The sequence below is a fragment of the Peromyscus eremicus genome, chromosome 1 (assembly GCF_949786415.1).
Source record: "Peromyscus eremicus chromosome 1, PerEre_H2_v1, whole genome shotgun sequence".
NCBI lineage: Eukaryota > Metazoa > Chordata > Mammalia > Rodentia > Cricetidae > Peromyscus > Peromyscus eremicus.
In genome coordinates, this window is record NC_081416.1 from 150,732,237 (window position 1) to 150,860,856 (window position 128,620).

A 128,620-nucleotide genomic window follows, 5' to 3' on the forward strand; every position below is an offset into this window, starting at 1 on the left:
TAAACTTTACCAAGTCCAAGAGTACTGGCAGAGTGTGCTCTTCTGGATTATGGAAAGTCTGATTTTGATAAAGTGAATTCCATCTCTGCAAAGGAATATTTAATATCTACACTACATATTCCAAGTAATTAAAAATACAAACCTTAATACTGACTTGACTTTGAAAATGAACTGCACATCTTACTGAGATACATTCTTCTTAAGAACAGGGACTATAAGATTGCATCCAAAAATGATGTCACCTGTTATCATTGGAGATGGGGTGCCCCAAAGACCTAATGTCTAATGACCAAGGCTGTCTATGCTTCTCACATGTCCATATTTTAAAGACCACATACACACAAAAAAAGAATTATATAGCCCAAAAGTCCATAGTGACTGAGAAACTTGGTCATAATGTTACAGATATCCTAGAGTGGGTGAATTCTGTAAACATCATTGAAGACCTGGTTTCTTCCCCAATTTGTTTCCCATCCTTCTCAAGACAGTTGATTTGAGCTCATTATGGTTCATTGATTGGGTCTAGAACAAATTTGATTTTGCTTGGGAAAAAAAAAAAAAGATGACCATATAATACTTGGGAAAATAAACTGGCTGATGACTATGGACCTAGGTTTATGGTACTCTCACTGGGCAAGAATAAGACCACTACCACAGTTTTGAGCCAAATTTGAAGCAAGCTTTAATTAAATACTAGCCAGGATGTTGGACTCTGGCCACTTCCATTCCCAGGTTCCCAGAAAATGACAAGGAGTCGCGTTTTGCAGAAGCTTATAAAGGCACACCCATAAGGCCACCAGTTTCCCTATCAGGTCCAATCAGGGGCAAGCATACATCCTGACACACTTCCTGTGCCCCATCCCCTCACACCCACACCCAATCAGGGACAAACATCATTCTGATGTATTTCTTGCCCACATACCTCTCGCCTACATGTGATCAAGCACATCCGGTGCAGTTGGGTCAATCAAACTTGTTTAGGGGAGTGAAAACATGTGGCTTAGTATCTCCCTTAAACAACAGGCTCCAGCATTTCAAAAGGTATCTGTCCTTGGGCAAGGGGCTCACAGGTTAGAGGGAATTTTGTTTTATGGATCTCTTAGGCACAGCAATTCAAACGTAAAATACAACTTGGCTCTCATATTACTGTGTGAGATTATTGTTACATTGTTGGATAGATGGATATTTTCCCTCTTCTCTTAGGCATCATCTGAACACGAGCCAGAAGATATCTCCGTCACAGCCTCATGTCCTCAACCACCCCTCTGATACCTATTTCAGGAAGATAGATCCAGGAGGAATACGGCCAGTGTTCCTTACTCATCTGAGAACACAGAGAGAAGGTGTGAGATCTGAGAATCAGAAGGAAGCTTATACCAGATACCAAATCTCTAGCACCCTGGTCTTCAATTTCCCAGCCTGTAGAACTGGAGAAAATTTTTTTTTTTTGTAAAAATGCTCACTTTATGAGGTTTTACCACAGTGCCTAAGGCACTGACTTCAGGTGGCTGACAGTCAACACCAAGGAACAACCAAAGGCAAGGGATGAAGGTATTCCAATAGAGAGATAATCCTGGGTACACTAGAAGCAGAAACAGGCAAGTTTTTCCTGCTCATCTATGCAGTCCTATGCAGAAATTTGTATTTAAAGTCTGAAAAATCCTGTCTTTTTGTAATTGTAACACACTCTCTCATTCTATCCTCTAGAAGCACGCAGAATAATTCTAATGTTTTCTGTACATGTAGTTGTTCTCACAGGTACTTTTTATCTGTTTTTCTTCTCTAGCAAGTACTAAAGAGCAAGTGATGTAGTCTATAGTCTATGCTTATTCTTTCCACGAGAGACAGGCTCTTAAAAGCTTTCCATTATGAGAAAATCTGGAGGGAAGGTTGTTTAGACCTTTCCAAGGTCGCTAAGTTCAGCTGTGAAGATGAGGACTAGGAGACTGAGATCCTCCACATTATCATTTCCCAGAATCTGTCCTACACACAGTAGTCTTGATGAGCCAGCAAAGATCAGCATTCCAGGTTGCCTTTACTTTTCAGAAGGTGAGAACTGCCAAGGTCCTTCGAGGACCAAGGTTATCAAAGTTGGATTTTCTCCATGGAGCACAATACAGACTTTATCTCCCATTTATTTCATTTTCTTTCTGTCCATAAAAATATTTCAAAGCATAAGACGCAGTTCAGAGCATGGTGTATAAAGTGTTAATCATGAGCTGGCTGCAGAGCTCTGGCTTGTGAGCTAAAGACATCTATTCCCAGCGCTGCCAGAGATGAGCAGTGTGATCTTGGAGAGAAAGTTAATTAATTTTTCCAAGTGTATAAGCTTAGCTGAGTAGTGATAAAAAAAGAACCCTATCAAATGAATTTCTGTGATTTTTGAAGGGACTTTATTGAAGAAGTTTAGAAGTCTAAAACATTAGAGCAAAATTCTATCAGTTATTCCCAATTCACCATGTCAATAATCCTCAATCAGTAAATCTAAGGGATCTTGAATTTCCCTCCTGTAATATAAATTCAGTATAGGGAATTTATAAGTCAAAGGTGGAGGGTGGCTCAGCAGGACTCAGTGGGCTGTCTTCTAAGCCTCAGGCTTCATCCTCTGTGTACATTTGCTTGTTTGGCCTTTCAGCCCCAATCCTGTACTCTGTCTGCTTTGTCAATCACTCCCCATCTGCTCATCATTGCGCTGAATTAGACAGGAATCAAGTAGTTACTTGGTTTCCACTAGGTATTAGGAAACCTGCAAATGTTTTACAAAGCATTGCTGCAGTATTTGACATATTTTAAAACATGTACCCCACGAATACCTTTGTGAGTGAGTTTCAAATGATTTCCCAGTAATTATTATGTCAATTGACAGCATGAGCTGTTGCTGTGTGGTCTGCTAATTTTTAACAATGAACCAAGTTTACTCTGTGTGTGTGTGTGTGTGTGTGTGTGTGTGTGCGCGCGCGCGCGCGCGAGAGAGAGAGAGAGAGAGAGAGAGAGAGAGAGAGAGAGAGAGAGAGAGGGTGGGGGGGGGTGGGAGGGTGGCTGACTCTGCCACAGGAGCCAATGGAGGCTGGAAGAGGCCTTTGGATCCCCTGGAGCTGGAGTTACAGGCAGTTGTGAGCTTCCCAGTGTGGGTGCTGAGAAACAAACGTGAGTGCTCTGGAAGACTGTAAGTGCCCTTAACCACTGAGTCATCTCTACAGCACTAAGACCAGTTTCCTCTTAACTGTCTGTCATTTCTTATCTTGGAAAGTGGTGAAACATCTCATAAAATGTTTGATAGGGTGAAGTCAAATTCTAAAAAAACCCAAATTTTGTTCTCATTAATGAAATTTGTACAGCTTTCTGTAACTATTTCCATCTGAGCATATAGCCCAACACTATAAATTCTAGACATCGTGCAAGAGATGGAACCTGAGACAGGTAGGCTGCGCTTAAAGTCATTCCTATCTTGTCATTTTCATAGTGGCCATTATCACCACCACCACCACCACCACCACCACCACCAAGGCCCAGAATCATAACACTGAGTTCACAAAAGCAATATGTGGTACTTATGTGGTCTACGCAGCTAGAAGTGGGACAGGACAGGTCACTCCCATGCCACATCCAACCTCTCCAACAAGTCAGAGCTCCAAGATCCTTCTCCAGAGTCTAGCCTAGTGATTCTCTCTGATCCTTCCCCTCCACGCACCCTCCCAAATCTGCCATATCTAGCCTGGGTCCCACATCCAGTATCCAGGCCTAGTCTGGCTGCCCCCTGTCTGTGTATAACCCACGTATAGGATTCTGCCAGAACCCACCACCCTACGTGCTACTGCCCAGAGATCCCTCCCACAATGCATCCAACCTCTCCACCCAGCCAAAGCTACCCCACACTCACACACACATGCATGGGAGCGGGGAGGGGACTCAGGAGGGGAAAGGGAGAGAGAGAAAATTACAAAATCAGTCTTTAAAAAATGAATTGCTATAAATTCAGTGGCTTATTAACAGCATAAATCCACGTTCTGAGGCCTGTGAACATGAGAGCACGGTACCCAGGACTCTCAGCATCTGGGACGCCTTCTCCCCACTGTGTGTGAAGAGCTTACTCAGTGGAAACAAGGACTTGGGGCTCTCTTTCTCTCTCATAAAAGCACTAGTCCACTTATGAGGGCTCCATCTCATAACTTCCTCCCAACCTCTCTCCCTTAATACTGTCGCAACAATAGTTAAGATCTTGACAGGAATTGTGAGAAAAAACAAACTCTCAAGGGAGACACTTCCTAGAAAATCAAGTCTTCAATTTCACTCCATATTTTCAAAGTGAATTTAAAAAAAAAAAGACAAATCAACTTAATTTGTATTTTGACAGAGCCAGCGAGAAATCCGGTAAAGAAGCAAATGGGTCACTGCTGTTCCTTCTTCTGCCCACGCAGAGCAAACCCTCATCCCTGGGTGCCAGGAACCTTGCCATGACACAAGTGGGCTGAGTATCTTCCAAATACTGACCCCATGGTGCTCCCCAAAGCCATGTGTGACTTGTATCCAGTAGAGCTTTTAATCACCATGGTCCTAATCGCGATCCCCCTCTATGGAATAAACATCGTCAATTTCTCTATGTGGCATCACTAGGTAAAGGTTGTAAGAAAAGACTGGTCAAGAGTTCTCCACAGAATTCGAGAGAGCAATACAGCAATGTGAATGCATGGACACACATACATGTAGATCAGTTTACACAGTTAACCAAAACAGTCCTTGAAGGCAGTGAATCTACAATATAAACATTTACAGGTAGTACGCTTATCTGCACATAAAGACTCAGAACAAAAAAGGTCTAATTACAATAGGACCTGGCACCCGTTCTCCCCCCCACCCCCACCCCGCAAGCACAAACACTCAGTTCACATGATAGATCAGGTTTCTTACAACAACTGAGCTGCTTTCCACGCATGGACAAAAGTTCAGGAGAAGAATTCCCCTCAAATATTTCCAACTGTGTGAATGCTGGTTAGTGGGCCTTGGTGTTGTAGACCAATGGAAGGCAGGGCTGGAAGGACCGTGACAGTTTAAATTGCTGACCAGACACCCGAAGTTGGGCTGCCGCTTTTAAGAACTGTGTTGTTTCGTTGTTGATGTTGTGGTTGTTCTTTTCCTTTATGGATAAATCATGAACATCTATTCCTACAGTTCTGAGTCACGCAGTCTGTGGGTTCCCCCTGCTGGCTCTTTAACTGTTAGAAGCTTGAAACACTCACACCCGAATGCTGAGTATCAGGTCTAGAGAGAAAAAGGGCACCGGAAGGGAGCCTGATCCCGGGAGCTTCCGGTCTCTGAGGCAAGAGTGTTGTGGAGGTAGAACCAAGTCTCTTGAAGGTGGCAAGCACTGAGACATAGCCCACTGGTCCACATGTCTCACGCTTAACGTTTGGAAACTGGCTACTAATATTTAATGTTGCTGGTTTTATAGGAAAAGACGCTGAGAATGAACAAATATCGCCCCGTGGTACAGTGGTGCCTGTCTATCTTAGATGGAGCTCACTCTCTGGAATGGACAGACGGCCATCAGTCCACCTGTTCAGCAGCCGAATACACCGGTCTCATCTTGTACATGATTTACCTCTGGATTCCACCAGTTGTTTGAATCTTGAGTTTCTGCTTCGCAGCACGTTCTCCAAAGCCCACTATGGTTTATTCCGTATCTCATATTCCAACTGGTTCCAAGTGCAGCATTTTTGTTATTTTGATGAAAAAGAGAAAATGTGCCTGATGGTGGATGCTAAAAGAACTCTAGTTTAGGACTTAACTGCTTATAATGACACATCTCACGTTGCTTACCATTCAAATATGTGAAAATACGTATAGAAACCATTCACAATAAAGAGACTAACAAAAGAAAGCACCTTGCAGTGCTGATTCATTTTTGAATCCATGTCTACAGCTGCAACAGGAGAGAACAGAGATTAGTAACTCACAAAACTTATCAGGCAAAGAGCAGAAGAAAAACATTCTGCCTGGGAATGGGATGAAAGGAATAGTTGAGGTCATTTCAGTAAAAACCTCATAATCTGTGAGACACCGGCCCACTGCAGGCTGGAGCGCCAGAAACCCAAACCTCCTTTCATGCATTTTTGGTAAAAAGCAAACCTTCATTTGGTCTATTATGTGCTACTGAGATACCTGAAGCTGCCATCTGGCTCCTTGGTAACAGAGATCACAGGTACCCGGGGGCTCACAAAGCACTAGTTACCGTTATGCTGCTTGGATAGTTGGCATGAAGCAAAGCTTATTTGGAGGGGTGGAAATGGGCTAAAAATAGTTAAACAGTGGTTTCTGAGAACTTTGTATAATTGTCCTTTCCAAGTTCAGGTTCTTCCCTTCATCCGTCCCTCACTCCAGAAGCCCCCTTTCCTCCATCTAATGGACCTGGCCCCTTCTTTTGCGACAAGATTACAGACTGGCATGGTAAAGACTTTTGCCTGGTGAGGATTCCTGGGTCTAAACTATAACTCACACTGGGAGGTAGAGACAGAAGGATCAAGAGTTCAAAGCTACTTTCCACTATATTAGAAGCCTCAGGTCAGTCCTCTTTGGAAAACAACAATAACATAAATAAATAAATAAATAAATAAATAAATAAATAAATAGCAACAAAAGCAAATTGTGACTCAGCCACTGAGCAGCTCTTGGGCTAGCTCCTAGTGCTTGCAAAACATAATTTTGAAAAACATAACATTTTTCTTTGGTGATGACTATATCATAATACATATATATATATATATATATATATATATATATATATGTGCATGGAAACACTTGTAGGCTTTTCCAAGTACAGTGTTTTAAACGACAATGAACATGAGCCATAGCAATCACAGCTGGGGTATGAGTGTTCAGTACAACTCAAACATGGGCCAGGCATATGCTCCCAGGATTTCCTTTGGGTGAGGAGCATGCATACAGACCTCCTGCTTTTTGATAAAATGCCAGTGAACTGAAATGTCAAGTCCAAGCCACACAATGAGTAACTGACAGCATGGATAACTGATCAGCCTGAGCCATTTACACAGACACTGGGCAGCTAGTGTCAAAAGGAAACAGCTGCTTAGGTCACAAGAGCTTGAAAGAGCACACAAGTCCCCAGGGCTCAATGCACCATGGGTGTGTCCCACAGGATGAGTGTGCTCCAGGTGTGAAGGGATCATGATTGTCTTGTTATATTTGATATTCGTATCCTGGTCCTTTTGAACAAAGCAGAATTTATCTAAGAATGTTCTATAGGATGTCACTTGGTGCTTTAAAGAGAAACAAATGAGATGGGAGAGGGTTCCCATAGTTATTTGAAGCCTCTTGAATGAAACAAAAGCATGGTTAAAGGGTTTCTTCCAAGGCTTTCATTTTCTCAATGTTCAGTGTACTCTGTGGATTTACAGAAGATGGCAGCTACACTTGTATTTAATGAGGTTTGGTGCATATGCTAAGGTCATTCAGAAATGTATTAGGGCAATTTTGATTATTGTGATAGCTTAGAACCTTCCTTTGTGTTTCAAGGTCAGGCACTGTGGATGATAATTGCCTTCAGGTAGTTGGAGCAACCCCACATAGCAAGAATGGCTGTCACTGCCGGTAGCCTCTGCTTGGCATCACAGTAGACTGACACTTCCCAGAGAGATGTGACTACTGTGCCTTTGATTTACACAGTAAGCTTGTTCTGGAGAAGTGGCTCAGAATTACAAGTGATGCCTAGACTTTCAAAAGATTAGAGTTTGGCTCCCAGCATCCACATTAGGCGACTCACAACCACCTTCAACTCCAGTTCCATGTGATCCATCATCTTATTCCAGCCTCCATGGGTACCAGTACTCAAGTGCAGACACACACACACACACACACACACACACACACACACACACACACAGAGGGAGAGAGAGAGAGAGAGAGAGAGAGAGAGAGAGAGAGAGAGAGAGAGAGAAATAAGTAAATCATAAAAGGAAAGCAAACTTATTCTGCATACCTTAAAATGTAGTTTGTAGCACTAACCAACACCGTTCCATGTACTTATTTCCCTTTAAATGGAGTTCAGAGTGACCAAATTATTTCAGTATCTGAATTTAAGGTGGGGAAGTGGGAGAAATATACAGTAACCCTGCCTCAGACTGAGTGGGAAGATGAGTTTTACCTCTTTATATTCAAATACTAAGATAAATCTGTAATCAAAGTCTCAAAGGGCGAAGTGCTTTAGTGGCTTTTCTACCCACTGGGATTGGAGCTGGGATTCTGACCAAGGAACTGTATATATACAATTATACAGAGATCAGAAAAAAAATCTGGCCACACAGGTTGGTGAGCCATACCTATCATCCCAGCTCTTGGGAGGTAGAGGCAGGAGGATCCATGGTAATGGTCATCTTTGCCTACATAATGAGTTGAAGGTCAGCCTGGGATACAAATGACCATTCTTCAAATGTTTTTTTTTTCTTTTTTTGATTTTTTCAAAACAGAGTTTCTCTGTATAATAGCTCTGGCTGTCCTGAAACTCGCTCTGTAGACCAGGCTGGCCTCGAACTCCCAGAGATCCACCTGCTTCTGCCTCCCGAGTGCTGGGATTAAAAGCATGCACCACCATACCCAGCCTCAAATTGTTTCCAATTAAATTTTTTTAAATTAAACCCATGGGAGGCCTGCCCCTTTCTGAACAGAAGCAGAGGAGGAGTGGATTGGGGTTTGGTGGGGGAAGGAATGGGAGGAGAGGAGGGAAGAGAAACTGTGGTAAGGTTGTAAAGTAAATTAATTAAATTAAATTAAAAATATAAAAAAATCAATTGAAAATATTAAAACTCAAATACTCATGCAACTAGTTTCACCATTATCTCTACCTCTATACTGTGAAATCTGCTCTCTGCATTTTCACAAAGGTTTTTTCAAACTGTCCCTATCTCTAGCTTTCCCCTATGTTTCCTGACTTGTGTACAAGCTGTGATCTGACTTCATCACTAAATACAGAAAAGATTTTTTTAAGATAATAAAAGGAGGGAAAGACAAGACAGATGAAGGCCGTGTTCTGTTGACCTCCTCCCCCAATAAGAGCTGTGGAGTCCCTTACGAAGCCTGCTGAGTCGCCTTGGAAGAACCACTAGTACCATTGGAGGTTCAGTTTCCTCTCTGAAATAGAATTACTAAAAATATCTGCCTCACTGATGACAGGCAACATGAGATCCTCTGCTGTTGGTCCTGGTGTATTCAGTGCTCAGTGAAGGAGGAATCTTCTGTGTCCACTATTAATAGTAACCAGGCAGGGATTCTGAATATTACCCCAAGTCTCTAGCAGGAAAACTCCATTAAACTAGCTGTACACTTGGATTCGATTCAGAATTCGGATCCTCTGCATCAGGGAGTAAACAGCTCTATACCACACACAAGCCAATGAAATAAAGTAGAATAAAAATCAATAAACCAGATTTGGACCCAATTACTCTTCTCTGAAAGGACAGCCTAAAAGAAAACTCACCAAAGAGACCCCAAGGCTCCCTTCATCTTGGTGTAGATGGTGTGAGGGGGGAGGTAGGGAGACAGTATCAGATTCCTGTAGGCACTTGCTCTAAGTCATGCTTCTCACACCGCCTGAATCCTTGGGTGTAAACATGTAAACATTGGTCCTTGCTCACCTTAACAGAGAGAGGCCTGCAGAGGTTATCGTATAGGCTTTACCTACTTAGATGAGAGGAGAGGGGCCAGCCCTTTTCTTGGGTTTGGCTGCTTCTTAGGGCATTTTCAGAAGCCAGGGCTTGGGTGCTTACAGCCCCAGGAGCCATACATCTCTGAGCCTCGGCCTCTGCCTCCCGTTGGCCACATCCATTCTGTCTGTGTCTAGGCAAGCTGCACTCTTCCTTCTTGTATTCCTCTATGGATTTTTCTGCCTCATCACACCCAGAGCCCAAGTGACTCTCCTCTCTGTCTCCTTGAGACACAGAAGACTCCATCTTCAAATCTTCCCAGAGTGTTAATAGAAGCAGGAATCCTGAAGGACATCAGGGAACAGCAAGCCAAGCACATGCTTACACCTCCATCACCAGATCTTCAGAAGTCCTTGCTCTGCCACTGCTACAGAAATGAAGAGGGTGTTTAGGGAGGTGTCGAGGCCAGACAGAATTTCTCATTGCTCAATGCAGTTGTCAATCTGAGGCAATCTAGATTCACCTCCATGGAGGATTATATTAGTTAGGTTGACTGAGTTGGGAAGTTCCACTCACTGTGGAGAGACCATTCCCTGGGTGGGCTCCTAGACTGTATAAATAGAGAAGGCATGCTGATCACTGGCGTTCATCTTTCTATGCTTCTGCATCATGGGCACATGATGTAAACAGCTGTAAACAGCTGGTTCAGGCTCCTGCCACATTGATGTCCCTGCCAGGATAGACTGTACCCTTGAACTATGGGTCAAAGTAAGACCTTTCTCCCTTATGTTTCTTTCGTTAGGGTCTTTTACCAGGCCAGTGGGAACCATCACCAAGCTATTCATTTTACTACAAATATGTAACTGCCTGCTTTCAGTTTCTGGATTTTTTGATAGGGTTTCTGGCTGGTAAGGGTCTTCAGTCTGTCTAATCTTTAGTCTTGTTCTTGGCACATACTTTTTAAGGCTTATTCATCCTGGTGCTTTAAGACTCACAAGAATAACATGTGGTGACATAAAGTCTATCAGCAAAGTCTAGGATAAAAACAATCTCAAGTCATAATAGAACAGGAGCAGAGACAGGGTCCGATCTCTAATGACATTATGAACCTTAAGTAAAAAGTCTGACGTTAATTTTAGCACGGTACCTAAGGGTCCATAAAGGTTTACTCTCAGCATGTGACAAAATAATCTCTTGATAGTAACAATCCAGTTTCTCCCTCTAGTAATGAATTTGTCTGTTCGACATGATATGATTTCTCTGTGTGACAGTCCTCTGTGTAGCTGTCCTGGAACTCATTCTGTAGACCAAACTGGCCTCAAACTCATAGAGATCTGCCTGACTCTGCCACCTCAGTGCTGGGATTAAAGGCCTGTACCACCACCACCTGGCTTCCAGTGAAGAATTTCACCTCCACAAAACAGTCTTCTCCCCATGACACTATGCATTCAAAATTATGAGTAAAATATATTAGTTTATCTGTCTGCTTTGGTTCTCGTTGTTATGAGTTTAAAGTGAAATTAAAGCAGGGGAACTCTCTCTATGAACTTAAAAAGTCCTGTCACATTTTTATTTAAGATTTATTTTACTTTATGAATTCTGCATGTGTCTCTATATGTGGGTATGTGCTCATGAGTTTGGGTACCTGTGTAGACCAGAAGACGGCACTGCATTGCTTGCAACTGGAGATACAGTGAGTTGCACCCCCCAGCATGGGTGCTGGGAACTGGACCTGGGTCTTCAGCAAGAGCACCAAGTACTTTCACCTCTGAGTCGTCTCTCTCCAGCCCTAAGCAGGGCTTCTTGACCAAGCATTGCGATTTACCCATGGCTTTATCTTACTTGACATGTGTACTCAAAATGGAAGAAAGAATTCCAAAGGAAAGTATGCTTTCGAAGCTTTGCTTTCTGAGTGTCTTTTAGCTTCCAGTCCTTTGCCTGACTCAGGAAATAGTCACCAAACCCTGATTTACATAGTTCCTGTTTCTGCAATGTTCTTGTGTGAATGGAATTGTACTGAGCTGTACATATTTCTCATAAACGTGTTTTTATTAAAAATTAGACTCAGAAGACTTCACTCTCCAAATCAGTAAATTAAATATAAGTAGGCAACTGCTTGGGTGTCTTTGAGTACACATATACCCTCACGGAGCTATATATGTGTAATTGCTATAAAACACAAAGTGAAACACTGCATAAAATTTAACTATATTATTAAATGGTTATTGCTAATACAATAATAATAACAAGACATACCTTGGAACACTCAGCTATAACTATAAAGCCATAGCAAGAAGCTCCAAAAGAACCATAAATTCAAGATGAAGTTCCAAGAAATAAAATTCTGCTTCCATAAACATTATGAGCAAAAAATAAAGGGGGCACCAGAAGGACTCAATTGGGCCTCTCAGAGCATTCTAGTGATTTCTAATTTTGAAGATGAATCCCTGAAAAAGAAGCTTTCAAAGCTATCCTGGACAAGACAAGCAGGCAGAGGACTGCATTTTGCCTTTTTGAGACAGTCTCATTCTGTCGTCCAGTCCTAAACTCACTATGTAGCCCAGCCTGGCTACAAAGTCAGGAATCTTCTTGCCTCAGCATCCAGAATGCTTGGAGGACAGGCATGAGCCACCAGACATGACTTAGAAGTTGATTGTTGTAGCTGAGGTTTTCTCTGGTCCTGCCCAGGCCCGCAGACCTCCCAGTCGCTTATAAAATAATCACTCAGAAACTTATATTAATTAAAACTGCCCGGCCATTAGCTCAGGCTTACTACTGACTAGCTCTTACATTTAAACTCAGCTCATTTCTGTTAATCTATATGTCACCAGGTGTTCTGTGGCTTTACCTGTGTGCCATTACATGATGCTCCCTGGACAGCAGGCTGACAGCCCCTGACTCAGCCTTCCTCTTCCCAGAATTCTCCTTGTCTGCTTACCCCCACCTATACTTCCTGCCTGGCTACTGGCCAATCAGCATTTTATTAAACCAGTGTACAAAAGCACTATTCCACAGCAGATTGTATTCCAGAAGTAGTACCAGTGATTGAGCAGGGAGTACAGACTAGGTCCTTATACTAATGCTCCACTCCACTGAGACCAAGACTGAATTTGGTTTAAGGAGTGGGGTGGTAGCATCAAAGGCCTTCATGACTAATCCATCTTAGTCAAAATAGTTACTTATTCTTCCATCTTCTGACAAGGGCTGATTTTACAGGTTGGGGGAAAAAAAACACAGCTACTGGAGTGAGACACCTGCCCCTCCCATAATCACTGGGAGATGGAGTGCTATCTTACTTGATAATTATCTGGCAAAGGGATAATTTCCCTATGTTCAGAGAGGCATTGTTTGGGTCATAAAACTAGCAGGCAGCTTTTTAAGAGATTTACTTCCCAAAGAGACTGGAAATGGTTTAGGATTACAACTATTCAAAAATAAATAATAGTAGGAAAGGGAAGTGAGAGTGTAGCATCAATCAAGTTGAGTGGACATTAAGACCACCTTGGCCACAGGACATTGGGCCTTCCTGGTCAGGGGCCATTCTTTGGCACACACACATGAAGACCTTGTGGGAATAATGTCAGAAAGAGTAAATCCCAGAGACAACAATACATAACCATGACAGAAAGATGGTTAATGTCCTGGAAAAGCCTCAAACAAATTCTCATAGGCACTGGATCCCATCCTGCACTTAGATTTAAGAAGTGAACACACATTTTCAAGAATGCTGCAAACTGAAAGGCTTCTCTGGACATCTTAGTTTTATTTTCTTGTGTTACTTATATTTTAGTGCATGGGTGCAAAGCCTTTCTCTGGGTGTCTGTCTACACATGTACATGTTTGTAATATGCAATGTACTTTTATCAAAATGTAGGTTTGGGATAGTAAACCAATTTCAAGTATGTAAAAGCATAATGGCAAATAATTGTAAGTACAAAAAGAAAGAATAATGAAGATGAGGCAGAGGTAGAAGTAGAGACAGAGCACCTTCAAGGACATCCTCTCACATACACTCTTCCCGACTGAATTTCCCAGGCTGTGTCTCCCTCACTCGCCTACCATGAAGAGGATCTTGTCCACTGTACCAATTACATTTCTGAAAATTGTGTTATGATCACAGAAGACACGCTGAGATCAATAATCTGCTGTTCCATCTCTAAAAGGTTTTGGCTCCTAAAATAGACGAATGCCTTTGTCACATTTCTTATAGCAAGGACCAGCCACTGATGATGTTGCACTGCAGACTCTGAGGATTTGTAACATATACCTTGTGGTTGGCTTTAAATGATGCTTAATGTCAGTTCTAAAAACTCAGTAGAAGTATAAACCATAGTCAGAGAGTAGATTTATCTAAGTTTCCTTTTAAATAACACAAGAACTAATACCCATAGTGTCCTGACAGTTTAAGATTTAAAATGTTCATTTTACATCCAGGAATATATAGTTTATATTTTGTACCTTTCGGGGGCTGTTAATTAATGTGGTGGTCACAGCAATACTTACAGAATTATTATCCCTGTTTAAACAGAAAGAAACGAAGCTGCTGATCATATTGCCAGAGTCTTTATCATGTGAACACTAGCACCTCTAGTAGAAACGGAGAGAGCACCTGAAGTGCTAGCTTGGAGCAGGCCCAATTTTGATCAGTCTCTCTGCCTGTTTAGAAGTAATTTCTGAGTGCGTGAAATTGGAGTCCCTTTTGGCAATGTGATTTTGCATTGAGTGTGTCTGTCATTTCAATTTCAGCATCCCATCCTCATTGACCCACATGTGGTATCAGCCTCGGCTTTAGGAGGCCGAAGTTCTTTATCAAAGGGGAACTTCCATATGCACATACAATTGCATGAAATGCAGAGATGGATAGGAAAGTGTCTGAGATGTTTTCCAAGCATTTTCTTTTAGAGAGTGTTTAGACTGAGTTTTGATATTTTCTCCTACTATAAACCAGTTTGCCAAAATTTGTGCATTTTCTGTATATTCACAAGAAAACATGCTTGCATTCCTTAAACACACATCCCCTGGTAGCTTCAGATCCCACAGTTATCCATCAGAGTCCATAGAATAATAATGAGCCAGATATCTGCTTTGATTTACTTACTACACAGACTAGTGTAAATACCACTAATTCCACAGCATGAAAGTTCTTTCCAAAAGCCGCAAAACCTGCCTTGATTTTACTGACTTTATTTCCTACCTGGGGACTTAAGTGAAAGGACATTCAGAGGAAAGATCATAATCAACATTGCACCTGTACTCTTAGGTGTACGATGGACATGAAAGGTAGATCTGAGACAAAGAGTCCTTCAAACAGTCGAAGCCCCATTTCTTGTTTCTATAGCCTGCCAGTCTATTCTGAAACTAGGGCCTAAGATTTCAATATAGAATCTCACTTTTAAAAAATAACAATGTCTTAACCTTGGGGCAGCAAAATATCTTAACGAGTATGTAGTCATGAGATCAATCATGGGCTCCTGAGCAGTGTCAAGGAGTTAGACATTAGGAGCCAAGAAAAACACAAGGATGCCTTTTGTCTTGGGTGCTCTCTTTCCCAAAATGCCTGTGTGGCTAAGCATCTCCAAGGCTACAGACAGATTGCTCTGGCTTGTATTTATTACTTTTCTCATTGAAGGAAGGAAGGGTTTATTTGGGCTCACAGGTTTGAGGGTATAGTCCATCACTTTGGGGAAGGCATGTAGATGGGATGTGATGAGGCTGGTAACCCTGTGTCTACTGTATGGAATAGACATGCTTTGTTGTAGCTTGAGTTTTCCTGCCTGGCCCACGGTCAGGGCAAATCTCTCTCACCCGCCAGTCCCACAGCCACTCAGACCCAACCAAGTAAACACAGAGACTTATATTGCTTACAAACTGTATGGCCGTGGCAGGCTTCTTGCTAACTGTTCTTATAGCTTAAATTAATCCATTTCCATTAATCTATACCTTGCCACATGGCTCGTGGCTTACCGGGATCTTCCCATGCGGCTTGTCATGGTGGCGGCTGGCAGTGTCTCTCCCTCAGCCTTCCACTTCCCAGAATTCTTCTCCTTGTCCCGCCTATACTTCCTGCCTAGCCAATGGCCAATCAGTGATTTATTTACTGACCAATCAGCAACACACTTGACATACAGACCATCCCACAGCACTTTGTTCTACTTCCTTTCTCTGTGTTTTATATTTTATTTATTCTTCGAGAATCTCATACTATATATAGTGTAGTCTGATCTTTTCCACCCTATATTCCTCACCTCCAGTTCCCCCAACCCCTTCCCATGTCCCAACCCCTTACAAACTGCATGTTCTCTTGTTATTGCTGCTGCTGCTGCTGCTGTTTTAGTAACCCATTAAATCCAACTAGTGCTGCCTATGTGCAACATGGGTTAGGGCCATCCACTGGAGCTAGAACAACCTACCAGTGACCACACATGCAGAGAAAAATTATTCTCCCTTTGCTTACCCAGCAGCTATCAATTATGAATAAACAGCTCCTCATTTAGAAGGGGGCTCATGAGCTGCTCCTCCATCCATGCTGTTGGCTAGTTTGATTTTGTGCTGGTAACCATGGTTTCTGCGAAGTCCTGAGTGTAACAGCCATGCCATGTCCAGAATATTGCACTCCATAGCACTCCTCGCCACCTTCTAGTCCTTACATTCTTTCTGTGCCCTCTCTCAGGATGTTTTCTGATTTTTTGGGTTGGGAGGAGACTAAAACACTTGCCCCATTCAGGCTGAGCACTGGCTGTCACTTACTCTCTTGCCTTCTCTTTTGTATATAATCAAGGATTCCCAGGCTGAGGGTGGGTCTTCCCTCAGTTAAACCTCTCCGGACACACCTTCAGGAATATACTCACAGTGTGTCTCCTAGGTGATTCCAAACCCAGTCAAGCTGACAATGAAGATTAACCATCATAATGCTGTGCAAACACTAAGCACCTGAACATGTTCCCATGTGTGTACATTAGAGCAGGCTCTGCATCTTCAAGAGGCCTTGGCTTTAGTATAGTATCACTTGCATTGTGGGTTTGACCTCTCCCTTTTGTGGCCTTTCTACAAGATCATGGAAGAAATACCCTAAAAGGAATATCTGGTCCACTATGGTTTTAAAAGGCAAATAGTGTCACTTTACCCCATGAATATTCCATGTGCTTTATAAAAACTTCCTTAAAATCCGCAACATGAACCCCCCTGGGCTGCTACCCTGCCTCTCTGAACTTCCCACTCCAACCTCTCTCTACAGTGGTTTGCTTTGGTAGATAAACTTCCATTGAAACCATGTCTCTCCTCTGAATTCTTCCTTTTGAAGAGACAAGAAATGAGAGGGATAACTCATGCAACAACTCTACATGTACGCTGGAAAACTTGGCCATTTATAGATGCTTCTACTCTAACAGTGGGATTTGTGGTCACACTATGAATCAGAAGAAATTGCTCCAAGTGAACATCTTTACTTGGATTACGTAGTTACCCAATCCTAGGTTTAAAGATAAAATTCACAGTGCACAGCTAAAGTAGATAGAAGTGAGGACACTTCACTGGGCAATGGATTTGTATTGCAAGGTAAGCAAGCAGCCAGAAGGTATTACTGACCTGTAAAGAGATCTTTCCTGCAGACTTGCCTCAGTCCCCTATTCACTCTAATCTGTACATTCTGCTCAGTTTCCAGGAAACAGTGCTCCTGTCCTCCAGTATCTATAGCCCTCTACAGGACATGATGTCATGTGTATAAGCTATTAACCAGCCCATGCTGGTACAGCTCTTCCTTATAGCAGTCCCTTTTGCTTTAATCCTAGAACATGCTGAAATGTACTTAGGCAAGAAGGCATTGCCTGTAGGCAGGGAGGATTTTAAGTAGCTGATGCAAGAGGTAGATTTTGGAATTAGAGAAACCGTTCCGCCACTTAGGATCAGACATTAATTAAACCACTGAGACCCCCCAAACTTATGCCATCTTCTGTTTTGGTATATTATATGGTGATATTTTATTTGTACTAAAATGTGATTTGTATGTTAATAAATAAAGTTGCAAGAGGTCAGAGCTAAGAGCCTTACCCTTCACTCTGCAGCTATCCTCTTCAGCCAAGAGAACTACTTCCTGTGTGTTTGTCTTTATAAAGACTTCCTGTTCTGCCTTCTCATTGGTTGTAAACCCAACCACATGACCGCCTCGTCACTGCCTGTCTGTACAGACCTCCAAGTCTTCTATGGTTGGTATTGAGATTAAAGGCGTGTGTCTTCAATGCTGGCTGTATCCTTGAACACACAGAGATCTACCTAGCTCTGCCTACCAAGTGCTGCGGTGGCTTGCTATTAGCTCTGATCCCCAAGCAACTTCATTTATTAACATACAAATCACATTTTAGTACAAATAAAATATCACCATATTTCCCCTTTTCTATTTTAATAAAAAGAAAAAAGGAAAAAAGTTGTAACTAATGTAAGAAAAACTACATACAAAAGTACAATAACTATATACCATATATTCAAGTAATAAATACCTAAACAATGTCTAGTCCATTTGTATTTGACAAATTCAGAGAAAATAATTACACTATATATCCTATTTTGGTAAGTCCAAAATGTACCTAATTCACTTTCTATCCTAACTAATCTTCAACTATAACTAACTAATCTTCAACAATAACTAACTAACCTTCAACTATAACTAACTAATCTTCAACTCCCTCAGAGACCCAAGAAGGAAATAATATTACCTAATAAAAAATAAAAACAGAAAATGCATGCAAGCAGCTTCCAAAAAAAATGTGAGTTGACAGAAAGAGCCAGCTGCCTGGACAGTCACGGAGGTTTCTCCACAGTGTTGGGGCATCACCTTCAGCCTATAGGCTTAGTGTATTTGACAGACTCATTTGTGAACTAGGATGTACACAAGGTCAATAGTTCGACCTCACATTGGGTGAGAGCAATCCATCTACCAGAAATACCTGAATTCCACTAGTGTCCTGTCATGATTCAGGATTTTAAATTCTGGAAATTGTTGATGTTTTTTTAATTCAGCTGTCCATTCTTCTTGGCTATGTGTGTGTGTGGCTTCATCTCAGCATCCTGTTCTTCTCCATATCCTTCTATTAAATGCCAGTCTACTATTGAGAGGCGTGAGCTTAGTTACTCTTCAAGAATAACTATTTCAGCTGTCATTCTACTGCACATCAGAAGCCATCGGCCCACTGCCTGTTCAGCTGCCTTCGAAGAAAAGGGCACTGTACCTTTTCCAGATTGCGAAGGCCACTTCAGGGATGGTGCCGTATTGTCCTGGCCTCAGAAGATGCCTTTTGATAAAGCCATAACCACACTTGTTTTGGCAAGAATCAGTAGTCCTTTGTTTCATGTCCTGTCTGTCCTGTTTGTCAGCAGTTGATTCGAGGATACTTTGTTGTCCAGTGGCTAACTTTTGCCACAATGAAAGTTAACTCCATATGCAGTTTCTTCAATGCCCATATTTTCTCTGAAGTAGATTGGTACTGTCAGGAGCCGACATGTCTCATAGTCGTAACAAAAAGAAAAATTTTCTAAGTTATTAAAACATTTTAAATGCCATTTTCTGTAGATCTCTGAAGGGTTTGAAGATGACCTGTCTATCTAAAATATATCTGCTCAATTTTGAAAACATATCTAATATGACTACAAGTTCTATTATAATGTTTAACTACTAACTTTCATTTCTTTATATCCTAATAGTTGGTAATAATACCATTCAAGGATCAGAAAATTGCATTACATTGTTAAATGAACGGTATAAGTACAATTAGAAATATACATATAACATTTTCTAACAATATCAATTTCAATATATATATATAATTTGTATACAATATAAAACCATCCAATCCAATGTAAAGTATTTAAAACTAGTAATTGTCATTTTCTTCTTTTTTCTTTCTCTTTTTTTTAAACAAGAACCTTAAATCTAATCTGCTTAGTCTTTTTCTTAACCCTTGACAACAACTTGTAACCAACCCCCCTAAACAATGAAAATTATCCCAGACCCAAAACCCATTAAAAGACCAAAAGACCACTCACCCCACACCACCTCTTTGGGAATGTGGGCATTGTATTCTTAAAATTGCTTCCTGCTGGGTATGGGCGAAGGTATCTTTATCCCGAAAGAAAAATTTTAGGTTAATTGTTAGTTTAGCTAGGTAGATCTCTGTGTGTTCAAGGATACAGCCAGCATTGGAGTCACACGCCTTTAATCTCAATACCAACCATAGAAGACTTGGAGGTCTGTACAGACAGGTAGTGACGAGGTGGTCATGTGGTTGGGTTTACAACCAATGAGAAGGCAGAACAGAAAGTCTTTATAAAGACAAACACACAGGAAGTAGTTCTCTTGGCTGAAGAGGATAGCTGCAGCAGTGAAGGGTAAGGCTCTTAGCTCTGACCTCTTGGGCTTTCATCTCTGCATTGGCTCTGTGTTTCTTATTGAATAAAATGGTAACTTCTACAATATTATCTTAACTATGTAAAGATGTGTTACATTTGTTTATGTTAAAGAATATTACTTTAACTGTGTAAAGATGTGTTACTTTTGTTTATGCTGCCTTTGTTTAATTATGTAAAGATGTACTGCATTTGTTTCACCTTGCCTGCCTAAGGCCCTGATTGGTCTAATAAGGAGATAAAGAGCTGAACAGCCAATAGCTAGGCAGAGAAAGAATAGGTGGGGCTGACATACAGAGGGAATAAATATGAGGAAAAATCTAGGCTTGGGAGAGGAACAAGAGAAGGAGAGGAGAGGAGAGAAGGAGGGAGACACTCAGGGCCGGCCAGGCAGCCACCAGCCACCAGAGAAACAGTGAAAGTAAGACATACAGAAGGAAAGAAAAGTAAAAAGCCTGGAGGCAAAAGATAGATAAAGAGAAACAGGTAATTTAAGTTGCCAAAAAAACGAGCCTAAGCTAGGCTGAGAATTCAGAGCTAATGATAAGTCTCCATGTCATGATTTAGGAGCTTGTTGTGGCCCAAAAGAGAAAGCCTGGTACAGCCTTCTTCACTGTGCCCAGTCGTAAAGGGAACTGCTTGGCTTTCCCTATTCAGAGTCTCTCATGCTCTTATTATGAAGTGAGGATATTTCTCACACAAGCAGTCATTCTTTGTTGTTATCTCTTTAAAGAGAGAAGAAATTCTAGGACGTGAGTTGAACTTTTTAAAACTCTATTTCTGTTGCATTACCATGTGGTAGCAAAGCTACACACTCAGTTTAACATGGGGGCATCTGAGACCTAGCCTTGGTGGCCCCTCCTAACTGTGGACCTTTAGGCAAGTTCCTTAACTCTCAAGTTGGAAAAGGAAAAAAAAAAAACATTATGTGCATTTCACCTTTGCCTACTTGCCAATTAATTTTTTTGTAAGTCCAAATTTCTAATTTATTACCTGTCCTATAAAAATGGAGCTGGGCCCTTTGAAATCTGGCATAAGATTTATCAGTAGAGGGCACATGAGGAGCACTTCAAGGTGTGTACTCAGCTGGTTCAGGGAGTCACATGTCTGGGACCATCTCCTCCAGCACAAAGGCTCCCCAGATGTCACTTCCTGCTGCAGGGAGTGCCAACTGCTCCCATGTGCAGATCCCCAGCATTTCTTCATGCAGGCACATTTGCTGAAAAGTCTTACATAAAACAAATTCCCAGGAAAACATCCGTAGCCCCTGGAGAGTAATTTTCTCTAAGTTTCATAGGAGAAATTCTCATTAATTTCTAACTACTGAAGCATCACAGTACCATCCACTGGTCCCCACCTGAGTCTCCTTCAAGGAGTAGCTCAGTCTGGGGGTGGGAGTAGGGACTCTGCCTGGACACTGCCTCATTCCTAGAGCTTTATGCTGCTCTGTCCTGAGTCCTTCAGCATCGGCTTTACCTCTTCCTCACCAAACTCTACTTGCTCCTGTGCCCTTGGTGCTTAATAATCTTTAAATTATTTTCCTGTTGAAGTTAGCGTGTGCTTGTGTCTTCTGATTGGATCTTAACTGATACACAGCTTCAAGGTGTTTGAGAGTCATCAATTCTGTGCTAATGGTGTTGCTGTTAGGAAAGGGGCCTTCCAATCTCACTGCTAAGCCTCCCTGCGGGCCATTGTTCATGGGCTGAAATGTCAATAGAGCAAAGTGAGATGTCAGCCAGGCCTTTGGGAGGGGTAGACTGTTTTTCAAGGATGGATAAGCCTTCCTGCTGTATGCAATTGAAACCCCCCATAATGAAGAGTTTTAACTTTATTCTAAAGAACCTGGAGTTACCCCCTAACAGCACACTGCAATATTTTGAGCATGGTTCTTTAGATAGTCATGTCTGCCCAAATTCTTGATAGTAATTCTGCTTTAGGGAGGCTCCATGGGCCACTACTGGATCCAATAACTTACTGTAAGGATTCATGTTACTTATTTAAAGCTGCTCTGTTAGTTTCAGGGATAGAAACAAAGGGCAGTTCATCAGATCTCATCAGATGAGACCCACAACACACAGCTTCCTTCTTGTTTTTGTCCTTCTGTCCTCTAGAGTCAGAGACAGACAGCGTTGTTTTGTGGACCAAAGTGTCTACATGTATGTATATATGCATGCATGAATGCAGACAGTGAGGGGAATTCAAATGAGATTTGACGTCCAGAATTGTTATAGGTGTTCATTACCTGGACAAGATTGATGGAGCTGCATGCTGTACTGGATCCCCGACAGCCTGGCCTGCCTGGATGGTGAGAATACATCATATGGCCAGAGGAGACCACCATGAACAACCTTGGTAGCATCAACTGTCAAGGCACTCAGCATGGATAACAAGTTTTGCAAATGCATAGGCCCAGTAACTGGGAAAAAAGCCAGACCCTGGTCTGGACAGGCCTTGTGTATGCATGCATGTGTGTACCTTTGTGTGTGTGTGTGTGTGTGTGTGTGTGTGTGTGTGTGTGTGTGTGTGTGTGTGTATGTGTGTGTGTGTGTGTGTGTGTGTGTATGTGTGTATGTGTGTATGTGTGTGTGATGGCTCTTCTTGGTTGTCAACTTGACCACATCTGGAATTAACCAAAACCCAAATGTCTGGGTACAACTGTGAAGGTTTTTTCTTAACTCATTCATTTGAAATGGGAAGACCTGTCTTTAGTCCAGATCTTTTGCAGTGGGAAGATCCACCTTAGATCTGGGCCGCAGTTCCTGCTGGTAGCTTGTATAAGGATGTGGAAGAAGGAAGCGTTTGCTCTTTGCGTGCTTGCCCTCACTCTCACTGGCAAGTCCGTTCCTTCACTGGCATCAGAGCCCAATTCTTTGGGATTCTGGCCTATATTGAAGATCAGCTGAGACATCCAGCCTCACGGGCTGAACAACTACTGGGTCCCTGGATTTTCTGTCAGGAGCTAACCATTGTTGGACACACCCAACAATGTCATACCCAGAGATGTGACTCCCTCAATCCTGGGCACATATAGCTCTCTGTATAGATTTGTTCTCTCAATTCTATTCCTACAAAGCCTAATACAGTGTGTTTGTATTTACATATATATGTACATTTATGAATGTATGTACATCTATACACATGTATATTTTCTATATGTGTATGTATGTACATATGTGCATGTATGTATGGACATTTATGAATATATGTACATAGGTTCATGCATATGTGTATTTTCTATATGTATATGTTTGTATGTATGTATGTACATATGTGTGTTTGTTTGTTGAGGTAGGGTGTCACTTTGTAGCCCAGGCTGGCCCCAAACTCACTTCATATCTAAGTCGATCCTTCTGTCTCTGTCCTCAGATGCTGGGATTGCAGGAACAAGCCACCATACTTAGCTCAAATTTCTTTTTTTATTAATCTTTTAAATTTATTTTACATATATACCAGCCACAGTTTCCCCTCCCTCCTCTTTTCCTGTTCCCTCCCCCACCTCCCATCTACCCCCCATCCACTCCTCCTCTATTCAGAAAGGTAGTCCAATTTTCTTAATACTAACGCAGCAAATATGAAGAGCTAAAGCAGAGGAAACCCTAGTCATCCTCCTATTAAAGGTCTGTTTACTACATAAGGCCGATGTCACTAAGAGATAATAGAGTGCATACATAAAGCAGAAGCAACAAGAAGAAGAGAGGATTCCCTTACCACTTTTGACATATTTCTCCTTAGCTTGGGACCCAAGGTCTCCCAGGGTAATGTAAAATGTTGTTTAAAGCCGAGTCTGTTCTGTGGAATGTCCTTCCTTCCCATTGAATAGAAGCGTTTTCATTCGTGTGAGCTCAGGTCTCGGAGATGAACCTTCAGAAGCATTGTGCAAGCCTCCACCTCTTTCAGCCCTCCCCAACTCCGGGAAGGGTCAGGAGATCAGGATGCCACTGCCTCGCTGGATTCTGTGGTTTCATGGTCTCTGATGTCCTCTTTCTTCTTCTTCTGAATATTTTCAAACGTTCACCAACTAGATCATTGGCTACATTTGTGTTAATGTACTCAATTATGTTAGGAACAGATCGAGGGAATTTCAAAATGTAATTATTTATGGTGAGTAGGCAGGAGGACACTGTGCTGACTATCTGGAACAAATGTAAAATATTGTTTCCATGGCTTCCTTCTTATTGGATTTGGCTTAGCTACTCTGTGTTTTGGGAAAAAGCAAATAGAATTAGAGTGAGTTAGTCAAGGCAAGCAAACGGACCACCCAATACACTAGGTAACCCACCCTGATACTCTCTTAGTACTGCTGGCCCATCCTTCAGTGTCTGTCTAGTTAATTGACTTCTCCCTTATTTTGGTCTTGTGTTCTAAATGTAAACCTTTATCCTTCCTTTCCCACTTAAAGTCAGGCAGATGAGAGGAACACTGACTTTGAGGAGAAAATATAAGTACTCCTTATACACCTGTGCATGATCCTGCCTGCAGACACATATCTTTTTCTTCACAATATCCACTTCTTTACTGGTCCTCTCCTATATAAAGACATCCCTGCATCCCCTACCTACCTGATTCAGTTCTATCATTACTCTCCTGGAAGAGCGTGCAAGTGATTAGGCCTCTCTCGCCTTTCCTCTCTGACATATTGCTGCATGTCCTTGGATCATCCCATTGGTGTTTAAACATACCCACATTAATTTCCATTTAAATACAAGATTCATCCCCCGAGGCTTCATCTCTAGGTGGTTACCACCTAACTCCTTATATCTCAGGCAAAGCTTAGTTGACCCCAAAACACACAGCTCTCACCCTGAAGACAACAAGATTTTATTACTGATCCAAGTCTGGGTGGCCGTGGCCTGGACTATGAGTTCAAGTTGCCCAAAATAACATGCTCCACCATCAAGATTTTATTAACTAAAGAACAAAGGAATCCAAATCAAGGCATTTACCAAGCACATTAGTGGGAAGCACAGGTAGGCAGGTTGTTGCGATACAGATACTTCACCACAGGTCTCAGATGTTGTGGGACAGTGTACTTAGAACTGAATGCAGGTAGGAAGGGAGTACCCTTAGACAGGATGGAAGCAGCATGATTTGACAAGCTGTGAGGATGTGGAAATCACTGGGGTCAGCTGAAGCTGATAAGAGTACATTTCACAGGTTTTGATAGTCGCACAAGTTTTAGCCAGACACAGGGATTGACAATGAATGGCCAACATGTAGACTCAAGACAGCTTTGGGTTACAACATTCTTACTAGTTCACTAGTCATAATCACCAAGTTCTTATATATATATATATATATTTGGGGGTGAGGTGCTCATGTCACAACCCATATGTGGAGATCAGAGGACAATTTGTGGGAGTCAGTTTTCTCATCATGTGGGACCCAGGAACAGAACTGGAGATAACAAAATCACTTCCAGAGTGTAGATTCACTATATTTGAAGGCAATGTTTAATAAACAACTTGCAGGAAGGAGCATTTTGTGAATTTCAGTCTTGCTACTGCTGTTGACCGAACAGTGTGTCTTAGGGCTTTAAAAAGGTCTCAGGTGGAACAGAGAGTTAAGCTAGGGTTTGACAGGAAGTGACAAATGGCAGGGACCCAAACCAACACAAGCTCTCTACTTCCACCAAGTCAGCCTGTATCGCAGGTTAGAGTCCAGGGATGCTCTGTTGTTTCACACATGAGTCAGAATCTCCACTGCCTCCACTAGACTTGGAGTTCCTGAGTAGCTGAGCTCAGAGTGCAGATGGGAAAACTGAAGCCTGTGTTAAAACATGTGAAGCAATCCGAAGACTCTGTGGTGGCAGGTGCAGAGTTTTGGAATTAGAGGGAGGAAGGACAAGTTCTTAGGAGAAGGGAAGTCCCACAGAAATAATACAGTACTCATATAACAGGGAAAGCTGACTCCACACCTGGTCTGACCTCCACTAGCTGCTTTCACTTGTATTCCCGCAAACATCTGCTACATCATCAAGAGATGAGATGTGCAGATGAAGGGAAGAGGGGTTCATTTTTTGACTCTGTAAATGAAAACCCCCCTCCAACCCTGTAACTGTGTCCTAGCAATTTTCATTCCTCATTTGAAAATGGGAATTTCGGGTGGTTTTTAAATTTCTCTGCCTGAATTCAATGTCCTGCCAGTCCTTCGATTTTTGTAACAAATTTGCAAGTATTTGAACCCTCGATAAAAATTTTTATAGATTAAATTCACCTGCACCCAGAAATCTTAAGGTGAAGAAAGCAGGAAGCAAAACTCATTGTGACTGCCTCTTTTTAAACACCAGAGGGCACTAAATACTGAAGAAAATGGCAAAAATTGGCAGACCTCACTAGAGGGATTAAAGACAAAATCAAGATGTGAAAGTATGGAGACCTTGGAGGAATCCATCTGTATAGAGTATCTGCTGCTTCAACACAGAGGTGCATGTGGGTTGCACTCTAGAGAAACATGCTACTCCCTGAAAGTGATGAAATGTAGACAGATAACTGAGATCTTCTCTTAAGAATGGAGAAATCTCCATCTGGATTGTAAGTAATTGTCTCACTCCCTTCTCCTCTCTATTCACTAGCTTCCTGTCATGGAGGCTTTTTTTTTTTTTTCTGTCTCTGGCTACATTTCACCCCCTGCCCCCACCATCACAATATAGAAGTGAGGAAAGTATTGGTACAGAATTGTAGATGCTCCCAAACCACTAACACCCAGAATATAGGTTGAAAATTTTGTTGTTACTAGAAGCCATGAAATGCAGAACCAGACAAATAAACATTTACAGCATTGAATGTATAAAGCATTAGTTCAAGTCCATAACAAAATGGAAATAAAAAAAACAAAAAACAAAAAACATGGTGTTGGTGTGACAATATTTGCTTTAGAAAGAAAAATTGTCTCTGGGGCTATTTTTATTTATTTTTTTAAGATTTATTTATTTATTATGTGCACAGAAGAGGGCACCAGATCTCATTACAGATGGTTGTGAGCCACCATGTGGGTGCTGGGAATTGAACTCAAGACCTCTGGAAGAATAGTCGGTGCTCTTAACCTCTGAGCCATCTCTCCAGTCCCTCTGAGGGCTATTTTTAAAAAAGGAAGGAGAAAAGAGGCCATAAAGTTAGGAGGGGTGGGGTAGATCTTTGAAGACTTAGGGGGAAAATTTGGGGGTGAATATAAACAAAACATATGAATGTCTCAGAAAATAAAATATTGTATTAAATTAGAAAGATAATCCTTTATAATCATATCTGCATATAATATATATAATATGATTATAAAGATTTTCTTAAAATTTAATTAAACTAGCTGGACATGGTGGCACATGTCTTTAATGTCAGCACTCAGGAGGCAGAGACAGGAGGATCTCTGTGAGTTCAAGGTCAACCTGGTCTACAAATCGAGTTCTAGGATGGCCGGGGCTGTTATATAGAGAAGCACTGTCTTGAAAGAAAGAAAAAAAGAAAGAAAGAAAGAAAGAAAGAAAGAAAGAAAGAAAGAAAGAAAGAAAGAAAGAAAGAAAGAAAGAAAGAAAGAAAGCTACTGACAGCTCGATTATATAAAATGATAGTAAAATATTATTTAAAAAAAAGAAAGAAAGAAAGCCCTGTGTTCTGCTTTCTCCCCTTCTGCTCGTCATGCCCTCACTAACAGCATCCGCCTCTGTATTCCTGTAGTGGATGGATTGAAATCCACCAATCCAGCAATTCTACTTCTTGTTTTGAGCCTCTGTCCTTAGCTTTTTCAGGAGTCACTTGGGGACATCCCCATTGTATTCTTGACATGCCCTGCTAGTTTTTAATTTTCCTTTGGACACTTCCTTACATGGTAGTACCTAAACTGTTCCACACTCATTTTGTACCTTTTTTCTCCTTCTGAGAAACTGTGGAAGCCGCCAAGTCAGCGGCGCAGGGGTCTCGCTAGCTTCCCATTTCCTATGCATCCAGCCCCTCTGCTGAGAGTGGAAATGTTGCTTCCTACAACATCAGCATCTTTCAGAATCCCACACCAACAACAGCTCAGGAGTCTTTCACAGTCCTTTTTGTTCTTAGAACACGGGCATTGAAGAATAATGCCCCAAATTTCCTTTACTTAAGCAAATATGTTTAAAATCATTTGAAAAAAAAAGTCATTTGGTAAATACTTTTATTTCCTTCAAAGTAGTTATAATACTGAAAGACTTTTTTATACAATGATAGTTATATTTGATTCAAGTTGGCTTAATATGCTTATTAATGTATTTTAATGTGACTCCAAATTAGAAATATTTTCATTTCCTGCCTTGGTTTCTTACAATGCTTAAAATATTAAGGGCTTTTGTAATAGCATTTATTTGTTTATTTTGTATATATGACTGTGTTTGTGTGGGGGAGCTGTTCACGCCATGGTGTGTCCATTATTCCTTTTACCACAAGGGTCTGAGGGCTTGAACTCAGGCCATTTGGGCTTGACATCAAGCACCTTTACTGGCTGAGCCATCTCACTATCCTTAACTTTTTGAAAATAAAAAAAACACTGTAATCCAATGTATAAAATAAATATCTATGATGCACCGATACAAATAAATTATGGAATGAATCAGAAGTAAGAGACAACTTTTCTATGGAGAAGAATTCTGAATAACTTACATAGTTCCTTAGTCTTGAGGCAGTGGAGCATAGCTTCTGAGCCTAAAATTAAGTTGTGTATTGTGACTTCCTTCCAAAAGATACAAAATATGGCATTAAAGCAGCTGTGACCCTCACATAATGGGGCTACTAGCATTCTTTTGTTAAAATGAGCAAGAGATCACTAGATGGTAGGTGAAGCCCTTACCCTCCCCACTGGTATTTAAGCAGAGAGAGGAGAGAGGCACAGAGCATACATTTGTAGATTATTACCCTTCTTTTATTCTAAAGTACCAAAATTACTCACAGATGTTCAAAGTCTCAGAGATAAACACCCCATGATCACACCAAATAAAGGTGTGGCACATGGAGGTGTATGATAGGTAGCTGGCTGGCACTCATGCATTAAAAAAATGTATCAACCAAGCCAAGTTCAAACACCTGTAGCAAGTTCTCCCTCCCTTCCTCCTCCCTCCTTCCCTCACTCTCCACACCTTCCTACCACCATCCTTTATCTTTTCTCCTATGATCTGATGGTCTGAACATCTTTCAAGTCAAATTCACTTCCAGTATATTAGACTATGATTTTTATAAGCATATCTCTGGGCCACTTTTAAGTGTCTTATCTATAAAATGGAAACAACACTGATAATAATACCTCTCTCATATCTCATACCATTATGGAAGGATTAAGTGATAAAGCAAAAATCTCTGAATTGTGCTTCCTAGAGATACTCAAGACAGCCATTCTCTGCTTATTGTGCAAATGTTGCCAAGGAAGCAGGGAGATCCTTGTATGGGATGCCCCCGTTACTGTCTAGAGCCTAGACTCTATGGATCTCGATCAGTTTTGTTCCTTTGACAGCTAACAAATGAAAAGGCAGGAAAAGGTCTGCAGGCCAACAGGTAGCAGTGGAGAAATCATGAGAATAGCAAACAAGAGCAGACAGAATCAACAGTTGAAGAAAGGCTTGGATTGGGACAAGGAGACACACACAGCAGGCTGGTGGAGGAGAAGACCTTGCACAGCAGAGTGGGATACAAGAGAAAGCCCAGCTTCTCCCTGAGGTCTGGGCATGTGTAAGCCTTGGAAGGGTCTTCCCCCCTAATTCAGGGTTGGTCAGCTTGAAAAAGGACAGAATGGCTGATTGGCCCACAGCTATTGCACAAACATGTCCTAATCAGGCCTTGAACTTGAGCCGGTCCGTCAGCAGGAAAGCCCTACTGGGAGGAGAAAAAGCCCACAAGGCCTGTGTTTTCAGCTGTCAGACTTTTGTCTTGGGTCAGGAAGGTGAGGTAGAAGCCAGCCATCCTGGGAGTTCATCATCTTTACTATCTAGCCAATGATCCCTCTCCATGTCTTTCTGCCTACCAGGAAATCTAACTTCTCATCCCTCAACTGAGGTGGGGATTAATTACTATTATTAAGTCTGGGATATGCTGAAAACTTTAGAGTTTTAACCTTACCTAACCCTCTTTATGCTACCCCCCACCCCACCCTCCACCACTTAGAAAGAACATCATGCCCATTTCAAAGCTGAGGAAACTGAGGCATGGTAATATTTCCATCTCAATAAGGATTTTAAAGCTATTCAATGGCACAGCCTTGAGTTAAACTCTAGCCACACATACACAAAAAAATGTCTTTTTCCCCCTTGGTTCCTCAGACTTTGCCACTGTCCAGTAGTTAGATAGAACCATGTGAAACTTGTGTGGATTAGGTCAAAATCAGCCAAATTTGGTAATTTGTATTGCTCAATATGTCTTTAGAAATATGTTTGCAGAAGTCATCAAAACTCTGATTTTGCTGGGCAGTGGTAGCGCACACCTTTAATCCCAGCACTGGGGAGGCAGAGGCAGGCGGATCTCTGAGTTCGAGGCCAGCCTGGTCTTACAGAGTGAGTTCCAGGACAGGCTCCAAAACTACACAGAGATAGTCTCAAAAAACCTGTCTCAAAAAACCAAAAAAAAAAAAAAAAAAACAAACTAATTATTTTGGACAGTCTTATTTGAGTAAATAAAATCTCTATAGAGCTGACCAGCTTCTGGGAGGAGGAAGATGAAGAAGAGGAAGAGAGAAATCTATGCCATTTATAAACAGCCACATGGAGGACAGAGGATTAGGGGGTGGAAATAACTTCATAGAAAAAGAGTGAGAAAGCCCCGAGTATCTGAGATGCATGCCTAGGCTTTGGCAAGTGTTCAAGAGAAGGAAAAAGATAAAAATAGTTAAAAGGAAAATTTAAGCTTTTCTTCATAATTCAGAAGAGCAAGTGGGCTTAGCCATTAGCATGGCTGGAAATAGGAAATGCCTGGCTGAATAATTGCAGAGGGGCATACTCTGACAGGAATCATCAGTTCTTTGCTCTTGGTAGCTAAAAGCCCTACCCATGTATGTCTGGTTGTGCAGACCCAGCCCTGAGATTGATCTGCTGAAGGTGGCTGACTTCAGTGCAGTAGACACTGATGACTTACCAGCACATAACACTGACTATAAACATCCCCTCTTCGCTGTCTTTGGACTTTCTTATGACAGGGCTGGATCATAGCCCTGCTCTCCATGTCAAATGAACATACAATTAAGTGGGCTCCTGTTCTCTGTGAGAGACCTTTCTTAGAAAGAAGAATTTGCTTGAAGGGACTAAAAAAGAATTTGATTAGCAACTGTCTACTTAAAGCGTGAAATTACAAACCACAGCAGGCTCAATTAAAAGTGTGCCCAGCATTTGGAGAAATCAAATACATTCCTGCCATTTCAGATACCCCTGGTAAACACGGTGCTATCACTGGGTGGAGCACACACATGAAGATTTATTTAGGGTAGATAAACCCCAGACTTAACCACTGGGTCATTGAAACTCTTTAATTTCACTCATTGGGTATCACTTACTGAAACTGCATATAAATTATAAACCTTGAAAATGGACTGTCTTTATTTAAACACACTTTATAAGTATTCTGATCAATTTCCTTATACATAAAATACATGTTCTCACTAACTTGAAGCTCTTATATTTTATTCAAATTTGGGATTTTTTTTTCTTTATTTGAAACTTAAGCTTCAAAGACACTTTTGGGATTTTAATAGTAAGTATATTTTGGGGAGCCTGAATTGGATGACAGCTTATTTAAATCCAAGCTTGAGGTCATCTTTGATGGGTATCTACTGTTTCTCGGAGGCTTTAACTATATTGCCACAGCACTAACATCCACTCTAATCAACATAGACTCCACTGGATATTAAGAATTGGTTCCAATATTCTAAACAATGTTTGTATTGACACTTTTATGTGTCATGTACTTAATTTTTTAAGTTTGCAAACCTTCACTTTTGCACCATGGATGGCAGAAGTATGATATACTGATCAAATCAATCTCCTTGAAAAAATTAAGGATATTAGTAGTAAAAAGTTATAGCATCTCCTCAATAATAACAAATACAACAAAGTGAAGACACTCTAGGTTTTATTTATTTTTTAAGGTTTTTCAAAATTTTATATATATACATGTATGTGTATGTACACACGTGTGCAAGGGCCTCAAAAGACCAGGATAGGCCTTTAGACCTCATGGAACTGGAGTTACAGATGGTTGTGAGCCACCTGACATGAATTTTGGGACCTGAACTCAGATCCTCCTCATGAGCAACAAGAGCTCTTAAGCACCAGACTATCTACCTGGCTCAGATAAGTAAAGAACAGTGAACAACCTTGTGCAGGATGAACTGTTTTCTTCATTTTGTGGATAATAGAGCTGCCACTCAGAAAGGTTAAGAGACATGAAGGCATACCGCTAAAACGTGAATGGGGCAGTGTTTTTAATAGGCTTCGCTGAGCCATCAAGTGATTAACCCCCCCCCCCATAGAAAGCACTGCTTGGGAGAAAGAAAATCAGCTGGCAGGGACGGTCCAGCAGTGGGAATGTGGAAGCAAGGACGAATCTGGGGTGGTTTCCCGGATTGCCCATTGTGGCTTCAAACTAGATTAAATCATTTCCAACAAACAATGAGTAAGACATTTTAAGAGACATGACAAAAAATACTCTAGACACAATTTTAAAATATTCAACAAAATTAGAACTGGCTTGTTTCCATTTTAAGTAGTGATGTGAAGACGATGGCCTGTGCTGTCGGGCTCTCCTGGATGCTTTTTCTTTTTCTTTTTAATCGTGTTGTAATCTGCATAGTTCTTTATCCTCTTCTCAGGTTCAGATTTCTAAATGCTTTTGAAAGGATTCACTGGCTACGTTAGCCTGGATTTCTCCACTCACGGAGCCTGGAATGAGACACACTACAAGAAGACTCCTCAGGGAAATGAGAGCTAGGAAGAGCATGCTGCCGGCTGGGGGCAGTCAGTGGCTGTTCTGGCCTCACAGGTATCTCAAGTGCTGTTGATTGTACCAAACTCCCTTTGTTCCCAGAGTCAGCCGGTAACTCCTATCCCAGCTACCAAGGTGTGGCAGAAGTTGTTCTTGGTTACCTCACATTTAGTTCCTTGTCTACGAGATGGTTGGGAACTCTTCCCTAAAACAGTAGAGTTTTCTTTTTGGGGGGAGTGTAGGCATGGAGGTTGGAGCCAATGCAGTGGCTAGTCTATTAGAGAGAAATTTTCTATCACATTCTGAAAAGTTAATGCAGGGGCTCAGTGGGCCAGTTGGTGGGACACCAGCTTATAATGAGTTCCACAGTTTGGGCATCGCTGAGTCTGGCCTTTGTGCAGCCTAAACCAGATGACAGTACAATTGTCCTCTTCACAGATGCATCACTTGTTGGTGATGGATGGGACTAAAGTAGAATCTTTCTCAGTGCCTGAAGCTGCCTTTGGAGATAGCATATTGTATGGATCCAGTCTCTTCTCTGTTGCTATCATTATTTTCCTTTCCAGCCCCCTCAGCCTGTTCCTCATCAGTAGGAACATCACCTCCAGAAACCATGGAGCATGTTACAATGGCACCAGGCAGGCCCTTAGGGTCTCCAGAGCACCCACTCAACAAGTAACCTTGAAGCCAACTTGCCCAAGACAAGCTGGTGGTGCTTTCTTAGAAGCTGTCTTTACTTTGTTTCAATTGTGATGTGACAAGCTGGTTCAAGCCCCTGCTATGTCTTCTCGGCTATGATGGACTAAAACCTGCCTGTAGATTCAATGAAAGTCTTTTTCCTCTAGGTTGCTTTTTGTCAGGGTATTTTATCTTAGGAAAGGAGATGAACTAGGGCAAATAGCAGGTACATAGTGGAAAGGTTAATCTTGAGTGACAACATGTCTTAGAATCACCTAGGAGACACATCTTTGTGTGCTCCTGTGATGATGTTGCCACAAAGATTTAACTGAAGTGTGTAAGGAAAGGACAATGAGGAAGAACCAAACAGTTCTGCCATAATTATGATTATAGGATGTTAAGTTTCAAACCCAGGACAAATGATCCAGGTGCCTATTTAACATATCAAAGCTGACCTGGCCTCCAGGTTCTCCCAGCATCCCTCAGTGCCTGCCTGTTACAGGATGTGGCTCTCATACCCCACCCTCTACCCTGAACTCTCCAGCCCAGGGACTGGACTTCCCTTCCCCAAGAGGCTCTTCCCTATATAATCCAGAATTTTGGTTACCCGCCCTTTTGTACCTTTGACCTCCTGGCTGCTGCACCCGATTCCCCTTTCTTCCCTTTTTCTTCTCTTCCTGCCATGCCAGGCGTGTCCCTAAATGCTCAGCAGGAGAAAATCTGGACTGTACAGAAGCAGAGGCTACAGCCCTGGAGCAAAATCGTAGCCATCCCAGAATCTCTAAAAGGTGATTCCTCCATTTCAGAACATCCTAGAACAGAGAAACACACAGAAGCCACGCACCCAAGTCACGCCAAGTCTTCTTTGGTCGATTGTTTCTTAATTCTCAAATCACCCCAATCTAGCCCCAGACAGTGTCATGCCCTCTGCATTGCCAAGGTGCTCTGCTCAGGTGCCTGACCACCTCACCCTCAGCCCATCACTCATCGATTACCCTGTCAGTAATTCTTATCTCCTAATTCCTGGGGCTGCCAGGTCCAATTCAGAGCAATTTGTTCCCTGGAGATTTCTCTGCTTCATTTTCAAGGTAAGAGGCAGAGTGAAGTTAACATTCATCCCAGCATGCTCGATGGAGTGCTCCCCGCATACCCTAGAAGGTACTAGTCTCATCTAGACTGTAAAAGATGTTCCCATATTTCCGTTTCCCCCATCACATGCATCGTGAGTGTACATGTAACTAGCTCATACCCATTCAACTTTGAAAGAACACAGACTTTCTAGCCACAGTGTCTGACCTTCTCCCCACTGTGGAAATACCCCTGGTTCAGCATCCAGGAAGCCTCCTTTAAAGAACTAATGGCCAAGTTGCCGCAGATACCTAGCCAAGAGTCTTCTGGAACCTTGGAGAAGACCCACGTCATGCACATGCCTTAAAGGGAGAGGTGCTTTAAGGGAAGTGAGTCTTTTTCTCACCCGACAGAAAATAACTCCCAACTGGGAAGAAGCTTTTGCCCAAGCCGGCCTCACACTGAATGGAGGGCCAAGCAATCCAGGGGAACCAGACCTACTAGTAGGCTGAGGCTGCTCACCAGAGGGGATGTGAGGAAGGTTGGGGACGGTGAAGTGTGGGTACCTGCCCTGAGTGGGTGGACCGGTTGAAACAGGAAGCTCTAAGCCTGTTGAGTATGGAGCTGGAGGGTCAAGAAGGAAGGGAGCCAGGAGATTCCCAGGAGTCCACCAGGGCTGGAGTTCCCAGGGAAGCTGGTAGGGTGGAGGGGCCAGGAGTCCCAGAAGATGTAGATGTGGTGAGGGCCCCTGAGGAGGCGAGACAGGTGGAGGGGCCTGAAGTCGCCCTGTACGTAGACATATTGAGGGTCCCCGAGGGGGCAAGTCGGGTGGAAAGGCCTGGAGTCTCCAGGGATCTGAACATGGTGAGGGTCTCCGAGGAGGACCAGTTGGAAATCCAGGAGGGAGGAAGAAGAAGGATGGAGATGCTGACAGTCCAGGAGGCAGAAAGTGGGGCGGAATCTGGGCTGTCCGGAGAGATCAGCGAATCGGTGGTCCCTAGGCACAAGTTGCTAGCAAGGCCTAGAGGGAAGTGGAGGAATCGCCTGCATGAATTGGAGGAGCAAGAGGCCAGGCAGCAGGATCAAGAAAGCTATTCAGGCCAGCCCAGCAAGGACCACGAGCAGTACTTAGAGCCCTACATGGAGGGGACAGAGCAGCGCTATCGCTCACGGATAGTGAAACATAGGGATGTAGCTTCCAGTCGCCACAGGAGTCTGGGCAAGTACAGCCTGGAGAGGAAGCCCAGCCTGAGATACCGCCAGGAGTCTTTGGCTCGGTGCCACTGTTCCCTGACTCCTCGCTCGTCCCTGGCTCCCCGGGGGGCTGGAGCTCCCCGGGTGTCCCAAGTGTCTCCGTGGTCCGTGACGCCCCTGGGTCTGGACTCACAAATTTATAGCACCACCGGGAGGAAGAGCTCCGGCGGGATACTGCCGCCAGGGCTGGGATACCGGCGGCCTACCATCCGCTTCAGCCTCCACCCCAAGTCATCTCGCCGCCTGTCGCAGCGGTCTGCCTCCCCCTGCCTCTCGCACATCAGTGCCTTCAACGAGCTGGCAAAGATGGGCGACCCGGACCTGCTGGAGATGGTGGAGGAGGAAGGTAGGACCGCAGGCCGGCGCTGAACAGGCGCGTGAAACTTCTCCGCGAGTGGTTTCTGGGGGACGTTGGCAGCTGTGGGTCTCTGTCCCGGGGACGTTCGCAGGGTGTCGAGCCCCATGCTGCACCGTGCCTGCCAGGCGGTGGGTGACATTCTGCGCCCCCGCGATGTCCCCCGATGCACCTGAGCGCCCGGTACCTGCAACCTGTGACTCCCTAGGATATCCGGGCACCTGTCTTGGACCCCACTGACCCCGAGTGATTAGCGTGGTGTGGTGCCCTGGCCAGGGGATCCCACTCTGGGAGGGCGAGTTTTCCAAGGAGAGCGCACAGATGGCGACCTCCTGTAAGGATCTGGCACTGAGATCTTCCTGTCAGCTCTTTGCAGACCTTCAGACATGTTTTGAGATGGTGATTATGGGATGGACAGACCTTAAGGTCTAACAGCTTTTGAGAACTCTACGGGATGTGTGTGTGTGTGTGTGTGTGTGTGTGTGTGTGTGTGTGTGTGTGAGAGAGAGAGGGGGGGGGGGGGGAGGGAGGGAGGGAGGGAGGGAGGGGGGGCTTTAACTGAAGTCTTCCTTCTGTTGAGAACACTAGTCAGTTTCTACTGGGGTTTGCACTGTCTGTCGGTTTATAGTTTAGTTAACACCTTTTTCCTAAACATACAGTTTTCCTGCTGGAATCACCAAGCCTCAATTCTCTTAGTAACTCTGGTTTTTGTTTGTTTGTTTGTTCTCTTGTCGTCGTCCCCACCCCCACCCCCCCCCACCCCCGCTATTTAGATATAAAGGTGTCTGTTGAAGAGGGAAGGGTAAGAGCTCTCATTCTGTGGCTCAGACAGACTTCACACTCCTGGCAGAAATCCTGTCTCAGACTGAGTGCTGACATTAGAGATGCATTAAAAAGAAAAATTAGAAGATACAAATATAGTCTTACTATGAGGTCTTAAAGGGACCAAGAAATATTGTTATTGTCTCTTCCACCCCACACCTTTTATTTTTCGTTCTGAAACTGGTCACGGTGTAGACCAGGCTGGCCTCAAACACAGAGATATCTGCCTGCCTCTGCCTCCCAAGTGCTGGGATTCAAGGCTTGGGTCACCATCACACTGAACTTCTCTCTTCCCTTTTAAAAATGGCTTTTTTGAGACATAATCTACATCCCACAAATCTTCCCATTTAAGTGTACAGTTGATGGTTTCTGTGTATTGATAGAGTTTTGTGACCATTGCCACAGAGTCATTGGACATCATCTTCATCATTTCAGCTGACCCCCTCTGTGTAGCCGTTCCCCAACCCCAGCAGGCAGTGTGACTCTTGTCACCGTAGGTTTCCTTAGCTCAGGTATTTCAAGTAAGTGGAATCATGAAGTCTGTGCTCATGATATGTTTTTGAAGTTCAGTCACATAGTGTACCATTCCTTTCATTTGACAAGTGGTACTCCCTTGTGGAGGAACGCCACACCCATTCATTTGTCAAATCCTGGACATAAAGCTAATTTCCCTCTTTATGCTACAATGAATAATACAATGAAAATACAAATACATGCATTTGTCAGTTATTGTTTAAACATTGGCATTTTTTGTTTTTCTTGCATCTATCACAGGAGATCTATGGAATATGTAGTCACTCTGCATTGACTATTTTAAGACATGGCCACTAAGTGTCTACATAGTTTTTAATCCCACCAGTGGCTTCTGTTTGTCCTTTGAAGGAAAAATATGAAACAAAAAGTATATATGATGTGATAATTTCTGGATAATAAATAAAAACTATTTCATTGCAGCCACATGGAGATGAACTATTTCAGTCTTTCAGGTATTTGCAGCTCAATGTGACTTAGTCTCAAAGTGAGGCTACTTACTACAAGCTGTGGGGTTAGCAACCCTTTGGCATGAGGACATATGTAGCTTCTGTCTCCCTTAGAAATTTCAGAATGTAGTAGCCGGGCAGTGGTGGCACATACTTTTAATCCCAGCACTCGGGAGGCAGAGGCAGGAGGATCTCAGTGAGTTCAAAGCCAGCCTGGGCTACAGAGTGAGTTCCAGAAAAGGCTCCAAAGGGACACAGAGAAACCCTGTCTCAAAAAAAATCAAAAAAAAAAGAAAGAAAGAAAAAGAAAAAAAGGAAATTTCAGAATGTTCATGAAGCTCGTCTTTTTTCATGGCAAATGCCACTATGGTACTTGTAATCACAGCTATCCCTCTGATTTGAATAGAGGTGGGAGAAAATTATATTGGTCAAAAGTCTGGTGTCTGCATCCTGTCCATATCTCTGGACCTGGCAGCATGAGAGTCAAGAGATCAGGGACTCAGCAGCAGGGTTCCTTGCACAACTTTTGTTTTTCTGGGTATGAAATCAGAATGCCCCATGCTTTGCTGTATTGGTCTGGCTGCCCGTTTGTCATAGTCGCTTTCCTATTGCCATAACCAAGGCAGTTTATAAAGGAAAACATTTATGGGGCTTAAAGTTCCAGAGGGTTAGAGTCCATGACCATCATGGCACAGAACATGCCAGCAAACATGACATTGGAGCAGGAGCTGAGACCTTACATCCTGATCCATAGGCATAATGCAGAGGGAGAGAAGGAGGGAGAGAGGGGGGAGAGAGAGAGAGGGAGAGGGGAGGAGAGAGAGAGGGAGAGAGAGAGAGAGAGAGAGAGAGAGAGAGAGAGAGAGAGGACTAAATGGAATGGAAGTGGTGTGATCTTTTGAAACCTCAGAGTTCACCTCCAATGACATACTTCCTTCAAGAAGGCACACCTATTAATCTCCCCCAAACAGGTCCACACTGACTGAATTCAAGTATATGAGCCTACAGGGGCCATTCTTATTCAAACTACCACACTGTTGTTTATGCTTCTGTGACTGCTATGGACAAGCTGGCACTGGAAAAAGGAGATTAAAAGTTTCTTGTTGGAAGTATAAAAGCTGACAGTAACGTCATATTATCATAGCTATATTAAACAGCGTCTCTAATAAACCACCCGCCCGTTACGAGGTTATTTAAGTTCCCATGCAGTTGTTAGTTGTTCTCAATAGGAATACACTTAAGAAATCTGCTGTTAGGTGACTTCAAAAGCCTGAGTGGTAGAACTTCCTCTTGCACACCAGGTACAGTACAAACTTGAGAACACTAACCCATCTGTGGTCTGATATTGACCGAAACACTGTTTATGGTGCTACATGTCTGTGTTTTATTTTGTGCTGCTGGTAAGCATGAAATGTGAGATGATCTCTTGGCAAATGCAGGAGCTATTTGGGGCTTTGGTTTTGCAAGAGAGTATGTTGTTAGTAAGGCGCTTTCCGTGGAAACGTGTCACTCAGTCTGTGCTGGCTTTCCTTTTTAGTGTGTAAATAATGATTCTCCTCAGTGGTTAGTACCACCCTTCCCAGCTCTGGTTGCTTGCCTACAGCAAGTCTCCCATGCTGGGAGACTCTCAAAGTGCTCACATGTTTCACACCGTCAGGCCCCTTGATTTTCTTTAAACATAAAAGAATATTTGTTGTTATTTATTTTCAATTGGTTTTTAGATGTGTTTATTTTGTATGAATGAGAGTTTTACCTGTATGTATGTGTAGCACATGCATGTATGGTGCCATCAGAAACCAGAAGAGGGTATTGTATCCCCTGAGACAGAAGTTACAGATGGTTGGGAACTGCCATGTGAGTGCTGAGAATGGAACCTGATCCTCTGCAAGAGCAATATGTGCTCTAAACTGCTGACCCCTCTTCCCAGCCCCTGATTTTGCTTATCTTTAATTGTATGTCTGTGTGTCTGCCATGTGGACGGGTGCCTGTTAGATGCCAGAAGACAGCCTTGGGTTCCTTGGAGCTGGAATAACAGGCATTTATGAGCTGCCTGATATGGGTGCTGGGAACAGAACCTTGATCCTCTGGAAGAGCACTGTGTACTCTGGACCTCTGAGCCTTCATTCCAGTGCCAGGCCTGTTGTTTGGTGTATAAATGTGTCTGAGATGTGAACATCTGTGTGTGAGATAGCTAACAATCTCTGTGTTTGTTTGTGTGTTCATATGTAGGTGTGTGTAATATATTAAGGGGAAAAAATCTATGCTCCTCAATATTGCTCCTCAAAAGATTCCATACACAGAAAAGCACTTATGAAGTGGTTTGGGGCAAGGCTAGAGAGGAGAATGTCTGAACCACCACAATGTGAAGTATCAGCTGGGCAGAGCCAGCTGATACTTCACATTGTGAAGGCAGTTTACTCTGGAGAAGGAAAGTGTGAGATTAAAGGGCAAAGTGTGAGGGGAGCACAAGCGGGGCTCGGGAGATCGGGAGACTCACAGAATCCTTTGTCAGAATCTTCAAACCCATCGTGTCAAGTTCAGATGAGAGTTTGAAAGTGTTTATTCTGCCTAATTGTGTGTTACCAGAACAAAGGGAGCAGCAGGTAAAGGAGGGTTTCCTATTTAGAGTTTTCACCTTTCTCGTCATAAAAAACGGAGCCATAAAATGCTCTGTGCACCTCATTTAAGGATGTGCTTTTTGATGACTCTGTGACAGGACCCTATTTGTGTATTGCACTGTTCTTTGGTGTAATTGTGACAATTTTTGTCTTCAAGAAAATAAACCTCCCTGAATTGGTGTCCCCTGCTATCATAACTTGAGAGACAAATGTATATCCCTGAGAGCCTTGGCTTGCCTCTTTGTCATAGGGCTTGTTAATTAATTTTTGTTGCTTTAATGGAATGTCTGATAGCGATAGTATGTGAGGAGCAGAGTAATATTTAGCTCATGGGTTTAGAGCTGAAGAACTGACATATGTGCAGGTGGAGGGCTTTCTGGCTCAGCCACATGTGACGATGACTGATAGATACCATTGCAGGAGCAAATGCAAGAGAACAATTTATGGTCAGACACAATGCCAGAAGGAATCAGGACATGACGTGCTCTTTCTCTGACAGTTTGCTCTCCTAAGGAATGGCTGAGGATCCCCTAGAATGAAAGTAACTTCTTCCAAATGGGATGCCTGCAGTGTTCCAATTATGTGTGTCTAGACTCTCACCTTCCCCTCTCAGCATTATCACACTAGGAGCCAGACTTCCGGCATGTGGAACTCTGGAAGACACACTCAGACCATATCCAAACCATAGCACAAAGGCATGTAAAAATCAGCAGTCTTCATTCCCAAATCAAACGAGAACTGTTTGGGGCACTGTTGAATCTTGAGCTACATATGGAGGCAGTATTCACTGGGAAAGCCCTTGCCATGTGGTTTTTAATGTGATACACCTTTCAGAGGACTTGTTATTTCTGTTTTCCTCTCTTGCATGAAAAAGTTCACACTCAGAAAATGCAATCATTGTTGATTAATGTTCATGTTGTGCTTATAAGTGTCAACATCTTAAGAGCACCTCCTGTAACACAAGACATGAATATACAAATAATTATCAGAACTTCATTCTGAGACTTGACCTAACTAATTAATTTATATAACTTTGGAAAATGATTTAGGAATATAAAATATCCCAGTAATAGCAAAAACATCAACAAGGATCTCCTACACACCAAGTGTACACATCAGCTCATTGAATGCTCACACACTTTATGGGATGAAGATGGCATTGTGCCATTGATGTGTCAGCTGAAAGCTTTGTGTTCATGCTATACTCTTGCAAAGGAAGCTCTGGATGCTGTGTCTGTTTGCCATGATGCATTATCTCTCTGTGTACGGTACCCACCTTTCATTTGTAAGGAAAACAGTCTGAGGACCAAGTGGGAGCCTGAAAATGTAGCTAATAGGAAACCCTGTTATCTTTCTATATCATGACTATGCTTAAGTTTAATTTCTAAATTAGTCAACATGAGATGACCAACTATAGCTAACAACAAAGAATGACTGTCACCACATACTATAATAAAGTTATGTGAATGTGGTCTGTCTCTTTCCCTCACAATGATTAATGCTGTTGTGCTCAGCCTTCTATGAGTCTTTATGAACACCATTGACTTGCACAACTTGTGAAGATATTAAGCTTCCTACATCACTGTCAACTGCTAGATTTTTCTGGGCTGTATTGTTTCCTAGATTGTGAAGACCCCATATAACTGGTATTTTTATATTTTCTACATTTTCAGAATTTATGCTAACTCTTCCTGGAGTTTTATTTGTTGGAGATGGTCTGTAAGTGGTAACACTTTATATCACTTCTATTGAGATATTTCTCCAAAAATATATTGTTGTGTAGGAAGTTGTTGACTTGTGAGATGTGTTTCAGTGTATTCCCAAATTGTAGCCCTCAGAGATTAAGAATCAAATCTGCATGTGTCAATCTGTAGTGTCAGGAACTTGCTGAGAATGTGTGTCCAAATGACTAAATATTTGACCACTGTGAAGATATCTGGGTGCTTAGAGAGTAATTTTGTCTACTTAAAACATTACAGAACTCTGATAAATCCAGAAAATAACAGTAAAAAATATTATCTCTCACAGAAAGAGAGAGCAAATAGGTAGATGTCTGTGATTCCCACTGGATGGACTTTCCCAAGGCTTGGGCTCTGGTTGATGAGTGTGTTGTTCAGAGTTGCATTTGTTTCCTGGTGAATGAGATTGTGTCTTTATGATAATGAGTTTTTAGAAAGAGACATCCTTTGGAGGCTGATTTGAACATTTTAGCTCCCAGAATATCTTACGTTATTTCAGTCATTTTTCTTTGAATTTTGTTTGGTTTATTGAATTCCTGTTTCTTCCTTATGAAGACTTTTGAACAAAAGTAGTCTGTAGACTAAATTCTAAATGGTCTTAGTAAATAAGAAACACAGAGCCAAATACAGAGTTAAAGCCTAAGAGATCAGAGCACCAGCGAAGCCCAAGACTACCTCTAGTTTACCAGTCGCTGCCGTCCTTCCCCTGAGAGAGAGACCTTCTTCTGTGTGACCTGTCTTTTTATTGCCTTTCTGTTCTACCTGCTCATTGGCTCTAAACCCAACCACATGATCTCCTCATCACTGCCTGTCTATACAGACCTCCAGGTCTCTATGGTTCATACTGAGATTAAAGGTTCATGTCACCACGCTTGGCTGTGCCCTTGACTACACAGAGACTGCCTGCCATGTGATTAGATTAAAGGCATGTGCCACCACCACCAGACTTCTGCTAAATGGCTTGCTTTTAGCTCTGATCCCTAGGCAACTTTATTTATTAACATACAAATAAAATCACATTTCAGCACAAATAAAATATCACCATAGTAGCAGCATAATGGATCTTTCTTTTTCTTATTTCTTCTAGGCTTAAGATCCAGAGAAAAAGAATATGCTTCCCAAAGTCCTGAGGTAAGTCCAATGTCTATGTATTAGCTCACTATATGTAAAATACAAAGATGAAGTCAAGGTTAGCACCTCAGCTATGTAGCTGCCTCAGACCCTATTTATCCACTCCTATAATGCACTGTAGTCTCTCTTCTCTCACTTGCTCATCTTTTAGTGTGAGACAGATCCCATACCTCATTTACTATTTAAATTTAACATTAGATTGGTATTCTCACTCAAGAAAACCTACCCTTTCTGAATAGTTTGGCTGTCAGCCAGTTGCTTGATTTAAGAATCTCACAAGTTTGAAAATTCCTTTAAAAACTAAGTTTTAAAGTGGACAGGAGCAAGCTAGTGTAGTATTGGAAAGCAGTCATAAGTTTGAATCGATATTGAGGTTTCCTGTACAGTAAGTTCAGATGTGCTGGGGTTTGATCTGCAAGATGATGACTTTCAGCCTACCACTGTGGGGAAGTGTAATGCTGGTGTGTGTGACATCTGTTTACACCATGGTTGTTAGTATGGAATATACTACGTCTGGTTCAAGTGACTCAAGAGTTAGGAAACCACTTTAAACTAAAACAATAAAATCAGATACAGTTGGTCTCTGTATCTGCAATCCCAGATGAGTGTAGTCACTTGGAGAGAGGAAAAATGAGATCGTCCTATAACAGCATGCTGTGCACCTCAAATATACATGATCGAGTAATGTGATGATTTGTAGGTTCTCTGAATGAATAAGACCACGTTTTGTTACTTGTAGAAGTTTGTGACATCCATCCACTTATCACTGTTGTTCCACTTTGTACCACTTAATTGGTTAGTGGCTGGGAACTGGGAAGGAGGCACATGTAAAAGGCATGCCACTGTTGAGGGAACCATAGGCTTGACCATAGGAAGGATTCTTCTTATGCATAACAGGTCTAGGTCGAGGGAGACAATGAAATACTTAGAAAAGAGTTTTTAAAAAGAAGAAAACTATATCAGTTTATGTTTCAAGCTGAAGACATAATTGTAGTTTTGGGGGCCAAATCAGAACAAGTTTATCTTTTCCCTAAGGCTAGAGAGAGTCAAGTTCCCTGCCAAGTTCCTGTGAGGACATTACTGTGTGGTTTTCTTCAGCCATTTCATATGTAAAACAACTGTTCTTTTGGTATGATCAGAGAATGCAGATGTGGGATTGCAAGGCTATGGGATAGAGTGAAAACAATCTGAGTTCCTTTATTGTCTTCATGGTAGAAATGCACCACTTATTTCTTACATACTTTTTATAGTTTTTAAAAGATTCCTTTTGTTTCTATTAAAATGCATATGTGTGTGTGGTGCACACATGGGAGGCCAGAAGAAGGTGCAGGAGTTCCAGGTGGTGCTCGGAACCAAGCTCAGGTCCTCCAGAAGAGCAGCAATCATTCTTAACCTTTGAGACATCTATCTCTTCATCATTTGTTTGTAGAGGCTACCATTTCAGAACTTTCTGATGGGTTAATTTTATTTGATATTTTGTTATAGTTTGATGAACAAGTAGAATTCACAAGTGTAACTTAGGTAAGCTGAGGTAGTTTGAATTTACCTGTGCTTAGCACTGTCTTCATCGTTGCTAAGAAGGCAGAGAGAGTGTTGTTGCTTCCTGGCAATTTCACTGTGTAAGCTCTACAGCACAGGAGTGTATTCCCAAAAGCTCCTGAGGCATCCTTAATCCATACTAACTGTTTTTTCAAAACCGATTTGCCCAGAACCAATCAGTCATAGTGAGATGCTAGATATGATGCTCCCAAAAGGAGATAACTGAGTACCCAGTGTGGATATGGACTTCAGGTTACTTCTGTTAGCTGGGGCTGCTCCTGATCCCATCCCTGGAAATTCAGAAAGTGGGCAGGTGAGAGAGACCTCAGGAGCCAGTTCTGTGGTGTGTGGACCACTGAATAACAAGTGGATTGAAAACCCATGTGCAAGAAAGCAGAAATGTTTTAATTGCAAGTGGCTTGTGTGTATCATATGTACACAGGGATTTTCTTGAATTGTGTACTTTTTTTAATGAATGATGTATCATCTTCAAAGCTACAAATTTTTAATAATTTCAAGCCAATGTCAAGAAGCATAAAACATCTAGTCAATGATGTGTATTCCCTGTTGGTCCTGCTCAGAATCCTAAAACTACTAGAGCTCCTGGTTATTTTACTGTGATGTACAAGTTTTTAAGCATTTCACTTGTTGCAGATTGTTTCGTGACTTAGTAGAGCTTCCTCTACAATATCCCTTTTCCTTTTTCTGTTCTTCTCATCTCTTTTTTTTTCCAACCATACACAGACACATGTACAGATATATACACACACACACACATGCATGCATGTACATATATTTGCAACTTCTTATACCTTTTCAGATGGGGAAATAGAGTTCATATTTCATGGTGCAGTATTTCTACAGAGAGAACCTTGCTGTTCTTGCTTTGGGAAATTAAATGCTATGGGTTTTTTACTTGGGCTATCCTTAACAGCTCTGTATCTCCCTCTCCCTCATCCACTTTTTGCTATTGACAGAGCCTGGACACCAGAGAGACCAGCTTCCTCATCTCTAAAGAGCGACAGCCATCGGTAAGCAGTAATCCATGCTTCCTTTCTTGGATGAACAGACACAGGTGTCCTTCTGTGACCTGAACTGGGGATTCTGTCACTTAAATCCCAGGTCTTCATGTGTGCTATCTGAGAATGTATTACTTTTGGAAAAATTCTTTAAGAAAAAAAATCACATCAGACGTGGTCATGAAAATGCCGTACGGAGGGCATCAGTTTGCACTTTAATAAGTCCTGGTGTTGTAGAAGCTTCACCAAAGCCACCTTGTGTTTATGGGGGTGGGGGGTCTTGGACTTGAACCCTCAGCCTTCTTACTCCATTACAGTATGCTTCCTTATAAATTGATGACCAATAATAACCGTAATTTAAACTTTAAAAATTAAACTTAGATCCAACTCAGAAGTTATTGGACTTTAAATTTGATTAAGTTTAGGTGTTTTTTTTTTTTAAATTTACTGACTAAATAAGGGTGGTATTTGGGAAGACAAGAAATGGAGTTCAAGTTTCCTCTGACATTGTCTTTGAGGGTCCTTAACTGTGCTTAGTAGCCATGTCTCCTCTGCATGGTTGAGACAACTCCGAGTACTTTCTTGTATCTGGTGACCTCCAGGATCTATGTTGCCCTTCTACTTCATAGAGTGCTCCTCAGTTGCGGCATTCCTTATGTGTTTCTCGAGACTCAAACTGGACATGAAAAAAGTAAAAACTGTCACCAGCTTGGCATCATATCCTGGCCACATTGTGATGCTTTAGCCTTGATTATTTGGCTTAAAGTGGGTTTGCTCTCGGGTTTCTCCACTACAGTGTTTCTGTGTGTTTCTTTTCTTCTATTGTAGACTCTGGGTCAGTTTGCAGTGTGCACGTAGGGGTTGGGGTTGTGCTTAATCTTAAAAGTAGATAATAGTAACTTTTTTTTTTTACTGTCACTACCAGTAGAAGCTTGAACCCAGGGCATTCTAGATAAATATTCTACCATTAAGCCACATGCCCCTTCCCTAGAGTTCTTCTGTGGCCTTCCCTTCCCTCCCCTTCCTTCCTTCCTCTGTGTCAACTCATAGATATTTATTTTATATCTTGTGTTATAAACTCAGCAATACTGTAATTCGTTGCATTAGAGAGCTTTTTAGTGAAGTCTGTATAACTTGAACACATTCCATTATTGTGTTCTGTTTTATTTTTGATGTTTTCTTCATTTCTGATACTACAAGATACTGCAAGTTCATCTTGTACATTTCTTTCCTTAATCCTAGAATGAGTCACTCCTCTAGAGAACTTTGGTTTTCATTACAACCGGTTACCACGCGAAGTGTATCTGTCTCCGTCAAGATTTTTTTAGACATATTCAAAGTTGGATGATTCAAGGTGCACTTGTACAGTCTGTGTAAGTGCAGGAGATTCCCAACATGCACAGCTATACCAGCCATGAACCCAGTACTGTGCATGGGACTAGGGAACAGAGGAAAGGGACTGTTTCTGGAACCCAGAAGGAGAAAATCAAGTACATGAGACGTTCTTGAATTTAAACATAGGAAGGTGAGGAGGGCTGGAAAAACGCATCCTGGTTTTCGGTTGGAGTATCATTGGGCTATTTTCTTTTTCTAAAATAAATGTAAAAATGTTTTTAAAATTCAGTTTCCCTTCTTTTTTCTTTACTGGCCTCTACCTTTTGTGTTCTCTTTAAGGAATATTTTCTTGCATCAATATAAGGGAAAGTTTCTCTGATTTTCTTCTGCAAAATAGCTTTTAGTTGTGTTTAGTCTATGGCCGCTTTTGGGTTAACTTTCATCACCTCAGAGATTATAAAGCTCACCATGCCACCCTAGGGTGTAGTGATATATTGTGTACCCTAATAAAACTTACCTGAAGATTAGAGAACAGAACAAGCCACTAGATTAAACATAGAGGCCAGGCACATACCTTTAATGCTAGCACTCAGGAGGCAGAGATCCATGTGGATCTCTGTGAGTTCAAAGCCACCCGGGACTACATGAGATTGACTCAGCCTAGGAGAGGAACAGAGCCAGGCAGTGGTGGCACACAACTTTAATCCCAATACTTGGGAGTCACATACCTTTAATCCTAACACTAAGAAGGAAGTGATATGGATGGGCAGAGAAAGGTATATAAGGCATGAGGAGACAGGAACTAAGGCTTTTGGCTGGAGGCCTTTTCAGGTTGAGGACTCATAGAGGTAAAATGTGGTAGTGGCTTATTCCTTTGTCTCTCTGATCTTTCAGCATTTAACCCAATATCTGGCTCCCGGCTTTTTATTATTAAAATACCTATTTAGATTTCACACTGCACCAGTGTCCTCATGTCTCTTAGTGAATCTATAGTCAATTCAGGGAAGTCAGCAGTGACTGACAATAATCCTCAAATCTCACAAAAGATGCCAAGAAAATCAGAGCACAGAGGGGAATAACTTCAGAGCAGCTGAAGAATGTAGTTTATGCAATGTCTGACATCCAGCATGCACCCATGAGTCCACAGCAGTAACCCTTCTATCTGCACACACAAAGGCTCATTAGTTCTCAGAAGAGCAATTTCACACTGTCTTAGGGTTTCTGTTGCTTCGATGGAACACCATGACTCAAAAGCAAGTTGAGAAAGAAAAGGTTTGTTTGGCTTATACTTCCATAATACTGTTCACCCTAGAAGGAAATCAGGACGGAACTCAAGCATGGCAGGAACCTGGAAGCAGGAGGAGACCATGAAGGGGTCTACTTACGGGCTTGTTCATTATGTCTTGCTCAGCCTGCTTTCTTATAGAACCCAGGACTACCAGCCTAGGCATGGCATCACCCACAATAGGCTGGGCCCTCCTCCCCATCAGTCACTAATTAAGAAAATGCCTTACAGGCATGCCTACAACCTGATCTTATAGAGGCATTTTCTCAACTGAGGTTTCCTCCTTTCGGATAACTCTAGCTTGGGTCAAGTTATCAAAAAACTACCCAGCACAGGCACCAGCCAGCACCAGCTGCTTAGGCCTCCACAGCCTTGAAGCAGATATTCTTTAATGATAATTTATGTGATTATTTATCTTTTCACTTTTATCAAATATAAGCAATGTGGGCCTTTGGATGTTATGGGTTTGATTTTTTTTTCAAGTTTTAGTTTTCTTCTCACAGCACTGAGGATTGAATACAGGGCCTGCTAGGTGAGCTTAACCAATGAGCTCTTTCAGACAGTGTCCATTCTCCCTTCTACCAACTTCAGGTAATTTCCTTGGTGTCTTAAATGATACCATGGTAATAAATGATTGAAGACAATTCATTATGTCAGTAGTTGAATGCTATTCCTTTTCACCTCAGTATTTGGGGAAGTCATAGAATGTTTAAAATTAAGCCCCATGCAATTTTTTTTTCTTTCTTAATCTCCTGGAGACAAAGTGTAGCTGTGTTCCCTGGGCTGGTTTGGAATGTCCAGTCCTCCTGCTTCAGGCCTGCTGGGATCATAGGTGTATATCACCATGCTGTACTGCTATGCAAATTTCCCACACTATGAGTCACCCAGAGTAATGTCAGAGTTTTGCTATATTTGTTGGTAGAAGCACATTTAACTGAATACATCACTTGGCGTTTCTGTTTAACACATTTTTGTTTATCATTTCTTTTCTCTCTCAGGTGAGTTCCAAACATATTTTAATAAAGAATTTGTACATTTACAACTTTTTCCTGTTCATTATTTTCATTCTTTTTCTTCCCATTTTTTTCCTTCCTTCCTGTTCACTTCCTCTGAGGTTGGACTTTAAATGTTGTAGACACATACTGAAGGTTTATGCTGTACCAGAGGTAGGATTGACAGCCCTGTAGTGTAGATAACGCTTAAGAGGTGAAAGGATTCACCAAGACACACATTAAGCAGAAGTGGAGCATTTATCGGCTTCCTTGTAGCACAGCAGCAGTGGGCAAGATGAGAGAGAAACTCGGGGACACGGGCTTTCTGAGGGGCAGCATCTTTGCAGGCATTCAGACTGTTTTAGTGTCATGATGATTTGGAATAATTAATGCTGGGGCTTGTTGTAGCTAGCAACACTTGGTGTTGAGGCAGAGTAGGTCTTGCTAAGTCAGAAACGTCTCAACTTGCTCTAGCCTGATGTTCACACTGTGAAACCAGGGCTTGCTATGATAAACTCTTTCCAGGTAGGTGGTAGCTGTAAGCAAACCCCTCCTATGAGGGAACAACAGCCTTACTCCAAGGCTGGAATGTCTCAACATAGTCATCCACTATAGAGCATAGCTTTATTCATGTGTGCCTGTGTGTTGGAATCTTGAAGCCCGAGTGGAAATGTGCTGACTCTCCGTTGGTTGCTTCACAGCCTGAGAAGAGATTCAATTTGTTCCTGAGGAGGCGTCTTATGGTAAAACAGTGTTGGCTGCTGATGCCTGTGCCTGAGTGTCTGTAGTAACAGCCTGGTGCTTTCTGAATTCTGAATTCAATTCCACGAATGCCGTAAACACGGGGTGGGGGTGTTGATCATTGATTCTCAGTTCCCAGGCAGTTGGCGTTTAACCATGGTGGTTCTCAATCTTTTCCATTTGATGAGCCCACTTCCTAAAAGCATATGTGCAAACACAGACAGTGTGAACAGCTTCAGAGGCTCAACAACCACCAGTTATGTAAATCATAGTAAGCTAGACCCTAACTGGGTACTGCTTTGTAGTAACTGGGCATCTCTAAGGACAAATAAACACACAAATATATATATTAAAATGTGTTCTTTATGACATGTTTTCAGCAAAATAAAAGCATGGTGTTTTTTAATAGCTTCCAGTTGTCTGTAACAAAATGAATGGATTTGTTTTTTCTGCTCCATCGAGTTCTAAACAATTTTTGTTAAGAATCTGAAGACTTGGGACTGGAGAGATGACTCAGTGTTTATGAGAACTGGCTGTTCTTCCAGAGGTCGTGGGTTTGAACCTCAGCAACACATGGTGGCTCACAGTCATCTGTAACTCCAGTCCTAAGGAAATCCTAGGGTTGGCTTTTCTGAACAATACGAACGCTCCTAAAATCATTAATGATGAACTAGAGAAGCATGGATATTATTTTGCTTTCTGACTTTGTTTTTTGATTATATGTGGACTAATAATGTCTCTCTTGTCAATTGGCTTCCATACATTTTGGTGAATTTTTATCAAATATGTTAATTTTATAATGATGCACGACAGGGCCAGTGAGTATTTTATTTAGTTTTCCTTTTTTAAGACTGACTTGCAGCCAAGGTATAGCAGGTTAATTTTTCTCAGTTTTTTTTTTCACATTCTTTTATGAAAGAGGAGAGGCTATAGATCTTTTTCTAGAGACAGGCAGAGAAATCACGCCTATCATTTGGATTACAGTATTCTGACTTAGTCTGTTCTCCCTAGATATTTCTGTTTCATTGTTCATTTCCCGACTCTTATCCTCATATGCCTTGAGAACCTCTTTCTCCCCCATCACAACCAGCAGCAACCCATAGGTAAATAGAATTACTGCGTTCACAGACCACAGATCAGGCACGAGGTTTCTGTCCTGTTTGTGGCCGGGCACCACTTGTCCCTTTTATGGGGACTCTCAGCTGGGCTGACAGGTGCAGCACAGGGGCTGCAGAAGATGCTCCCAGGCCAGCAGAGATACCTGCTGAGAAAAATCCAGGGATCTAGCTCCCATCCACCAGTTCCAAGAAGACCTCCCACCAACCATCGCATGATGCTCAGCCTCTCACAAGGGGCTGTCACTCAAAAGCACAAAGTATCCTACTTTTTATATGGATGGTGAGGAATACAAAATCAAATGTGGAATCTCTTTTGTTTCCCCTGAAATGCTCAGTAATGTTATTTTGTTTGTTTTATTTTGTTTTGCTATCATGAAAGGGAAGGAGTTCATGGGCTGGACATTATTAAAATGAGAAAATTCATAAAATCATAAAGAAAAGATGAATTGTAGCTCACTTGAGACATAGATGACAGATATTTGTAGGACTTAGCTATGGTGAGGCCGCTGGCCAGCTACCTGCTTCTGATTCTTAACTGCACCTTGGTTTTTTATTATGCCCTGGAAGAAGTGTATAAGAAATGCATTACTTAGTGAACTAATTGGTGTGGTGTTTCATTAAAACCACACATTTCTGTCTGAGCTTGCATTTTACTGTCAATGTATAAGTATATTCATTGTACATTTTGGCCTAATTGCAGCACTTTTGTGAGAGCATGTGGTTAATGTGTTTAAGCATGCGACTAATATGTTTCAGCCTTTCCTAAGTATGTATCATTTAACCCTCTTGGTGGAATTCTACGTTATAAAAGGGATCTGATCTCTGTTATGTTCTGTCTTGACTTGCTGTGTTAAGAGGGGGAAAGGGAAGTGGTGGCCGAAGTGCAGCCGCTTCCCTTCATGTTTTTGCCTTCATGTAAAGTCCTATCACTTATGTCTTCTACAGTTTCAAAGAAGTGAGCAAAGCAAAGACTCAATCTTCTTCAGAGATGGAATTAGGCAGATTGACTTTGTTCTTTCCTACGTAGAAGATCCAAAGAAAGACTCGGAGATAAAGGCAGTAAGTGCTTATGTGGGAGAAGCGGGAAGGAAGAGGAAGACCCTACAGAAAGAACCTACTGAGAAGCCACTGTGCATGCAATTCACGTTTGTTTCCTGAATGCTTTGGAGACAATGACGGCAGCAACTTCTTTCTCCTCCCCTGTCCTCCTCTTCTCTCTTCCCACTTCTCTTTCTAAGTGACTGATACCTATTTCATACACCTTGCTTTAGATATTAAGTGTGACCCCTCGCATAGAGGATTTATCCCTGAATCTAGTGCAGTGGTTCTCAACCTTCCTAATGCTGTGATCCTTTAATACAGTTCCTCATGTTGTGGTGACCCCCAGCCATACAATTATTACATTGCTGCTTCATAACTGTCCTTTGGCTAATGTTATGAGTTGTAATGTAAACATCTGATATGCAGGATATCTGGTATGTGACCCTCAAGAGGTTATGAACCACAGGTTAAGAACCACTGAGCTAGTATCTCCTTTTCATATGCAGTTTTCATCTTCAACGCGTATGGTCAACCGATCTAATGAAAAGATCGCTTTTGTGCTGAGCTCTAATCCTGACTTTACCACTAACTACTTTCTGAGTTTGTTTATTCTTTTTGCTTTCCTGCTTCTAAGCCCACAAGCATGTTGTCTTGTTCCTTGTTCCATGCCCAGGTCCTCAGAATGCTGGTAAGGTGTGATGGGTGCTTAGTATTTGAAATGATGGCTAAGAGACTTGATCTGCATGTGTAAGGATTTATATGTATGTATGTATGTGTGTGTGTGTGTGTGTGTGTGTGTGTGTGTGTGTGTGCACGCGCATGCAGGTATTTAGTTATATGCTGAAATGTCACCCAGATAACAACTTGAAAACTGAGTGTTATCCCCAGAACCTGAGCTTCCTTAGCTTTGTATCTTTCTACCCGATCCATCCACTAATGCCTCTGAAATTCACAGACAATGGCTATTTTTGTATTTTTTTATATTTTCTATGGATGATCCCTTCACACCTGGCCCTTCTTTGAGGATTTTCGCTTCTCACAACCATTCCTTTTCAATAGGGACAGTATAGGCTGAGTACCTCATTGACTTGATTCTTCCTCTTTGGTTTCTAAAATTGCTGAGTTCTGAGTCTCATCCAAGAGACTTCACTGCCGTTTACCCACCCCCAGGCCTTCCCTTTTTTCTGCCACTGTTACCTCTGGCTCACTATCACTCTCTCCTCCACCACTCCTTTCTGATGACCCATGAACACAGCACATGCATAAGTGTTTATATTGGCATTTGTCGTTTCTGTTCTTGAATGTCCTTTACCAATGATCTTAGCTTTTACTTAACCATCCATTCTCCTAAATTAGATCATTGCAAGTGGCTGTAACTCTGTAACTTTATTCCATTTGTCTGTTTAACCCACCTCTCGGATTGTTCTTGCCCATACCTTTTTTATCACACAGACCAGAAAAGATACTATAGTATATTGCCATGTTTTTTTCTTTTCTTCCTCCCTCCCTCCATCCCTTCATCTATCCATCTCTCCCTTGCTTCCCTCTTTCCTTCTGTAAATTTTCATTAGAATATGTTGGTTATGGAATGTGTGACATTCTCATACATGTGCATAACATGCTTCAATCATATTCACTCCGTCTGTTTCTTTCTCCTTTCCTCTTCCACATCTTTAATGTTCCCCCTTTTACTTTCACACCCCTCCCCAACTCTACAAGCCTTCTTAGTCCAGCTTTCTCCCCTTAACATGATGATCTCCAGTTTCAAACATATCCATGCAAATGTCATAATTTCATTCTTCTCCATTATGTATAGACCATTTTTCCTTGTCCACTCACTCATCTGTTATCTCAGTCAGTGTTGTTGTTGTGCAAAGACACCATGACCACAGCAACTCTTATAACGGAAAGCATTTAACTGGGGCTTGCTTATGTTCCAGATGCTTAGTCCATTGTCATCATGACAGGGAGCATGGCAGCATGCAGGCTGAATGGTGCTAAAGAAGTAGCTGAGAATTCTACATCTGGATCCACAGGCAGCAGGAAGACAGAGAGCTACTGGGCTTGGCTTAGGCTCTTGAAATCTCAAAGGCCACCCTCAGTGACACATTTCCTCCAACAAGGTCTCCTAATTCTTCTAAGTAGTGCCACTCCCTGCTGACTAAGCGTTCAAATATATGAGTCTGTGGGGGCCATTATTATTCAAAACACCACATCTGTTGATGAGCATGCAGGCTGACTCCATAATTTAGCTGATGTGACAGAGCTGCAGTAAGCAAGGTCCTGCAGGCATCTTCATAGTTACTTCTCTTTAGCCCTCTTATCTTCATCCAGCTTAAGTCTAATAATCAACAACTGTAATCACTCTACTATATGTGTCTTCATGTCCTTTCCTCCATATTATATTTATTTGCCAAAAACCACTTTAAGTAAAACCCTTAGTGTACTACATGCAAAGGTCCATGCACCCCAACCTCAATGTCCTATCTCCACATACAAAGCAATAGCCAAATCTCAGTTCTTGTCTTGCTTAACCAGTGTGTTAGTCAAGGTTTTCTAGAGTAGTAGCACTTACAGAATGAATCTCTCTTTAATTCATATATATATATATATATATGAAGGGTATTCTTAGAATCAGTTAGAGTCCTAGGACATTGATACCCTCTTCAGGCCTCCACAGCCACTATACTCACATGTACAAACACACACACACACACACACACACACACACACACACACACACACTATACAACTGAATTATGTAAAGAGATAACATATTATAAATTTCTTCCTGGCATAAGTCTATAGAAAGTGAATTATATGAAAATTGGACACATGCTATCATTCATTGTTCTTTTTTAAATCTGTATGAAGAAACCCTCTCACAGCTAAAATTTTTCCTCATCTAAAATTTCCATGCTTTTTTCACACATTTTCCTTCTCATGTGAATGGCTACCCTTGTGCATCTTCTATTACTCATTAAATCATAACCTTGCAACAATAAACATAAGTAGATTGATTGAAATATTTTTATCTTTAACCATAACATTCTAAGCCTTAGTTTTCTCTTGGTATTGATTAACTTTACAGCTATGTAAATTTATGATTATATGAGTGCATAATTGATAAAACATCACTGATGTATTACAAAATATGACCAGAAAAATTTTAACATAAGTAGCATGCCTATCATAAATGCATTGATTGATGGGGTACACGGACTTGCCATTGTTTTCTTCGTTTATGTATGAATAAAATCATTCCTAGAATCAAAGGGTTCAGGTTCAAATATGTTCTTTTGTTCTTATACATCATGGTGCAAAAGAAGGTGATTTGGATCAATAGGCTGGGATTACTGAATTATAGATTTCTTGAAACCCCTGAGTTTTGTGCAAGTATTTAAAAAAGGTGGATGGAGAGGTGGCTCCGTAGTTAAGAGCATTGACTACTCTTGCAGAAACCTTTGATGTGGTTCCCAGCACATGCATGAAGGCTCAGGACTGTCCATAACTTCAGTTCCAGGAGGTCAAATGTCCTCTTCTGTCCTCTTTAGGCACTTCACATGTATGGTGTACAGACATACATGCAGGCAAGACACTCATACACATAGAATAAAAGTCAATAAAACCTTTTAACCAATCTAGAACAATCTCATTACTTACAAAGCTTTAATGTTTAAAATAATCCTTAATGAGCTGGTGTTCACTCACACTTCTGCCATCAGTCCTGTTGAACTCTGAAGGGGGGCAATGCTCTAAGCTACAAAAGCCCGTGTCTTTGCAACTCAAGATTCAGTCACTCTGTTGGTGCTGGATATAGCATTTTAAATTACTCTCCATGCCTACTGTTTTTTTTTTAATTTTTTAAAGAAATGTATTTAAGTAAAGATAGCTGAAGAGGGAGGGTTTTCAGACATAGGCCCCTTCATACTAACACTGGAAGGGGAAAGGACATACTAAAGTGATTCCTTATAAAGTTCGCCAGAACCTCAATGTAAAAGAGGAACCTATTGCTCATAAATGAGTCAGAACATCCTAATGAAGCTTTTCAAATTTCAGTCTTTCTGAAAATGTTCACACTTCAATCACAGTGGAGGCTGGAAGCTTTACTCATCAATGCTTTGTCTAACTCCTACAGCAATTATTATTTGCAAGCCATGACCTGTAGTGAATCTTACCCTTTCTTTCTCTAAGTGAAAGCCCTCTTGCTGCTCAAGAGCAAAGGCCGCTGCAATGAGATTATTGCCTATAGTGACATTAGAATAATTGATTTGAGGATCGCTGGTTTTTGTAATATTGAGTCCTTACCAGCTAGGAGCCTTTGTGTCTCTGTCCCCAAAAGGCTTCTCATACTTTCAAATCACTCAGTTAAATTTTGTGTGTATCTTCAAATAGCGCCTGTGAATCTTAGAGATTGTTCCTATTTTGTATTTCCAGAGTTTTGTCAATTATGGTATAGGTCAAAATCAGCCCATGGCCTGAAGGTAGGGATGTTTTGTAGGGTATTTTTACGTACAACCATGGAAGGTCCTAGAACCCTCTGGAAGCACAGCCTTGAGTCTGCCTAGCCTTAAATAAACCATCACCAAGGTTAGCCAGGCATGCCAGCTAACATAGAGTGTTGGACTGTCACTGTGCACTAACACAGAGAATTGCTCTGGCACTAAGAACAAATCCAAAGGGTTGGCCTGGCATTTCCAGCTACCACAAAGGGTCAGGTTGGTGCTGTCCACTGATACAGAGCACCTGCATCACCCTTTCCATTTGTTTTTGCCATAGGAGAGAAGACGGGAATTTCATCTAAATCTCAGGAAAACAGGTCTTGAGTTGGAAATTGAAGACAAAATGGTAACTATATTTGATAAATTATGCAAGCTTCTTATTTTAAGTGTGTCTTTCTTTTATTCATGTATTTGGCCATCTAGATGATGGGTTTGGAATAACACATGAATCTTTTGGCTACAGAAATGTGCATAGAGACAAGAAGACCTGCATTGTCACAGGTCAGTAGTCAGTGAGGTGAAGTTTCAGTGAAACTTTTGAAAAGTGAGTAGGAGCATAGGAAGTTGTAGAATGACCAGTCTGCAAAGTGCTTGCCATATGAGCATGGATACCCAAGTTTCACCCGAAATCATATACAAATCTGGATGTGGTAATAGGTACTTATAAAGCCAATAATGGGCAAAAGAAAGTGGGTCCCTGGGACATACTGTCCATCAAGTCTACCCTCATTGGTGAGCCCCCGACCCAGTGAAAGATCCTGTCTCAAAGCAAACAAACAAGGTGGATGGCTTCTAAGGAACTACACCTAGTATTGACTTCAGCCACCCACACCCACACACTACATATGCAACATCAGACAGACAGACAGACACACACACACACGTTTTCTACCTGGTACAGAAAGGTGAAGCACTTTGTTTACATAGCTGTCTTCCCTTGAAGCTGCCTGTTACATTCTACACTGAACCTGGCTGTCTTGCAGGGTAACCCACTATTTAACCCATGATACTCTGTTCATGAATAGGTTACATTAGTTTATTCTTTAGCCCATTCATGTTCATTTACTTTAAAGTTGCCATTAAAGCCCTACTTAAGATCATATTCCATCTGCAACTCTTCTGATATCCTCTAACTTTGATTTTATTTTCTAATAATTTTTTTCTCATCAGTTTTGAACCAATAAACATGTGAAATATAATACAATCTGTAACTTATTTTCCCATGTAGTGGACCTTCAGGTGGGCTATATGCAGTAACTGTGTAAGAAGAGTGAAAATATCTAACAGCGTGCATATGATACAACATAATATATATTAATAATCTCATATAATCATCTAAACAAAATCCTGAGCTCAAGCTCATTATAGTGTTCAGAATTATGCATATAGCTGTAAAATTATTAATTTTTTTTTTGGTTTTTTTGAGACAGGGTTTCTCTGTGTAACAGCCCTACCTGTCCCAGAACTCACTCTGTATACCAGGCTGGCCTTGAACTCACAGAGTAAAATGATTTATTTACCGTTTATTAGCAAACAACATCTATGCTCAAATATTAAAGAACAAAAGGGGAACCTGAGCCAAATCACAAGCCACTGCTAAAACCCACCATGGCTTGCTCCTAGCTTGAAAGGGCTGCCTCTTCCTCAGTCATGTCCATCCCCAATGAAAACCCCATCTCTTGGATCAAAACACTCCTCTCAATTGGCTAACAGACAGGTGACAGAATTCCCATAACACTTCCCCCTTTTGTCTAATTAAGAAGGAAAGGTTCTAACTCTAATATAGTAAAACTATATACAATAAGCATTATTATTTCCAGGTGGTGGTGGCACATGACTTTAATCCCAGCACTCAGGAGGCAGAAACAAGTGGATTTCTGTGCATTTCAGGCCAGCCTAGTCTACAGAGTGAGTTCCAGGACAGACTCCAAAGCTACAGAGAAAAAACAAAGAATTATTATCAAGTATTGTCCAAATAGAAAGGAAATGTAATAACCTTAATAAAAATGAAACTACATACAAGAGCAATTATCAAGTAAGAAATACATTCTCAATGTCTAGTCCATAAGTAATTGGTAAATTTATAGTGATTACTCCATTAGCTGTCCTTTCCTGAAGAGTTCAAAGTTTTATACCTAATATGCCTTTTGCCAAGATTTGGGAGAACTGTAACTATAACTGCCTAGTCTTCAACTCCATCAAAGACCTGCGAAGGAACTAGTACTACCTGAGTAAGCAAGAAGTGCAAGCAAGCGACTTCCAAATAAATGTGAGAAATGACAGAAACAGTTGGCTACCTGGACAGTCACCCAAGTTTCCTCTGCAACATTGTGGCATCCATCTTTGGCCTACAGGCCTAAAATATGTGACAGACTCTTTTCAGAAGCAGGAAATTTTGAAGGAACCTGAAATTTTGTACTAACCTGTCTGGCAAAGTTCAACAGTCAACTTTCTTTGTGTCCTGCTTGCCCAGTTTGGACAGAGTACTGTCAACAGTCGAGGCAAGGGCAGTTTCTTGCCCTACTGGCTAGCTTATGCCACAAAGAAAGCAAACTCCATATTGGAGTTTCCTCAATGCCCATTGTTCTCTTTAGAAGTAGATCAGTGCAAAAAAAAAAAAAAAAAAAAAAAAAAAAAAAAAAAAAAAAAGTAGATCAGTGCTGCCAGGAGCAGATGTCTCATGTGGAGAAAAGTCTAAGTTATTAAAACATTTTAAATGCCATATTCTGTAGGTCTTTGAAGTGTTTGAAGATTACCTATTTACCTGAAATATATCTCTCTATATCTAGAAAACATAACTAACATGACTATAAGTTTGATAGTTATGGGTATTAGCCTGTATTTCTTTATTAGCCTAAGTAGCTTTTAAGGACTAAAACTTCATATTGCATAAGTAAACAAGCTGTACAGTTAATACCTTAAGCAAAAATAGAAACAGACATACAGCATAAGGACAATAACCTCAAGTTTGTAACAATATACAAAAATATCTTCAACAGAAGTAAAAACATACATACAGTATAACAAAAATGACCTTAAATTTGTATTAATATACAAAAATATCTTAAACAGAAGTAGAAACCTATATACAGTATAACAAAAATAAACTTAAATTTGTATCAATATACAAAAATCAATACCAATGCAAATTATTTAAGACTAGTAGTTGCTTTTTTAGTTTGAAAGTAGATTCAATAATCTATCTTTTTATCCTATCATATCTATCACCCCCTTTTTTGTCCATACCAAATAACAACTTGTAACCAACTCCCCCGACCCCTGACATGATAACAAATATCCATAACACAATGAAAGACCAAAAACCACCCAGCCAAGGTCTTGGGAATGTGGGTGTCATGTTCTTAAAATTACTTCCTGCTATCTGGGGAGGTGACAGCATCTCTAGGGGACCCTGAAAAAAATGAAACAATGGTCATGTCCTGGGAGAGCTACCTGTATCATTTGTTGCCAGTCTCTGAGTAATGGAAAAGTGTAGAGCTTATCTGAAGTCCTAGCTGGAGTAGTGCAAGAGGGTGGACCATCTCAGCTAGCCACCTTGGAATTATTCTCAGCAGTTTGTAGTCCAAAGCCGATCATTGAGTGGTTTATCAGCATAGTGGTATTATCACAATCTAAGTAGAATTGTTGTTGTGGGGTACCATCATCTTTATGGAGACTTTGGAGATCATTGTTATGAATGTTTATTCTTCACTGTAGAAAACATAAGCATATTAAACATCATATGCTGTAAATCTTAGAGAGGTTAAAGTACCATGATCCATTAAATACATTTGGGATATCTAGGCTTAATTCCTAAATATCTGTTTAAACTTAAGTCTGAAATCATGTACAGGAAGCTACATGAAGCCTAAGGTTAGAATTAGTTAGTACTTCATAATATCATTAATATCAAAACAGAAAATTTAAATTTTGAGATAGTACTTATACCTTAAGAAAAGTTTTAAAGAGTCAAAATAAGTCAGAGGGTTATGAGATTAGTGAAAATATAATAGTCTCTAGATTTTGGTTTTCTTCTGTCCCATATCAGGTGGCTCTTCTGATATGAGACGGGCTTTGAATTCTCTTTTAATAAACATTCTTGGGTTTAGAGAAGAAGAGAGCCACACTCCAACTCCAAAGCCAGCTTTAGTTTTTAATTGAGTCAAGACTAAGTGAAGACTACCTGTTTAACATGTCTGTAGAGCAAAAACATACATTTTGAAAGGTTTATGGAATTTACCCTGTAGGAAATATTCTATACCATTAAGTCAGATTACTCCTTTTCTTGGTAATTTTTTCTGGATGGTTCTCCCTTCCTTTTTTGATGCTTCATTTGTCCAAAGGAATCTTTAGATTCCTCAGTTAGATGTTTTTATTTTCCAGGAAATAAAAAAACAAAACCCTGTCCTGACCCTAATTTGGTGAGTTTTCCCACTTATCAGGTTGAATCATCACATCAGTTGATGAACTATCATCTCTCCTAATCAAGAGGTCTCTCCTGTTTGAATCTAATCTTTAGCAACTTTGATGGTATCCATAGCTTTTCTTCTCCTGTGGAAATAAAAGCAAAACCTCTTCCTCAATACAATACATATCCTGGTTTCCATTCTGAGGTCAAACTTTTTTTACACATCAAAATACCCACTCCCTCTTTTTTTTCTTTATTAAAAATTTTTTATTCATTTTACATACCAACCACAGATTCCCCCCTCTTCCTGTTCCTCCTCATCTTCCCCCCAACCATCCCCAATTCCCTCCTCTGAAAAGGTAAGGCCTCCCATGGGGAGTCAGTAAAGTCTGGTACATTCCACTGAGGCAGGTCCAAGCCCCTCCCCCTGCATCAAGGCTGTGCAAGGTGTTACACCATAGGTAATGGTCTCCAAAAAGCCAGCTCATGCACCAGGAATGGATCCTGATCCTACTACCAGGGTGCCACTTAAGCAGACCAAGCTATACAACTGTCTTGGTTATGCAGAGTCCCATGGAGGCTCCACAGCTTTGGTCTAAAATTCATGAGTTCCCTTTAGTTTGGTTCGATTGTCTCTATAGGTTTTCCCATCATGATCTTGATGCTCCTTGCTCAGATAATCCCTCTTCCCTCTCTTCGACTGGATTCCTGGAGCTTGGTCTGGTGCTTGGCTGTAGATCTCTGTACCTGCTTCCATCAGTTATTGGATGAAGGCTCTATAATGACAGTCAGGGTATTCACCAATCTGATTACCGGGTTAAGCCAGCTCAGGCACCCTTTCCACTATTGCTAGCAGTCTAAGCTAGGATCATCCTTGTGGATTCCTGGGAACTTCTCTAGCACCAGGTTTCTCCCTATCCCTGTGATGTCTCCCTCTATCAAGATATCTCTTTCATGGCTCTCCCACTCTGTTTCTGTTCCAGCTTGGCCATCCCATTCCCTTATGCTCTCATCCCCCATCCCCTAGCCTCTATTGTTCCCTCACCCCCAGTTTACTCACAAGATCTATTTCCCCTTCCCAGGGCAATCCATGCAACACTCTTAGGGTCCTCCTTGTTAGCTAGCTTCTCTGGAGCTGTGGGTTGCAGTCTGATTGTCCTTTGCTTTATATCTAGTATTCACTTATAAGTGAGTATACACCATGTTTGTCTTTCTGAGTCTGGGTTGCCTCACTCAGGATATTTTCTAGTTCCATCCATTTGTCTGCAAATTTCAAGATGTCATTATTTTTTACTGCTGAGTAGTACTCCATTGTGTATATGTACCACATTTTCTTTATCCATTCTTCAGTTGAGGGGCATCTAGGTTGTTTCCAGGTTCTGGCATTACAAATAATGCTGCTATGAACATAGTTGAGCAAGACATTTTTAAAGTGTACTGGGTGATTTAGTTCAGTGGTGTTTTTCTATTATCCAATGTCTCTCTGTAGCTGTTGTTCCCCTTTCATTAGCATTTAAAACATTTAAAGTCAATATGGTATTGTGCAATCTATCTCTGGGGGTCGTTATTACCCCTTTGTGTTTATTAAGCATTTCTTTTAAAGTGTGATTAGATCTTTCTATAACTGCTTGTACTGTAGGATTGTGTAGTATACCTGTAATATGTTTTATGTTATAATATGCAAAAACTGTTTTATTTTACTAGAGACATATGCTGGAGCATTGTCAGTCTTAATTTGTACAGGTATTCCCATGATGGCCAGAACTTCTAATAGATGTGTGATTATATAATCAGCCTTTTCAGAACTCAAAGAAGTTGCCCATTGAAATCCTGAATCTATATTTATGGTATGATGTACATATTTTAATTTTCCAAACTCTGCAAAATGAAACACATCCATTTGCCAAATTTCATTTCTTTGAGTAGTCTTTGGGATAATCCTGCAGACAATGGAGTTTGATTATATAAAGAACAAATAAGGCATTTTGTTTTAATTTCCTTGGCTTGTTGCCAAGTGATATAAAATTCCTTTTACAAACCCTTGTTATTAACATGGTGCTTCTTATGAAGTTCTGAGGCTTCCAGCACATTTCCTACTAATAACTGATCAGTTTCATCATTACCTTGTGCTAGAGGGCCTGGTAGACCCATATGGGATCTGATACGGGCTATGTATGTATGATTCTTATTCCTGACTATTTCCTGTAATTGTATAAATAGTGAAGTTAATTCTGAATTATCAGGAATAAGTTTAGTGGTTTCAATATGTAAAATAATTCTTTCTGCATATTGAGAGTCAGTAACCATATTAAAAGGTTCTGAAAACATCTAATAATACCATGAGAATAGCACTTTTGAACAGAATTATAGGGCTTTGAGCCACTTTACTTAAATATCCTGATTTATAACCTGTCTTTCCTGATTTACTTACATCAGTATAGAATGTTAAGGCTCTAGATATTGGTGTTTCCTGTACAATCTGAGGAATGACCAAGCTGGTTCTTTTTATAAATTGAAGTCTCTTGCCTTGGGGATATTTGTTGTTCATCTCTCCCAAAAAAATCACTGAAAGCTTTTTGCCAATGTTCATTTTCTGTCCATAAAGAGGAAATTTCAGCATTAGTAAAAGGTACTACAAATTCTGTTGGGTCCATTCCTGTTAATTAATGAAGTCTCAATTTTCCTTTCAGAATCAGTTCAGAAACCTTTTCTACACAGGTCTTTAATTTTTTTGCTCTGTTTGTGTGGCAGGAATATCCATTCCAGAATATTATCATCTCTCTGCATAAGAATTCCAGTAGGAGAATGGGTAGAAGGTAGAATGACTAGGATATAATCAAGCTCTGGGTCCAAACAATCCACAAGGGCATCCTGTAATTTTTTTCTCTACCAGAACCAATTCTCTCTCAGCTTCAGCTGATAATTTTTCTTGAACTATTTAAGTTCTTGACACCTTGTAAGGTTTGAAATAAATTACTTATCTCTTGAGTTGTTAATCCAATTGTGGGCCATAGCCAGTTAAGTCTCCTAGTAATTTTTGAAAGAGTCCACAATTGATCATTCCTGATTTGTATCTTTTGTGGTTACATTTTTTGTAAACCTATTTTATATCCTAGGTAATTAATAGAATCTCTTCTTTGTATTTTTTCAGGAACAATTTGTAATCCCCACTAAGGCAGTATTTTCTTTACTTCCTTAAACATTTCTTCTAAGGTATCTACATTTGAATCAGTTAGTAAGATATTGTCCATATAATGATATATTATGGATTGAGGAAATTGTTTATGAATTATTTCCAATGGCTGCTGTACAAAATATTGGCACAGGATGGCGCTGTTTATCATCCCTTGTGGCAGAACTTTTCACTGATACATTTTAACAGGCTGAGAATTATTATAAGTAGGCACCATGAAGGCAAAATTTCTCTGTCCTGTTCTTGTAAAGGTATAGTAAAGAAACAATCCTTTAAATCACTCACTATAATATCTTTTAGGTAATAGAGAAGGCAGGGAACTCCAGGTTGTAGAGAGTCCATCAGCTGAATTAATTTATTTATGGCTCTCAAATCTGTTAACATTCTCCATTTTCCAGATTTCTTTTTAATGAAAAATATAGGAGAATTCCAAGGACTGGTCAGTTCTTCAATATGCTGAGCATTTAGCTGTTCCTGTACCAGCTGTTCTAATACCTGTAATTTTTCTGATATCAAAGAACATTGTTCTACCCAGACATTTTTATCAATTAACCATTTTAAAGGTAGAGCTGTTGGCACCTTTGAGAGGTTCACCAGCTGTTGGGTACTGTTTATGTACAACTTGATCAGTCTGTGACCACTCTAGAGAATAACTTTTAACATTTCTCCCTGAAGCATTCTCTATTTTATGGTTTGATTCTGACATTGGAGGAATGTTGATCTGTGTTTTCCATTGCTGTAATAAATCATGTCCCCATAAGTTCATTGCTATTTGGCCACATGTGGTTTTGATTTTCTTCTCTGTCCTTCAGGCCCTATGCATTTGATACATCTTGTGCTTTGTTTCACCTGAGATAAAGTTCCAATCTCTAGAAGCTGAAAATTTATCAACTGAAGAGGCCAATTTGTATGCCAAGATTTTGATGCCATTATAGTTACATCTGCCCCTGTGTCTACCAGTCCCACGATTTTAATGCCATTTATCTGTATTAACTTTGGTCTTTGATCCTTTATAGAAATTTGCCAAAATATTTTGTTTTATGATTTCTCCTGAAATTTTTGTTTTATTTTCTAAGCTATTTTGTCATCCAGAACAGTATTTTTTTTTTAACAATAGGTCCTTTAATTGCTCTGTGGAGTTTCTCCCATGGTAACAGGCAATGATTGAACCAAATTTGACACAGGGGCCTGTGAGAGGCCCTCAAGGCATTTCCTGATAGCAAAAGTATACCTTGTCTGTCCCTTGTTGATCTGCATTCATTGGTCCAATGTTAGCCTTTGCTGAAACTTCTGCATACTCAGGAAGGCTGGGGCCTTCTGTTTGCATTCTGTCTAGAAAAAAAAAATATTGTTTCTAGGAATTCCCAGCCTACAATCCCTTTTTAGATGACCTTGTTTACCACAATTAAAACATTTGACATTTTGATTTTTCTTCAAGTCTTTGGAAATCACCTCTCGTATCCAAGAATCATCATGGTTATTATATTCAATAGTGACTATATATTTCAGATCCATTACTCTATGAGTACTGATCTTACCTTTAGAGTCCCAATTACCCATTTGCATTGTGAATTAGCATTTTCAAAAGCCAAAGATTCAATTAATATTTGTCTAACTTCTAAATGTGATATCATTCTACTACAGCTGGAGTCAATCTTTGCAAAAATTCAGTGAAGGCTTCTTTTTTGTCTTTTATAGTTTTAGTAAATGTCTCAGTCCTCTTTCCTGATTCTTGAATCTTGTTCCAAGCATTCAAAGCTATTGTACAGCATAGGGCCAAGGTATGATCATCAAATGTAACCCGTCTTTCCACATCAGCATAATGGCCCTCACCAAGGATTTCATCTTGGGAAATCTCATAACATCTAACCATATCTTGCTGTTCAGTGGCCCTAGCTTCATCTCTCCACCAGGTAGTCCACTATAACTGGGGATCAGATTCCAACACAGTTGTGACTAAATCTTTTTAGTCTTGCAGAATAATTCTGTTCCAATGGGCCCATGAATTTAACATCTGCTTCACAAAAGGTGAATACATATCATATGAAACTGTTGCTTCCTTAAATCTCTTCAAATCTAACATTTCTATAGGATCCCAGTTAAGTTCTGAATAGCCATGGGGATGCCTATAACTGGTGGTCATTCTTGAATGGTAATTGGATAAATTAAGGTTGGTTTTCTAGTAACCTTGGGCTGTTCTTTTCTAACATCATAAGGTAATGGTGAGGTTGGTTCTCCTCTAAATTCTTCTGTCTGTGTCTGAATATTTTTTCTTTTCTTTTCTTTTCTTTTTTTTTCTTTTTTTTTTTTTTTGGTTTTTTGAGACAGTTCTGGTGTGTGTCCTCGATCTCACTCTGTAGACCACACTGGCCTTGAACTCACAGAGATCCACCTGGCTCTGCCTCCCAAGTGCTGGGATTAAAGGCATGCACCACCATCACCCAGCATGTCTGAATAATTTTACTATCTATTTTAATAAATTTTTCTAAGGCTTATAAGTCAAATGGTATTATTTTCTTCAGTGATTATTTGTAAGGCTTGCATATTATCAGTAGTAGCCTTTTTAAGGCTATTATCTTTTGAATAGTAAGTTTTTCTAAGGTTTGCATATTATCAGTCACCTTTTTATTCTCTACATCAGTAAATATTTCTAAAGCTTATATTATCTTATTAGTCAAAATTGTATTATTCTCTTTAGTAATTATTTGTAGGGTTTGCATATTATCAGTAGCCTTTTCTAAGGCTTGTATCTTATCAGTCAATTTATCATATTTGGCACAGTTATCAAAACATTTTTAAGGATAAAATATGAATTACCAGACTGATAATAATTATGACCAACATTGTATCGATCCCAGCTAAGTGGTTTATCTCCTCATTTAGTTTTTCTATTTATATCACATCCATAGTAACAGTGAACAGGGTCCTAAATTCCCTGCATTATGATATTTCCAATTTTTAACAAGTTAATTTTTAACAAGTCAATTTTTAACAATCTTAAAGTTTTAAGATTGTCCTTTCCCCTCTTATTTTTTAATTGTTATTTATTTATTTAAATTAATTAATTTATTTAATAGCCTACTTTACCATTTAAAAATTCCCAAGTGTCTCACCAGTTCCCAGTCCTCAGAAGACTGGGTAGCAGAGATGGAGTGATGATGTTTGACCAGCAGGTGGAGCCTGTGCGGCACCAAGGTAGCTCAGGCTCAGCAGGCTGAGTGAACGCTGAAGGTGGCTGGACCAGACTCTGTCCCAGTGCTTGTGTGGAATAGAACCCGTATGCGGGGGGCAAATACACCAGCACCTGTGCATGCTGAGCATAGCACCTATGGTGGGTGAGGGCAGCAGCACACCAAGCGATTGCACAAAGCAACAGGACCAGGACCTGCTCCAGCACCTGTGCATGCCCTGCAGAACCTGTATGGGGTAGCAGCGGTGAGCTAGGAGTCCGCATCTGAGAAAACAGGAACGCTGGAAGGCAAGGTGGGGTGTGCACCCTCCACTGGACAGCAAAGCAGCCGTTCGGGAAGGCAGGGGTGGCGGAACAATGATCACCCTCCACCATACCACCCAGCATCCAAGCGTGAAGGACACAGTTTTGAATTTTCTTGCGAGGCCGTGTTGGGTACCAGATGCAAAATGATTTCTTTACATGTATTGACAAACAAAATCCATGCACAAATATTAAAGAACAAAAAGAGGGACCTGAGCCGAGTCACAAGCCACCTCTAGCACCCGCTGTCGCTCGCTGGAAAGGACCACCTCTTCCCTCAGTCACGTCCATACTCAATGAAAACCCCACTTCTTGGACCAAACGCCCCTCCCAATTGGCCCTCGGGACCGGTGACAGAATTCCCGTAACTTATAGCTGTGAATCAATCTAGTGCCGAGTAAACTAGTCACACTGAAGTATATTTGAGATGACATTGAGCATATTCATGATAGTATAGCCATAGACCTGAAGTATATTTCATAGAAAATTCTCTCAGTCTCCATGTGTCTCTGTGACTCTCCCTGTGCTATGCATATATACACATGCATATAATGTATATATGTTTATTCCTATGTTACCACATGTCTTAGTTTCTTTTCTTTTGCTGTGATAAGATGTCATGGCCAAGGCAACTTATAAAAGAAAGTTTATTAGAGGCCAATATTTTAGACAGTAAGAATATATGATGGAGGAGCATGTTGTGGAGGCAGGAACAGCTGAGAAATTCTATCTTGATGCACAAGTAGAGGGCAGAGAGTAAGACACTGGACCTGGAGTATGCTTTTGAAACTTCAAAGCTCTCCCCCAGCGACACACCTCCTCCAACAAAGCCACATCTCCTAATCCTTCCCAAATAATTCCACTAAATAGGGGCAAAGCACTCAAACATATGAGCCTAGGGAGGCCATTCTCCTTCAAACCACTATAGTACACATACACAAACATCGTAGAGGAATCTCATTTCCTAAAAACTTTGCTGAAAATTGATTAAACTGAAAATTTTGAGATTTGTTTCTTTAATTTTTAACTTTCATTCGGTCTCTATTTTTATGCAGGACTCTGAAGATGGAAAAACCTTCTTTGTGAAGATCCACGCCCCATGGGAGGTCCTAGTCACTTATGCTGAAGTACTGGGAATCAGGATGCCTATTAAGTGGAGTGACAACCGGCAGCCAAAGTACCCACCCCTGAGTTACATGCTTGGACCTGTGAAGCTCCCAGCCACTGTGAAGTATCCTCACCGTGACTATTTCACTGCTCAGTTCAGCAGATACCGTCAGGATCTCTTCCTCATCGAAGACCAGGCTACTTTCTTTCCATCCTCAACGAGAAACAGAATTGTAAGTAGTAAAGGCCTTAGGTACCTCTCCATGTGTGGTGTGTAAACTCTGAGCTTTTGTGCTTGTACAGGCTCAATAATAAGGTTTTCCTAGGCATGGCATAATATAATCATCTGATAGCACTATGCAGGGCTGAAAGCCTGTTAGGTCCAGTTTTAACTTGATAAGATCCCTATCTCTCAAATATTGTTTAAGAGTAAGCAATTGATTGTAGGTACAACAGTGAAGGGGGCATTATGTCACCCCAGAGCAGCCCAAGGGTTTGTCATTGTAAACTGATCTCATGATCTTAAAATGAGATTTTATAAGTTTAAAGTCAGAAAATGTTGATCACTTTAATTTAGTCTGAATATTCTAAGTTCTTTATATGTAGATAGGCTTCAAGGAGCCTCAGACATTTTCTCTTCTATGAAAATCGTCTTCAGCCCTGTCAGCAATATTTCTTCTCCCTCTGTAGGCCTAGGTCTTGTAAACTGCTGACTGAAAGCCCCACACGCTGCTGTTGCCTTATGTTAGGTGGAGATCACACACATTTATGTTACCCTGAGAATTAAGTGAATGAATCTGGAGAAAGTTTGGACAGCAGTTAACACACAGCAAGTGTTCAGTGAGGAGTAGCTGTCACGGTCATTAATCACCTGACTTCAGAAGAAAAAAATGTGGTCCCGTGTTGTTCTTGTACTTTATATCGTGTGTGTGTGTGTGTGTGTGTGTGTGTGTGTGTGTGTGTTTTAATTGCACCATTTGATTTCCAACCACTACAGACCTGTTCCCCCTTGAGACCACACATTCTCCCTGTGTAAGTAGAAAAGATGACTCATTCCACTCTCTTCCCAGTTCTTAAACAAATATTTTTATTTAAATTCACAGAGATATCAAACAAGGTATAGCTCCTAGAATTTTGGTACAATACAAATTGAATATGAAGGGAAAAAATTCTCTCTTTTCCCACCAGGATTAAAAGATAAAGACCAACACTTCAAAGCAGCACCTTTCGGGGAATAAAGAGGCCCTGCTGTTGTATCAGAAGGCCTGTTTTCAAGCCAGAATGCTGCTGTTTCCTAAATAAGATAACTTCTCTGGAAGCAGAGATCCCACTACTGTCCTGTGCTGTACTGAAAGTTTAGTCAATGACGTGTTCCCTAAATATTTGCTGATAAGAACTGAGGATGCTACTCATTGGCAGAGTGCCAGCCTATTGTATACAAAGCACTGGATTTAGGCTTCATCCCACGTTCCAAAAAGATGGACCAGGAGGCTGTTCAGCATGGGCAAGTGGCTGCTATTCCTTCACCTCACCCTTGGCTTCTTGTTGTCACTCAAAAACCTTGCCAGCATGTTTTCTAAGTGAGAAGTATGGACTTCCTTCCTTCCGTAGTATAGAAGCACCATGCTCACTTTTAGAAGGCTGGTGCAGAAAGCCTTCCTTCCTTCCTGTCCCACTCAACATTTTAGTCTGTGTATGGACACACTGAATAAATCACTGGAGCACCTTACAGGATAGACTCTCATACTGAAAAGCATCTCAAGCATCTTCTCAAACACCACAGCACAAATTTATATATGCATACATGTGATACACATATATAAAGTCCAATCTAGAGATCTCCCCATGACTTATATGTGTGCACACACCATCATAGTAAAAAAAGGACGGAATTTTTGGCATGAATGAAGCTGTAGATTTAGCCACCTGTATGGGCGAAAAGGTTTACACAGTTAGCAAGAGTTTTAAATTGATTGTCTGATTAATGCATCTGCATGGAGAGCGAAACAGATAAGGAATTTTATGTCACTTTGGTCATAAGGACAGAGCTGACCCTCAGAGCACACTAAAGGAAGGGCAACAGCTTCCTGTCCACCTATGGTAGACACATTCCATTGCTATAGTACATGCATGTGCCACTTGGCTGTGCTTCACAGACACCATGTTTTCTGAATATTGGTGGAATCCTGCCCTGAGAAGCTCTATAAACAGCATTTTCCAACTGTATGTAACTCTTCTGGATCTCAATGTATCTATACGACTGTTAGAATCCTTTGTGAACATCAAAAGTGGACCATGTAATGGAGTGAACTTCCTGGGCCTGGTGATTTATGCCTGGGATTTTGGCCCTTCAAAGGCTGAGGCAGGAAGATTATCACGAGTTTGGGACCAGTCTGTGCTACACAGTGAGCTCTAGCCAAGCCTGAGCAATAGAGTTAAGACCCTATCTCAAAACAAATAAGTAAATAAGTAAGTAAATAAATAAATAAATAAATAAATAAATAAATAAATAAACCCAAGAAGATAATAATCATACACACAAAAAAGATGGAGAGATAGAGAATGCTGGATATATTCTGACTCTCCCCTTGACTAGCATTTCCCCCATCTCTCTGGCACCCCTTAGGATCCCTCTTCCCTGAGACAAAACATCTCGGCATACAGTGTCACAGTGGCCTCTCTGTGTGATCCAGTCAAAGTCCCTCAATTTGAATCAAAAGCCAGGAGTGAGAAAGCTTAATAAGAAAGGTATGTGAAATGCAGTGGATGGCCAGCGGCTAGACTGCCTGTGCTGATCAGGCAAATTTTGGACGCCAAGCAGCAATTCTTGAAGGAAATTGAAAGTGTACTGCAGTTGACAGACATACAATAAGACAGCCTTTCAGCCTTGGGGCTGAACATTTTGGGGTCTGGATAGAAGATCAAACCTTTAAGCCAACATTCCCTTACATCAAAACCTAATGCAGATTTAGACCCTCCCCTCAATCTATGAATCCAGAGCAATGTGAGGAATTTGCTGCAGAAGAGCTTGAAGCCTGTGAAGATGGTTTCTGGAGGTTTAAGGGAAGAAGCTGTCTCCTGTATACCCATACAGGAGAAGTCACACGTGCTGGGGTAGGAGCCACAGCTTCAGGCGCCCACGATCTGGGTGAGGGAACTGGTGAAGGTGGCTGTGCCCTTAGCAGATTCTCAGTGTAGATGCAGCAGCTTCATATCAGACTGTGGGGGTGCTCTTTCCCCCTAGGCCTATTGGCCACCAAGCGGAGAGGGGAAAGAGGCAGATGGGGTGACAGAAAGCTTTTGCGGCCCATGAGCACGAACGGAGACAAATTTTGGTAAATCCGCTCAATTTTATTCCAGAGTATAAGGAATATATAGGATCAGTGAGCTTGGGGACAAACCCTAATTTGCATTAGGTGGCACACTCCTATCACAAGGCTTTGTATGTGGCAGTAGGGTCCTATAGCAGAGCCCCTAGCACAGGTCTTCTTAGCAGGGATCTGTGACAAGAGTCAAGCTAAAGATGACTTGGGCATATGGTTTAGAGACAGCTTTTAAATAAAGTCAGTCCTCCAGGCTCAGGGACATTCCCAGATCAAGGCAGGCAGAGAGCAGGAAGCCTTGCTGGAGGGAGGGAGCTCCACGTGGCCAACCTAAATGAGTAAGCTGCCAGACCATGAGAAGACTCCAGCCTCTGACCAAGCCAGCAATGTCTTCCAACATCAGATGATGTCCTCTAGGACCTCACTGTAGGAGTGGGGATGCTGGCTGCAGAGCATTAAAGGGCAGGATGCTAGGGGCTCAGGCAGTTGATGACTTTAAATCGAAACCCGCACTCAAACCCGCGCCCCCATGGGATTCTGAACATCCTAATGCGTTTCAGAACTGTACTAGAGTGCCTCCCTTTGTGCTCTGTAAACAGAACAACAAAGCCCAGGGCCGGCACATCTGCCTCAAACTGAATATGTTAACCTGCAGATGGAATGTATTTCACAGGAAAACAATTCCTCTTGGTACCTCAGGAGTAGTACAGCTCCGCTCCCTAGAGCTCAGGCTGAGAAGCATGAGACGTCTTGTTTTCCCGCTGCTAGCAAGACCTCCATTCTTCAGCCTGTGGATCACCGAGTTTCAGGCCCTTTGATGCAGCAAATGTGTTTTATAAGTCTACAGCTGAGAGAGATAGTGATCGTTCTGATGAATTGAAAATCTTCTGGAAATGATTCACGATCCTAGATGTCATTAAAATATTCACAGCTCATTGGAGGAGATCAAATATTAAAATCATGAAGGGCCCGCAAGGAATTGATTCCAATATGAATGGATGACTTGAAGGGCACAAGATTTCAGTGGGGAAAGTAACTGCAGATGTAAACAGATGTGCCAGAACCAGAAGTGGAGCCTGAAGACAGATTTGAATTGCTGTGGAGGCCAAACACGGCACCAGGAATTTTAGAGTAAAAGCCCCAGGATTGAGGCTCTAGGAGTCTCAACAGACTGAGCTTGGCCAACAGTCCCAGTGTGTTAAGTAGTGAGGTAAACAGTGGTGAGTGAGAAGCTCACATTATTTTGCTTTCCATGCTGAGGATTACTATTCGCCTGGAGTTAACTTTTGTGCATGGTAAAAGAAAAATATCTATTTCTTCTCAAACGTATAGTCCACTAACATGTAGCAATTACAGAAAGCATCCAACTTTCTGCTTCACAGTGCAGCTTTGCACATAACTAAAGCATATTTTGTCAACCTAAAAAAAAAATGAGACTTCTTCAGAGTATGTATGTACACACATACATATACATCAGGAACATATGCATATACATTAGCAGAGCATTATGTCTGTAGTACACATACCATAGTAAACCATGTATATATTCAGAGATTGAAATGAAGATGAGAACGAAAATCGAGGTAATTACATATTTGAAACAATAATCTCTATTCACTATAATTATTAAAGAAAATGGCATCAGTGTGAGGCAGATGTCACTGTAGAAGCACTTCCTGTGTAAGGGTGTGGTGGCTGTCAGTCCTCTGTGACGGTGAGTAACAGGCAGTCAACACACGATGGCTGTGGACTCTTGCTGTGCTGACAGGAACCTCTATCAGCTTTCTAGTTTTGTATCAATGCTCACAAAGTTGAGCTTTACAAGTTCTGTGATTTGCAAAAGTAAGGACAGCTAAGGGAGCACCTGCTCTGTCCCCCTGGGCTTCTCCTGGGACCCGCTTGCTGGAGATACCTTTCTCCCTCAGCGGACCTAAGAGATACCTGGCCGTGTACACCTCACCACCACCATGACTCCCTAACACCATCTCACGTGGTCACCATAGGACGGACTCTCCAGTCCCTGAGATGTTCAGCTCAGTTTGTCTATTGCCAGCTTTCCACCTTTAGAAGAAATAGGACTAAAACTATTGAACACTACTGTTAATATTCTGACACGCCCCTTGCGGCCGCCATGCATCCTGACATAGAAGCCTCTTCTTAAGGAAAAGCTCCGCCCCTTTCTCTCTCTCTCCCTCCACTCCCATGAAGTGTGCGAAATAGTTCATGACAACTATAGTCGCTAACAGTGAGGAGAGGCTTACTGAGGTTTTTGCTTAGACTTCTGTTTATCTCAAAGGAGAAGTCATTTATTTATAAATGCAATTTTTCTTAAAGAATGTCCTCAGAAGAGGGTGAGAATTAATTCCTTTTTTGGCATCAGAGAAAGTTCAGGTGTTTTGGACCTGTGTTCATGCTCACATCTCTCACTTTGTTGAGATGTTTTAGTAACAAAGGCCAACAGACTCGTTCCACATTCCTAGTTTGTCTCATAGATGGTTAGCAGAGCCAGTGCACCCATCAGAAGAAAGCACTGGATGGTTAAGGTTACCCATCTGATGATGCTTCTCTGACCCTCACAGGAACCTGACCATAGGCTACCCTGAGCCACAGTGGACAAGAGCATCAGCACAGAGGCTCCCTGAACCTTCCTGTCCCCTCCCCATAAGAGAACAAACAGCCCTCTGCCTTTCCTGATGGGTACAGATCTGGCTACGTGCCCCTCCCATTGCAGTGGCCACTGTCCTCCACAGCAATCTTTCTGAACAAAGCCGTTCTTAGCCAAGTCCAGATTTTCTTTGAAAACAGTATGTGTAACTTGTTACCTCCGTATTGTATATCTCAATACACATTAGAATAAATTTTCTACTTTGTTAATGCCTGCGGCAGAGTTCTTACCGTGGTGACCACTTCCTAAGGTCATAATTCAAAGCATATAAAATTATTTTTTACCATATGATTCATAACCATCAAGCTTACGTTAGCAAGACAATATTAGGTGCCCTTAAGACAGATGACCAGATTAGATGATGACAATTCGTGGAGAGTATCCACCATAGGCAATGAGTCTCTGAGAGATGAAATGTGAGAGAAGAGGGCTGAGCATTGTATCTAACACAGTGACAGAAGGAGGAAAATCAGAAAGCTGAAAAAGGAGGCATTCTGACAAGGTCCTGGAGGACAAAGCAGAATAAAGGAGATTAATAAAAATACCATCACAGGAAACACCAAAGAGAAAGCTGATAGAGGTGATTAGAAAGTGGTAGAAGAGACATTACTGAAGCGTGATCCTAGTTAGTCTTAACAATAAAAATTCAGAGTCAGATGGAGGGTGAAAGCTGAAAGATCAGAGGAGCAGAGCAGCCAGCCTCTAGAAACTTCTTACCTCTATGAATCCTCAGATGAAATGGGGGCCCGTGATCCTGTTTCCACCCACCTTATTTTCCTGTCTCCACCTCCCTAGTGCTGAGATTAAAGGTGTGCATCACCATCACCTGGCTTGGTTTCTCTTTTAGACTAGTTCAATCTCGTGTAGCCCAGGGTGGCCTTGAACTCCCAATCTTCCTGCTTCCTCCTCCCAAGTGATAGGATTAAAGGTGCGTGCCACCACTGCCTGGCCTCTTGGTTAACTAGTAGCTAGCTCTGCCCTCTGATCTCTAGGCAAACTTTATTTGACAGAACACAAACAAAATATCTTACAACACAGGACCAACTTAAGTTAATGAATTTAACAAGTTGATGTCAGGCAAAGGCCCCATATATATCATCAGCGTGATTGGCTGAAGAAATACTGAAAACAGCCTGACTATATATCAATTTGATCTCCTATTTCTCCAGGTGAACTATTAATAATGGTACCTAAAATGCTGATTCTAGTAAAGAGTTGTGCCATATGAGCACCTCAGAGGAATTTGAGACAAGAGGAGAAAAATAAATGATGATTCATGCACCCCAGGCCCCCAGCAAGGCCATGGGGGTATTGTCAGAACCCAGGAATGAAACACCTACCAATTCTATACAACTCCTCAATCTATGTCTCTCACAGCCCCTGAAGACAAGCATTTTTTCTACAGTCAGAGCCTGTGTCCATTCAGAGTAGACACTGTTCACTTGTGATTTTCCAAGTGTGAAAAGCATGAAGTTCCACGGGGTGCTGAGGTCTCTTTGCACTTAGCTGAGAGGTCCAGTGTGCTTGTCCCTGCACTTTTACCTCATAGATTTAATGTGCTGAGGTCTCTCTGCATGCTTCCCTGGTAGAATTCATGTGCTGACTTCTCCTGGTACCTCCCTGGCAGGTTTACTATATTCTGTCACGATGCCCTTTTGGAGTGGAAGAGGGGAAGAAAAAGATTGGGATCGAAAGACTGCTGAACTCTGGCACGTACTTATCTGCCTATCCACTCCACGATGTGAGTATCAGCAACCTCCATAATGCAGAGCCCGTTCCCTCTCTCACAGTCAGAGCCTGCCTTCCCGGGGGATGGAGCAATTGTCCAATGTCTTTTGATTTCTTTCTGAACTGCTTAAGTTTTCCTTCACAATGGGAAATCTTCCAGATTCCCTGCTTCCAGCCTGAGATGTGCACTAGCAAGGCTAACGTGTTCTCAGTTCCTTTTCATGCTGGCACTTCAAATGCAAAGTCTTTTTAATGGTCATTTATATTTGCACACAACATTTTCTTTAGTAGCTGTTCTGGAAATAGTAGTTACATAAAAAAAATTGGATGACATGTTACTCAGAAATTTCTATCATATCTTTTCTCAAAGATTTTGAATTTTTTAAAGAGCAAATGCACTCATGCTTATCCATCAAATGTAGAACTGGCTTCAGTCACGAGGAAAACATTTTTGCTGGCTATTATTTTCACACAACCATGAATCCAAGTTCAGAGATCAGGGATTGCCTGAAATGAAGCAGATGTCTAGCTGAGGGTGCTGAGGATGTCAGTCATCAGAAGTATTTTCACTAGCAACCAAAATTCCAAAGACTGGGATTGATGACTCAATGCACAAAAATGGGAGGCCTTACATGTTCCACGAAGAAGTAACTGTTCCAGGTGTTGAACCTAGTTGTCAAGCCTGATAATAGCTTAGCAACCTGGGGCAGGGGTGGGGGGAGGCATTTGCATTTGAGTGGTGAAGCGCATTCAGTTTCACCATGGCTTCATGGTAGAAATCATGTAGCTGGAGATGTCTATTCTACTTTGAGACCATCCTTTGGATCTCATTTCTGTCTCAGTTGCTCTGTCCTAGCTGGAAAAGACTTTTGTATGATGTATTTCCTGCAAGAAACGCATCCCTCAGCAAGAGGAAGAAACAGATATTTCCACTGGAACAAACGGGAGAGGTTTTTCTCCATTTTGAGTACTGGTTGTTTGGTGGCCGCTCTGCTGAAGTGGGATTTTTCCTATTTTTATTTTATTGAATATAGATTTTTTTTCATACACTATATTCTGGCATGGTTTTCCCTCACCCAAAGTCCTCCAAGATCCCCCATACCTCTCCTTCCACTCAAGTCCATAGCCTTTCTGTCTCTTATTAGAAGTGACTTTTAAAGGCCTTCAGCCAAACTTTTCCATGTGACTTAAACTACAACCAACCAATCAGCACTGTGAAATAGGACTGTAAGCTGGTTCTGCAAGGATGACTGTGATCTTCTGTAGGCTGCAGCAGCAATTTCATAAAAGTATTTTCCCCTTTTAACTCACTTGAGATCCTTTAATGTAAAGGAAGAGAAACTGTCCATTCTCTATTGCCTCCCACCCCAAAATGGCCACAGTCTTCCAGAGAAGAACAGTATGGGGATTACAGAGTCAAGATACCAATAATACAGAAAGATCCTGTTAGATTAGTATGCATGTTGCCAGGCATTCTATGTCTGTCTTTCTTTATAAAGGTGATTATGTCTTGCACGTTGAGGATTTTTGTTCTTTTTCTTACCTGCAGGACATTGATTGTTTTAACCCATTGCCCTGTTATAAATCCATCTCCTGCCATGGTCTCGGGGTATTTTAACCTGTACATCCAGCCTTTCAGCACAGCCTCCCTTGTTTATTGGAAATGAATAACACTGAGTTGTTTAGAAGCAGCTAGACTTCATTATCTCTGACATCTGTAAATTTGGAAGTGGTGGGATTCCTCTTGTGTGCTTTTTAGAGTGGTGTTTTACACCATCCCCAAATACCACCCTAAGGACACTGTCTTTAAGTTTCACTTCTCCAAATTCAGCGGTATTACCTACAGAACAGCAAAAAGCTTGAATTAGTAGGATATAAAATATCATACTTTATCATAAATCTTCACTTGTGTTAAACTTGAAACTGGATACTCACTCTATCCTCAGCAGTCCTTAAGTACACATAGTTTTTTTTGATGGGTTAAACAGCTACTGATATAAGTAGTACTTTGTTTACTAGGCCAACTTAATAAATAAATCATTCTGACTGTGGGTTTTTGGATAATGTTAGCAAATGATTTCACATGAGTGGAATATAAATTGGAACTCTATCAGTAAAAGATGGTGTCACCTTTGTCCACTGGCCGCCGGTCCAGAGAGGCCCCTCCCCATCATCTGTGTCTCTTGCTTTCTTCTCTTACACTCTCCTTGACTGTGCACAGGGCCAGTATTGGAAGCCATCAAGAACTCCTACTCACGTCAATGAGAGGTACATCCTTCGCCAGAACTGGGCTCGGTTTTCTTACTTTTACAAGGAGCAACCTTTAGATTTGATTCGGTAAGTATGTTTAGCATTGTGGCCATTAAAAGCCAATGTGTTCACAGTTCCACAGTAGGCTCTGTTCACTGCCTTTGTGACAGTGTCTCATAGTTCCTCTCTTTACTATTAATTGTTCATTTGGAAGAAGATAGTTGTTGACACCATTTATAAGAAGAAGGATGCAGCATGGCTATTAAGGGTCAAGACCTAGCATTTAGCCAGGACAAGATCAGCCTAGTTCTTGCTTTGTATAAGCAGCACACACTTGGTCATGGTACCGAAATGATATGTGGTTCATCTTTAACATGGAAATGATACTTTATTTCCTTTGAAAAATGTGATGTGATTTGTCTACATTTTAGTTTAAGTGAGTATACTAATTTTGTTTTACTCCCCAAGTAAAAGAATTTAGAATACAGGAGAAAGTAGTCTGTAAATGTTGATGTGTTGACCACAGAGATCTGTAAAGTTCTTGGTTCTATAATTTTAAATTTTTAAACATGCATGCAATCAATGCACAATAAATAATAGAATCAAAGGATATATGTGAATGTTTTTTAATTACTCATAACTTTTCTGTGTATTTGAAATTGGTTCCAAATGAGAACTATAATAAAAAAGAGAGCTCAGAAATAGACTCATATATAATAATGACTTGATTCTCAGCAAAAGTGATTAAGAAGTCTGTAGCTAGAGTTGTCCTGCCTGGCCCACAGTCAGGACAAATCTCTCTCACTCGCCAGTCCCACAGCCGCTCAGACCCAACCAAGTAAACACAGAGACTTATATTGCTTACAAACTGTATGGCTGTACCAGGCTTCTTGCTAACTGTTCTTACAGCTTAAATTAATCCATTTCTATAAATCTATACCTTGCTACGTGGCTCGTGGCTTACCAGCATCTTCACATGCTGTTTGTCATCATGGCGGCTGACAGTGTCTCTCTCTCAGCCTTCCACTTCCCAGCTTTATTCTCCTCCTTGTCCCGCCTATACTTCCTGCCTGGCCACTGGCCAATCAGTGATTTATTTATTGACCAATCAGCAACACACTTGACATACAGACCATCCCACAGCAGAAGTCCATGTGAGAAAAAGGCAGTTGTGAGAGTAAACTAAATTGACACAGGTGGATGAACATGTACAAGATGTGTATCTGGACCATTTCCTATGCACAAATATGAATATAAATTTAAATTAATCAGAGAAATACATATCATAGCGAAAAGTACCAAAACAAAAAATTAAGGGTATAGAAGAGAAGAATCTCTATGTCTTGAATGGGGCACAGATTTCTCAGATCGGACAGAACACACAATATAAAGAGTGTATTTGATTAAAGACATAGTACAGCCTGAAAAAATGTGTATAATAAACATATCAATAAAGTATATTTATCTAAAATATCAGAGAGACTTATGTGATAATGTAGAATTTGACAGGAGAGTATAACAGATGCTTCACCAGAGAATTATGCTTATGCATGACAGCAGCACACCAGGAAACCTTTGTGTAGTCGTCCACAGGGAATCTTGTGAAAAGGAATTAAAGAAAAGTTTAGGGCCAGTCATAGTGGTACACACCTTTATTCCCAGAACTCAGAAGGCAGAGGCATGCGGATCTCTGAGTCTGAGGCCAGCCTGGTCTACAGAGTGCGTTTCAGGGCAGCTAGGCTTAGGCAGTGAAGGAAATCATCAAAAACAGAAAGCAGGGGAAAATGTATCTGAATGAGGGAGGCACGTTCCAAATCCAGCAAGCAGTAGAACTTGGCAGTTTCAGTCACGTGTTTTTGGCTTTAGAGTCAAGGATAGAAGAAAGAGGTTATAGAATGTCCATTTGTGACTAAGGAAAGTTGCTGAGGCCAGGCATGTGTCAGGGATGTCCCCGCATGGAGGCCCAGAGAGGCCATTGTGTGATGCTGTGAAGGCGAAGCCTCAATTGCCTTGAAGACCCCAAGGAGATGCCAGAGTTGTGGGATATTTGCCAAAGAAAGCAGCTAACAGGGAGTAGAACCAGCCCACGAGAAAGAAGTGAGGTAAAGTCAACAAAGCTGAAAGGAGTTGGAGATCTGAAGAGTGTTTGACGTATATGGCGATGCAGAGTTGGGAGTTTGCCTAGCTGGTTTTCGGTCTTGCTTTGCTCCAGTTTTTCCTCACTATGCTCCATTTTGGAATGGTAGTCTATATTCTGTGCCATTGTATATTGGAAGTGTATGATCTACTTTTTCATTTTGATTTTATAGGGGATTACAGTTAAGAGTTACAGTTAAGACTTTTAAACAGGGTAGAGACTGATAGACTATGGGGACTTCTGAAGTCGGATTAGATGCATTTCTGTATTATGATGTGGCTAAAAGTCTATGGGGGCCAGGGAGTGGAATGCGGTTTGAATGAAAATGGCCCCCATAGGTTCAATGGCACTATTAGGAGGTGTGGCCTTGTTAGTGTAGGAGTTGGAGAAAATGAGTCACTGGGGATGGCCTTAGAGGTTTCAAATGCTCAAGACAGGTCCAGTGTCTCTCTATTCCTGCTGCCTGCTGAGATGTAGAACTCCCAGCTACCTTTCCAGTACCATGTCTGCCTGAGTGCTGCCATGCCTCCCACCGTGATGATAATAGACTAAACCTTTGACTATAATCAAGCCCTGATTAAATACTTTCTTTTATAAGAGTTGCTATGGTCATGGTGTCTTTTCACAGCAAAGGAAACCCTAACCAGAACAGTTAGAAAGCTATCTTTATGACAGAACTATGGGAACTGGTGGGTGACTGGATGTGGAAAGAGGACAAATAGAGAGGATTCCAATGAATAATCCTACTCTCCCAGATATCACACAACTCATGTGAACTCTATACCATGTCCAAATATTTTTAACTTTTTTTCTGCAATTTACAGTGATGATTTTTTCATATTCTAAGGAAAATATTAATGCCAGCATTGCTGTCATGGGTGTCTTCATCTCCAGTTGCATGTGCTTCGTCAGCACCTTTTCCTGTGCAGGTTCACAGCTTCCTGTAATTTCTCTTTCATGTGCCTATTGCTCTGCCATGATGCTCAGACACAAAACTGGCAACTGCTTCATACTAAATAACTTAGAATAAATAGATCAGCAGTGACTCTAATGGTATGTTCATAACACCATAGCAGTGGAGTACCTGATCCTCAGGTGCCAATGAACATACACGCAAAGGAATTATTTCAGAATAGATATTGACTTTTGTTCATTGATTCCTCAAGGCTTTATTCCAATCAGTTCTACCTAATGTCTTCATGTTATTTCATCACACACATTACAGACATCACTACTATATCTTCTCTGTCTACAGAGGGTATATAGACGGCACGAATCAGAGCTCTCCAATGGAAAATGAACATCTTAAGAAATACCATATACACATCCCTTTTATAAAAGGACTTAGAATAACAGAATGTTTGTGTATTTGAGTCTTTTAAATATTTCTTATATTATTAGATTTTTGTTACAAATAATGAAAAGGTTAATGTCTTAATACTTAATATTAAATGGTATTTCAACTATCTACATTTTTACTATAATACAAATGATGTGCCTTTTGCTTTCAGTGCCCTCAAATAAAGGTGTAGTTGGACCAGCCCCTGGTGGCTCAGGTCTATAACCCTAGCTACTCAAGTGGCTACGGGAGGGATCACAAGTCAAGGCCTGCCTGAGGTACAGTCTAAACTCAGGGCCAGTCTGGGCAACTTTGTGTGGTCCTGTGTCAAAACTGCAGCAGAAGCTAGAGCGATGCTCAGCAGTTAAGAGCATCTGCTGCTCTTCCAGAGGGCACAAGTTCAACTTCTAGCACCCACATCTGAGCAGATCCAGGGACAACCACCTGTAACTTCAGATGAGGTCATCCAGTGCCTGTTTCCAGCCTCTATAAGCACTACCCTTCTGTGCACAAGTACAAAGACACATAACACCCATAATTAAAATTGAGACTAATCAAAATCACAGAAAACAACACCAATGAAGCCATGAATGGGGGCAAGGGCGAAGTTGGGATGAAGGTTAGAAAGGAGGGTTAAAATAATCAGAATGTACATTTTACATGTATGAGATTGTCAAAGAACAAACTAACAAACAAAAGGAAGAAAAGTAAGATGAGGGCCATGACTGCAGCCTAGTGTGAAGACACTTGCTTAGTATGCGAGTTACACATACACAAAGGTTAGTTGTTACTCTGTGCTTTTAAGTTTATCCATCAAGTCCACAGTTCAGTAAAAACACTTCCTATGCTTCCTCATTTTGTAAACAATAAATTCTCATTTGCTCCCATTTAGGAAATGGTTCAGCAATTTCCTACGTTGAGACTATTTTAATGAAAATTATAGACCTACAGGCCTTTTAGATTTTTAATATCAAGGAAGATTATTCTTGAAATGTGAAAGGGAAGTGAAAGTGGCCATTTTCAACTAGGCTCAAAAGTTGTCAAAGTAACCATCCATGGTCTGATTTGAATAAAGGCCCACTCAATGAGAGGGAACCCGTGCTCGGCACTGCCTAAATGGCCAAGAGCCTGAGACTAGAGAGGTCAGCAACCTAGGGGAAAACTAAGTACTACTTGTCTGCTAAAGGAACATAGCAGTAAAATGACTCCTAATGACACAGTGCTGCACTCACAGATCAGTGTCCTGCTCAGCCGTCATCAAAGAAGCTTCCCTCTGCAGTGGATTGGAACAAATACAGAGACCCACGACTGCACGATATGAGAGACCTTGAAACACTCAGTCCCTAATGGGATGTCTCTATCAAATTCCTCAGGGAACTCTGCAAAAGAGGCAAAATAAAAAAAAATTGTAAGAGCCAGAGCAGGTGGAGGACCCCAAGGAAACAAGAACTTGTAAACACAGCAAGACCATTGCACATGGGAGTTCACAGGGACTGTGGCAGCCTGCACAGGTCCTGCACAGGGCAGGCAAGGTCCAAGTGTTAAGAGGAGGCATAAACCCCCGTTCCTAACCTAGAGATCATATCCAGTTGATAAACTACTACAAAGGAAAAGTTAATTTCCTCCGATAGAGACTCACTGGGTACACAGGCCCGGTGGTAAGTGGCCATATCAAACCAGCTCTACAGTATTTTTTGGAGGTTTTCAGTCTCACAGTGTTTTGACAGCATTTTTAATTGTTTATATTTATTTATTTTTGCTGTACAGGTCTTTTGCTTATGTAATATGGTTTCTGGTTTTGTTTTTATGTGTTTTCTGTGTGTGTGTGTGTGTGTGTGTGTGTGTGTGTGTGTGTGTTTCTTCTGCTTTTCCTTTGGCTGTTTTTTTTTCTGTCTGTTTTGTCCTATCCTGCTTTGTTTGTTTTTATTTTATCTTATTATTATTTACATTCCTGTTTGTAGTCTAATGAGGGAGAGAGAAAGAAAAAGTGTGTATTTGGGTGGAGGGAGACAAGGACCTGGAAGGAGCTGGGAAAGAAGAACCATAATCAAAATATACGCTATGGAAAAAATCGATTTCCAATAAAAAAAAAAGAAATTCCAAATAAGGCAAAACAAACAAAAACCTAGTTTTTAAGACATCCAGTTTCTTCATGGATTCCTGAGAATTCTTGTGCCTGTGGCAACATATGCTCACTGTACCTCCTAAGATAGATTCTTTAAACTTTAATATGGCAAAGGAAGATCAAATAGAATATGTTTAAAAAAATTAAGTATTTAGTACTTAACTATCGTGCAGGCATCCGTCACAACCCCAGCATGGCGGCGGAGGCTGAAGCAGGAGGATTGCTGAGAGTCCAAGGCTAGTCTAGGCTACAGAGCGAGACTATCTCCAAAAGGAAAGACAGGAAGAAAAATAGAAAAGAATATTGGTGTCTTTTTGGTGATACTGATGCTGTGCGGTACTATAGAAATTGCTTTACTCTTTAGTAAAATCTCAGAGAGATGCAGGTCCATTCTCATGTGCTGTGGGGCAGTGTCGACAGCAGATTGCTTAGGGACTGTGATAGACAACATTTCAGAAAAAGCAAAAGCAGAACTGCAAAAATGTTTCAAGGAAAACACAAGATGCAAGACACACAGGGAGACACCTTTGTAATTAGAAAGGTTTCACAAGCTGAAGAGTTAATGTGGGGCATGAGCAATCTACTTAAAATCTGCTCTAGCCGGCCTCCCTGGGAGGTGACATTAATGTCCCTGTTGCTCACTCATTGTTCCCTCCTCCCAGGGCAAACTTGGAAACTGCAGGTCACTCTCTGTAGTTCTCAAGGTATTGAACAGAAAACTCTCAGACCCTCAGGGCGGTCGAATCCGTGGGAAGGTCACAGACTCGGTGATGAGTTCTCTGAGGCAGGGAGGGCTGTCCTCAGGTCTCTGAGGGTGGATGCAGCTAAACCTGGCTGTGAGGACGAGCAGGTGTCCGGAACAACACTGTAAACTTCTCCACTCTGTGAAGCAAGGGTTACAGTCACACCTGAGCGCCACCTGTTGAAAGAAGCAAGACAGTCGTCCAGGCAGATTATGTCTGCCACTTTAACTTGTCAGTTGATAGAGGCAACATTTCTTTGTTTAATAATTTGTTATTAATTTGTTTAATATTTAATAACTTACTTAAAACACATGGAAACTTTAAAATTCTTGATAGTTCTCAATACGATATTATTTAATATTTAAATTCTGTCCCAGTGGTCTTCTTCTTACATTGCTATTTCTTTTCATCTCTACTACCATAAACTTTGCCTGCCAGTGCACCTGGCCCACCGTTTCCTCCCAGCCTCTGATTTTGTCTCTCTTTCACAGGAATTATTTTGGTGAAAAGATTGGTATCTATTTTGTGTTTCTCGGGTATTACACAGAAATGCTGTTGGTCGCAGCTCTGGTTGGCTTAGCCTGCTTCATCTACGGCTTGTTATCAATGGAAAATAACGAAACTAGGTGAGCTAAAAGACTGGCCCAAATAGAGACTGCCTTTGTCCAAGCTTCTACAGCCTCCTGATTTTCCCCACAAAATGCTTCCTTGCAGCAACAAGCAGTATTTTCAAAGCAGACTCCCATGTAGTGCTTCTCCTTGCCAAGGGTTTTATGGAAACTGCCTTTTTGTGGTTGTTTTGGTTTTAATTTCACTTATTTTAACTTCATTTATTCTTTTTATTGTTTGAGAATTTTATAATGCATACAGTGTGTCTTGATCAAATCTACCCCTACCCCTTCAATTCCTCCTCTGTGTTCCACCATTTTCCTTCCCAATTTCTTATGTTCACTTTAAAATGGAGCCCACTTGGTGTTGACCTCATGTGCATGCATGGAGGACTATGTCCTGGAGCATGTGGCCTCTCAAGGGCCACATCCCCGAAGAAAACTGACTCTCCATTCCCCAGCACCAGCCATCAATTGTCAATAGCTCTTCTGCTAGGGGTGGTACCTCATGACCTCTCGCTCCCCATCCATCCTAGATGCTGTCTTGCTTGATCCTTCTTAGGTCTTCTATGTCAAACTGTTTTTTTTAAAATGTAGTCTGAGGAGTCTGTTCTCTAGACTATGTAGGACTTATGCCACTATAGAAATATTTGCTTCATTCCCACATTTGTTGTGAGTGGAAGCTCATTAAACAGTGAGTCTGGTGAGAGCTGGTCAGATTTTTCGCTCCAAACTACATTGCATTTTTTTGTGACTTCTCTGGGTAGCACTGAAATCTGCGACCCTAACATCGGAGGTCGGATGATCATGTGTCCACTTTGTGATGAATTGTGTGATTACTGGAGACTGAACACCACATGTTTGCATTCAAAGGTAAGTGTGCTGTATGGTGGGATGAAGACTGGAGCTTCCTTCCTGTGGTGACCTGTTTCATATTAAGTGGTTTTTATGATGCTGTTGCTTTTACAGTTCTCCCATCTGTTTGATAATGAGTCAACCGTGTTCTTTGCAATCTTCATGGGGATCTGGGGTGAGTACAAAGTCTCCTCCATCTTAGCTGTCTTTTTATTATGACTGCTCATGAATTTGAAATACACTTTTCTTTTTTAAGACAGGATTTCATAAAGTGTAGGCTGGCCTTGAATTCTCTGTGTAGCTGAGAATGACCTTGATCCTCTTGCCTCTGCCTCCTAAATTCTGAAATTACTAGTGTGCACCATGACACAGAGTCTATGTGGTGCTGGCGATGGAACCAGGGACTTGGACATGCTAGGCCAGCACTCTACCCATTGAACTATATCCCCAGCTTTTGGAACAAATATCTTTATATATTTATAGAATAACCTTCTAAGAATAATACTTAGCATGTGAATTTGTGGGGAAAATTTGTATTTACAACCTAAAAGCTTTACTATATATTTATATGACTTACATAAAATTGGACTTTTATACACATTCTGATTTTAGTTTGTAACACTGGAGATGCAATTTGATGGATTAGGTATTATCTCATTCTAGTTTTGATTTGCAGTTATTTGGTCACAAATGTTTTTGATATTCACTGATGATTGGACCTCCTTTGCCACTGGAAGCATTTTTAGTGCTGTAATTCTTTGCTAGTATTTATGTAATAAGCAAAGAAATTCTTTGCACCATATATTTAAGATATTTCTAAACTCATCATTTACATTTGAGAAGCTTGATTATATAACCAAGCCATAAGCATTTCTTTCTAACTTTTCTTGTGTTGTGTGTTTCTCACCTAAGATGTGCACCCACACAGAGTTTATGCCTGAAATGCAGGGGTTTCATTTGACTTATCTTGACTGTAGTTTGACATGTTCTGCAGTGTCCACTGTAGGACAGATAGTGTTCTACCTGGCAGAGGTGGAAATGTGCCCATGCATTGCCTTTATCTCAAAGCAGGTACACATGGACTCATGACTCCAGTCACTGGTCTACCAGTTTTAGGACAAACATCCTTAAGGCTTTAGTTTCCAAAGTTTCAGGGCTGGGTGTGTTATGTGCTCAAATATGTATTTAATACTGTCATTTCACTCCCCTTTTCTTTTTATCTTCCCTTCTCCCTGCCTCCACCCCCCCATACAGAGAACTGAACCTAGTTCCTCACATATGCTGCACAGAAATCTGTAACTACACTTCATCCCTGGGCCTCTTTTTGCTTTTTTACATTGAGTCAGGAAGTTACTCAGGCTGGTCTTGAACTTACTCTAACCAAAGCAGGCCTTGAGCTTGCCAGCTTCCTGCTTCAGCCTCCTGATCAGCTGAGAGGGCAGGCTTGTCCTCCATGGGGTCCAACAGCACTCTTTCTTGTATGGAAAAATATCAAGTCCTATTTAAGCTCAATCCAAAATGCACAAGCCAGGAGTTCTATAAATTTACAGAAATCCCCTTCCAAGGATATTCTTGGAATCCTTGTGGATTTATGTAATCTCAAGAAACCCATGGAAATCATGACTGTAGTTTGGGTTTTAGAATATATCTTTTCTATTTTCATGCAATACTCTTTTACTAGATATTTTTCCATTCCATCTTTTGTCCCTGCCTATGTTACCTTGTGTCCTTCATTTTTATTCAGAGTTGCAAACTCTGACATGAGAAGGGTGTAACCGTTCAGTGTGCCTAAGGTGTGGTCACACCACGGTGTGGTCACACCACACCATGGTCACAGAACGCTGTTTCTGAAATTCATACCAGCTGTTAGTGTTTAGCAAATGTCAAGATGAAATATTGTAACAGATTCTTTGCATGAGGAAGCAATGTAGACCATCTGGAAATTTACAGTTTTTAACCACTAAGAAGTTAACTTGAATATTCATAATGAATAATTTCTGTTACTACTTAGTGTTACAACGGTAGTCACTGATAAACACACCATAAAAAAATTGTCAGCATTTCCAACTGACAACATATGAGGTGCTTGACAAACAAAATAATTAAAAGCAGAAGTGGAAGTTTCTTTTTTAAGGTTGATTTTTATTATTTTCAATTGTATGTGCACACATGCACATGCATGTGCATGCCATATGTGCACATCAGGTGCCCAATGAGGCAAGAAGAGAGCATCAGATCTCCTGGAGCTGGAGTTAAATGTGGTTGTGAACCCCCAGATGTGAATGCTGGGGCCTGAACTCAGATCCTCTGCTAGAAGAGCGGGCCCTCTAAACTGCAAGCCACCCCTGCGGCCCCTAGGGTTGCTCTCCTGCTACTTTTGTTTGGCCGTCTATTGACGGTCCCACCCCGATGCTTTCTTCTACTGCAGTCACACTGTTTCTGGAGTTCTGGAAACAGCGACAAGCCAGGCTTGAGTATGAGTGGGATCTGGTGGACTTCGAAGAAGAACATCAGCAGCTCCAGCTGAGGCCCGAGTTCGAAGCCATGTGTAAACGAAAGAGGATAAATCCTGTGACAAAGGTACAGTAGACATGGAGTAGGGGTTTCTTCAGGGAACCCTCTGCTATCAGCTGCTCTGGAATAGTCATGTACCATTGATGCAGACCCACATGTGAGAGTTCTGGTTGTGCTCAGACACTAAAACCTATTGCCAGAAATGAAAAATTCCTGCCTCGTCATTTCAAGTCTGTTAGAGCTAAATGAAATGAAAGAAAGAATCAGGGAGAATCTATACATACTTCTTGCCATAAAATCCAAATGTAAACACTCAGTCTATCTTTTATTTTGTTTATTTGTTTGTTTGTTTGTTTTTGATGAAACCAAGTGGCATGCCTCTGTTGTCTTTTTATACTGGGAAATAGGAACCATCAATGGCACTAGCACACATTAGCACACATCTGTTGGGTGCACACAGGGACAGTGCAGAAGATTCTGTGTGCACACATGTGTGCACAGCCTACATATCCATAGAGATCTTAAAAGGCTTCTCAGCCCAGAGAATGTTCTGTAGCTCTTGGTCCAACTTGAAAATCCATAAATGTGGAATCTTATATTTTGTATAATTCTGTGGTTTGCATGTTTTCTGACAGCTCTTCTTTACTTTATAGCAACCTTTGTAAATAAAAATACGTGTTTGACTGTAGCTCAGAATGTCAGCAGATCCAATTAATATCTTGTGTATTAAAGGCTGTGAAGACTGAGGTAGAAGAGCCTGACCTGTTGAGTTTTGGGTAATAACCCAGAAAATTCATATGCTGTAAAGCAAGTAGGAAACATTCCAGATGGAATGAAGTTGTACCTCATCATGTATCAGTGGTGAGGTTTGGACTTTGTCTTGTCTCTGTCAGGCCCTGGAAGCCACCACAACCCAACACTTAGGAAGCAGGTTGCCTCATTAAGTCTCTCACCTCATGTGGAATGTCGCTTCAGGGTCTGATGGCCTTCTCTTCAAGGGAAGGAGCTACTTTCCATGGACTATGGAATGAGAGAGCCCTTTGTGAGATCTCTACCTTTAGCATACTCCTTGATCTTCTACTGTCATTTGGAGTCCCCACTGTGAGGACAAAGTGTAACTTTGTTATTTCTCCAACATTACAGGAGTTGGAGCCACACATGCCTCTGTGCCATCGCATCCCATGGTACTTTGTGTCAGGGACCACAGTGGTCTTCGGGGTAAGCACCATTTTGGAAACCTTTTACCATTTCTTTAGAACACAGTCCTCTATGAACCAGCGTCTCTCCATAGCTCTGATGCATCAGCTCTTGGACCATTCCTGCAATGCCCCATTCTTCCTACATTGACTATACCTCTCACACAAAGTATGCCATAATTTACATAGATTTTCCCCAAGACTGAAATTTGTAGAAAGATGCTTGTGGCGGGGCAGGAGTGGGGAGGAGAGCAGAGTCCTGATTTCACAACCTATCCCTGTCTGTCCCGTTGACTGATACCTTGAAAGCAAGGCAGAGTGTCAGGTTCATCTTCATTACAGTCTCTGGTTAGTGTTATCAACGTTATCCATTTGTCTTTATCTTCCTCAAAATATCTACGCATGTGACCAAGCAATTAAACTACTAAACTTCCTTTTCTTGTTGAAATAAAGAGAATAAAATCCAAGGAAGACATATCTATGGGAGGGAGTTGGTTTTTCTCCATATCTATAACTAATACATTTATCCACCCCGACGATTTCTTCTTTTCCTTTCCTTTATAAATTTGTGTACTTGTCACAGTTACCTTTTATTTTGGGGAAGAATCTTGGGGGGGTAGCTCCTGAGAGAATGTCATATTGTGGTGTAAACAAATTAACTATTTTAGACTGTGGTTTAACTTCTCCAGTGCATATACACTGCACTTTTTAACAGTTCTTTTTAAAATATTTTTTATATCTTGAAAGAGTTAGTTGGGATATGTTTTCTTGGCTTATGTAACAACTTTTGGAAGGAAAAAGTGAATGAAAGGAGGACAAATAGCCACCCTAGGATCAATTCTGAGGAATGAACTTGGAGGCATGGCTCCAGAATGGTTGTTCTGTTTTCATTTTCTACTTATCACTCAATGGGACTTGCTTCCTCAAATTTAAAATCAAACTTTCTTGTCATTGAATTGATACAGAGCCACAGTGCTTTGCAATATACAATGTATACAAAATTGATGTGGGATCTACATAACTAAAGCCTAGATCATGTTTTGGGGAATTTTACCTGAAAGGGGGGTTCATTAGTGGCGACATAGTCTCTGGTTCAGAATTATTGTTTTTATTTTCTTTACAACATTAAAAATTAATCTATAGTGATAGAGATTTGATAGCTAGATAGATACATAGATAGATAGATAGATAGATAGATAGATAGATAGATAGATAGACAGATAGATAGATACAGACAGACATTACATACATACATACACACATACATACATACATATATATGAATGTGGGTGGGTGAATGGATGGATAGATGGATGGATGGATGGATGGATGGATGAACTGATAGATGACAGGTGTACATAAAGATTCAGAAATATGGCTGTCATTTGTAAACACTGAGAAAATAAATTAAAAAGTTGAATGTAGTAGTCACTTCTCACATTTTTATGATGAAGTAACTGGTAAGAATCAACTGAAGGGAAAGGGAGTTTATTTTGGTTTACAGTTCAAGGACACCGTCCATCATGGCAGAGACTGTGTGGCAATGGGAGCTGGAGGCAGCTGGTCACATTGCATTCAGAGTCACCAAACAAAGAGAGATGAATGTCAGTACTCAACTCAGTTTCCCTTTTTTATCCTGTCCAGATCCCAGGCCCATGGAGTGGTGTCACCCCCGGTTAAGACGGGTCTTCCTGTCTCAATTAATCTAATCTAGATAACGCACTCATCGTCCTGTCTCCTATCACGTTGACAATATTTTCTGTCACAATGGGCAATGGTTTTCCCCTATTTTATGTTTAACCCATAGCCACCAAATGATTTCTCTTTAAGCCCTCTGCCTTGTGGTGACTTCTCTGATGCCTCTATGGTCAGAGGAGTTGCTCTGCCTGAGCGGCTGCTGAGCAGTATGACAAAATGGGAAAACAGCACATGCAGTGGCTCTTGGTTTTCCCCTCAGATGGCTCTCCTCCTCAGCAGCATGGTGTCCATCATCGTGTATCGCCTGTCATTCTTTGCCACCTTTGCCACCTTCATGGAAAGTGAAGCCACCCTGCAGAACGTGAAGAGCTTCTTCACCCCCCAGATGGCCACCTCTCTCTCTGGATCATGCCTGAACTGCATTGTCATTGTGATCTTGAATTTTTTTTATGAGAGGATATCTGCCTGGATTACAAAAATGGGTAAGCTGGCCAAATTACAAAAGTGATTGAAACACCGGTTTCGGCCAACACTGCACATCCAGCTTTGGATCCTCTCCCAGGGAATTGGCCTCTGAAAAGCACAATTTTCAGGCTGCTTTGTTCAGAGTAGATCCACACCTGATTCTTTAAGAATTCCTTAATACCCACTGTAGACAAAAGGTTTCCTGTGTCCTTCCCGGTCCCGCAGGCACTCGGTCCCAAGTAAACACACAGTATGACCTATGGCTCTGGATTCTTGATAGCTAGCTCTTTCATCTTAAATTAACCCATTCCTATTAATATATTTGTTGCCACGTTGCTGTGGCGTTACCCGTCTGCTGGGCATCTTGTTGCTCCTTTGGTGGTGGCTGGCGTCTCTGCATCACGGTTCGCATGAGAGACACAACTAGAATGCTGTTCTTGGCTCCATTTTAGAACCCCTTTTTAAAGTTTTCTTGGGTTTTAGGTGGAAATTCTTGCCCCACGTTGGAACGCCAGCTGTTGCACAAATCCTAAATGGTCTTATAATAAAAACCCAGAGCCAGAGATAGACCAGGCTAGCCACTTAGCTAGCAGTCAAGGGCATCCCTCTCACGGCTCCATGCCAAGGCAAGCAGCAGGCAAGCACTTTTGGAAGCAGCCCTTGCATCACCTTCAAATCTTGTGTTCTCAGTTAAGTTTACTTTTTCTCTGGGCAAGAGCAAGTGAGTGAATCAGAGCTGGTAAGGTGCTTTTTAAAGACACCAGAAAGGCATGGCCTTCTTCAGTGAAAATTATCCCTGAGCTCCCAGCTGAGATGTTTTTAATCAATTCAGCCAAGCTTCACCAAAAGGAAGTTATCTGTGTCCTTAGAATATTTTGTTCTCCTCCTGAAAGTGTCATGGGCGTGTCTGCATCAGCTGTTCTACTGGGAAATCACCAACTCGTGGGAGAAAGTGTGTTCCCTTACGCTTGCGCTCCTCACAATGCTCTAACAGTCTTTGGAGAGAAATTCATAGTTTCTTATCTTTAGAATTTGTTAAACTACAAACCACAACTGCATTTTAATTAAGAAAAGAGAAAGCACATGCTATCTCTGCCAGCATTTATAGGCACAGTTTAGTTCATGAGAAGGAAGTACAATATAGTTAGAAACCGTCTCAGCCCTTGACATAAGCTTACCTGGTTTATACCAGCTTAACCAGGGGCCAAGGAGAGAGAAGCATGATGAGACTCGCTGCAGTGTCTAGCAGTGATGGCAAGGGGCACATCCAATTTTGTAGGGATTCAAACCCCACACTCACACTGTCTTATACCTAGAGAAATCCCCACCTTTGAAATGTAGTGACTGCTTCCTAGACTCTCCCAGCCATGGGGTCAACACAGCATGACCAACAGGAAGCTAGCACAAACACATAGCTCTTCAATATTGCTCAACTGAGATCAGAATGAGGAGCATGTTCACACACTTTGAAACGGTATGCCTCGATAGCCACTTCTAAGTACAGCATTCAGGGAAAGTGCATTTATCCTTGGTGATTTTTATTGGCAGAAATTCCTCGAACTTACCAGGAGTATGAGAGCAGTCTCACTCTGAAGATGTTTCTCTTCCAGTTTGTGAATTATTACTCGGCTTGCTTTTATGTGGCCTTCTTTAAAGGGAAGTTCATGGGCTACCCTGGGAAGTACACATATATGTTTAACATATGGAGAAGTGAAGAGGTAAGGACTCTCTTCTAGCTCAGATCTATGGTCTCAGATAATTAAGGCCCACCTTTCTCCCTAGCACAAACTCAGACATTGTCGAGTTGTAGAAGTCCCAACATTGGTTCCAACCATTGATCCGTCTTATCATCTGTTAGATTTTTGAGTTTCCTTTGAGCAAGAATTTGTATAAAACCTGTCTTGTTTCGTTTTCTGTTGCTATGATAAAATACTGTGGCAAATGCAACTTAAAGGAGAAAGGATTTCTTTTCTCTCACAGTTCAAGAGTATAGTCAGTCAGTCCATCATGGCAGGAAAGTCAAGGCAACAGGCACTTGAAGCAGCAGGTCACATGGAATCCACCGTCAGGAGTCAGAGAGCAATGAATACCTGTGGCTGCTCAGTCCCCTTTCTCCACTTACACAGTCCAGGATCCCATCTAGAGAATGGTGTCACCCACAGTGGGCAGGTCTTCCCTCTTCAATTACTATAATAGAAATGATCCTCCATATACATGTCCAGAGGCTCATTGCCCGAGAGATTCTACTACATTCTAACAGGGTGACAGTTGACACTAATCTTCAAAGAGCCTATGGTCTGGCAGTAAAATATAGAGTAAGTAGAATAGAACTTTTATTCTTGAAAACATCCTGCAAAGGGTCAAGAGTCAAGAAATGGTTCTTCTATGGTCTGGTATACATGACCAATGGTTTTCAAACTGATCACATGGAAATTATACCACCTTTTAATCCTAGCCTAGACATAAGGATTCACAATTTTCTAAGACTCAGAAGTCTGTATATTTAACATAGTCCACAAATGGGTGTGATGCAGCTACCCTGGTAGTAGTCCATGGTCTATGGGACTGAATAGCTCCCAAATCCCATCATTGCTTTTGATGACCATATTATAACTCCTTACTATACTTTCTTGAGTTTCTGATATTTCATATATTGCAAAATTCCATTTCTCCTCCTCTATCTCTGTTTTCTCCTCTCTTGTTTCTGAACAGTGTGATCCTGCAGGCTGTCTGGTAGAGTTGACAACCCAGCTAACCATCATCATGATTGGGAAACAGGTTTTTGGAAATATCCATGAAGCCTGTCAACCGTACGTATGACTCACACATTGCATGTTTGATATAAATAACAGTGCAAGAAGACGGGTATATATATATATATTTTACTTTCATGGTATCTTTGTGAGAAAATGTGTAAGCAAATGGGAGCAACTCATGTTTAATGAACAATGTAGAATGCCTCTGGTAATAGAGGTTTTTGTTGTATTTATTTAATTGCATAGCCATCAAAGCTTTTCTTCTAGGCCAGGAGATGGTACATGCCTTTAATCCCAGTACTCAGGAGGCAGATGCAGGGAAATGTCTGAGTTTAAGGAAAGCTTGGTCTACAGATTAAGTTCCAGGACTGCCAGGGCTATACAGATTAACCCTGTCTCAAAAAGTGTGGTGGTGGTGGTGGGTTCTTCTTTAGTTCCCCTTTAGTTTTATTATCAATTGACAAATAACTCTTACATATACTCACTCGTGTGTACATATTTACTGATTGCAGTGTGATGTGTCAGTACAGGCTTTTTTTTTTATGTTTTTGAGATACCATGTGGCTCTGGCTGACCTGGAGCTCATAACTCACAGAGATCTGTCAGCCTCTGCTTCCTGTAGCATTGGGATTAAAGACATAAACCTCATCCCCTATGGTGCTTTTAAGTGACTATTTCCGCTGTTGAGTGAAGTGGTAAAGATTTAACTGGAGACTCACCGTATTAGATCCCCAGTAGGATATTCTGCATGTTGCATATTATACTCTTGTAATTTAATTTTTAATATAAAATTTGTGGTGATTCTTTGAGAATTTCATGCATGGGTATACTGTACTTTAATCCTATTCAGTTCACTCTCCCCAAACTCCTCCTACATCCACTACTATCCATCTCGCCATCCACTTCCCATGTCCTAGACTTTCTTTCACTTTTCTTTTGCTATGGTTCCCTGAGCTCAGTTTATATTCATAGGTATATGGTCACACACTGGAGGGTGGTCAACCTACCAGGGGCCACAGTTTTAAAGACTCTCCCTCTCTCAGAAGCAATCCCAACACTACCATAATCTACCTTATATGGTGTGGAATTTGGTTGATCAGTGGTTTGTAGTCTTATTGCATGTACTCAGATAAGCCTCTGCTTTTCCTTTCGTGTACACTTTCTATGACACTTAATTTCTCACTTCTACAAGTGTTTCCTGAGCATTGTAGTGGTGTGGAGACTGGTTATTGCCCCCGGCACTGACCATCTCCTTCAGATGCTCTATCAACCTGACTGTCTCTGAGTGAGCGCTCTTCTTGTCAGCAGGTAGAGGCAGATCGCTTGCTTTCTCCTCACCTCCGTGTGTGGTGAAAACAATACTAGATTTTCATTTGGACTTTATCTCCTATTGTGCTAGGTTAAGGTGCTTAGCCTCCTCCCTTTCTGACAGTTTCCAGACTTGACATACTGGCTCTCTTGCTTCTTTCTCCAAGTGTCAACTTTTATCATTTCTAACAGCTTGATTTTTAATTGGTGGAGACGTCGAAAAGCCCGAACCCACTCTGAGAAACTATACAGTCGCTGGGAGCAAGATAATGACCTTCAGGTTTTCGGACAACTTGGGCTGTTCTATGAGTACTTGGAAACAGGTAAGTTCCAATCATGATTCTGAGGCAGCAATAACACTAATAAAATGAATAGTTTCCATCTCTCACAATTTCTTTCTTTCTTTCTTATATATAGTAGATGTTTGAATTACTGAATAAAAAATAGGTGAATGGTTGGATAGATGGTGGATATATGGATAGGTGGCAGATAGATAGATGATGATAGATATGTGAATAGTAGCAGATGGATTGATGGATGAATAGGTGTGTTGTATATGTGTAGATGAATGGTGGGTAGGTGGATGGATGGATAGGCGTGTAGATGAATAGATGGCAGATGTACACACACATATGGAAGAAATAAAGATAGATGGATGTATTGATGGTGGAGAGATGTATAGATAGCATGTGAATATATATATATATATATATATATATATATATATATATATATATATACACACAGATGGCAGGAATATGTATATAGGATAGCAGATGGATGGAAGAAGATACAGGGACATGAATCAATGGAAGATAAATGAATGGATGGTGGTTGGATATATGAACAGATGGAAAAAATGATTCAGTCTTCCTTTGTTCCTTTAGAGAACTAGTGCTCAGGTTGTTTGTGTGGTCTGCCAAGGCCACTTCTGCTCACCAATATCCCCTGCTTTGATGAAACTATAGAGGTCAATTTATGTACTTACTATCAAAATCCTGGTGCAATAAAGGTGATCTGAAAATGACTAAGTAATTAATATTTATCATATATGCTATATATTTTATCTTAAAAATCTGCTAATGTGATAGAAAACATTTTTATCCTTCAAGATAAACCAACGTTACCATAATGTACTGTATATTGTATGCCATTAGTTGGGTAATAGTGTGTACATTGTTGTATAAAAAGATGGGAATTCTTGTTTCATGCAGCTCAGTATACAATTAAGTAGTTCTTGCTTTCAAGAGTGATGAAACAGTATTTTTTCACTGTGGAAGTTGTGCATGAATGTGTATATACAGGCAGGGGAAGTTAGTACTGACATGGAGGTATGAAATATCATTTATAGCAAAATTAGCTTCTGTGTCTTGAAAGCCAACCAAGCCTTAGTTTACACTGAAAACTCTCAACCTTCTTCTAGTCAGGAGATAACTGTGCAGTGAATTCATTGGCGGACTGTATTTATTTTTGGTGTTGAAGATACTGAAATTAGATAGACAAATCAGTTTTCTAGGTAAAGCTCTGACACCTTGAAACCCACATTGCTTCTCCCTCAGAGTAGTTGTAGGTTCCTTAAGAAGAGTGAGGCATGGATCAGTGTTGCTTGTTCACTTCATCATGAGGCAGGTGAAAAGAGGTGAGGGTCTAAGTGGCAGGAGCTAGGTGGAATGGCCCTTCGTCTCCTTGGTATTGATGGCTGATCTGTGTCTCTCCAGTTATTCAGTTCGGGTTTGTCACATTGTTCGTGGCCTCTTTTCCCCTGGCCCCCCTGTTTGCTCTCATGAACAACATTGTAGAGATCCGCGTGGATGCCTGGAAGCTGACGACTCAGTATAGGAGACCTGTCGCTGCAAAAGCTCACTCCATAGGTGTCTGGCAGGACATTCTCTATGGAATGGCCATCCTTTCTGTTGCAACTAATGTAAGTGCCTCTTTCCATGGGATGATTTCACCCTTCTTTTTCTTTCTGTGGGGTGGCGGAGCATGAATGACACCTGACTCAATCTTCATTGGCACCAATTTCATCACAGTGGGGATTTGTAAGGACAAGCCACCCTCAACTTTATTTTCTGAGCAAGAACAATAGGAAGAAAATAATATTTTCTCATTGGAATTTCATGATGATAGTGTCTTACAGATTGTGCTAATCTAGTCAGAAAACCAGTGACGATATAATATGTTTGAACAATGGAATCAAAGATGGATTATACACAAATATGTATAATATAGAGTATAAATTTACTTATTTTTACTTATAAAATGATTTTTTAAACTAAATTTCACAAACACTAATTTTATAACCTTCATATTCATCTAAAATTATGTTTTATCAATTGAAGCTTTTACTGAGATAATCAAAAGGAGATTTGACAACTGAATATATGTGATTTATTTTAGAAAGCTTTATGTTAAGGAAACATGGTTGAAATTGTAGAGTTTAAATACAGTGGGAACATGAAGAAATGAGGTGGAGCACAGTTACAGAAAAATCCATGACTAGTAATGCTCTTTAAAAACCAAAACAGAGGGGCTGGAGAGATGGCTCAGAGGTTAAGAGCACTGACTACTCTTCCAGAAGTCCTGAGTTCAATTCCCAGCAACCACATGGTGGCTCATAACCATCTGTAATGAGATCTGGTGCCCTCTTCTGGCCTGCAGACATACATGCAGACAGAACACTGCATCCATAATAAATAAATAAATCTTTAAAAACAAAAAAACCAAAACAGAAAAACCTAACCTAAGCATGTGACTTCAGCCACCAAAGGAAAACTCAGAGACACAACACGCAAATAGAAGCAGTAAAGAAATTAAAATCAAAATTAATAATAGTCAACTTAAAAGATAAAATAATAATTAACATAAATACTGAGTACAGAAAGAGTTAGTTTGCTAAAAAAAAAAAAAAAAAAAAAAAAAAAAAAAGACACAAACAAAACAAACAGATGCCAGGAGGTGGTGGCGCACACCTTTAATCCTGGCACTCGGGAGGTAGAGGCAGATGGCTCTCTGTGAGTTCAAGTCCAGCCTGGTCTACAGATCGAGTTCCAGGACAACAAGGACTACACAGAGAAACTCTGTCTTAAAAAAAAAACAAATAAAGTAAAACAAAACAAAAACAAAAAATCCCAAACCCATTAAAACAATGGCAGACAGCTCTGTACCAGATTTAAAAATTTTTTTGAAATGACCAATATTAGAAATAAAAATGGCGGATGTATTCAATAAGCAACAGAAATACCAAATGTCCTTGTAGTCATAGAAGTAACAGAAATGGCTTTTAAACAATACATCACTAAATGCACAGGTGCCAGAGCCAGATAGATGGTTGTAAATGCACTCATGTGGTCTAGAATAAACAAACAATTTCTGTGATCATTGGAATTAGAAAAAATAGCATCACCATAGATGAAGTTCTGAAATTAATTGTAATAAGCTCAAAAAAAGTGCCAACCCACACTCTTTCCTTTAATTCATCAGCCTGCTATAGATACACTCAATACACATACACAAGGCACAGATACACACAGACACACAGAGAGACACAGCCATAAATACACACTGGTATATCCATACATTAATATACACAGATATATACATATATAAGCACATACACACAGATTTTATGGATATAAACAGACACACACAAATACAAATAGAAACACACACGTAGACACAAAAACACAGAGATACAGACACATAAATTCCCCTATCCCCCACCTGTCTCTCTCCTAGCCCAGACAAAGGAATTTAAGGACAATGAATGTGTCAATGAGGATCATGAACCATGACAAGACCAAGGAGAGAGAGAGAGCATGCTTTGGGGCAGCAAATACACATAGGTTCAATTCCTGTCTTAGCTATTCTGTAGCTATGGAATTTTGGAAGATCAATCCCAGTCTACCCATGAGCCTTCGAATGTTTTAGAGTGGTATTTAAGTCATCTCATGTTCATGTGGCTCACAGAGGTGGGCTTGCATACAAGTCAGACTTGGAGCACTGGGCTGGGCTCATCATTGTCCTTCCTCTTTGTCCATCAGGCCTTCATTGTTGCGTTCACATCTGACATCATTCCACGGTTAGTTTACTTCTATGCCTACTCATTGAATTCCACGGAGCCCTTGAGTGGATACGTTAACAACAGCTTGTCAGTGTTCCTGATAGCTGACTTCCCCAACCACACAGCGCCGGTGGAAAAGAAAGACTTCACCACTTGCAGGTCTCCTCTGTCTACATTTTAGCATTGTGCTTTTAATGTCTTTCTTAAATTATCTTTTCCCTAATGTTTGTCTTACAGTGTAAAAGGTTTACTTGAGACAACACACTTCCTGGGTTAATACCAAGCATCAGTTCTGGAATTCATACATCATATGATCTGGCAGACTATACAAAAGGAAGGAATATTATTGGTGGAGGTCATGTTATTTTTAAATAGTTTCTTGGTTTTGAATTGCTAATACAAGCTTCCTGGACTTGAGCCATGGCGTCTACCAGTCAGTATGGTTAATTTAGTGAATTTTACCATTTATCCCCAGAAAATACACCAAGAAAATAGAGATAACATAGTAATAATGGGACCTGTTGACCAGCATTCTACTTAAAGGTTTTTCAGGTAGAATGTGTGAGGTGGAATTTGTGAACTGTTATTACCACACCCAGTGTTTCGTGTTCTGTGGGAATCTTTATACCATAGAATATGAAAACAATAATCAGTAAGTAGGTGAGTAGATAATAGAGATAATATAGATGATAGATCACTGATAAAGATAGGCAGGTGTTAGATGGATGGATTGGTAGATAGATAGATAGATAGATAGATAGATAGATAGATAGATAGATAGATAGACAGAGAGATGACAGATATAGATGGTAAGCAGATGATAGATGATAAAAATGGATTGATAGGTAAATATAGAGATGATAGACATATATAGTAAAGATGGATGATGGATATATATGGATGATAGAGATATATGATAAAGATAGATTTATAGATGATAGAGATAAATAGGTAGATGATATTAATATATGATAAAGATACATATTCATAGATAGATAAATAGGTTGATATGTAGAGATAATTTATAATAGATGATACAGATAGATAATAAATCATAAGTAGACAGTAGATAGATAACAGACAGACTGATAGACATATGAACACATTTGTACACACAACTTCAATCTCACACTAAGTTCTCCCTTGGGGATTCCAAAAAAGAGCAAGAAAACCATTTCAGGATAATAAGACAAAACACTGATCTATGGCACATTTGGCTCAAAGGGATCATGGCACAGTGTTCAAGACTGAGATCTCTGTTGTCTGATTTCTTGGTTTCACACACTTTCTAAAAGCTGGGGTGAGTTTTTGAGGAACATCGGTCTAGGGAGTTTGTAGAAAGGAATATTCTGAAAGTCTAAGCACAAGAAGAGTCCAGAAAGAGAACACTGCCTTGTCAGTACATCTAAAAGGAAACAGAGTCTCTGGAAAACAGAAATGGTCCACATAGCAAGTTGGATGGGTCAGAGGAGGATTTCAACGAAATGCCATGGTAGCCTGGCCTCTCATGGGAGAAGTTACACGAGACCAAGGAAGTTGCTCTGGTTTATCTCCTCTTTGGGAGGTAATATGGGTAAGTAGTACAAGCCTGGAGCTGTGAGAACAGGAAAAGGTTTAATATTATCTGTTACTTTCCTGTGACCTGTGTTTGTTCTCAATTTCCTAGAGAAATAATAAAAGTTTATTCCAGATCTCTTTATTAACTTACTGCCAAATCTGTCATTCTGTCTACCTGTCATATATATCTATCATCTATCTATCTACTTATTTACCTATCACAGATTGTCTATCTCTCATCTATCTCCATGTCTGTTTATCTACCTGTTATCTATCAACTATTTATCATCTGTATCTATCATAAGTCATCTATCTCTCAATCTGTCTACCTGTCTATCATCTATCATAGCTATCTGCCATAAATCGTCTCTATCTATAGGTCTACCTATTTATGTTCATTTTTGTTCTTTTTGTTTTGTTTTGTAGGTACAGAGATTACAGGTACCCTCCTGATCATGAGAACAAGTATGCCCATAACATGCAGTTCTGGCATGTCCTTGCTGCCAAGCTGATCTTCATCATAGTAATAGAAGTAAGCTGACCTGGACTTTGCCCCATCCCTCTCATCTCTCCCCTTTCCTTTGCCACTCCCCTAAGCAGCTGTTTCTAAACACACCTGCCATCAGTAAGTTAGCTTCCTCGCTTTTTTTAAAAAGGAATCACTTGTTGTCGTAAGTTGCAACTTCTCTTTGGGAGCTTGTCATTCACTTACAATTGGTAAAGGCACCTTGGCAACAGGAAAAGAGTGGAAATGCATAAGAAGGTCAGGAAAAGGCTGATTTGCAGAACATCTGTTGTGAAGCCTCTGTTCCAGAGCACTCTCATCAACTAGCCTTACTTTTTTACCTTTGACAGATGAGCCTGATAGTCATCAAAATATGTCATTGGCTTAGGGTTAGTTAGCTACACTTAGAGCTGGGATTTGGTGCCATCTGTGTATCAGTCGAAAACCTTGGTTCTGCCCGCTGCAGGGTGCTCCTTCGATGTGCGATATTTGGAGAGAAAGTTCACAAGAAAATGTAACTACTACAGAGGAAGGATGGATAAAACTCATTAAATAGGAAGAGAAAAAATAAGATGTGGTCCCCCTGGGGAGTGCCCAAGTATAGCACAGGTGCAACCTGAGCACATGCTGTTCAACTGGGGTTTCTCAGACTCATTACTGCTATACAGGACTCATTACTGCTATACAGGACTCATTACTGCTATACAGGACTCATTACTGCTATACAGGACTCATTACTGCTATACAGGACTCATTATTGCTATACAGGCATTGCATGCATGTTTAAAATCAGATAATTCTATGTAGCTAATGGAGCCTTACACATTTCTCACTAGCCTCAAATCCTGATCTCCAAAGGCAAACACTTTCAACTTCAAAGCCCATTTGTGTCACAGTTTAGCTCTAGCAGAACAGTGTCCCAACAGACCCAGATTTTAGTGTTAGGCTGTGATTGTTGACCTCCTACAGTGACATGTAGCACACAGGAGCACACTTGACACTGTCTTCATATATACACCATCATCTTCCTCCTATCCCTCAAGATAATTATAATATATGTATACATGTGTGTATATTTGATTTATAGAGCTCCACCATTCTTCTCCTGAACTACAAAATCTCAAAAAGCAATAGTTTGGTGAGTTAGTAGCCATGCATCCTGGATCTGGTACCATTTCAGTTCATCAGTAGCCTTTATTCATTCACTTTAGAGTGACTGTTGGTCAGAATTACTGGTACATGCTTTATACACTAAATGATACAGTTTTGATGCTCAACTCTCAAATGGTGTATTCATCAGAGTTTCACTTAAGAGTTTAATTAAGGTTCATATACTAAGACTTTATAAATATTAGTAATCTTTGTTTCATGCCATAGGCTCCTAAAACTTCTCTTTGCTTAGGTTTATGTTCTCCCCACCCCTGTTCTTTCTTTCCTCTCTCTCCCCCTCCTTCCCCTACGTCAGATTTAAATTCTTCTTTAATTTATTTCACATTTCCCATAAAATGTTTAGATCACTCTTCTAGCCAGTAAGAGTACTCCCCTTGGGTTTGCTACCTAATTTTGAGGTTCATCTTTCAGGAACTCTCTGAAGAAAGCTTACAAGCGGCTTGTTTTTGAGACCTTGAATATTAAAATGTTTACCCACAAATATGACAGTCATTTGTTCTGAAATCAAAAGTCTGAGGTTGTTTGCCATTAAATTTTTAACCTTAATTTAGGCACTCTTGAAAAACATTTAAGACATTGCTCCATTTTGGTCCAGTTTTTGATGCTGTTATAAAGGACAGGGCCACCCAGTCCCTTGTTAATGACCTTAAGATGAACCAACATTGAGTGTTCTCTCACCAGCTCTGCCAGTCTGAAACTTCACAAGCAAGCCATTGGCTACTGGACTGCATAGCTGTCCTAGAAGCTGACTGAGGTCCCTAGATCTGTAAGCACACCCTTCATGTTTGGGGTGTGTGTGGAAAATGTCTGTCTCTGTGATTTCCTTCTCAGAAGCCCCCTTTCTCTGTGGTTTCTCTGCTATAATGTCTACCCTGCTCCAAACTTCAGGGATCATACGTCCTCACCTGTGAAGAGCTGGAGTCGTCTCTTTGCTCTTTTCATTAGCTTTCTTTCCTCTTGGTTCCAGTCTGTCTTGTTCTTTTTCTTTCTTGCTAGACAATTTATTGCACAGTGGATAGTATTGTACATTCACGAATCAGGGGGTTAAAGGGAAAAGGTTACAAGTCTAGTGTGCAGAAGTGTGTGCCTACCTTCCATTAGAAATCCACAGTCCAGTCTGCAGTTCCCTATCCCCAATGGGTCCATGCAGAAAGAGTTTCAGGCCTAGCCAGTATAAAGCAGTGTTGGGTTTGGTTTTTATTTGTTTTATATTTTTAATAGCAAGAAGGGAGCTGGCAAGATGTCTCCATGGGTAAGGGTGCTTGCCTCCAATCCTGATCATTCAAGTTGGGTTTCCAGAACCCATGTGATAGAATAAGAGAACTAGCTTCTCTAAGTTGTCCTATGACCTCTCCGTGTCATCCACATACCGACACATGAACACCATCAGTCAACAACTAATTTTAGAACTAGAAGGAAAAGCACTCAAGAAATACATCCAAGCACACTCATGAGCATGGTGTCGACTTCTTCGGAGGCCGCCACTGTTTACTAAGAACGTCCATCTTATATTTATTTAATTTACTTTATGTGTATGGGTGTTTTGCCTGCATGTATGTTTGTGTTCTAGATTAGTGCAGTGCCCACATAGGCCAGAAGATGGTGTCAGATTCCCTGAAGCCAGAGTTAACATTTGTTAGCTGCCCTGGGCTGGGAATTGAACCCAGGTCCTTTGGAAAAGCTGCTGGTGCTCTTAACCACTGAGTCATCACTCAGCCCTGTACTAAGATGTTTTTAACATATATTTTAAGCACACGAGTGAAGAGAAAGAAAGACACTCAGGGAAAGAAAAAGATCCTACCTAAGTAGGTATGGGATGCACACAATTGAGCGTCTGAACATTGACCACAGTGACCCAGAAGCTCTGAAGTTCATTGTCCAGAGCTTACTACGGAACTTTTTTCTTTCCTTTTGATACATGAGATTAGAGAATGGCTCTGAAAGAGGTACCTGAGATGGGATTATAATATGATGAGGTAAAATCAGGAGCTACTGGGGCTGTGCAAGGGTTTCCTGGTGAGACTCCTAAGTGGAGGTTCTAGCTGAGAAGGGGAGAAGGCTTTAGTGTTAATAACCGTGCTGGGACTCTGTTCTCAGCAGGCCAAAGGGAGCAGCCCAACTCCTGGGTGAGAAATTTCTCTCCCTTCCTGTATCCCCACAGTGTTTTCTCTTTCTTTCTTGTCCACATTCCGTATTCTGAATTTCACTTTTCAGAAACTTTGCTTTCAATGCGTGCCCCCACCTCCACTCTACACCATAGCCTGTGCCTCTGTGCTCACAGCTTTCTGGTATTAAAAATAAGAACTCCTCGCATAACTCCTGAACATTCGACTGTGTCTCATAGAAATGCCAAACTGATGCTCTTGTTTTTAACTCTACACTACACTGCTGGTGACCTTCATGCCTGAAAACATTCTAAGAATCTAAAACAAAATGGTCAGTATGCTTCAAGTTTCTCCTTCACACTAAATCACCAATGACACGGTAGAGTGTGAGCTTCCCTGTCTAAAGGAAATTAGGATTATTTTAGAGATGTTTTATTACATTCTTAGGATGGGGTACCCATAAAGAGCAGGCTTTTTTTTGTATCCATGTTCCATTTCTCTAGTTGCTTATTTAAATATAGTTATTTAACTCCATTGTGTGTGTGGAAACTACAGGATACACACATGCACACATACACCTGTATGTGTATACATGATTCAACTCCGTGCTTCTTGTGTCCAACAGAGTTTATCAAATGCTCAGGGGGACCTTTAAGGACTCCGTACTAAATTCTTGATAACCCTAACAGTATCTATGATCTTCTTTTATCACTCCTAGCACGTCGTGTTTCTGTTAAAATTTTTATTGGCCTGGATGATACCGGATGTTCCAAAAGATGTCGTAGAGAAAATCAAACGAGAAAAGTTAATGACTGTCAAAATTATTCATGACTTCGAGCTCAACAAGTTGAAAGAAAACTTGGATATTGAACATAATAACATCGTTAAGCATGACACAGTGGAAGACGTCATATCCCCGAGGGACAAAATCCCCGTCTAATCCACACACGAGGCATGAAGCTCTGTGCCCTTCTCTGTACACTGTTGCCTCTGGACTTCTGGCTGGATGCTGGAATTCATGTATCCATTTGTTTTTCTTTCTTTCTTTTATTTTTAACTCGGAGTCTTTATGCCCTATGATAGAGGCAGGCATCAGAAGAGAACACAGGTGGGCCTCATCCACTGGGCTCTCCCAGGGTGTGACTCGTGGGGTCCTGTACACACTTGCAGGTGGTGCCTGTGGATTCAGAATCTGGAAAATCATGGAGTGTTGCTACTTAGAGTGAAACACTGGCCTGGGGGATGCTCTGTCACTTCCCAGGGCAACTGCACATCTCTGCTGTCTTCTGTTGAGTTCCTTCCATCTCCCTCCCAACAAGAAAAGGGTTGTATCAAAAAGAAAGCTAGAAAAGAGACACACCATTTCATAGAACATCTGCCATTGTAAAATGCACACATGTAAAGCCAAAATCAGAAGAAGTCCTGAGAAATCTCACCTATTGACAAACGCTGGGTAAAAATCACAGCAGGAGTGTGCTCTTGACAATGTCAGGTCAAAGGTAGCTTCTGTCAGAATCCCAGACAGCCTTTCCTGGTAAAGGTAGAATCAGTTTTTCCCTAAGACTAGAAGAATTTTCATGAAAGACTCTCAGAGGGCTTTTGAAGGTAGTGTTTCCATTTTGTTGACTAGCTTCAACACCATCTGTCACCACCAGGTGTCAGGTGACTACAGGTTTCCAAGTGAAGGTACTGTGCAAAGCCAATGTGTCTTCTTAGGAGCTAAAGAATGCAAGATGGTACATAGACATTAACTTATTCAATGATAAAGTGAAACTTTTAAATTTCTCTGAAATGCTGTTTTTTGCATCATGAAGCCTTTTTGAGCTCTAGCCATTTGTATAAGTTGGGCACAAACTGTTTACAAAATGTGATCTCTTCACTCTAAAAAAAAAACCTCCAAATCTTGTAATAAGTTTGCAGTCTTTTCATGGACTACATCACACCTACAATGTCCAGTGCCTTCTTTCTATGCCTTTGACACATGAAAAATTGTCTAGGTGACTGGTAATTTGACATGACAGAGTAGTTCAGATGTCAACTTGTCTTAAAGAAAATGGCAGTGTTGTGAGCACAGAGTTTATCACCAAAAGATCATCGACCAAGTGAGAAGGTGATAATTGGTGGGAAAAGTGTATTTGTTGAAGTATCCTTTCCACATTGAGGCCTATGTGGATATACAGCAATTCTTGTCATGGGTTCACTAATACAATATCACATATGTACCTGTATGTAACTTACCACTAGAGTGGGAGATATGATCCAGCTCTAGAGTACTCAAATCTTTGGGTTTAAATTAGGATTCAGCTACAAAGGAATATATTTTAAATTACATATATACAAAGAAACTTGATCAAAAGATTTTTAAAAGTAGTGTTCCCTTAACAATAACACGATTTTCCAGCATAGCTGATATTACAGTATTAACTACTGATAGATACTAAGTATTTAGAACTAGGGATTATGGATTTTATAAAAATAACAGAAGCATTATCACATCACATTATTGGCAATATTGATTTGTTATGTAGTAGGTAGATTACATTTTTGGGTCACTTGAAATGATTTTATAATTGAAAGATACTTTCATAAGTGGCGATGGTCAGTTTAAGAAAACCAGTCTTTTTTAGCATGATCAAGCCACAGCTGTGGTTCTTGTAGACTGTCAAATTACACTGCAGGGCTTTTCACGCACAGCTCACATTGCCTTCTTCATGGGTGCTAATTTTTAAAAAAGGGGGGAGATTATAGTTTTTCTGGAAATACACTTTAATTTTGTGACTTCAAAGTATTATGGAGCTAGACTGCAAGATAAGGACAAAGCTGACTTGCAAAGCTGTCCATACACTGTAGGTTCAAAACCACCTCAAGCACTGAGTGTCTAAAGTAATGGTAGAAATGAGCAAAATTGGAATTTATTTTACAGCAAGTGCTTCTTATAATTTATTGGTGTCTTCGCTTTGTATTTGCCTTGCAATTTTCCACTGATAACTTTCATCCTGTTTGACGTTTTACCCTGAGATACTAGAGTCACTTTCTGGAAAGTCTGTTTGTTAGCCAAAATCAGATGGAGTTGGTTCAGGCAGATTTACCTCCTTCTATCAACACATTGATTGGTGTGAGAACATTGAGCTAGACGTAGCCAACCACCAGATGTATGTTCGTGTTTAGGAGTATGGCTGTGGATTTTTTATTTTTTGTTTTTTGTTTTTGTTTTTTATCCTTCAGTCAAACAAGTGGTTTACTATTTTCCACTGATATTCCAAGGAACATCTGAGATCTTATGTGAAAATAGAATCTTCAAGTGCCAAAGCCCCAAAGCACACAACTTTTTCCAAAGGTCCTTTGCAATCATCATCTTCATTGTTTCTTTTCACACAGGAAGCAAAATCCTTCAAATTACTAACTTTAGACATCAAAAGGGAACTGTCATTAAATGAAAGATGTTTTAATTTTGCACTATTTCTGGACTTCTGGATTTCACCTCCTTTTTTTGGTCAAGAGAAAGGAGAGAGTTGTTTCCTCTAGGTCTCAAATGGGATTCTTTGTGGGTAGGAAGACGCAAATCTCTTCTCAGTGCCAGTCACTAAGGGTGAGAGAATATATCTGGAGAAATTCCAGGTTGACAATTATTGTGTGTCACAAGAAAGCCTTTGCTTACAAAGTGTGTTTGTAGGGTCAGGTACTGTGAACAATCATTGACCCTGCTCTCCAGTGACAATGATACTGGTTATTCAAAAACATAGCCTATTGCTTTGGAAAAACCTCCCATAGTTATTATGTAATTGAGTGATGCCATGAAGGAAAACATTGTATTGCCAGGCTTTGGACTCTGCCACAAGGAATCAATAGAACTATCGTGTTACTGTTCTTCATGCAATTTTAATCTACTTTTCTGTGTAGTAATTAAAGTATGCCAGTTATTTCAGCATTATGTAAAAATTAATGACAATGTTTAAAACGTAATGTATAGTATGGCATAATCTGTGTGAGACACAACTGCCCATTCCTCTAAATATGTCATTGAATACAGGATGCAGCTCTCCTGATATGAGATGCTGTGTCTTGAAGTTAACTCAGAGTATACAAGCTTGCTTTTTTGTCCCTCCATCCCTCCCTCTCCCCTTCCCTCCTTCTTCTGTCTCTCCTTCCCTTTGTCCCTCTTTTCTTCCTTCCCTTTTCACTCCCTTATTTCCTTCTCTTCTTTTTTAAAGGGAGTACACAGGTATTTAGAAAAAATTGTCTTTACTAATGAACCCAAACCTAAAAAGCCAAATCACTCAGTGATTAAAGTAAGTAAATAATTTCAAATATCTTGACACAAACATTTATCTCCAGTTCATTATTTGAGAATTTCACACATGCATATAATGTGCCTTGATTAAATCCATTTCTCCATTCCCTATGCTACAGTTCCTCCTTATTCCAAACGCTTTTCCTTCCAAACTTCAGGTCCTTTCTTTTTTAAACACTCTCAGTTCGTTGAATGCTCTGTGTGCACGTGTGTGTACACACGCACGCACACACATTCTAACTTTGGTTTAGAACTGAGATAATTTCTGAAATCAAGAACTCTAGAGAAGGTTTTACATCAATTTTGTTTCTCTCCAGAGACTTCTGAGCACACCCCATCCTCGGGGTTAGCCCAGAATGTCACTGTACTGCCTGCCAAGTACAGACAGAGCCAGTGAAGAGCAGCTGCTACTCTCGAGAAGTTGCAGAAGGTAGAAGCTTTTCCTGTATTGCCTACCTGCCTACCTCCCCACCACCCCCAACTACTTTGGAAGATGTTGATTGGGGAGGTGAAAAGATGGTTGAGAACATTATAAATGAAAAATTTGCAGCTGAAAGCACTTTGACAAATTCCTGAACAGGTAGCCAGGCCCACCATGGGTTGGGTAAAGTCACGTAGCGTCAGGGCAACCAAGCCTTAGCCCTGTCCTTTCTAGTTATATCTGGAGACTCACACTTGAGAAGTTTACACCTCTAGTTTCCACTTGTTAAAGACATTATATTCATTTCATTCAACCAATATATGTTTTTGAAGTGCAGAATGATCATAAAGTCAAGTGATTGTATCACATTCTAAGTATTTCATGGATCAAGCATACTATCGTACAGGATTTAAATAGCAAAGCAAAACTATCAATATTACTGGGAAGGCATTTCTTTTGAAATTATAGAGAGTCTGTAATGAAATGTGGATAAACCAGAACCTGCAGGACCATCAGGTACAGGCTTGAGACAGCAAAGTTGCTGAACTTCTGTACAGCTGCCTGTGTCTTCTGCTTGTGATAATCTACAGTCATGTTTCACTGATGGGAGCCCAGTGCTGGCCCAGAAGGAGCATGAGAAAAGAGAGTAAACAGGGTAGATGGATTGTGTGCATTGTACCATGTAGACCCTTCAAGAACAGTCCCAGAAAGATACCTTTGCTGCTTTATGCTGTCTATCACTTTGCAAGTAGGATCTGGTTACTTTTTCGTCTCTGGGACAAAATACCTGACCAAAGGAAATGAAGGAAGGTGGGGTTTCTTTGGGCTCACAGCTTGAGGATTCAGTTCATCATGGTGGGAAGTCATTACGGCAGAGCACGAGGCAGCTGGTTAAGTGCATCCACGGTCAGGGGGCATGGATACTGGTTATCGGTTCATTCCTTTCTATTCAGCTGGGAACTCCAGCCTATAGGAGATGCCACCCATATTCAAGGAAGGCATCTTCCCTTCAGGGTAAACTTATCTGGAAACACCATATAGAAAAATCCAGAACTGCGTTTCTAGTGATAATTCTAAGTCCAGCCAAATTTACAGGATTAGCCATCTCAGACCTTAGAGGGAAAAACTTCATGGACGAACAGGCCTACTTACCTAGCACAGACTGTATAGACCAAAGGCTGCCTGAAGCTAAGTAAGGTTAGCAAACTAGATTTAGTTTATTTCCATAAAATGTTCTCTGTAAATGAAAAATAACAATTTCTTTTCACTCTCATGCTAAACATTTTAAACATCTGATCATCTACAATATCAAACCAAACACAACTAGTAAGCTTCAAAGTACTAAAATTTCATCGTTTATATTTTTTCTCTACAACAACAACAAAAATAATAAAATATAACCAAGAAAAATGCAACAAATCTTGGAATGTCTCATGAGTCAGAAAGCAATGAAAATAAAATTTACATGATATTTTAAATTATGTACTTCCAAAAGTACTTCACAACTTAGTATTTATGGGATAAATTAATTTAATCTGGTGAGTCATTTTATGGTAAATGTGTAGCTACTTTTAAAAATGTAGAAAAGCCATGGTTAGCCTCCTAGGAACTGTGACAACTGCTTTGCAGAGGGAGTCAGAACCCAAGAGTAGGAAAGAGCACTCTATTCAAGGGGTAAGAGACCAAATCAGTCAAATAGTGGATGCAAAACAGGAGCATCCTAGCCTCAGGCCCAACAGTGTGACATTGGTGAGTTTGTGGGATAGTTTGGTCTGAAGACTGAGTCTAGGAGCAGGAAGAGAGGAGAACATTTAGTGGAGGTAGAAGTAGTTCTGATCCAAAATGCTAGAATCTAAAGAGGATGACGAAGTGATGGTAGAAGGACACATCATGGGGAGTCGGCGCCCATGGGAAGCAATTGGAGCATCCCTACACGGGAGGTTGGAGCAGGAAGCAAGGTGAGAGTGAGGAGGAGGTGGGGTACATATAACGTTAGCCTGGAACCTGGGTAACATGAAGAGGGTGCCCATCCAATACCAGTACAAAGCTGAAGGGGGGTAGTTTAGGACTTGTGTGTGCAGCCACAGTGGCAGGAGCCTGCGGAGTGCACTTTGGAGGCTCACGCAGATTCACACACTGAAGCCTCAGAAGCTGAATGTGGGAAATCACCCTTGTATCTGTATGGATGTGGCTAGTTTAGAGTGATGGGTCCTAAGAGAAAGAAGGAGGATAACTGGGAAGGGAAGAGTCCATGTGTATGGTTGTTTAGAAATGTAAAGACACTGGAAGCAGTTGTTAGAGGAGGCAGTAGCTATTGAAACCAAAGGGATAAAACTAGAGTAAGTAGTGTCACATTGGAATGAAAGTGGGAATAACACAATTCACAGCTTCTCATGGTGCAATGTAACTATGTGTATACACACAGATACACACATGAATGCATATGAACTCATAGGCAGCAGAGCTGAAGCATGCAGTATCTACATCAATTCTGGGCCATCTTGCTATGCCACAATGCATGAAAATTCTCAAAAGGTGAAAAGGTAAAAAAAATATAGGAGTCAGTTTGAAAATGAATAAGCTCTCAATAAAACCATAGTGAACACAGAACACATCTAGATGGAAGAGCAAGCCACAAAAGTAACTGTGATCCCTAAAGAGATGTCCTAGACTGAAATGCGCTAAAGAAATTTGACAAGTACAGTGTGTGATTATGATCTGATGCTTTGGCTGGTGTAATGGCTAAGGGTCCAGCGCAGTCTGAGGGTTAAATAGAAACTGTGTGCCACATCAACTATCTGACAGTAGAGGTTGTATTTGTGTGAAGCCATGTCCTTTTTGTTTTTTCCCCCCCTAGAGGAAACACACACTTAAATTTTTCAAAGGAGCAATAAACAGTAGTTGGGCGTGATGAACCTGCCTGAATCTTACTGATTTAGGAGGTAAAGACCAACACAACTTCCTGCCTCCATCTCTTCTTGTACTGCCTATGTATTCAAAACACTATATTATACATGATTGTTATATGCAATTTTATTTCTTAAATAAAAATAAAAAGAGGAAAACCTAATAATTGCTTACCTAAGAGTGATGAAGGAAGCAATTTTAACAGTCTAAAAATGTGTGTCTCTGATGATAGCTTTTCATGGACATTTAAGTTTTTAGTCTTGTAAATTTTTTTAATTTTAATTTATTTTATGTGTATGGATGTTTTGTCTGCATGTTTATTATAGACAAAGCAAAAAGAAACTAGAAAAGCCGGGCAGTGGTAGCACATGCCTTTAATCAGCACTTGGGAGGCAGAGGCACAGGGATCTCTGAGTTGGAGGCCAGTCTGGTTTACAGAGCAAGTTCTAGAACAGCCAGGGCTACACAGAAAAACCCTGTCTCACAAAAAAAAGAAAGAAAGAAAAAGAAGGAAGGAAGGAAGGAAGGAAGGAAGAAACTTTAGCAACTCCATAAATAAAAGAAGAGAACTCTCATTTTCATCTAAATCTACAAATTCACAGGAAGTCTGGATGTCCGAGGATCATGTCAAATGAGACAAAATGGCCAATATTCAGACTGAGAAGATCTCCACTGGGCTAACACCTAGTTTTCCTATGCAAATGAATTAGCTGCAAAAAGAGATGAATGGGGTATCCACCAGTTAGAAGCTTAGTAGCCATCACTCACTGGGCCTCCTCTGTGGCATCTGACTTCAATCATCCATGAACAGATAACCAGAGCAGGCTGAGAGCTGGGGACACCCTACTCTGAATTGTGGATCATTTCCAACATTTTCCCCCAAAACATAATATTTTTGTTAACTATTTGGGAATCTCATACAATGAATCCTGATCACACTAGCTTTCCATTCCTCCCAGATCCACCCTTCCATCCTCTCACCCTCTCAAAAAACAAAAAATAGACTTGCAGAGGGGAAAAAAAGGTTCGATTTGTGTTGCTCATTTTTCATGTGGCATTACTTGGATCTTGAGAGTATGGTTATTTCATGGCATGGTGCCTGGAATCTCCATATAATTCTAGATGGGAGATGGGAGATTAAATCAGAAGGGAGCTCAATAAAACACAATTCCCTGGTGTTCACGTGTTGTTTATCTCCGTAAGGAAGACCTGTGGGTTCTGAAAGCTGATGTTTCAAATTCTATAGTAAGAGTACCCACAACACAACACACACACACACACACACACACACACACACACACCTGTTGAGCAATTTCATACTAAAAAGTTGGCCATAATAATACTCCTATTTTCAGAAATACAATCTGTGAGCTATGGGTAGAAGGTTGATATTAGACAAGTACGTGATATGATAACCATAATTCATTTTAAAAGTTTTAAAATATATTGCCATTCTCTCAAAATTAAAGTGACAATGATGATGCTTTGTTGAGAAAACTAATGGAGTAGAGTAGTCATAGTTACAGTGTGTAGTGCAACACATAAGTGTACCACTGAGCTCGCAACTTAAAACTCACTACAGAGAAACAATAGTTTGTTGTTACATTTTTTGTTTGCTATCTTGGTCGCCACCTATGGCTATGAAGGAGAAATAAAAATTTGTTTCCAACTAAACTAGGAAACTAAGGAATCCCTTCACCTGGATTAAAAGTGCAGTCTTTACTTATTTGTAAATAAATTCCCTCCTTACGTGTGCTCCTATTGTAAACACTGTGTCCAGATCTATCAGTAGAGAAATATGGTATGGCTAAAGAGGGTGTTTGGTTCACAGTTTGGGAGTGTGCATGAGCAGCAATCTGCAGTTACTTGGCAAACAACCCTTGAGATTCTGATATCCTGTGATAAATGAAGCAGCAGCATACCTCTCTCTCTCTCTCTCTCTCTCTCTCTCTCTCTCTCTCTCTCTCTCTCTCTCTCTCTCTCTCTCTCTCTCTGTTTTTTTTTGAGACATGGTTTCTTTGTGTAGCCCTGGCCATCCTGGAACTCACTCAGTAGATCCTGCCTCTGCCTCCTAAGTGCTGGAGTGCTCCCCCACCGTCGGACTTTTTTTGTTTGTTTTTTGAGACAGCTGGCTGTCCTGAAACTCACTACCTAGACCAAGCTGGCCTTTAATTCAGAGAGATCCTCCTGCCTCTGCCTCCTGCATGACAGTATCAAAGGCATGCACCACCATGCCTGGCTGGGGCATATTCTTTGATTTGTACTTAACTCTTGTGGAGCGACAACTGCATTGCCCAGGCCAGCTCCACTGCCCTTTTGGAGTGTATTGGCTGCAATCCCCCAGGCTTCCCTCATGTTCCCCATGTAAAACCCAATCTTCCTTTTGCTACTGTCCTTATTCTTTCACAGTGCATGCCATGGAGCTTCACACATTATAAGACTGGTATACACAGGAATTGAGAGAAGTCAACAGAGATCTTGTCTGATCATCTTGATCTGCTGCTCCTTAGTGTGCCACCAGGCTGGGCAGAGTCCTGTGCAGTATCTTCCAGTCCCCTACTCGATTCCCCAGCCAGAAAGTCAGAGAGGTGCTGCCCTGCTTGATACGGAAATCTGTAAGGATGTGGGTGAGGTGCTGTGCTTAGGAGGGGTCCTAAGGGTTGAAAATTGGACATGAAATACAGCAGATGTCTACCACTGCACCGTCAACACTGAAAATGAGAAACAAGTCCCACCAACAAGTCTTCCGAGACTGCTTAAAGCCAGGCTCAGAATTACTGCAGTGAGAGACAAGTGAAATCCTTCATGACTGAAGATCTCAACAAGGAAAGAAAATCTTGCCTCCCAACCAAGCCACGGATGAGCTCTGGGTGAGTGAAGAAGAGGGTAAGGAGTGGGGTGAGTATCAGGACACGTGTTCCCATCTGTGCTGAGGCATAGGAAAAGGAACAAGATCCAGGTCCAGTCAGCATGACTTTCTGCTGTCTCCATCACTGTATCTCAATTCTCCACAGCTGTAAGCGGTGAGTTTCTTCATTTCTATGCTTTGCTACTTCCAGTCTTACATCTGGCTGTGCTTAAGCTTTCGATGAACAAAGCTCCCCCTTTGTTCACTGGAAGCACTCTCTGGTGGCTGTGCTGTGCTCATCTCTTCATTCGGGAGATGAAGACATGAATGTGTTTGCTAACAAATATATACAACAGAACTTACCCACTTAAAGCCTTTTTTTTATTTTTCAAGACAGGGTTTCTCTGTGTAGGCTTGGTTGTGCTGGAACTCACTCTGTACACCAGGCTGACCTTGAACTCACAGAGATCCACCTGCCTTGCCTCCTGAGTGCTGGAATTAAAGGCATGCACCACCACCGCCTGGCTAGCCTTTTATTTATTTATTTATTTAATTTTTCTTTACTGATTCTTTGGGAGTTTCACATCATGCATTCCAATTCTGCTCAACTCCTGGTCCCCCCATATCTTCACCCCTGCAGCACCCCTCACAGAACAAAACAAAACAAAATAAGTGATAAAGCAAACAAAAATAAGAACAAAAAAACAAAAACAAACAAACAAAACTTCTGATTCTCCTTTCCCACCTCTCCAGCACCTCTTCATTCATCCTGGTGGCATTGGGGGCCTTGGTTTGTCATATAGTATACCCTTTTGTCATATTAACTTTACTAGCAAATGTTCATTGCAAGGAGTCACTGATCTGGTTCAAGGTCTCTTGTTTCTGGTACACCATCATCACAGGATCCTTACCAGAACTCCTCTGGGATATCCCATGACTGCCCCGAGTCTTGGAGATCCTGTGGGTATTGTTCCATAGGACCAGTCCCCTCACAAGCTCCAGCAGTTCCTAGATAGGGTAGATGTTAGGGTGGGCCAGCCCAAGGCTTGGCTGTCACCCTGGGTGGTAGCAGGTCAGTCCAGGCAACTGGGGCTACCTGCCTCAGGCGAGGGGGCAGAGTCAGCTCCCCTATGTCCATGTGTTGTAGAATATTATTTTAGGATGTGTTACATTTGTTTATGCTGTGCAAAATTTGTTTTAATGATGCAAAGATGTGTTGCATTCTTTTATGTTGCATTTGTTTAACTCTATGAAGCTGTGTTACTTTGCCTGTCTAAAACACCTGATGGTCTAATAAAGAGATGAATGGCCAATAGCGAGGCAGGAGAAAGGATAGGCAGGGTTGGCAGGCAGAGAAAGAATAAATAGAAGCTGAATTCTGGGAAGAAAAGAAGAAAAAGCAAGAGAACAAGGAGAGAGGGTACTAGGGGCTAGCCACCAGCCACACAGCCAGCCATGAAATAAGAGTGAAAGTAAGATATACAGAACAAGGAAAAGGAAAAAGCCCAGAGGCAAAGATAGATGGGATAATTTAAAGTTAAGAAATGCTGGCAAGAAACAAGCCAAGCTAAGGCTGGGCATTTATAATTAAAATAAGCCTCCATGTGTGATTTATATGGGAGCTGAGTGGCAGGCTCTCAAAAATAAAAAAAAAAAACAAAAGAGTAAAAGAGTGAAAACTAACAACACTACCCATGCCCTGGGGGTCAGTTCACTCTCACCTGTGTCGAGGAGTTGGGCCATCTCTCCCAAGTGCAGGCAGGGGCCAGCTCTCTTGCTTCAGTGACCAGCAAGAGGTAAGGCCAGCTTTCCCTGGGCCAGGGAAGGGTGGGGCTGGCTCAGCCTGACCCTCTGATTTCATCTCTGCTTGGTTCCTAAAGCCCCCTAAGGTGACACACAGGCCTCAGACATCAACACAGACCCCAGCTATAGCAGACCTAGACATGGCCCTCCGAGTCAGCTTGGGCTCGAATGGCATCTTGGCTCTGGGTGGAAGCACTGTCCACTCAGGTGGCAGCATGGCCCTGGCCACCACCAAGCATGGGCCTCAGCTTACAGCCCCAACTCTGGCCTTCTAGGTGATCTTTTATGGCAATAAGGGACTCAGGTTTCAGCACAGAACCAAGCCACAGTAGGACCATGGACCCAGACATGGTACTCAGCAGCAGCCATTAGATGTCACCATTGACCCAGATGGCAGTGCAGGTTACTCATCTGCATTGGCCCCAGCAGCAGGGTGGCCCTCAGACACCAATATGGCCTCAGACTTCAGGTGTCTGCACAGTCTTTGATGGCAACAGGAACCTCAGACATCAGCACAGACTGGCTGCAGTAGGGCCATGCACCCAGACATGGCCTTCAGCTGCAGCTCTGGCCTGGACATCACCATGGCATTTGGTAGCAGTGCAGGTCACTCAGATCTGCATGCATCATGGCCCTCAGACACCAACCTGGACTCAGGTGGCTGACCTGATGCTGGTCATCCTCATGGCCCTCAGTAGCAACAGGCACCACATACATCAATCCAGATCATGGCCTATTGAGGCTTTGGACTCAGACATGGCCCTCAGCAGCAGCCTGGGCCTGGATGACACCATGGCCCTGGGGGACAGCACAGGCCACTCAGATCTGTATGGCCCGTGCTGCGGCATGGCTCCCAGATTCCAACAAGGCTGAAGGCTGTGGCCCAGCCTGGGTCTCCATGCGGGCCCTAGTGGCAACCTGGGCCACAGACTTCAACATAGTGCAGACACAGCTGGAACACAGACCCAGACATGGCCCCAGTCAACATTCTAGTTCCAGGTGGTAGCCCTGGCCAGTCAGATCAGGATGGCTCTGACAGCAGCATGGCCCCTGGACACTAACAAGGCCACAGGTTGCAGCCCAGACCCCAGGCTTCATGTGGTCTTTAGTGGCAACATGGGCCATGTGGGACGTTTACCCACCAACCCCACAGTTCCCCTGAGTTTTCTTGAGTGACAAGAGCAGGAAATATTAGATAGAAGGATTAGATTGTGGAGACAAACAGATAGAAAATAAGGATAGCCTTAAGAGGGCCTGGAACCTATTCCAATGAGCCCTGATTGTCTCTGCCCTAAGGTATTTATAGAAACCAAGGGGTGGAGCAAAAGACCTCCCCCCAGCACAGCCAAGTGCAGACCATCTCAGACACTTGCACTCAGGCCCGTGGTCTAGTCATCCTCTCTATGCAGACCTGCTGAGTAAAGCCACGAGGAACCTGAAAACGGGCTCCCACAGGGCCACAGACAGCAACCCAGACCTCGGCTGCAGTAGGACCACCGACCCACGGACCCAAATATGATCCTCAATAGCAGCCCGGGTCTGGTTGTCACCGTGACCCCAGGTGGTGGTGAAGGCCACCCAGAATGGCACAGCTCCAGTGGCAGCATGGCCTCTGGACCCCCACAGACCAGATATGACTGACTCTTGAAGACCAGCAGAGCTGCTATGATGAAGATGGTGAATGCAATGGCTGTTTGGCTGTAGGAGCGTGCTACAGAACCATGGCAACAGGCCAATGGTGTTTTCCATTGCACACGTGAGCTCATGTCAACTGTGATCTGCACAACACTGAGTCACCCCAAGCCCGCACGTGCATGGGGAAAGGGATCACAAAGTCCCGCTCTAGCCAAGGATCTGTGGAAATCTGAGATCTGCTGGGGGAGGGAGCTGGTTTTCTTGAGGCAAACCCCTGCATAGCGACCCATGCCCCAGTTGATGGTCCTACATGCAAGCATATAAAAACAGCATAAAATGGACCCAGTGGCTGAGAGAGAGAGAGAGAGAGAGAGAGAGAGAGAGAGAGAGAGAGAGAGAACACGAAGTTTGGAAGGGCAAGTAGTGCAAAGGATAATTGAGGACTTACAATATTTTCACAGTGCTCCCTTCCGCCTTTATGGTCTGAGTAGTCTGAGTGCTTGTTTCATCCTTCGTGGATTTTGTAGTGTATGAGCCTTTCAGTAGGGCTTCAGATACCCAATTTAAATGATGCTGCTTTGGATAATGGTCTGCTAAGATGTGATGAACAAATACCATTTTTAAAATTGCTCATAAATAGAACTAAGCAGCTATTCCCTAAAAGTCACTTTCATAGCTGGGAGGTCCATCACCATGGTAATTATTTATGAAGGCTGCTCAAGTAGTCATGTGAGACGGTTTACCATTCCGGGTTCTGGCAAACATTGCACAGTGAAGAGTTAAGATACAGAAAGGCAGCTGGGAAGGAAGGAGACACACCGGGAAGGGGCTGAGTAGTGGCAGTGGCTTCAGTCCCAGTAATAAACTCTAAACACTTCCTCCTCCGCAGTGGATCCCTACTGCAGTTCTGCAATAGACGATGGCCCCGGGGAGCAGGAACTGTCAGGTAGAAAATGACATCTCCTTTACTTTACAGTTGCTGCAGACAGATTCCAGGCTGGAGAGAACTTGGCCATAAGCACTGGGCCTTGAGAACAGCATCTTCCCTTGATAAAATGTTCTTTCTTAGAACACCGAGGTCACCTTGCATTTTACAGAGTCACTGAGCTGAAGGGAGGAAACAATAAAGTTAACGGAAAGACTTCTTAAAAAATAAGATGACAAATGAGGCCATAGCTTATCGTAAGTCACAGGCTGCCTGTTTGTGATGCCCTGCTTCTTGTCTGAGAACTCCATGTTATCTCTTCATTATTATCTACCTTTCATTATTGGTGTTGATTAATTCTTTCCCTCTTCTTCATCCATTCCTTCATGTCATTCTTTATCAATCTTCTCTCTTGATCATCTGATCCAGTAAAACTTCATCCAGCCAAAATCTGTCTTCCCTTTGTTTGGAAGAAGGGGCCCCCTTGTTTTTAACAAGGTATTCTGACCGTCTCTTCCAGGACCATTTCTGCAGAGTCATAACACAAGCAAGAAAAGATGTGAAGTAATTCTCCAGTTCCATGTAACTATGAGCTCCCACAGAAAGCAGCAAAAGCTTCCCAGTAGACTTTAAACAGCAAATTTTACTATCATTCCACATCCAATGTTTATAAAACTGACCATATTCTCATATTTTATCCAGGATCTTCTACGATAAATGAAAGAATTAGAAAAGCACTTCGAAGCATAGAAGAATTGGGGTAAGCATGCAAGGAAATGTGGGATTTGCTTTCCTAGAAATCATAAATTGCTGTGGGATGGTCTGTATGTCAAGTGTGTTGCTGATTGGTCAGTAAATAAATCACTGATTGGCCATTGGCTAGGCAGGAAGTATAGGCGGGACAAGGAAAAGAATTCTGGGAAGTGGAAGGCTGAGGGGGAGACACTGCCAGCCGCCATCAGGACAAGGAAGATGTAAAGTACCGGTAAGCCACAAGCCATGTGGCAAAGTAAAGATTAATAGAAATGGGCTAAATATAAGAGTAAGAGCTAGACAATGACAGGCCTGAGCTAATGGCCAAGCAGTTTAAATAATATAAGAGTTTATGTGTTTATTTTATAAGTGGGCTCTGGGACTGGCGGGACTTGGTGGCGGGAGCTAGAGAAAAATTCTCCAGCTACAAATGGCGTCCAACGTGGTGGCAAGAGTTTCCACCTAAAAACTTAGAAAAAAGATTCTAAAACGGACCTAAAAACAGCTTCCTAATTGTCTCTCTCAAATAAGCGGCAGCTGCCGGTTTGAGCTACTGGCGGGTTCCTAGTGTCCGCTCTCGACCTGCAGTATGGTGGGAATGAGGCCTCTGCAAGTAACACATTAAGCTATGTGGTGGATTTAGCCTTTGCTAGTACAAAACAAAAAAAAAGAAGTTTCTGGGCTACACGCTGCTTGGATAAAAGCATAGACCCACGATAGCTCCCAGAGCTGGCGGTAAAGGTAGCCATGTTGGGAAGCTGAGGTGGGCGGAGCCAGCAGCCACAGCTGCTGCAGTTTAAGGCAAGAGATTCACAATAAGACAGATTCAGATGTAATAGTTTACAATGTATGTAAAAGATACGTAGGCTTGAAAGAGACAAAAAAAGTGATATATAGAGTTATAGAAACAAATACATAGTTTTAAAAAATAAAGTCATTAAAGAGACAGTAAAGGTAGTATAAAAAATAAGCCACGTAAAAATGGATATTACACAGAGAATCTGGATTGTGTTGTCTTTGGGATTTTTAACTGCAGAAAAACATTTGATGATAACAGCTGTTGATTTATGCCAAAATGTATATTTTAAAGGTACCTTGACTTCAAAATTTGGATATAAGGATATGTTACTTTGGAAAGGAGTCTCTGCTTTTGTTTCCACAGAAAGCCAGAGACTATGGATTTGTTCCAGATTAAGATACATCAGGTTTGACCAGCCCAGACCCCCTGAAAGTTCTCCAGTGACACCATGGCCCAGATGATTCAACATCCAGAATGGTTTCAAGGCAACTGGCTCAGACGATACAGCCTCATGGGCTACTCCATGATCCTAAAATTTTCTTCATGTCCCCATAAGATACAGCGCCCCCCTCCAGCAGGAAGTAGTAAGAGAAGCTACGCCCAAATTCCCAAATATACCAAGCTGGCTTTAGAGATGGAATTGGCTCACTCCCCCTCTAAACCCAGACATATTGCTCAAAAAAAAAAAAAATGGTTAAGAGATTCTTGTGTCCCAAATCAGAAGAGCCCTCTGGTGTGGGACAGAGAAAAAACAATATTTTTATTTAAATCAGGTTGATTATAAATACAATCTCTTTCTAAAACAAAAAGGGGGATAGTTTAGATATGATAGGATGAAAGGGTAGATTAATGAACCTACTTTGAAAGAGTAACAACTTGTTTAAAATGTTTTACATTGCTATAGATTTTAGTTTATTGATACAAATTTAAACTTAATTTTGTTATACTGTATATATATTTCTATTCTTGTTTGAGGTATTATGTTTATGTAACTCATTTAAAATTGTAATGGATAATTAAAAAATAGATTAATAGTTAGTCATCTATGATAATACTTGTAGCCATGTTAGTTAAGTCTTCTAGGTATACATAGATATATTTCAGATAGATAGGTAGTCTTCAAACACTTCAAAGACCTACAGAATATGGCATTTAAAATGTTTTAAAAGTTTAGACTTTCTGGACATTGAGACATGTCTGGTCCTGACAGCACCGATTTACTTCAGAGAGGAGGATGGGCATCGAAGACACTCCATACGGAGTTTATCTTCACCTTGACAAAAATAGCCATTTGGGCAAGAAACTGTTCTTGCCTGGACTGCTTGATCAACTGGACATGCAGGACCCATAGAAAGGTGACCACTGAACTTTGCTTGACAAAATGGTCCTTCAGGTTCCTGCTTTGCAGAGAAAACTGCCAGACATTCTACAGGACACAGAGAAAAGTGAATAAGAGACTCTAGGCCTGTGGGCTGAAGACAGATGCCTCAACTTTACAAGAAAACTTTGGATGACTGTCCAGGCTCAGCTGTCTCTGTCTACCCTACAAGACTCCTAAAAGTTGCTTATATCCTTCTCCCATTTCTCAGGCAGTGTTATATCCTTCTGAGGTCTTTGATGTGGTTAAAGACTAGATACTTACAATTTTCCTTAGTTATAATAAAAGATAAGTTAGATATAAAACCTTAAACTCACAAATATAAGATAGATAGGATCTCTTCTTTAATATTGTATCTGTAATTCTTGCTTGATAATTGTTTTGTTATATGTAATTTTACTATGTTAAAGTTAAAACCTTCCTTTTTAAGAAAAGAAAAGGGGAAGTGCTGTGGGATGGTCTGTATGTCAAGTGTGTTGCTGATTGGTCAGTAAATAAATCACTGATTGGCCATTGCTAGGCAGGAAGTATAGGCGGGACAAGGAAAAGAATTCTGGGAAGTGGAAGGCTGAGGGGGAGACACTGCCAGCCGCCATCAGGACAAGGAAGATGTAAAGTACCGGTAAGCCACAAGCCATGTGGCAAAGTAAAGATTAATAGAAATGGGCTAAATATAAGAGTAAGAGCTAGACAATGACAGGCCTGAGCTAATGGCCAAGCAGTTTAAATAATATAAGAGTTTATGTGTTTATTTTATAAGTGGGCTCTGGGACTGGCGGGACTTGGTGGCGAGAGCTAGAGAAAAATTCTCCAGCTACAATAAATAACAGTTTTGGCAGAAAAGTCCAAAGCTGAATCCTACTAAGTGATGAAAAAATGCTGGTCACATCATAGCTGCTTAAATTGAGCCAGCGTGTTTTGAGATAGCTTAAAACCTTTTGGCTCTTTTCCTAAAGCCATACATCATGATGGAAAGCCAGACATTTATTTCTTGGATGAAGAGAGGTCATAGAAAGGCAATGCTTGGACTTGCCCATTGCTTCAATGTTGCCTCAGTGCTGGCTGGCTTTTGTTAGCTGGACACAAACCAGGTTCATCTGAGAAAAGGGAACCTTAATTGATAAAATGCCTCCATAATTTCTGGCTGTAACCCAGTCAGTGGGGCATTTTCTTAAGTAGTGATTGATAAGGGAGGGCCTAGACCATTGTGGACAGTGCCATTCCTGGGCAGGTGGCCCTGGTTTGTGTAAAGAAATCAAAATGAGCAAGCCATAGAGAGCAAGCCAGTGAGCAGCATTCCTTCATGGCCTCTGCTTCAGTCCCTACCTCCAAGTTCCTGCCTTAAGTTCCTGCCCTGACTTCACACAGTGATAGAGTGTGATCAGGAGGTTGTAAGCTGAAATAAACCATTTCTTGTACAAGTTTCTTTTGATGATGATGTTTCACCACAGCAACAGAAACCAACTAACACATCCAGGAAGAACACAACTCATTCTTTCTTTTCATTCAGCCATCCTTCAGTGTTGGTTTTCACCCTAATTTTGTGTTACATATTACTACCCTAACTTCAGGTGCCAAGGATAGACTGGGAGAGAAAGATAATGTATTAGTTAGGGGCTTTAGCTGGAAGCTACATGCCTGAAGGTGTTTACATACTATTCATCAACTCATGAAAACACTGGAAACGTGTGAGAAAGACCTAAGACTCAGCTTCTGGGAGGAAACAGCCACATCCACCACAAACTGTAACAATGATAGAAATTTTGCCCACTGTCATCAAGAAGCACTAAGTCTAGGAATCTGTTTCCACTGTACTATAGTTTGAATACTGGCTTTAGTGTCTGAAGTGTATGCTGAAAGGTAACTCATTATGAGTGGTGGAGAGGAGCCAGGAAGATCTTAGGAGGCTGTTTGAGCTCTGCCCTCATGAATGAGTTGATCAGTTCATGCAGTTAATGGTTAGTAAGTCCTAACTTACCTATTGGTTAGCTCTCTTCCAAGTTCCATCTCCTAGCCTGCTGGGCCTTCAATTCATTCATGACTCTGCCTACAAGAAGGCAACTTCTTGGCCTCTCAACTTTGGGACAGAATAAGCCCCATTTCTATAAATTATCCTTTCTGTGATAGCATGTACAGAGAGAAAATGAACTAGAATATACTGAAGCTTGCTTACTACCAAACTTGTTTTGGGAATGTCACCCTAGCTTTAGGTAACCAAGTATCCATGCCTCTCTGAGGTTATAGGGCTTTCTAGGGACATGAGCATTTCAATGGTAAAACAACAAACTCCAAGCAAACTGAGATGAATCCCGTATCCCTTCTTACCACCACCAAGGAAGCACTATCACACCCCAATGCCTAGCACCATATTTCTGAGTTTTTAACTGTACATATTGAGGTTTGACACCCCATCACCTTCTCCCTAACTATAATCACTCCTGTGTCTTAAGATAGGCTTAGATGGGATCACTCAGTGATGTGACCCTGACTTCCACCCAGGGAGTTCAAAAGGCAATAGATACTCAGAAGTTTAATGAGCATCTTCTCCAAAGAAAGAGGGCACAGTGGCAACTTTCCTGGCCCTGTTCTGTTCCATGCATCTTTCTGTGCAGTCTAGATTTCTAAGGAGCCCTTCTGCCCAGAACTTGGTTATATGCCCAATTCAGCCTTAGCTAGAATATAGAACAATGGATTCTGTTCTAACAGTGCTAGTCCCTACAGAAAAAGGTCACAAGAGAGAAGTGAGTTGAGAATGTCCTGGGAGGACTCCACCAACTAGGTCAGTTGCAAGAACTTATAAATCTGTATATGTTTCCTACACAAGCACTGAGTCTTGTTTGCAGTAGCACTTTTGTTATTATTATTTGAATTTTTGCTTGATCTATGTCATTATTTGAGCAGAATATCTTTCCTTTCTCAAATGCACCTTTTGAGACTTTCCATCTGTCTGAAGTGGAGTCCATAGTACCTTGGCTTGTGTTTCTATAGTAACACAAAGGACAACTTTCCATCATTATATATAACACTTGTCTCCTCTACTTTCCAAACATTCCCATCAGTGTCACACCACACTCAGGTGGTTTGATGTAATAGATATTGTTCTAGAAAGTTCTGCCTCCCCAGAGCATATGAGCCCCACATGAGGTCATTCCTGTTCTCAACACTATGAACATCTTGAAAAGAATGAAAGGAAGGGAGGAGTTATAGCAGAAGAAGCTGTGACCAAGGACTAGTTTTAGAGTGAGTAGTCTGTTTCATCCTGAGGGCACTGCTCCCCAGCCTGAGGTTCCAGACGGTGTGGAGCAGAGCAGACATCTGCCCTCCACACCTATTCAGCAATCCTCTGCTAGACACTGGAGTGAGGCCTGCCTCAGAGATGGTCTGCAGTCCTTAGCCAGTACTTAGCCACTCAGGGAAGGAGGAATTACCAGTGGAGTCATCCAGCTGTTCTTTCACAGTGACTTAAAAAAGAAAATAAAAACAACCTGTGCCAACAACAAAAATAGCTTTAATAAAATAAAGGAAACTACTGAGTTGTTTTGTTGTTGCTGTTGTTGTTGCTATTGTTTTATGAGAGAACCTAGGTCTGATGGTATAGGCACATATTCACACACCCATGAATTTAGTCAAATGTGTAGATTAAAAGAGAAGCTAACCTAAGTCTTATTTACCCAATATTTTGGTATTTGCCAGAGCTGTGTTCTGGATACTGAAGAACATCTAACCTTTCAACATTTGTTCCTAGCTTTTAGAGGCTGATTGCAACACCCTCCTTAACTAAGTCAGCAACTGAGATGCCCAGACTCATTTGTTCCTTCACAAGTCTTTCTAATTCTACTGCCTGTCTGTTTCTGCATGAGGACTTTCTTGGCCACTGGGTCCAGGTGGCCACTCTGGAGAAATCACTACATAGCCATCCATATCCCTTACCATATCAGCATCACAGAAATAGAGTGTGGCTAAGACAGACTCAATGCCTTCCACCAGGTCTTCTCTAGTTGACTTAGAGAGGCAGAGCACAAAGCAAAACAGAAAAGACCTGCAGACATGAAGGTGGGTAGAATAGCATCCACCCTAGGACAACTCTTCAAAATCCACAGAGTCTGTGATCACATTGCATGGGACAAGCAGACAATCCTTTAGAATTCTGTATGTGATCCTCAAAGCTGACCAAGAATAAGGATCCCTGTCTGTATAAGCTGTGGCAAACACTGTTAAGGTTTTTTTTTAACTCTGGAAAAGTGAAGCATGGACTTTCTTCAGGGTTTACCCAATCAAAATAGTTTGTTTCATTATTAAATCTGAAAGATTAAGCCTATGACTTTATGAACAATTTCTCCTTGGACCTTACTAAAATAACAAGACAGAAG

At 41.2% G+C, this 128,620-nt stretch overlaps 1 protein-coding gene across 1 annotated transcript; it reads left to right on the forward strand.

Moving 5' to 3' along the window:
- The first annotated feature begins 35,126 nt into the window (after positions 1-35,126).
- Ano5 (anoctamin 5) lies at positions 35,127-112,615 on the forward strand. The gene is made up of 21 exons (XM_059276428.1): positions 35,127-36,308; positions 43,564-43,607; positions 46,124-46,177; positions 52,582-52,695; positions 57,457-57,525; positions 69,329-69,613; positions 76,996-77,109; positions 79,318-79,433; positions 86,182-86,316; positions 87,066-87,171; positions 87,268-87,328; positions 89,582-89,733; positions 90,811-90,885; positions 92,821-93,043; positions 94,575-94,744; positions 95,739-95,836; positions 97,283-97,413; positions 98,809-99,014; positions 101,134-101,312; positions 103,137-103,242; positions 107,209-112,615. Exons 1-21 carry the CDS (start codon positions 35,327-35,329, stop codon positions 107,428-107,430), a joined length of 3,642 nt encoding a protein of 1,213 aa, XP_059132411.1. The 5' UTR covers positions 35,127-35,326; the 3' UTR covers positions 107,431-112,615.
- Positions 112,616-128,620: the final 16,005 nt, after the last annotated feature.

Excerpts from the sequence above, each read along its gene's own strand:
- Ano5 (XM_059276428.1), top strand. The coding sequence starts at position 35,327 with ATGGAGCTGGAGGGTCAAGAAGGAAGGGAGCCAGGAGATTCCCAGGAG. Across the intron at positions 77,110-79,317 it reads CTGCCTATCCACTCCACGAT|GGCCAGTATTGGAAGCCATC; the intron begins GTGAGTATCAGC and ends GACTGTGCACAG. Across the intron at positions 94,745-95,738 it reads ACATATGGAGAAGTGAAGAG|TGTGATCCTGCAGGCTGTCT; the intron begins GTAAGGACTCTC and ends GTTTCTGAACAG.